General features: G+C 35.8%; 1 protein-coding gene across 6 annotated transcripts; it reads right to left on the bottom strand.

Moving 5' to 3' along the window:
• Positions 1-2,123: 2,123 nt before the first annotated feature.
• On the bottom strand, positions 2,124-116,543 carry VPS13A (vacuolar protein sorting 13 homolog A). 6 transcript variants are annotated; one of them, XM_072859089.1, is made up of 72 exons: positions 116,370-116,543; positions 108,636-108,679; positions 108,063-108,105; positions 106,962-107,057; positions 106,576-106,677; positions 105,771-105,880; positions 105,359-105,418; positions 104,145-104,204; positions 103,831-103,911; positions 103,330-103,387; positions 100,514-100,641; positions 100,184-100,290; positions 99,331-99,502; positions 98,907-98,969; positions 95,261-95,396; positions 94,477-94,571; positions 93,523-93,665; positions 91,943-92,144; positions 91,739-91,853; positions 88,901-89,037; positions 85,647-85,779; positions 84,723-84,840; positions 79,720-79,858; positions 75,602-75,686; positions 73,103-73,275; positions 71,635-71,791; positions 71,193-71,272; positions 70,874-70,933; positions 70,585-70,741; positions 64,955-65,071; positions 64,756-64,859; positions 64,132-64,299; positions 63,178-63,485; positions 62,304-62,451; positions 61,324-61,474; positions 60,313-60,437; positions 59,231-59,400; positions 58,387-58,607; positions 56,923-57,155; positions 54,390-54,482; positions 53,517-53,873; positions 52,642-52,743; positions 51,127-51,285; positions 50,746-51,007; positions 49,672-49,832; positions 48,403-48,506; positions 46,766-47,063; positions 45,181-45,576; positions 44,245-44,349; positions 44,001-44,147; positions 39,754-39,882; positions 38,911-39,044; positions 36,944-37,073; positions 36,349-36,584; positions 34,016-34,169; positions 32,987-33,133; positions 32,342-32,423; positions 31,193-31,262; positions 30,533-30,638; positions 27,316-27,429; positions 25,347-25,492; positions 25,144-25,225; positions 24,014-24,127; positions 23,464-23,539; positions 23,199-23,362; positions 22,818-22,863; positions 22,397-22,520; positions 21,239-21,353; positions 10,399-10,484; positions 9,607-9,730; positions 7,965-8,039; positions 2,124-5,643 (listed from the first exon to the last, which is right to left on the bottom strand). In XM_072859089.1, the coding sequence occupies exons 1-72, from the start codon at positions 116,467-116,469 to the stop codon at positions 5,593-5,595; spliced, it is 9,588 nt and encodes a 3,195-aa protein (XP_072715190.1). In that variant the 5' UTR covers positions 116,470-116,543; the 3' UTR covers positions 2,124-5,592. The 6 variants fall into 6 exon arrangements, 4 of the variants coding, with proteins under 4 accessions (XP_072715190.1, XP_072715191.1, XP_072715193.1 ...); XM_072859090.1 differs by lacking the exons at positions 2,124-5,643; positions 7,965-8,039 and adding an exon at positions 8,132-8,728; XM_072859092.1 differs by lacking the exons at positions 2,124-5,643; positions 7,965-8,039; positions 9,607-9,730; positions 10,399-10,484 and adding an exon at positions 12,285-12,404.
• Between the last annotated feature and the right edge of the window lie 1,574 nt (positions 116,544-118,117).

Here is a 118,117-nt window from a genome sequence, read left to right as displayed (position 1 = left end):
TGTAGAGAGGTGGGGGTCGGTCTCTTCTCCCAGGTAACAAGTGATAGGACGAGAGGAAATGGCCTCACGTTGCACCAGGGGAGGTTTAGACTGGATATTAGGAAATTTTACTTCACTGAAAGGGTTGTCAAGCATTGGAACAGGCTGCCCAGGGAAGTGGTTGAGTCGCCACCCCTGGAGATATTTAAAAGACGTTTGGATGAGGTGCTTAGGGACATGGTGTAGTGGTGGACTTGGTAGTGTTGGTTTACAATTGGACTCGATGATCTTATAGGTCTTTTCCAACCTATACGATTCTGTGATTCTGTGATTCTTTAGTGTTGGAAAAAGCAGTAGAAGCCTGTTCTTACACTGCTTTAATGTTTTTCTGTGAGGTAAGGACACTGACCTATATGTTGTGCCCATACTAGTGAATGGCAGTAATCAACACTGAGGGAACAGTGCAGTACACCCTGGGATGAGGTACGGGGACAGTGCCACCTGCTGGACGAGAAGAGGCCAAGGGGGAGTGACAGCACAGAATAAAACAGCATGTATGTGTGTGTCATCCATGTCCCTGACATGCCATCTCTACCCTCCTTCAGAGGTACTGACATCATGACACGTCCTCAGACCTGCTGCCCTAAACTAACCACTGTTGCTCAAAAAGTAATTCAAAAGCATTTCTTGTCATAAAATCTGTAGATATTGAAGTTTTACATTAACTTTAAGAAATTCCAGTCACATGAAAAGACGATGACAAAAACACTTTTTGTAGGGCAGCAGATTTGATGGAGGAAAGCATATAAAATGCCCAAATACTTGAACTGCTTGATTCAGTTTTGAGCCCCCGGGAACTTCTGGAAAAATGTCTGTTTAAACTCTTAGCAGTTCCATATCTTGAGTCAAGATTTACTGTTTATGTGAAGAGCACATTGGCGCCATGAATTTGGGAGCCTAGCTTTGCTGGAGTACAAGCTTTGTAGATTGTGAGACAGTTACCATTCTACAGGACCCCTCGGTATAAGAATGCTTTTCTTTCACACTTCACAACCAATATTTAAAAACATTCACAAGGGCAGTTACTAAGACAAACTTCTGCACATAGTTCTCAATCTGCTTCATGCAACAAGGAATGAAAATCCACAAAGATAAAAAACTGGGAGATATTCAGCAAAAAGAGAATTCTGTTTTTCTCCGGTTTTGCCTATTAGTGTCCTACCACATCACACCTGTTCTGACAGTCACATTTGTTTCGGCCTTTGATGTATTGATCTGGAGATGATGAGTTAATAAAAATTAGTGGCATGGACATTCTTTTACTCCTTGTAGGAGGAGCCAATTCACTCCTCCCTTGAAGTATTACAAGAATATTTAGAATGCTTGTTCCAGATTTGCCCTGAAAACAGTCAAAACCTCTTTATAAAAAAACCCTGTCTGCTGTGAGTAGAATTTGAGTCACAAAGCAAAAATTGTGACCAAGATCATGGTTGCATTTCTTCGGTCAAATGGTGAGGGCTCCTTTGCCCAGTTTGGTTTTAATAACATTTTTAAGCATAGAACCCGAGACTCTTCCTTGGCAGACATTACAGATAAATTGATCAACATTGGGGGGGAAAAAAAACAAACCAAACCACCAACTCAGTAATTAACTGTTAGGAACTTTAGCCACCTATATCCTTAGTTCCCAGGAGGTGTGTGTTTCATTGGTATTGTTTGCTTCTGTAGTTTCTGGTGCATCTTCAGTAAAGACTAGTTACTGCAGACAGAGAGGGATCAACTGGGAGAGTTTAATGCTAGAAAAAGGTACTGTGGAATTGTATGATTTGCTGAAGAAACACTGCACAATCTTGCCTTGTACAATACTTACACGATTACAAGCAATGCAGTCTTTAAGTAGTTCTTTTCTGGAATTCAAATATGAAAGGCTCAAGAAGGGAAAAAAACCACCTTCTGAATAGTTTTGTGGAATATTCTCATTCTTAAAGCTAATACAGTAAGAGGAAATATATACAAATCAAATACATACAAATCTATTTAAATGTCCTATGGATATGGAGATATTTACAAACAAGCCACAACACTTAGCAATCCTATTAAGGTATGTGATGTATTTATTGAAACTTTTTTACATCAGCAGAATAATTAGAAAATTTAGGGTTTGTAGTTCAAATTCAAGAATATGCTGTAAGTATTAAACTACCATTACAGAGTAATATTAATCTTTTATCGACTAGTGTGTGGTATGTGTTATTTGCAGACAGATGGCTAAAAATAACTCAGAAGGCACAAAAGACCTTAGTGATTTGTTTGATATGTGAGTGTATTTTGTGAAGTGCTAAAGATAATAAATAGCTCATTGCATACATACAGAATTTTTTGGGGAAAAAAAAAGAGGATTTCATAAGAATGTGGTTATCTGGCAACATCATCTATGTTTTTTCAATGCAGCAACAGAAAAAAATACTTCAAAGGGAGCTTATAAATGTAAATGTAGTTATTAAAAACTTGTCCTTATAATAAATGAAAGATAAAGACTAAAGTCTGTATTCTGCTTTCACTGAGATGGCTGCAACAGAAGCTTGACCTTGTGATCTCAGAGACAGGATTTTAGTTAATTTGTCAATTTCTACCTATGAAATTGAGTAACAGTATTAGCTGTTAGTTAAAGCAGTATATAAAGAAAACAAATAATAATCACATTCCAGTCAAACTTCAGTTTCACTTTATTCAAGGTGAAGAAGAGGCCAGGGGCGGGGCGAAGAGTGTGGAAACCAAAAGAGCCATGCCATGCAAAGCCATGCAGCTTAACAAAAACAGATACAAACAGTTAAAACTTACAAATGTTTTAGCAATGTGTTTGGCATGTTTGATTCTATGTTTGGTTTGTCATTGATTTCTTAGAGGTAATTCTAACCCTCAACAAACTACTACTGAGAACCCAAATGACACTAAGTTTACGTAACAGTCATCTAGAAGAGAAACTGTTATTCAGTACTTCAGTAAAGGCCACGGTATACTTTTAAACACCACAGTGGGCAGACCTAAATGCCTACATTTTAATTTTTATTGAGATCCCCTTGTCTAATTGCATATACATTTTTAATAAAAATTATATAGCTATTCTGCCTTCTTGTTGAAAAAAATATGCATATTGCAATAAGGAATGAGGCACAGCAGAGTGGACATCTCAAAACAACTTGCAGTAATCCAGAAAACTACACAATGGCGTAAGTCTGAATACCTTTCTCCTCACCCCAGGCTGATTTATAGTTAAAACAGAGAGAACTGGTGTCTGCCAAGAAAAGGCAAAATTCATTCATGACTGTATGGAAAAAGCATAAGGAAAAAACAAAGGAAAAAGATACAATTTACTGACTAGAAAAAGGGAACTACAGAAAATCATGTTGTCACTACAAGTGGAGACAAGGAGTGAGGTGGGGAAAGGTCCCATGTTGACTTTCGAACACTTCCAGTGTTTCAGTTCTTGTGTTAAGGCTTTTAGTTAGCACAGAAGATCAAAATATTTTATACTCTATAGGAAAAATGCAATTTTGGGGGAATTGTTATGTTTTCCAAAACATGAGCTTAACCACAGACATGCACATTTAAAATAAATCCTTCAACATTAATGATTAAATTGCTCAAATATTACTGAAGAGCCAGATGAGATCTGAGAATCAGGAGTTTGTTGGCAAAATAAATGTAAGAAAGTTGAGAAGTGGAGATAATATTAATTGAAATAGAGGCTCTGTGAAGAGAAAATATTTAGAATAGGGTAAATTGAAAAGCTACACAAATGGGAATGTACATAGTACTTGCAAGAGGTACTAGAAGTGAAAGTTGCAGCAGACATTCAGTAAATACTGGGGATAGAGAGAGGAGGAGGCAATTAACACAGTAATCAAGAATAAAGATCATGATGAGACTATTAGTTGAACTATCATGCCTAAGATGAAAAGTGATAGATGAAAAACAAATTACAGATACAGAATGGTACTCAGTGCACCTAATAACACTACTTATCTAAGGCAAAGTATCCTATTGGTTTGGCATGATTATAACCTGAGTTAATACTCTTGGTACGTGCTTGGTGTACAAACAAGTGGAGTAACACAGTCATTGTCATAGTTTGGAATTCTCTTACAACAATCTTCTGATTCAATTTACAATTTATAGGAAAAATTACAATATTACATGTATTTTGTAACTTGCTAAATGGGTACTCAACACCAAAGACAAGACTTAGAGTAAATTAAAGAACTGCAATTGTAGGTTAGCATGCTAGTCATTTTAGATTTCACAAGAATGCAACAATTTGGATGTCTCAAGCACCACCAGCAATGTCAGAATTAAATCCTGTAGCTGTAAATGTTCCAAACAATTGTTTGTAAATAATATTTTGGCAGCAGGTACTTACTATATGTACCAGATATTTTGAAGACTTTGATATGGGGATTTATGGAAACCCTCATGTAACACTGTACTGTTTCCTGTACTTTTTATATCAACTGCAGTAAACAGCCATTCAACAATACTATGACAAGTTCATCTGAAAAATAAGCAGAATTGCACACATTCAAGCTCTCCCTATTAAAGTTCTGCTGTCTGGGTATGAAACAAAAAAAAGTTTCATTGGGTAAGGAAAGTTGGTAACAGCAACTGTGAAATATTATATTTATTATTTAATATAAATTTGACTTTATTAGTCACTTGCTTAGCACACAATACTGTGTAATCCAAGGCATTTATTTTTGGTATGCAACAGTGCACTTATAACCCCATAAACTCCTTGAGTTGCAAGAGTTAATAACTTTTATTTAAAATAATAGGCTTTAATTAATATTTGTAGTGCAGAGATATATTAATTCTCCCCATTATACATTTTTGTAAACTGTTATATTTTCTGTGAATATTGATAGAGGTGCTGCAATGTTTCCTTGAGTAGAATATAAAAAAGTTTACACTACAAGTGATACTGTGTTGTAAATTCATCATGACCTGGTCCATTCATTTACAAAAAGAAAATAATATTGTTAACTAAGCAGCCACTCCTGTGATCATCTAAATTAGACTTCCCTGGTCAGTAGCCTCCTTCTTAGAACTTGAGTTGTAAGACTAGTGATTATTAAATTAACATCTCCTTTGATAAAGAAATTTGAATTTCAACACAGCCTCAAGTCATATGAAAAGTAAGACAGAAACTAAGTATTGATTTTCAGAATCAAATAAAAACTGGAAGATTTGCTCTGAATCGTATCATAAGAATTATTCCAGAGTTCAATTTCAATATCAAATGTAATGGTAAAACAAATTCATTTTACACTGTATTTATAAAAAATGAAATCTGGAATTCTTACATTAAAAAAACAAACAAAACAAGCCAAAACTTGGCAGAATTTGTTTCATCACTAGATATTATTTTTTTTAACTTAACATCATCTATTTTGGTGAGATAGCCATAGGCTGTTGTGAGCATAATAAACAATGTCATAAATCTTCCTTCCCTCATGTTTTTGCCTTTGTTGCTGATAGTCAAATAGTTCTGCTTGTTAAAGAGGAATTCAAAGGTAGCTGTTCAGTGTTCTCCGTATCTTGGTGCTTCTCCATTCATTACAATTTTGGCTGATTCTCTCTCACTTCTTCCAGTTTAGAAAGGATCCACTGTGTGAAGGAAAAGGAAAAAATAAAAATGTTTCCTTGGTAAAAAACATACAAAGCAGCTGAAAATTAGATTGGGTTGGCCAGACACTTCACTACCTGCTGTCTTCCTAACTGAGTTTTAACACAGTGCTCAAAATTCTACTGTAGATTATAAATCCCTGATTTTCCACATGAAAATGGAGTCATTTAAGTAACAATATCTGACATTGAATACCACAGCTAATTAAACTGGCTAGGTTGATATTTCAGTTTCCTTGTCTGTATTTCAATGAATAATTTTAAAAAAAATAAATTACACCATCATTTCACCCACATCCTTGTTAATGCTCTGCATTAGTCTACAACTCTAGACAAATCACAGATGACAATAGAGAAGCAAGGATAACAAAAGACAGAGGACAAGAATAGCTTGCAGCAATGTGATAACACAGGTATTTAAAAAGAAGCTTTCTTTAACTATATTTGGTTTCTTTTCAGGAATTTCAAATTCACATGTTTACTGAACATGGAAGGGAAATTAGTTTCCCAAGAGTCTAAAAAAAAAAAGGGGGGGGGAAATCTAAGGTAGGAGATGAAGTTATACAAAGGGATTGCCACAAGAAAGCTGCATAATGCTTTCAAGGAAGATGAGTGGTTTATTACAACTCAGATTCTGTTACCAGCTCATGTTCTATGTTACAGATCTTTAAGATCCTCTCCTCCCCATCACAAGCTCACCCCCTAAGGAAACCAGAGCTTCTGTTTAGCAGGATGCTGAAGGTTTGAAAGAAGAATTGGTGGTTCATGAAATTACTATTCACATCAGAATACAGCACTTCTCACAGATGGAACAACCTTGTAGCATCCACTAGACTGACAAGGGGAAAAATGTTCACAAAGCAGTGTCACTGAAGTGACCTCATACCCTTTTTACTATAAAGGGTGCAAGTTTTCATTTTCACTGTTCCTAAAACACTTCCCTCAGTGTCATCTCTCTGTATACACAAGCACGAGTGTCACATTTGCAGAAGTGAGCTGTAGGCTAAATGGCCCAAAAGTGACTCTCAAAGACTTACTTTCTGTAGGATAGCCCCTAAGGCCCTGATGGCAATTTTTGAATGAATCTCTTAAGTATTCCTTCTCCAAGATAAAACCACATTCCTTACCAAACCTGTCTGACAGTGACCTTTCCCCTCATATTCACATTCCTGTTGGTTTTGTGGGGTTCACAGGCCTTTCTAGGAAAATACACAAACCAACATTTTTGTGAAAAGTGCACACAACTTCAGCTTTCTTTTCCTTGCTTAAGACTTATGCCATACACACTATGATGCACTAATTTGATTTTTGGTATTGTTCCTGATTTAGCTGGGGCATAGATGGGATTCCCTTCCCACACAGACTACTGTGTGGACCTCAATGCCACCCCTGCACCACCACAGCCAAAAAAGAGGACCTCAGTACCTCCAAAGAGTACAGACAAGTCAAATTCAGCATGGGGCACTCAAATACCTTCACAGTATTTGTAATGCTTTTTGAGGTAAGACCTAAAAGGTATCACTCGGCTGTGGTGAGAAACTGCCCTCATAAAGACATAAGCAACTCAAACTGATGAGAAGATGCAAAAGCAACTTAAACTGGTGAGAAGATGCAACTTTCGCAGACTGTTTCAAAGAGTAATCCCGGGGTGCCATATCCCACTGGTATGAATATATACAAGACTAATTTATTTATGAAAATAATGAGCTAAGCTAATAAAAACAGGCAAAACTTTCACAATCCGGCTACCTGATAGTTCTGGTAGCAGACCTGAACTGCTACTACTCTCTACTGTAGTGAAAACTAGTGATGTCAAAATGAAGAGATCACATAGAATATATGTATAATAACAGTAATATCATATATCAAATAAACTATTTGTGTTTCTATTAGGGATCTTCTTCATTCTTTAACCAAAACTGCGTTTTATGGAACAGAGGAATGACACCCCTCCCACCCCCCTGGAATAAAACTAGGAGTAATTTACAAATGTTGTTTGTTCTATTAAAATGTACTGTTTTAATTCACGTTCTTGATTGTTTAGTTTTTGTTAGCAATACTGTTAAATCAGCCATTTGATAGACAGTTATAATTCCAAAGATTTATGTAAGGAAAAGTTTGGTGTTGGAATTCAGTATCTTTGAAATTCAGTACTGAATAGATCATTGCCATTTCCATCTATGTAATGGCTGTGTGGAAATACTGGATTTTAAATATACATAGTAGTTTCAGGTTAAGAATATTTCTGTTTCAGTTTAAGCCAAATTTAGCACAGTATAATTGTAATCGTATTTTGACTTTACCTTAGCATCCTCTGGACTTTTAAAATTAATAATTTTTCCAAATTCTTTGGCATGGAACACAGACTTAACTCGCTCCTAAAAAAAAAAAACCAAACAAAAACCAACAAATAGTAATTCAAAATTGAAGTTAGTTTCTTCAGACTTTGTGACTAAGAAGTTATTTACCTTTAGGGCAGCTATATGGTTCAGACAGCAATGTGTACCCATTACACTGATCTGAGTATGTTCACATCGCATGCACACACCCTGAGAAACTTCATTTTCTGCATGAAAGCACAGTGGAGTGGAACACTCCAGCAATAATAGGCTTCCCTTTTTACCATGGAGTCCCTGGAGACTGGACTATAGATGTGTGTAGGAATGGAAGGCAGATAATGGAGTATGTGGAGTAACAAAATTCAGTACTCCCTAAGGTTGTAATTTTTCATTCTCCTTCAAGTCACTACCTGGGTGGACATTCCACCAATACTGACTTGCAAGTAGTAGTCTTAGGTAGTGAAAATAGCAGCTTAGGCTTCAGAAATAAAACATAAGCAGTGCTTTGCAAAATACAGTTTTCAATCATAGATTTCAATAAAGAGCATACTGCAGACATGTGAATGGACTCTGAAATGACTGCTGCATAGGGGTAAAGATGGACATGCTATTCAGCATTGTCTGAAATGGCAGAAACTAAGAATTATTTCATCCTGTAAAAGTTCACTTGCAGTCAGAAATCCAGTTTGGAGGGTTCCAAACCAATATGGCTCTGCCTTTCATGCTCTCTGCAACAGAAACAAATAATCTGAGTGAAAAACTGAATGACTTTGTACACTGTCAGACTGTCCTGACAACCAAGATGTGTAATTGCACACATGAAGCTTATTAAGAACAGAAACAAAACAAAACACTAGCAGGTAAATGTACTGATGGAAATTAAATTCAGTTACCATCTCAACAAGAATTTAAGAATTATTTTTTTCAAGGAACTTTGCCTCTGTAAGTATACTCAGTCATCAGCAGTCCTCTTTCTCCTTAGGCCCTTTGCCAATTTACCAAGGAAAGAAAGTTTTGGATTTTTTAAAGGAAAAATTGCAACTGAGAGCATCATTCTTCAACTTGCATTGAAAGGGATAAGCATATGTCATTACAGTTTTTATGAAGATATTAATACCCTATTATACTCTTGAAGAATTTCATTACTAGCAAATGGAAAAACAATCCTTGAAGCATAGCACATGCAAATGTATTCTCTGATGTATTTGAACCTTAGGGATCGCAAACAAGGTAGATTTCCACATATTGACATATTTCCACAGTGCCAGAGTGCGTAATAAAAATATTCTGCAACTTTCTGAGAGAGTTTTGTTGTATCACCATTTTCCAGACTATGAATACACCATGAACTGCTGCATACCAACAAAAAATTCTAAGGGGTCAAGGAATAATTTCATCTGAAAACACCAAGTCACCACTCTGCTTAGAACAGTCAGAAGCTAGTTATCTGAGGAGTTTGCCCATGTCAAATTTCAACTCCCTTCTCTTGAGTGCATCTCAACTAGAAGAGAAATCAAGAATTCAAAGGAGAGAGTTCGGGAATTCAAAGTTCAATTTTATAAACAGTAACACAAAAAGAAAACAAAACATGATGAGGTTAACATACCTTGGCTTCAATGCGTAACCTTCTGCCATCAACGATGAATGGTTCTTTGGTAAATTCATCGTAAGTGTATTGCCATTCACATGTCAGCTGTCCAAATGTCCCTTTTGTCACAAATAGCACACCACTAGACACCAGAAAATAAAATTAATAATTTAAAAATTAATGTAAAAATACTTAAAAGTTATCAAGTTACCCTAGCTCTAGTGAAGTCATTGTTCCAAAATAGTTCTCATCTAAGGATATATAACAACCATACAGCATATTTTCCAAAATAGCGAATTTTGAACCTTCTTCTAACTTATTTAAAATACTGTGTTTCATAGCAAAACTGTAACACTACTTCTAGCTGTATTTCTCCAAAAAGTTGTACAGATTTTTTATTTGAGAAGGATGCCTGATACTCCACTGTTAGACATTATTGACTTTTTTCCTGTATTAACCTTTTTTCCTTCATTATGCTAATTTATAAGTGAATGCCACAGTTCCATTGACTTCAACCTAACTAGATTTATAACAAATCTTTTTCAGCTAAAGAAATCATAAAACCAACAGTCCTTTTCTCTCCTTAAATAGAGAAATTACTGTGGCACTCAAAATAACATACTCTTGTGCTGAACAATGTCACTGTTGAACAAGATTATTAACAGCACACTAAGCATGCCTTCCCCAGTATTTTATCTACATACATAATGACAGACATGTCAAAGCACAGTTACTGATCAACAATTATCAAGGCATGTACATTTTGATGATAGTTTTAAGTACTTATTATTCAGAGTCAAAACCATTTACCTTTTTGTTACCATTAACAGGTCTGTACTGTTGACCATAGCATGTGCAATATATCTGAGTTTTGCAAATCTTCCGTTTTCAATTTTCTAAAAAGAGATAAAAGTTGTATAGCTTTGAATATGCTAGTATAAATTAATGTACTAATTTTGTGCTTAAAATGTATTCATCCCCCAAAAGTATAAATTACAGCAAAGCACATGGCACATACTTTTAAAAAAAAGGCTACTTTCATAAAGTCAGAATTTGACTAACAGATCTGTGACAGCTAATGTTGATAATTATGTAGAATTATTTGGTTGCTGTTAATGCAGCTATGCAAATAAAAATTAATCCTAACCAAAACTGGCAAGGAACAATATAATTTCTCAAAACATTTCAAGACAGTTTTCTACATATTTTTAGTACATGCTGAAATTCTGCTGACTAATACAATTCTGAGACAACAAAAGAAATAAGAATTCATTTCCTAATTTATGTCAAGTCACCTCCAAAACATTGGAGTAATTAACTCTAGAAATAAATGTATACTTAACTGTATGCAAGAACCCACTATCACGTAGACAGGGGGACTTAATAATGCACTTGAAGTAATGCTTAGCATTTCTCCATATTCTTTTGTTTTCCCCTGAACTTACTTAATCTTTTCCTACAACTGCCATGAATATTGTAGCAGAATATTCTTTAATGGGTGATAAATTTAAAATATTGATGACAACAGATGAATCATTTTTAAAAACAGAGGCTCTGTTACTTTAACATGACTTGGCAACCATTGGATTTCTAACTTTCTGAGCAATGAGTGATTGAATTAGTGATCAAATTAAGATTGCTGCATCTTAGTTGGGAATAGCAACATGACTGCTTGCATACTTCCTATCTGTTACAAATTGGAAGCAAAAATAGATTAGTATGAACAAGTATGATTCAATAAACCCTTACTACAAACATATTGCTTCAGATATGTATGCCAATATTTAAAAACACGTACGTTAGTTCTCAATGAGGTTAAAATAGCAAAACCATTTAATGAGTATTCATCACCACTGTAAAATTATAAAGACTTTTAATTAGGCGTACCCTACAACTTCAAATTTGGCTGCATGGATAACTCCACTTTTCCAAACAGATTCTTTTGAATGATGTCTTCCCTCAAAGATGCTGATTCTTTAGTGATTAAAATGCAAAAACATTTGAGTAACAGGTTCCCAAAAGACAGCTTTCCAGAAAGCTCTCAAAGTTCAGATTATTTCTCTCTCCCCAGCTCTGCTGGGCTACAAAATCACAGCTATTGATCATGTGACTACCTACATAAGTCACTGCTTGAATTTGTTTCTGCAAGAGTTAGTGTCAGGGGCAGGATGAATACAGCAAGAAGAATGGCATTAAGAGGAATTAAGGAATTGCATAATGAGGAATTAAGGGCTTGGAAAACAGATTGTTTTATTTTTGGAAACTCCTTATCCAGACTTTGTCTAGGAGTTGCCATTCCTCCAATTTGAGTCTCTCCTTGCCTCTCATATGAAGTAGGAGCTTGGACCTAAGTACCTAAATAACAAAAAGATCGTCTCTCAAGGCAGCCTCTCGTCTCTCAAATTCCAGCACACAACATGTTGGATGGTTAGAAGACAGAGGAGGCTGTATGGGCAGAGCGCATGGATAGGATACCTGACCCAGATACCAGGCTACTGGTCTAGTGCTATGTCCTGATGGATTTTCAGTGTTAGTGGCCTAGCAAGAAAGACAGGGTAAGGGAGGAAAAGGCTGACAGGAACTTACAGAAATAACGTGTGTGGAAAGAGCAAGGGTGGTTCAGTAGAGGTAACAAATACACATCATTCCAGTTAATCTGCAAGACTCTGACAATGCCAACAATTTCTCTTACTCACCAAACACATTATAAGTATTGCAATGTATGACCAGTATCTCTCTTCTATTAGAAGCAATCACGGGGAAAAGCATTTAGCAATTTAGCCTTATTAGGATGGAGAGGATCTCTAGTCTTTCTCCTGCATCAAAGAAGATAACTTTCTTATGCTTTGCATAGTTCTGAGGTAAGGCTAGAGGGGGACTTAAGAGAGCGGGGTTACCTCTTTCTGTCTTTTCATTAGCTTGCTAGTTAACTTTCAACAAGTCATTCACCCCACTGTAACTTACTCAGTTTACTGATAATGAATTGAGAATTATGAAAATCATTATGGAAGTACAGTACTTAACTATCACACAGGTTGCAACCCTACACAAAACCTATTTAAATGTCCACCAAATTCCACAAAAAGTATTTCATCCTACTAAGATTCACAAACAAGTGATTTGCTCAGTACAAAAATACTGTTAGCATGTGGTAAGCACTGAGCTAACTACTCCCCACTGTTAGCTATGAGTCAAAGATGATAAACTCAAGTTATCTGCATTCTATAGTTTTGTAGACAACAGACGTTAATTGGGAAATAAAGCACAGGAAAAAGCTGCATAGTCCATTTGCAAAGGTAACACTTATATCTATGCCAATGCTGAGCAGTAACTGCTTCTAAATTTTCTGCCTTTAGATTTTTCTACCCCTCATTTACAATCTTTATCCCTTTTAGCATTAGGCTTGCACCTACTCATTAGGAAATACATCATAGAGGGATACACCGATTTGCTGCTGCTAATTCTTATAGCAAAATCACTACTGTGCTCTGCCACCTAAGTGGCTTATACAACTCAAACATAAAAGGATATATAATTGATCCCTCAAATATAGATGCATAAATTTGTTTTTTAAATTTTAAATGTTTAAATTAATTTAGCTATTAATTGTTTGGAGAAAGATAGCAACTTGGACCACTGTTTGGTGATGCAAAACTATGAAAGTTAACATTGATCAATCATTGTTCAGTATTAGTTTCACCACTGTAAGAAAACATATACTAATTTTTAGAACACAGCTTCTGTATTTCAAATTAAAAAAGGTTAAATAACCTGATTACTTTACTATAGGTTATGGTTCATTGACTAGACATGGAAGTTGAATGAATCTACTGAAAAAAGACACTCCAGCAGCTGTAAAATGTGAGGTAATCCAAGCACAAATCCCCTCCTTTGCAAATTATTCTCACCTGTAGTACAAATGCTTAGATGTCACTGCAATAATCTAACAGTAGATGTGATCATTTGTGCAGAGATGGATATGCAAATACGCTCAGTGTCTTAAAAATGGCATCTCTGCATTTGGAAAGATTGCTAATCACACCACATGCTCCTAATTTATTGAGGAGCAAGCACAGAGGCCTTTGACAAAGTTACAAATGACACAGAATGTAGGTAGTGAAGACAAAATTTTAAATCTGTGATCCTTCTGGTTGTAGTTCTAAAAAATACTAGTATGTGTAATACAAAAATCAGAATGTTTGATATCCTTCTTGAAGTCATCCCAACTGAAACAACATGTAAAAAAAAATACAGTGAAGACTGTTACTACTTAAAAAGTGGTTATAAATCTGCTAGTCTTCTCTCTTGATGTTCAGATTAACTTGAAGTTTTCAAATGGATTTTAGATTGCCAGTGTATTTCCTTATGAACTGATTACTGTCCAAATGTGTGAATTCTGAAAGCAATTCATTGTTGCTAAAAACTCCAATATTAAATGTATTTTTCAGCTCAAATTATAAGATGACTTCTTCCAAAGCTGTGGAATTGCTACTTTCAGCAGGCTAACCTGGTATAATGACATATTCAATCTACCCCACAGAAACATTTAATAATTCTAAGCAGTACACTTGTTAGATCTAGCTTGAATGTGTGTGAAAAAAAGGTGAAAAATTGTTAAATAAAGAAAAAATAACATGTAAAACACTCATTTTTCTGCTATGCAAAATTCTCTCCTCATCCTTTATTAATAAGAACAAACGTTAATCCTTTATTGCCTTACGCCCTTATTCCAGTTATCCTAATGTGCAATGTCATTGTATAAAAACCAAAGCTTTTGGTAGCTCCTGAATTCAAGATTCCATTCAGCCATGCTGAACAGCAACTCTGAAATCAACAGGGTTTTGTTCAAATCAACAGAAATTTGTGGTTGAGGTTAACATTTCAATCTAAGGCCACAGTATGCAGGACAGTAAAAATTAGGACAGCAGCTTTCTTTCAGAACACAAAGTTTCTATTTCACAACAGAAATATAATTTGCTTATGCTGACTGGCAGAATTATCTTGGCCAATTTTTGATCAGTTTACCAAGAGAATTCATTTGATGAGCTGAATGGAGAAACCATACTGACCTACACTTTCATTATGATGACCACATCTAGATGTTCTTTGTGTTTCCTGACAATATAACCAAAGTCCTTTGATTTGTAGCATCTGAAGTGATTACTGTATCAGCAGGGAAATGGAAAAATATTTCAATTTTTTTTTCTGTATTCTCTGTCAGCAAACAAGCTGGTGTATGCTTTGCCTAGGACACTTCTGGGTTTTACTTGCTTTTCCACCATATATAAGCATTTATGCTTCAATCACAAACAAGCTAAAATGAAACTGAGTCACACAAGCCTCCATGTTCTTCTGAAACAATTGGTGTTAGCTAGTCTCAGCCAGCTTTCCATAAATATATACAAGTCTCCTATTTGGGGATGGGCAATGGCTATGTAATTATATCCAAAGGTTGCACATTTCAGTGGTAAGGATCCTGCTCTTTCCTTTAACCTAGGCACAACAGGTTGTCCAAAGGAGGATGGATGATGACAGCCGTGACTCAATTAAGGGAGCACCAAACTAGATAGCATGCATGAATGGATGCCTGGTAAGAGTCAGGACAATGCTGAATAAAAATGAAGTTACTTTGAACTTTGGAGAGAATTTCTCTCTACAATTTTGTGAAGTGAAACCTCAGTTTTAGAGTACTTAATGATATGGATGTTTACGTTTTGATCAGAACCCAAGCCCAAGGCGGGTGAGGGAAGGAGAGAAAGGAGGAGTATAACACACTTTTCCCACGCCTCAGATGTTCTTCCTGACAGACTGAAGTTTGAATACTAAGAAACAAGGGTCTGTTTAACCCATTTCAACATTCCGCCACCTGATCTGAAGCTTACCTCATTACTAAAAAAGGATCACTGAACTGAAAGCTGAACACCTCCAATACAGTAGGACACAGTATTGAAGCATGGCTTTGAAGGACTGTCTTCGCTACAAGCTTACATCCACTGCAGCACAGTTGGGCAGCAACCTTACACAACACTGTAAAAGAGCCCTCACAAACTCACACACTATAAAGGCAAATTAAAAATAAAAAAAGTTTTGAATTTATTTTGGTTTTGGGTAGGCACTGAGCTGTGACACAGAGAACTCCACTGATTTCATAGTGCAAATGTTAATGACTTATTTTCATAAGCATGAGACTAGTCTATCTTTTAGCTTTATTCCCTGGCAGGGCAAAGAGCAGTGATTTCTGACAGATCTATAGCTCCTGTCAATTACTAATAACAACAAAGGTATAAACAGTCTATTAAATGTCAGAAATGACAGAAACTGTCTATAGTGTCCCTCTGCCCTGACTTAGGTCTACAGAGCCTCTTGAGAAAACAAAAAGACAAAAGAACCCTGATCAAAAGGCTTGTACTCGATAACATCAAAGATAAAGAGCACAGCCAATTCTTCACCTCAGTAAGGAGGAAACATACAAATTCAAGTTACCATTATACAAGTCACTAAAAGAGTAAAACTAAACACTTGGGGAAAGCTGAATAATCAACTTGTTCTGTAGCTGACAGCAGAAAACCTGAGCTGAAAGGATGGCACTTAGTCCTGGAGTTTTCAGCAACAGCACTGGACTTCAAATTCAATTCACCAGTGAAAAAGTGGGGAAAAAAATTGTGCAGCCAAAAATTAAACTATTAAAATATGTTAAACTGAAGGCAGGGCAGGGGGGGGGGGGGGAGGCATTTGAAAAGATGGTCTGTATTTTTTGATGTTAATTTAAATCCCTAAAGAAAATAATCTCAAAGTTGTTTCTTTTTGCCCTTTTGGTGCCTTAAACTAGCTAACTAGTTTCAGCTAGTTAGCTATTATACTTTTCACAGGTTTTGGTTCCATGACTTAGAGAGCAATTAAATCCTAATATCCCGGGTGATACATTTTTTTGTTATCCTAAATCCAAGTTATTTCTTTTCCCGACGTATACTCAGAGGAAGCTAGACTCAAAACAGAAACAAATAAATGACTTGTACAAAATGACTACATTTTTTTATTAATATAAAAACTTCAAAAATAGAACTATACTCCATGAAAGAGACAAAATAATCAAATGTGTATAATCGTATTTGCCAACTATACTGGCAAATTTTTTTACTGTTTTTTTTTATTGGGGGGGTGCGTGTGTGTGTGTGTTTGTTTTAGTTAGCATTCTACAACCTTTCAATCTACTGAGTGAAGAAAGAACTCTTTTTGGTTATATTGCAGGGGAACTTGAATTACTGATACCTGACCCAGAAGTAGTACCATTCATGCTAAATTTTACTTCCACATTCCGTAATGATTTGTAGAATTATAAGTTAAAAAACCTAAAAATTTAGGTCAATTTGCTGGAAGAAAAGTATTATTCCTAAAAATAAAAGTCTTTTTTTTGCAGCAATGCTTTTTCAGTCAAAAAATGATTGCATTTCTTTCTAAAGCTGATTTAGAATGAGGAAAAAATATGTTTTGTTATAAAATTGACATGCATTGTCTTGTAAGAGAGGTCATTACAGAAGAAAAACAAAATTGCATAGGATAAAAAAGAAATTCCACTAAAAAGCCAAAAAGGAAGAAGAAAATGTCAGGTAACATATTCAAAGTTCCCAAAACCCAGTAAAGTTGATAAAATACAGCAGTAACCTTTCCATGAAGTTGTACCTAACAATTTCCTAGACTTTTAGGCATGATGTGTCCTTTTTCAGGATTGAAGGTCAAAATAATTTTCTACATTCTTCAAAGAAATATCTGAGATCCATTTGTATCTGAAATACTCAAAATCCTTCCCACATTGTTTCAGTCAGTAACAAACTGCAATACAGTCTCTCAACTACTTCTGCAAGACATCCTTTTGAGATGACAGTATTACAAAATAAGTAGCAATACATGATCTGTAGCAATTCTAAGCATCAGTAGTTTCAGCTAAAACAAGCTCTCAAGTTGAGTTTGTCCCCTCTTTTAACTGGGACATTACAAGCATATATTCCTTGGCCCATTACCCAAGAGATCAGACTGTACAGCAGCTTTTGAAGGCACAGAGCCAGAATAAGCAGTCTTATGGATTTTAATGGTTCTTCCCTCAGAATTTTGAAGACAATAGACAATGAAGGACATAACATCACCTTTGGTAAATACGCAAACATTTCAGAAGCTCTTAGTGCTTTAGAGCAATTCTAATTCTTCAGATGTTGGCAGAAGAGTTAATTCTTACTATCGTACTTATTGATAAACATCTATTGCAAGATGTCTTTAAAATGCAATACAAAAATCTAAACTTAGCAACAAACCACAAAAAGAATGAGAGACTATGCAAGCATTCTAGTGAATACAGAATAAAACAATTTTTAAAGAAACAAGTAACTTGTAAAACTATATTGTAGAATTTACAATAGTGGTTCAGTGTTGGTTTTTTTTTTCCCCATGTCTAGGTAAATAAGAACTTTTGCATGTTACATATGTTTTACTACACAGAGCCTTGTACTGATATTTTCCCCAGCTGACTGTGATTTTACATAGGGTTTAGTTCTGGGGTGGATTTTTTACTTTTTTTTGTTGCTATGAAAACAATAAAAATATTGATTTAAGAACCAAATAAATTATGGTCACAGCAAAAAAAAAAAACCCACTAAATAAACCATTACTTCACACATCTAAGGATTCCAAAGGATACATAAATAAGTATTTTAAAATTATGATAAAACAAATTATAAATGAAAAATTGAAGGTTTGTGTTAATGTTCCTTTCAAAATATATGCATTTTACCTTTTAAATACTTTTATAGGCCCTTTAGTGTTTATACATAATCTAGTTCCAGGAAACATGAGAAACAATGTTGGAACAGAACAGATGAATCCATTTTAGATATACTTTAGACGTGTTTATTGTTAAAAAGAAAAGCAGACAAAATACTTTTGAAATATGAAATAAATAAAACAAAACAGCATTTTAACACCAATAATGACTGTACAACTCAGTAAAGTTTTACTAAACACATTTAAAAGCATTCCATGTAGCAAATTATAAATAAAACCTGTCAAACACTTATGTAAATGCAAAAACATTAGATACACTTGATAGAAACATATCTGGAAATAAACTCTAAGTCATGGTATTACTATTTTTTCATTTTATTCAATACTATTTTCACCTAATATCCAGTTTTCTCTATAAGACTATTTTTATTATGTTCTTTGCTCCTTTGCCTAGCACTCATCATCATACAGTTTATTTCCCCACCTTTTTTTTTTTTGCACAGTTTTAAAAATAATAATTTAATATCAGACAACCCCAAATTCTCAATGGGAATTGTAGCAGCAACATTTAATACTTAAAGGTCAAAAGAACGTGACAAAGCCATGTGTATCTGTTACAGTCCATATTATCCTAACTGTCATCATCATCACTACTATTGTGAGTCTTAGTCCATTCCCTGTAGGCCTGTCTTTTCTGAAAGCATGGTAAGGGAAGAAAAAAGCAGAAGTATTAGTTTAGAAGTATTAGTTGCCTGGCAAATTTGTTAATTAAAGTAAAATAAAACCCCAGAAAAAAAAGAAATTCTGAAGCAACATCCTAGTTTAGGACAAGTATGAGCACACGAAATCACCTATATCCTATTTCCTTTAATTAGCATATACAATCTCTAAATCACTAAAAGAAGTTTTATTCCAATCTAATCCATTAATCCATTGAAAATGCTACAACACAGTGACTGCAGTGGGGCCAGTCACCAGACCTGTATGCACATAAATAGTACAAAAGGGGAGAATAATCTTTTTTCCCTGTAAGAAAATATTATGCTGTTCAAACTGCTTCATATAGGGGACATGTAATACACTGAGTCTCATGCAAAACAAAGAAATATATCTAGAACCAGAAACATTAAGAACCAAAAACATTAGGACACTTGAGGGTAAAATAAGATTAGGACATCAAACATACTGTATCAGAAATTAATGTCTGAAAAAAAATTACGCAATTCATTATTTTCTGATTTGACTGTCTACAGGGAGAATTACAACCCTGTTTGGAGCTTTCAAAACATTTCTTCAAGAGTAGTTCTGCCTTAGAATCATCAGTAGTGAAAACTAATATGAAACACACATTTTTTTTCAACTTTAGCTACTTTCAAATGGTGGCTGCCATCACAAAATACGACAGGCATTACACAAGGCAATACCTTCACGCTATTAGAAGTTGGATAATGGAAGGTGGTGGTATTGTACTCAACCACACAACAGAGACAGATCAGAATTACATATTACATTGCAGAATTTTTTAAAGGTTTCTCAGAAAAAAACCCAAAATGCAATCATGTATAAATTTAAGAAGCAAATGTGATGCAAACTCATTAGAAAAGTCTGCTCATTAAAGCTGACTCTGTTGGCTTACTAGCATTTGCTTTAGTGGTACACTTTAAAACAGAAAAGGGGATGGAATTCATTTTCTTACCAAAAAAAGGAGAAAGATTAGAAAGTAAGTGTATGTCGTTCATCAGTAGTAGCTTCTAACTATGCTCTAGTTAAGGTAATACTGCTTTGTAACACTAGCTTTAAATTGGAGAGCACAGGTTAAAGCTACCTCATTAGAAGAAAGGCAGAGGCATGCTATTTATTATCAAAGAACTTTCACAGTCTGCTGAACTAGATCACCAGTGAATGGTAAAGCAAACATAGCTGAGATGCCCCAAATAGGACAATCCTCTTCTACCAGAAAACAAGTCACACTAATGAAACGCAGAAGAAACAGAAGACAGATTGGAACTCAACATGAAACAAACAGCTGTGGCAATTCTCAAAATAGTCTAAAAATCCTCTCCAAACACTACTTCATTTTTATCTACTTCTCCAAAAAGATTATTTTTGTATGACTTCTCCAACATTTCCCTGGCACACTGTGAATTGTTCAATGTGTATTTTTAAACTTCTGTTTACATTCATGCAATCACTAATTACTACTTTATTTCTTATGTTTGAATATTTCTAAAATGCAGTTTTACTTCTAACAGAGAAGAAAATAGAAACTTTGTCAGCTACATAACAGTTGAAATTATTTCCACTTTGATATCCGAGTCAAATTTGTTCAAATGGCAGCTGAATTATTAAAGAACAACTGCTGCTAAGCATGTTCTTCATGCAAACAGTATTCCACTTCAAAACTGTTTACATTCTTTCAATGGCTGTAGTATGACATAAATACAGCTATTTTAATTGTGTTTAAAATGCAGTTTTACATAAAACAGATTAAAATGTCACTGTTTAAAATGAGTATTATAAAATTACTGAAAGAAGTACCTTTGTGTTTATCACTCCTGTTTATCAAAAATAAAAATTAAAGATATAAACCTTTTTAATGACACATATAAACCTTTTTCTTCTTTCAAAATGCTCTGTATCTTCCACAAACCTCTACAGATATATTGGTATAAATTATGGTATCTTTCTCAAAAGTTGTATCACAGAAACTAAATCTCCAAAGTGGTCATAAGCCTAAGAAATTAAATGGAGCTTCTTGACTACCGAGTTACTAGGTAAGGGGTGGTAGGGAATTTAAGAACAGGGAAATTCTGTAAAATATTTATTTCAACGTATGATGAATTAAAATCTATGTCAAATTATCTTTCATTTTCTTCACCTGTAACATTTGACTTCCAGTTCCATCTCTTAACCTGTACGGTCTAATAACTCCATCTTCACCAAAGAAGCGAGGTGGACGCAGGCTTATCACATCTTCTGACGAATCTGCAACTCTGACAATAAAGCAGCAAATTTAAGGTATGTATCAATATCTACTCAGCTATATTTTGCAAAGGCTCTAAATTATTTTAAATACAAATTAAATCCACGTACTAGTACAACAACTGTTCTTGTCTATATATGTACTTTTGCGTATGAATAGACACCAAGCAGATATTCTATGAAACACTAATAGATTTTACTCAGAAATCTATTTCAGAGAATGATTAGTAGAAAATTAGATGGCACAGGGCAGCACACGCCTGCAATACTTAATTAGTGTCTAAATATTGTACTTCAAAACTTCAAAATTAAAAGACATTTGTGCCATACAAAACTTCTGTTCTAGTATTTTTCTTTTAAGTTCTTTAGCAGAGAAATGCAAGTGGAAAAACAAAAGAGACTGGCAATCTTATGGCAGCAAAAGTGGTCCAGCTCACTAAGAACAACAGGGCCATTAAACAGCTGTATTCAGAAGAAGTTACTAAATGCCCCATCAAAACACTTTCTCTTACTTCTTTACACATTACAGTGTGAGATAAGCTACAGCAACTGGTTTATTAAAGTGAGACTATCACAGCATTCAATACGCAGTCCTAACACAGTTCTCAGTCTGAACAACCAGGACAGATCCTGGCATGACTTGATAGTCTTGGAACTCATCTCATATAGTAGTAATAACATAAAAAGTAACTTTTGATGCAGCTGATAAGTCCTTTGTTCTTGTGTATTTGGGGTAAAAGGAAAAAAATCAGCAATTGAAGGAAGTCTGATCGCTGAGGCTTTTAAACTAGTTTCTTTAGTAATGCTAGAAATACCTGAGATTTGATGTTGTGTTTTTTAAATGCTATCAACTATGTATTTTTTTAAAGAGACACCTTTTTATTATATAAATAACAATATGGATAACATTTTTTTTCTAGTTCATCTGTATTAATGACACAGTTGAGAGTGCCAGAAACATTGACGCAGAAGTGATACAAAGACACAATGTACTACTGCTACTACTGTTGTCTGTTTCATGCCATATGTCATTCTTCATACTTATTTTACTTACTTTTTAATACCCTGAAATGTGCTGCTTGCCATGTCGATGATTCCTCCAGTAGGCCTAGCTACTGCTCCCACTAAGCCTTTTCCAACACCTTTGAAAAAACCAGCTGCTCCTTCTTTCTGAGCTCCTAAAAGGATTAAGTGCAGCAAATCATTATAAAACACTTCGAGTTTTTCTTACAGTCTTAGCAAACTTAATTGCCATTTAACTACAAATCTTATTTGATATGCAACTACATAGTGTTCTCCACACCAAGTTCATGTAAACATTTAAACTAAGTCAGTAGTGCGTTTATAGTCAGTCATATGCTTATAAACTAAAATCTTTATAAAAGAGTTTTGTAACTCAGATTCATAATGTCTCATCAAATATCAAGAATTTACCATCATATGATGAGTTAATGCATCAGAAGACCTAAACTTACCTCTTATTGGTTTTGTAACTATTCCTGTTATGCCACTGACAAAACCCTACCAAGAGATACAAAGAAAAGACATGACAAGTATGCTTTCAGATTATAGTTTTCATTTTTTACATTTGTCTTACTACTTCATTGGTGAATAGCCTCAAAGTACATGTGTTGGAGTATTCTAAAATTCACTGCAAGTTAACAGAGGTTCCTACCTTCTTTTCTACCCTCGTGTATTTTTCTTTAAAACTATCACTCAATTGTGGCCATATATTTGCAAAACCAGAATTAAAATAAAGAGTAACAACTCTTTGGTGACTATGGCAGCCTCTATATTTGTTACTCTTGCCTGCATAAAATCCATTAATCTTTTTATAATTTTTTTTTTGTCCTTACAGAAACTAATCCTTTTCCGCCACGAGTGATACCCTCTCTCAGACCAGTGGGCTGTTTATTCATGGCTTCTCTCCTCTTCTGCTGGTAATCCTCATCCATAGTTATCGCAGCTACTCCTTTTGCCATAGCACCAGTGATTCTTGATGCAGCACCAGCTAATCCACCTATTGGAAAATAAACCAAAGTAAAATGCCAATGCAATTTACAAATACTCACCTATATTGCTCACTATTAAGCATACTACTATGGCAATGCTGCAACTTACCAACAGCTCCCCCTACTAGTGCTTTAAGTCCTAGTGCCATTCCTTCTATAAATTCTTCAGGACCTTGGATGGCTCCCTAAGAGAAAAAAGGATGCATTTACATTAAGCTTCAAATAGTACACATTACATATTTTTGAATCTTACATTTTTATTGGAGCTTATATATAACAAAGAGAACAAGAGCATGAGACCAAGTGAGAAAGTGTGAAAGTGCCCATGAGAGCACCTGTGAGAGAAAGACAGACCATTTTAGAGTACTAATTCATTCCCTGAAGGCTGCTTATTTTAAGGCAAATGGAAGAAAAAGCAGATTTACTTCAAAATAAGAACTGTAAGGAACAGTCTTTTGTGACTTAAGTTAAATAGACTACTCTCTCCTTTTTATCTCACTTGAGTTTTCCAGTAGCTTTTCCTGGCACTTTCACTTTAAATTTTCAGTTCTTAATCTAAATTTAAAACCAAAAAAGGTATTAATATATCCACATTTTCAATATAATTAATATCTATCTACTTGTGCTACATTTCATAAGAAGGCAGCAGAGATTTTTACCTGGTAAGGTTCATAGAAGAATGCTTCTACTCCTTCAGATAAGCCTCTTATGAATCCAAATGGATTACCCAAGACATCAAGGCCAAGAATAAGAACATACATCTGCTTAATAGCCTAAAATAAAAATAGTTATTAGTCAACATATTTCAGAAATTACACTAAAACAAAGGCAAACAGTGTAGTATACCCAGATTAAAAAAAAAAAAGGGAAAGCAACATGAGTTTAATATAAAAAACTCACAATTATTTGGAAAAGCAGAAGTAGTTGTATTAAAAAGGATCTTACAGGGAGTAAATCATATTCAATCAGCCAAAAAAAGGTTACTTCTTACAAGCATTTCACAAATAACTGACATTAATGTCCTTGAGATTTTACAAAGCAAGCACATTACCTAGATTTCTCTCATACTACAGGACAAAATTTGGACTGCTTGCATATGCTGAAAAAATTTTGTTGAGTGTCACTGCAAAATGTTATAGATACACTGATATCAAGTGTCATTCAATTTTAAAAAAAGGTTGAGCATCTCCTAGGAGATTTCAAGTTTTCCCTCTGGGAAAACAAAGAGTCAGAGAGAAAAAGATAATTCCTTCCTGAATTAAAACCCTGTATAGGTTTTTTTCTCCTTTAAAGATGTACAGAGCACTAAATTAATATGTCCAAAGAATCCCTTATTATTAATGACGGATGGATAGAAGAGGACTAATTTTTTCATGCAAAAGTGTGTCTGCTGGATTCTCTCCACTGAATGACAGGACCTGAACAGTACACAAAGGCCAAAGAGGGATCATAATTCATATACTACTAATGTCCAGGAAAAAGCGTTAATATTTTGATGCCACTTCTGCTCTATCAGACCTGCACTGTGTTTGCTTCCACTATCCATTCCAGCAAGTTGTTTTGTTATCCATGCCACTTTTCGTCTAGTCATAATTTGGAAATGGTACTTGCTCCCAAAATAAAGGCAATAGAATCCAGCTAATGACTAATTGTTTTGTATGTGTTTATGTAACCTTTGTACAAACATACAAGGTTGAAAGTAATTTTATTTATTTTCATAGAACAAAAGCACACAGTAGCACTTTCAAAATATAAAGTTACTGAAATATTGAAATTTACTTATTCTAACCTGTTTTGAATAATGCCTTACAACGGCTGTTTGGAGCTGTTGCGTAGTACAGAAGTGATAGCTGAGTTCAAAGAATGCCAACCTAAAAAAAAAAGAAAAAGAGAAAAAGTAAGTCCTTATTATGCAGAGCAAAATAAAATCTAACATATGTAATATTGGTTTAATCTTTGGATGTAATCTTTACAATTATATTTTTAACCTACTTAAAGACAACATCTTGTACATCTGTGAGGGTAGCCCCTATACTCTTCAGCAGGAGATTCAAGGATTGAAGTGGTATCAATTCATTCTTTCTTTCTTCTTTGTTACTATCTTCTCCACCCGTACTGAGTGAAAAGCTTAAGTGTAACTAAAGGACAAAAATGAGATTGGGAAATAATATGGTTGGTTATTAGAAGTATTATATTTCTATCTTTATAATCTCTTAGATGATTTAAAAATTGAGATAAGGCATTTCTAATCTTGACTGAAATTAGACTGACTTCATAACAGAGAACATAAATACACCACGTAGGGAAATAAAAAAACCACTGACATTTAAAGTCAAACTGAATAACTGGAACCACCTTTAAGAAAACAAGAACTTTAAATTGCTTACTCATGTTTTCAGATAAGGTCTCCAGAACCTTCTAGCTATAATTTAGGTTATTAGCTTGTTTCCAAAACGTTTCTATAACTAATACCCAATATCAAAGCAAACTGAAAATGATAACATAGCATGGTGTCCAAGCAAGAATGAGAAACAACAGCCCAAAACCAAATAATTATTAACACAAGTTTTACACATGCTAAATAAACACTAGAATATGTATACAAGAAAAACTCCACCTGTGCAGACCTGAATTAACCGAAGTATTTGTTTCACAGAAATTAAGGTGGCAGAAAAACAGTCAGGAAAATTGCTCAAATGGCTCTATAGTGCACAAGCATTTTCAGCAGTTTTCAAAATCAGATGAAAAGAAGTTATGCCTGTTTCCGATTTTCTGAAGACACCACGATGTGCCATTCATTAATTTATGGTATAACAGAGCTTAACTATAGCTCATTTCAAAGATTCATAGTTCATCTTGCAGAATCATTGTCACTTAATTCACAGCTCTATATTGACTTCAAAACTGTTAAAGACTAATCTTTTATTAGAACCTGAAGACCATTTATTCCATCCTATCTCCTCCGTGTAATTTTTGTCAAATATGACAGAATACATTAAAAAACCCCTTTTGTTTACTTTGTAACAAAGTGTTCATTTTGTTATCTTAACATGTAAAGGGCATTTTACTTTTGTCAAGTCCTGAGCAGTTTTTGTAATAAAACAGCTGGAGACATACCTATGAACATCTAAATGAAGATATGCTGAAACAGCTACTAAATATACTTGGAATGAGTCAGGCTAAGCTGTTTACAAAGCTAGCCAAGCATTTCCTGGAATTACCTGTTCTAATAGCAGACTGTTTCTAACATCTCATCCGAGACTGTAAAGAGGTGAAACTCAAATCATTCTTTGATCTATTTCCCACAGGATGGAGCGGAGATTCTCTCACTAAGAACTGTTATAGAGCCTACAAAGTACCATCACAGCTTTTAACAACATCAGCTATGCAATAATCAAAAAACAAAGACCAGTAAGCTAAAAATGCGTGAGAGTTAGGTTTGGGCAAACAGGCTGTTGTTTCCATATAAGTATGCACATACTATTCAACAGCTGTACCTGAATGTTTATGGGAATGGGGAAATAGCCAAAACTAGACTTTACTGCAGTAAAAAACAAAACTGTTTTTCCAGTGAGTTAAGTAACAATAAAGCAAAAAATGTCATGACACAGTAATGCTGGCCGTATGTTTTTTAGAAATGACCTCATTCCCCAATCCACAACACACAGTCTGCACACAAACTATAGCATTTTGCAAGGATCTCTTAAATAATAAAAATAATTACTGTATATGAAGAAAGTCATGGATAGGAATGAAATAATGAACTTCTTATGTAAATATTTAGAAATATGAATGTAAACCCCATATAAGTTAGTGGTAACAATGAAAGCATTTTTCTGGGACATTATTATATTTTTTGATCACCTCTACATTTCTTCATTTCCAGTGCCTACTATCCTGCGGGAGACAAAAATTCTTCAGTTACAGAGCAAACACAGGCTGTACTGTGAAAAAGGTATACCTTAATTGGAGAGATATGAAAGTATTCATACAAGCTGATTTGTGACGTATCCATTGATGACACACTCATCAGTTCTTCTTCAAGAGATTCAACATCCTTTTTGAAAAGTTCTAGCTGTGAATGCATTTTCAAAGAAATATTACTTTAAAATTTAGAGTATATAAAACTACCATGCATTTGTCACTGAGATGCAATACATTGACTAATACTATTTATACTCTGCTGATCTTATTTTTTTACTTAGTCAACATTTTAGAGGACTTTTAACTAGAGTTTGTTTGCTGCCTTTTTTTGTATGAAGAGGAGACATATGTATAAAAAGACAATCCATCATACATCTATTTACTAGTTAAAAAAAACAACCTATTTTTATGAAAGTTCAAATACCAAGTTTTCAAGTAAAGTTTGGACAATTTTTACCTGGGTCAAACAAAGGACATACCTATATACCCTTCTGAACACATCATATAGTGCATAGGTTCTTAAATACAAAATCTAGACTAAAGACTATTTTCTGTTATGTAGAAACAAGACTTTTACGTACTCCGAGAAGACCTCCATCTAGCCCTTTTCTCTTTTCTCCTTTAAAAGATAAGAGTTCCTTTACAACCGTTTTTGAAAATTGGCCAAGTACAAAAAGAATTTTAAGATTTTTAAATAATAACAATTCTATAGTCAGAAAATACTTAACCACTCAAAGAAAATGAAGTTGTAACTGAAAATAATGTGAGAGGTCCCTTCAGAACAGTAAACCCAGGTACCATCTTGCTACCTAAACAAGCAAAACAGTCAAGGCACTAAATATTAAGTAGGGATCAAATCCTAAAATTATGCCTTGCAATTCCACTAAAAATGAAAGTGCAGAAGAAGGCCTCCTCTAATCTCTGGATTCAGTGATTCAGCTTACAATGCTGATCTCAAATCATTCATCTTTCCACTGGGAGGGGAAAGAGAGCATAAAATACAACAATGTATTTTTCCCACTACACAACCATGCATTGAAAATTAACATAATTCTTGATTATTGTGGTAGCTTGAAGAATTCACAGGTACACCTGAGATCAACAGATGTAACAGACTGTATGCCCTGGCACACTGCTGGGAACCACTAGTTTAGACTACATATTACCGCATGTGAAAATACAGCAACATTTCTGAAACAATTCTAAAGTAACATTATTAATGTTCATTAAATGTCTGCTTTGTTTAAGGAACCCTTCAAATTTCCTTATATTTCATAAGTCACAATTAGACTGGTGATTCTTACTATTTATATTTTTTAAGATGTTTAATTAAGCTTATGATGTTTAACAAAACTGGACTTACCCAGCCTTTTAAAAAATTACACCACTCAGTTTTGCTTCAAGAGTTTATAATGTCAGAAAAGACTATATAGAAATACATGCTTAGATCTTCATTTAGAGAAACGTGCCTCTCACCAGGGAGGATCCTGTTCTTTAAGTTAAAATTTTACTTAAAATTTACATTACCACCAAGAGACAAGAGTTCCTAAGTCAATAAGCAATTAATATGTTTTGCGAGTCTTTATAAAATTGTGGTGCCACTAGAGCTCTGTAAAGAACCCACAGGCTTCAAATTACAGCAACAGGAAAGAAAGATAGGATTAGGAAGAATCAACTAAATCCTCATGCTTGATAATCCCAAACTCAAGATAACCACATAAGTGTTCTGTGAACTGGACAGTACATTAGTTTTCCTTTATCACAGGCCAGAAAACAAGCTACAAACAACCCACCAAAATCAGAATCTTCTTTTTAAAATTAAACAACTCCAAATGCTTAAGAAACAGAAGTAGGAAACTGAGGGTACATGTTTAATACATTATACCATGCAAGAGTAGCATATTTACTTAGATGAAAATATCTACTGAACTACAACCCACAGCAGACAATTCTTACATCAATTTATTCTGCTGTAAACTTACAAAATTCTAACAAGATTCCTATCTTGCTTGAAATATTATTCCAGAAATTCTCTTGTTGTTATATGCTTTCTTCTAATTTTCAATTTGTATTTACACTGGATCAACTTTTTAATCTTTTCTCCTTATTTTAGTATAATCCCTGAGCAGTAACACTTTTTAAATCTCTAATGTGTAGATACGGGAAAATAAAAGAAAAGTAAGTTGCCTTTCCAGCATACCTTTCACTTGCCACAGTAAGACAATACCTTTTAATGCCCCATCAAAAAGGACCTTTTTGCTCTACTCACACAGGCAGACCTTTTATGCAAATATTTCTGGTTCATTTTTCACTAGAAGCATTTTTGAGATACAGACAAAACCACTACACTTCCTGCTAAATAATTTATTATCAGTTCATTGTCTATTGACATTCAAATTTCAATACTCTTAACAAGAGCAGCATGCCCAATATACATCCGAACTGCATTGTGTCTATACAGCTGATCACCTTTTTTGGTTTTCTTTGGCAAATTCGAGAAACTCTGGCTCCTCTGTTGCTTTATGGTTGTATCTGAAGTTTTCATTATTATTTCCCAAGCAGACTACCTTGCACTTCATATTATTATATTTTATTTCTACTGTTCCTGTGTACAAAGTCCTGTCATTCTCCCTGTACAGTAATTCAATTCCTGCCCACTGCCCTCTCCTCTCCAGTTAGTATAAACATGTCAACTACATCATCTTCCAATTTTATAATTTTGCATAAAATTACCAAAGACATTTTCACTTTCTCATCAACCTCTCTCTCCATTCCTTTTACATTCTCTTGCTCTCATGGGCAGGTAAGTTTCTGTGATTTCCTGGCTAAGATTTTCCTGGATTTTTTTTTAATTTTTATTTTTTTAAATAAGCTACATTAAGGAAAAGAGTATTATTTTCACTTCCTTCCTGTCTTGGGTTCTTAATTAACTGATCCCTCAGGCATTAGCCTGAAGAGTCTACAAAAAGAGTCTACCAAAGAGTCTACAACAGCATTAGTTTCATTCTTTTCAGAAGGTTTTGAAGCCGCCTTTGCATAGCATGCAAGATGAGGATAAAGGAAAGAGTTTACTGTTTGCCTCAGGCAATAGTAACTCTTAAAAACCTCACAGCTTCATATTAGTCGCAGACAGCATAGCAATTAACCGGTGTTATGGACACAGAAGACCAAACTGTTTTTTTCTTTTTTTAAATATCAGTTGAATAATTACAAACTTAAAATCTATTCATCTTTAAGCAACAAAAGGTTTCTACCTCTTGGTCACTCGGCACATCAGTCTGTGTAAAGAATTCAACCAGTGCATACAGGAAGCCAAGATCTAATCTGAGATCCATCTCTTGAATCAGGACCTTAAAATACCTACATGTGAAACAAAAACCAATTATTAAGGTGTTTTACGAAAATGTATAACACATAAAACTTAATCTAGGGTATTTAGGCCACTTATGTATTGACTTCAGGTGGGGATTTTTTTGTTTGGTTTTGGGGGGTTTTTTTGTGGTTTTGTTTGTTTGTTTGTTTTTGTTTGGTTGGGTTTTTTTAGGGATGCGCCATTACTGGTGAAAAGAAGGCTTCCCATCGTGGTGTAAGATAAACACATTTCTTGTAACCAGAATTATTTAACCAAGTAGCAGCATTTAACACTGTATATAGCACCGTTAAACACAGAGTTTTTTCTAAATTAAAAAAGACTAAAAATCTGCATAAAAAAGACACTTAAAAATCCTTGCTTTACTCTGCAATTACGTGGATAATTATCGGCTGAGCTTTCATCTCTCAAGTGCTCTGATCTTTCCAAGAATAAGTTGGCGTAAAATTACCTTGCGTTATGTTTGCCCCATAATAATTTTAATTTTAAAGCTTGATTAAACATAATCAATAGCAAGGGAGATGGAACATGCCAAAATACTTACTTAATATGAGATATCTGTGAATGTCCTGCAGTTCTCATGACAATACTGACATCAGTAAATGGTTTTGGTGCTATGAAGTTGTAAAATAAAAAGAGATCAGCACAGATTTTTATATGATACACATACCTTCATGTTTTTAAAATGGAAATGTCATGTATGTTCAGGATTTTCTCAATCTTGTAAAGTAGGATTACATAATGGATATGACTGGCAAACAACTAAGGGAAAAGAGCAGGAACAGAAAGCAATAGGAAGACAAGGATGAAATGGAACATCAAAATTTTATTTCACTGATCTCTGAAAATGTACCATTTTCATTTAAAAGCAAATTAATATTGATATAATCTTAGACTTATATAATTTCCCTAGTCATGGAATAAGATTTTCAGTGGCCGATACAAAAATATAAACTAAACCAAAAAAAAGAATTCCGCAGATTTATGCACTCTAGCTTGAAATTTATCATATTTAGAATGAACACCTGACATCTTATTAGCTTCTGTACAAAATTACAAGCAGTATTCTTTGTCTCAATCCAGAATCCCTTCTGAGATTACTCTGGTCTTCCAAGTGACTTTGCCCTGAATGAGTTAATGGAAGACTGCAGTTCATCACATAGCAAACTGACATTGAGCTCTATGCTCTGAGCAATGGAGAAATCGGAAGGCTACATACAAAGCAGGCAAAATATAATTTGCCATCTACAGAGCTTATAAATGGTGCCTCACATAGCAATTTTGAGTTTAGACTGGCACGCATTTCTTTTCTTGTCAGTTAAGATTATTTCAGATAGGTCAGTAGGTCATCTATTGCATGCAAGCAAACAAAGAAATAAGCAACATGATTAACAATTTATTTGGGGCACTAGGGAAAAATCAGATGACTAAAGATGAAAAGTGAATCCTCACTGTCCCAGAACTCCAAATGCAAGTAATATAGAAACCGTGCAACAGATTCACTAGCATTAAGATAAGAAACGATTTGATCTGTTCTTATTTTCAGCAGGCAACTCTTCTCTGATATAAGTCAGCATTAAGTTTTATTTGTGGCCTGAATGCAACTGCCAAAAGCCTGTTTTAAGCTTGATCCAAATGTAAAGTTATCTGGTCATTTTAGAAGTACGGATTATGTTAAACTAGAACAACAAACCTGAATCCAAGGTGATGGACTTTGGAGGTTTAATAGGATAGAACACAAAGGGAAATATGGCTCCAGGAATCTGGTTTTGTATCTAATAGGGGTAAGGACAGGACAAGGCGCAGCATGTTAGCTTTTCAGTAGTGAAATATTTTAAAATCAGGACAAACACAAGAATTATGAACATTACCTGTAGCATTCCACCAATTCAAAAGCAGAATAAAAAGCCAGTATTGTGGTTCAAAATATCTCTACTTTCAAAATGAAATCATCCAATCCAAATAGTCTAGAAAAGCTTCTCTAAGTTGGTGGTAATAAATGGCCCACAGAATTTTTGCAAAGGATTTGTTTTTAAAAACTTAAATATATGCAAGACAACAAATTGAACCTATTTTTTTCTTGGTTGTAAAGAAAAGCCACAAGAAAAAGCGTGGAAGATGAATGGTAAACGTTTCTCCTGAACAGTCATAGTTGTCTTTTTTTTTTTTTCCAGAAGCATTTAAGTAGTATTTCCAAAGACTGAGAAGCACTGATGTAAAAGCCAATGAGTACAATGAAATTTAAAATATGACAAATCCAAACAATTCTAAAAATAAATCCAAGTTTCCATAAAAGTTTCTTTTTCTTAATAACTCACTGTTTTTTGACACGACTCACCTGTATCCTGTAAATTTGAATTCTGAAAGACTTCTGATGTGCAGATGAACTGTATTCTACTTTTAAAGCTGGCAGATAATTCCTTCTGATAGGAATCTCATTTGGTTGTTGAATTTTCATGTTCATTCCATTAGGAGTTAAACATACCTATTGTATTATTAAAGAAAATTTGGTATGCTCTGTGTTTCAAAAGACTGCTTTTTATAATATACTTTAAAATTTACTCTGTTCATTAACAGTAAAAATAGGTTAGCAGTAAAAGTTTTGCAGCTTTTAAGTCAGATGTCATAACTTTATTTAAAACAATCAAATTTTGTAATAGATTTCTATAAAAGTAAAACTACAAAACACTGCATTATTTGGGGGATTACTAGCGTTTAATACATGGCTTTCTAGAGGAAGGTTAGAGTAATATAACATAACGGTCTATGACTCAGATAAAAATTGGCTCATTTACCTATACCATGTTCATTTACCTACAACACAATTCTAATGAGTATCTAGAACATACCTACAGACAAGGACAGCAGCATTTGGAGCATAATGTGGTTCTACACTCCAGAAAAATTTCTGGATGATTTTTTCATACGTATGTGGTTGAATGACATAGTTGAATTATCCCACAATAAGGCACTTGAAAAATACAAGATTTTGTGCCAAACGCAAACAAACCCACCCAAAACTAACACCCTGCCCACCTCCCCAGTATAACAAATGAACCAAATGCAAAGCTTCTTTACTCTAGCTTTATGAATATTTAGCCCCATGACCTGCAAAAATGTTACATTTCAATTTCAAAGTTAGAGGCTAACAACAAAAAGTCTATAGCAAGCTTTCAAATGTTTATGGATTTTTTTTTTTCAAAGATTTTTTTTTCTAGACAAAGATAAAGAAGGGTTTTCAAATGGATTAGGTAAAACAATCATCTCAATTTACAGGGGAAGTTTCTTCAAAAATAGCAAAATTGATACACTATCTTTTTCCTGTGTATACATGTAAACAGTAGAATTAGAGAATTATCAGTATTACCAAAACATTTGATTCCAACTCAATAATCTTATTTTCTGAAGGAGTTAGCTCACTGTAATCTTTGAATTCTTGCTCTAATTTATCAGTCTGCTTAACACTCATTGGTCTCCATCTTGACTTCTTCTTGGGTTTTGTCTCCCAAACCACATCAGAACTTTGAAAACAAAACAAAGGGCCAAGAGAGAAGCATTAGCTATTTCAAAACAAGTTTTACATACTGTAGTATGGCTTTTAATAGGTTATAACTATGGACTGAAAAACCACATCATAAAGCACTACTGTAGTAAATAAAAGTGACCCAAATCACCCACTGCCCTCTTGGTACTAAGTAAAAGCCAGTCTCTCCAATATAATACAAAAAAGAAAAGTTAACAACAATTCTGTATAACTCCCCACTTTGATGAAGATGGGTATGTAAGGATACTTAATCAGGAAGCTCAGTTTCAACAGTACTGCCATCCATTATTCTACAATCTCAATGTAGTTTTCTGCATATACTCCTGCATGTGTTTTTGCACAGCAGAATTTACTAGAAATTGAGCACTTCTTTAAATCAAGACAAAATGCCTCCTGAACTGCCTCTTACTTTTGATAGCTAGTTTCTTCACTCTTTCTGCCTAAATCAATAGATGGTGATTTTGGCTTATATGTTTCCTCTACCAATTTTTTGGTGGGGGTTTTTGCTTTTGTTTCTTTTGTTGTTGGTTTTGTTTTTTTTTTTAAAAAAGCTATCCCAAAATCAAGTCTTTTCTTTTGTCTCTTACTTTTATTATTAATAAAACAACAAAATAATTAATCATCCTTAAAGGGCACCATACTCTTTTCTGCTTAATTCCACTGCTTCTGGGAGAAGCTCTCTTGTCTGATTTCACCTTACAGTCAAACTGAAGGCACACCACAGGGCACGAACCAACACAATCAGACAGGTGGAGGGTATTTCTTCTTTCCACAAGTTATTCTATAGCCCATAAATACATAGCTTTGCAGACCCAGCGCCCTAATCCAATCCCTTTTAGCTACATCTGTGTCTGTGGCCAGATACATCAATGACAGAACCACCAAAAAAAAAAGGTGAGCTAAAGCGCAAACAACAGCAACAAAATAGAGGACTACCTTGACACTGCTGGGAGTTTTTCCTTTTTTTCCCCCTCTTTTCTTTTTTTTTTCTTTTTTTTTTTTTGCCTTCCTAAATGTGCTGTGATCCCAGAACTGACATGGTGAAGCTTGCATCAAGTTAGATACAAACTGAAAGAACAAAAGAACTTTTCGTTCTTTTTATAACAAGACATTCACAAATGGGAACATTCTGAACAATAGTTTTCTTCACCATACCCAAGGAATAATCTCTTATCCTCAGAAAGAGCTTTCAGGCGTTTGACATCCACTCAGGGTTTAACAGGAAAACAATACCAACTATAAGCACTGCTGACTACCGACTATGGATGATTGCTTCCTAAAAAACACTGATTCAGCAAAATCTCAACACTACTTTGAATCTAGGCAATTAGCTGCCACTTTTAATGGACTGTTTCCACTGTCTAGTTATCAGTGCTCAGTTTTTCAGGTGAGGGCAAGGATTGGGATTTTCTTTGTGAATGATAGATGTGAACATGTGAAGTTATGTACGTCAGGTTTTTGCTTGTTTGTTTTGCAGTGAGGTGCAAAGAATTAGTCAAGAGAAAAAATCCTCGTTAGCAACCTCATGGCTATGAATATACAGAAGTATGTGGATTATGGCAATGATATACAAGTGTCCCTTGAGCATTCTAAAAAGCCCCTGTTTGAATATATGATAGCACACATTTCTTAAGCATTACATAGTTTCTTTTCTGCTTCCCTCTGAAATATTATAGTAGAAAACCTGAAGTATTAGAGCCTTGGAGTTGCCATAATTTCTCAACCCAAACTAAAAAGAACTACAAGCTGCTACTGCATCAAAATTTTCAACACAGAATTCAGCAACTTGTTTCTGTAATGGAGATAGAAAAATTCACTGACACAAACTACCCACAGATCTTACTCCTTAAAACTCTATTATCACTCCCCAAACTACATGGACAGGAAATACTTCTATTCAATGTATTGGGAAGTTTGCCACACAGAGTTACAATTATGTGTTGCAAAAACACATACATCCAAATACAGAAAACATATGCATTAATATAAAACACAGTGAAAACATTTCTCTTTACAACAGGAAAACATAACGATTTAGTTCTAAATACTCTTATCCAGATCTCTTTTTTCTCTTCCATCGCATGCCAAAATGAAATTCAGTGAGTGAAAATACCTGAAGTTAAACATTTTAGACTGCTGCACACAAAATAAGTTACCTTGTAATTCCAATGTAGGACACCTCTTGCTTTGTATAATTATTAACCAACGAAATTCCAACATCTTGCAAAGACAGAACAATTTCTTGTTCTGCTAGTTCTGCTTTTACACTTTCATAGGTCAATTTAAAGACATTCTCATCTTCAGTGATCAGGACAATACGCTGCAAACCTTCAAAAAATGACACTAAGTAGACCGCTTTTCTACAATCCAGGCTGAGTATTTCCATTTTGTCCTACGAACAAGAGACGAAAAATTTTCACAAGTCTATTCATCATCCTACTCCACAGGCAAATGCAAAAGTCTTAGCAACATGAACAACAATAGAAGACATTTTTCAAGGAATAGGAAAATAATAAATTTTTTAATTATGGAGTTTTACAGCAGTCTCTTTCACACACGCACACTTTTGAACTGAAGACAATACTTACTGGCATAAGCTCCAGCAAACACAGTGTTGTTAACTGTTCTGTGTTTGAACCTCATATATGAGATTGTTGATCATACTCATTACATACAGAATTTCATACATACACTGATAAACAGGATAATAAATTAGACAGCATTAAAAGGAGATTTAGATAATAAACGTACCTCTTTGGGGGTAATTTCTTCAGTTCTATTTCCACATTTCCATTTCAATTTTCTAGATCCTGCTGGGTCTGCCCAAGTATACAGTACTGCCTTATTTGGCTGAAGACAGTCTTCCAATTCACTGAGGGAGCTAGAACGAAGTCATATTAAATTAAAATGTCAATGAATATTTTGTGTCAATGACTTTTGCATTCTAGCATTTCAACAAGAACTCTTTAATTATTTTTTCAAATAATGAAAATGAAAACTTAAAACATTGTGCGTGAAAAGACATGCACAAAACCATTCTCAGCACAATAATAAAAACAGATTTATATTTCAAAATACATATGTATACTTTAGAAATAAAGTACACACAGTAGATTTTAAATACTCATTTTCTTCCCCACTTGTGATTAACAGGGAAACATTAAATAGAGACAAAAAAAAAAACCAGACAGTGGAGCTTACAAGCTGAAAGGAAAATTCACGATTTGTGCTGCCTAACATTAATATTCCAAGAGAAGAAAACTGTGTTCTAAATCCATTGTTTAGGAAAGGTTTCCTGAATATGATTTGCTGAAGGGAAAAAAGTGCAGTGTTAGTATGTGGGATACAGTGGATATTTTCAGACAAACAGATTTTAAACTCCATTCCTCCTCACTTATACTTAAAAACTGGCAGACTTGTCTTCTACAGCTATCTGAAAGGAGCCTACCCCAGGAGGAGAAGTGGAGATGGAGGTACTGATCTCTTCTCGCTGGGATCCAGTGACTGAATGCATGGGAACAGTTCAAAGCTGCACCAGGGCAGGTTTAGACTGGACATTAGGAAGCATTTCTTTACTGAGAGGGTGGTCAAACACTGGAATAGGCTTCCTAGAGAGGTGGTCAATGCCCCAAGCCTGCCAGTGTTTAAGAGGAATTTGGACAATGCCCTTAACATGTTTGAACTTGGTCAGCCCTGAATTGGTCAGGCAGTTGAACTAGATGATTGTTGTAGGTCCCTTCCAACCGAAACATTCTATTCTCCACAGTTCATTACAAAAGTTACATACATACTTACTAAATTTACACTAAGAATGCCCAAAAGCCAGCCAAAAAGATAAAAATTACTAATCTTTACAGATAAAAACCAAAGCAAACAATTGACTGTATTCTTCTGACAAACAGGAACATACAGCTGCAAGCTTAATTTGACTAGCAGCTCTTCCACTTTTCACGTAAAAATCTTCAAACAATGCTGCTCTGACTGACTGAAAGGAAAAAATGGTAGAGGGTGTTCAGCTTTTGAAAATGAACAGGTCAAGAATGCTGTAGATAAGCTTACACTTCTCAGCACTGCACAGTACCTGCATACAGTAGCAAAGCATTACAAAGACATTCCAGCTTGAGAACAGAACCAGCAGAGCTGTGTGCAGGTGCAGAACTAAATTTTCACTGATTGGAGATAATTCATATTTGTTAAAATAATCTTAGTTTTGGTCTGGCTTGACAAAATTTATGTAACTACCTACTCATTTTTCAGTCCATTCCTTCATCTCTCCCGTAGCTTTTTAACCCATTCTTTCAGCTAAATCTCAACTAAATATGAATTAACTTTACAACTCATTTGTTACTTATTCTACACAGTCAGTACCCTGCATAGTTCCAGAAAAGCCAAGCACATCCTTTGCTCCCACCAGGAATGTAAAGGAATGTAGAGGGCAAGGCCACAAAATTCATATAAAAAGAGACCAGAGAGCTTCTTTAACTCACAAACCAGCTTCTTGACTTGTAGAAACAGGCACCTAGCACTACATAACGCTGCTCTGTTAACAATTCATTCTCTTCAATTTATAAAACAATAGATTTTTGGGTGCTCTGACAAAATTAGACAGCCATTTCTTAAAAAATAGGCTTCTTAAGAAACAGGCATACTTACAATACATGAAATAACAGTTCACATGTCTCCATGCAGACATCCGCACTAAAACTCTTCTTACATACCTTTGCCCATACTCAATAATTTCCTCTTTAGTATGGTTTATCAACAGAAATGGAGCTGCACCATCATGGTAATTAGAAAAGGTAATCACTGTAGAATGTTCAGTCAGGTTAACATCCACTGTAATTCCTCCAAGCTATCAGATGTAAAAATTATAAAGTAAATAACAGTGGAATGAATTTCTAGTAAAGCAAATGTAATTTAAATATTTTGGAAAACTTTTATTCTTCTAATGCAAGACCATCAAATAGTCAAACAAACAACTTGTTTTAACATACCTTTAAAATATTTCCCTGATCTAACTACTAGGTAACAGGCATTGCACTTAGTAATCAAAACTATGGAGGAGTTCTGTACTGTCAAAATTTAGGCTGGTAGCAGAGGAATCTTCCTTGAACCATTCATATGCATTAATGCCCTCCCAAAACATTCTACTATTAAAACCACTCATATTTAAAAACTACTGCTAGATGACACTATATGCAACATAGAAGTAAATTTAGTGGAGTCGAAGTTGCTTTTCAAAGTAACTTACTGTTACTTTAGAACTAATTAAATAATTCTCAGCCTCAGCTAGAGAACACTATTAAAACAATCTCTGTTTCAGCTTCTATAGAGCTGCTTCACAGAGAAGCGCTTAAAACGAAACACCTACTTATGTCTGTGTGTACACACATGGGAAAGAGAGAGCATGAGAATGATCATAACACACTTGCATATATGTCATCTTTTCCCCAGCTAAGGTTTTGCAATACTTGATTGTATGGGAAGACAGAAAGTTTTCAGAATAGAAATAAAACAGTTATTTATGTTGTTTTACCTAATTTCCAAAGGCAACCATTTACCTTGTTGTCCAAATGCAGTAGCAGACAGTTTTCTTGCTTATCAAAATTTATCTTCTTTGGGGGGAGATCAGAATTTTCAACTCTAACAAGCAGTTTGTTAGCATCATTTTCAGGCCAAAAGGGAATGCACTAGAAAAAAAAAAATCAGGTATTTTAAAGTAAGTGAGAGAACAAACAAGATGTTAAATGGCATTCACTTTAGCCCAAAGTTCATCTACCAAAATTCTACCCAAAAGTGTAGTGAGTTGGATCAGAAACTCTATTTAAAAACCTAAAAGTAATTACTTACCTGAACACAATGAATTGAAAGGAAATCAGAAATAATTCAGAGTACAGTGAAGAAACTGAGGAGTTAAGGAGCTAAAAGCGAAAACAGTAAGATTTCATATTCACATGAAGAAATAGACTTAAAATGGATAATGTATACGAAATACAGAGTATAAAGCTAAGCATGGCTACAACACCGAAATGGCCACGCTTGTTACAACAAAACAAAACTCATTCAACAAAACTGTTCTTCCATTAACAGACCTCTTGCCAAATAAATATAAATTATAAATCAATCTTATAGTGACCGTCGATGACAAAAAGAGATATTAGCATAAATACACCCCATAGTAACTTGAGTACGCAGGACATCAGCATCCTAGCTGTTCTTTTGAAATACTTTATATATATATAAAAATACACATACACACACTTATATATGTGGGTATAAAACATATATAAATAAAATATGAAGCACTAGGCAGCTAAATGAGACAGCATGTTCTGCTATTCACATCCACAATCAAAATCACAGCCATTCTGGGTTTAAAAATCCCACAGACAATTTCTCTTCAATAGTTTAAACGCCAAATTGATAAGATGAGGAGGTAGGGAAGACAAAAGTTGTAACTGTAACTAATGAAAAGTTTTCAACTAATTAAAAAAGAGTCCTGCCACAGGAACAACCTATGATAAACTCTCAGCCAGCAAGAGCCTAAGTCTGTCTAGATAGACCAGTTTTCCTGTATCTCAAACTGTTCACCTGCTATGTCAAAAACTTCAGGAGCATCTTTCTCCAACATAGGTTAAGAAATGAGATGTTTATATTTAATTGCATCTGAATCCTAGATTTAAATCTTCAATGGTGAAAGACTAGTTCACCGACTTACCATGCCACTAAGTTCCCTTTCCCATTGTTTCTCACACCACAGGAAGCAGGAAAACAAAGGAAAAAAATATAGTTAAACTGCAAGATTGAAGGTGTTATCTATATCAACATGTATCCTACAGACAAAGGAAATTTAAACTGTGTTGTAAACTAGCATAAAACACAGCAAGTAAGTCTCACCATGGAAATTAAGAGAGCTCAACGGAAATGCAAGGAGAATCAGTCAACACTAAGTGAAAGTTTAAAATCGAAACCAAAATAAATAAAAAGGATTTGCTAAACAAGAAGTTACAGAATCAACCACGGAGAACTGAAAAATAAATTTTTGCAATAGTCTTTAGCCACAGAATGTGTCACAAAATGATGCTGTTTCCAAATGTTTTGCCATGCACTTGCTAAGTGCTTCACTAGTATTATATTTATACAACAATCTTCATTCCATAATAGGTTTCTTTAATTTATATTTAGCAGTGGTCTCATGTACAGTCTTCAGCAATGTTTTCTTTCTTTCTTTCTCTAAGGATGTATGTTGGTCAACTGTCTTGTGCTAGACCTAATTCAAAAGACTGTCCTTGGCAAGCCATTTCATATTAATCACTGTCCAACAACTTCTATTACAACCTTTGAAGAACAATGGATTTTTCTAAAAACGGTAATTAAAGTTTCTGATAGGTTGCCTGCTTTCCAGACAGGGAACATGTCCAAGAGGAGATGGGTTCTACACAACGATTGCTTTTTTCCCTGAGAAGACAGGCTGCCACTAAGAACGAAGAGTGGATAAAAAAGAAAAGCAGCAGGATGGACTCTGCTTAACTTAAAATGATAAAAATAGAGTGGGGGGAGAGGGGAGCAAGCTGAGGTATGAATTAACATTTCAACAAACTTGTTTTTTGAAGATCAACCTAATGTAAAAGAGTAAAGTGAGAAGTACTGAAAAAAATTACAGGAATTAATTAAAAAAACCCCCCAAATTAGGTTAGCTAGATAGCAGAGTTCCATATCTCAAGAACAGGATCAGACGGGAACTTGTTCCTGGAAATCTGTCCTGGATGCCTAAAGATAGACCAACAGTGGCTGGACTCTACCTACATTTAGAAGAAATAAGAAACATACTGGATTGAGCAACTGGGTTACAAATTCACAACCTTGGCAGACTTAACAGTCACAACACAGATTTTTAGAGGCTGCTTATCAAAAGGGAAAATATCGACACAATGTAGAAAGGCAAGCAATTTTGGGAGTGAAGTATGGAATAATTTTGGAGGGGATACAGATTTGTCTGTTAACTTCTACTACTCCATTTGATGAACTGCCATATCTAATCTTTCAAAAGATATTAGGAGTGATCCTAAAATCTACAAAGTCCTCCTTTGATATTTGATAACTGAAAGAAGACTAAGATCAATTAATACAATTATGAAACACCTGAGAAACAATGATGCTTGTGGGACAAGCTAGAAAATTCTATAAGCATATCAATAAAACAGCCAACACAGGAAAACCACAGATTATATATGTAGCAATGTATTTGAACTTTCAAAACTATTATCTTTGAATTTTGCATAAAATTTCAAAAGTTCCTGTAAAATAATTCAATTTATTCTAATAACAACTCTATATCAAATATAAACCACAGACCACCAAGAAGTAAGAAAATCTGACTATATTTTCTCAGAGTAAGACGTTAGATGTGAAGTGGCCCATGCCACTACACATGAACTTTTGCTATTTCAGAGCTTTGTCAACGAACTAGATGAGAAATCATGCATGTAAAGAACCCAAAAACTATGTAGAGTCAAACAAAAGTTTGGTTCAGAGTAACATAAGAATATTAGGAAATAGAACAAACATGTAGGCTTATGGCAAACAGCCTATTCCTGAGTAAAAGCAAAGAAACTTTTTTGAAAATAACAGTAAACATTATGGGAAGCTGAACTGACTTAAAGATCTAAACATCATTGTGTGCACTTAATAAAAATCACAAAGGAACAATGACAACAAAAAGCAAGCAAAGCAGTATCGATTTCATAAACTGAAATAATGATATTTAAATGGTATTTCTTTTCCATAATCATTAAAGATAAAATGCACCCTTAAGGAGCATGTGTTTAAGGTAGCAAAAGTGTAACAAAAAGATCTGGTTATGAATCTGATTTAAAATATTCTTTTAACTTTGGTATTTTAGTTTGCAAGCAAAATGGTAACCATTTTGAGTTACCTACAATGCTAAAGAAAAGCGAGAGGGCCTCCAACTGCGCTATTTGTTAGGCTAAACTCTGTCTCTGTTTTGGATATGCTCTCTTCAAGATTCATTGGAAGGGAAGGAAAGAGATTTCACTCTTCCCAGAAGGCAGTATGGATCACTTTCAGCTTTCATAAACCTCCAACACTACCCCAAAGAGGCGTTGCTTTTCCTACATGTCCTGAAGGAAGGCATAATGGCCTCAAAACTCAAAATACACAAAATGTAATTGTGTGATACTGCAGTGCAAACAGCCAAGGTGCACGCCTAGTCTGCAACTGTTGCAGCATCTGTCTACGCTGTGCAGCACAGACAAAAGCCTAAAAGCCATTTCCACACCACTTGGCCTGGGGGCCAGTGATCCCTCTCTAGAAATCATGCATTAAGCACTAAAAAACAGCAGTGAGACTAGTCCCAGAAGAACAGTTTGGAGCTATCTGAACTGATCCACATGAGGGATTTGCTTCCTATATGAAAGTAGCACGACATGTACCAGGTCAGCCAAACCACTCTGTCAGATACCACTGCAAAAACTGTACAGAAGTGTCAGTGCCACTGCAGAGAGAGACAATATAGTAACAGTACAGGTCTTTTTCTCATACTATTTATGATGCAGGTAACAGAGAAAAGAAAACATTCCAATTACAATGTAAACCAGCTTTACAGTATGTCCTAAAGCAACACTGAGAAAAGTTAACAGGACACAGATAATTTATTGAAAAAGCATGATACATTCAGACATTGTCATTGAATACTATGCATGGCTCGTATTTTCCATCAGAGAGTGTTCAAACCTATTTTTTTTTTCCTTAGAGAAACAACTCAGAATAGCTTCCTTTATAAGTTTACCTGTTGCAAAACAATAGGAATCCACTTTTCCTTGCCTTCTTCAGCTACTTCCAAAGTGTATTTGCTTCTATTTGAGATCATAAAGAATGGAGTGAAAGTTACAATTCTAGTAATATTAAAACTGCTGTTGTTTATGGTGACACCGACCTGTGAATAGAAAGACACTGTTAGAAATACACTGCTCTTTTCTTACCTCATTTGTATCTCCTGAAAGTAATGAATTTGAAAGATAAATTTAACTCACTTGATATTCCTTTTTATGACTCTTGCATTTCACAGAACCATGACTTCCAACAGTGTCCAGTGAAAACTGATCAGACAGTTCACTGTCAGTTACCATAAGTTGCACCTGTGAAGAAGGACTCTGAATTAATTTTCAATTTACAGACACTGACAACATTTAAAATCTTATATAAAGTATGCATATATATAAACATAAATATAAGTGCATACGGGAAATACTGATGTTTCTATTAATAAAGTCAAGACATAACAATTGCCAGTATCGTCTCACAAAGACATTTTCTACCACCCTTAGTTATAAGCTATGTGGAATAAGCATTATAAGTGTAAGATACTCCAGAGGAAGCAACCACATAAGAATCCTTTCCAAAACTTACCACAATTAAAATCTCACAGGCGAATCAACACAGTCTTGTAATCTCCCTCGTATCATTCATCCATCAGTAATATTCAGCATTAAAAAACTCACATAGCATACTTAAATAGTAAACTGCATCTTAACCTTAGCTTACTACCAACTCAGACCCAATCTACAAACCACCACTGCAAGCATTCATTTTTCAAGTAGCATTCACTTTTCAAGTACCACAGCTTTACGTTTCTTACACAACTTCTATGCCTTATTTAGAATAAGGACCTTTATTGATGCAGCTTAAATGGAATAAAGGAAATTCTTTTATTTAGGAAACACTTCTCAATTAATTTTATTCCTCTCAAATATGAGAATCTCTTTCTTAATACCTCTGATAATATAATTTCTCATCTCAAGCATATCTGACAACACACTTAAAATCGTCTGTCTTTAGACAGAGATATCGTAGGTTTCATGCCTTTTACAGAGCATAAGCATAGTGTAGATAACTTTCAAAGTGTAAAAATGCCTTCATACAACAACACAAGGGCGTACAGAGCTGTCAGGTTTTACAAAATATAATACCTTGTTATTTTGTAGGAAGTTTTTGGGCTGGAACGAAAAAAGGAGCGGCTTTTTGTAATCCGGAGGATGCTTGCGGTGAATACCATCAGCTTTGTATTGCAACATTCGACCAGTTTTATTTACCATCCAGTACGGACTGTGAATTGCCATAACCATCTGCCCAGTTGTGTAGGTCACATGGACAGCAATATCCAGTTCAGTCTTATCCAGCTCTGTGATGCAGTAAAATGTCGTGAAGCTGATATCCGGTAGATTACTTTTTATATGGTACTCACTTTTCCAATTTTGATCAAGATAGTTAAGCAACTGTAAATCTAGTTTTGTTTGATCCAAGACTGCATTATGAATCTGGGCTGAACATCCTTCTTGTAGAGTGTCATATTTGTTCCCATTTCCCTTTAAAAAAAGCCAAACAGTGTACATTTAACGAGTCACACTCAAAATTCACATCAACTTTTCTTTTCTAGCTAGCTTTGAAAATTAAGATACAAGTTATTTAGGCAAAATTTTAAAATGCTTATTATGCTATTTAACTATGTTACATTCTTAAATATCTACCTTAATAATACATTTCACAGAAAAAAAACCCCTATGCATGGTCATCAAGATTTAACACAAAAAAAATCTGTCATCAAATTAAAATACATAAGCATGCTTAAATGACACATTTCCTCAACTCAGTATTTCTTTCACTAAATTTAAATTTGTAAGAGACATACAGAAAAGAACCTGTTACTTCCATGCATTTAGTAGAGGCCATAGTCTCTAGCTCTAGTAACTGTGAGTTTGTGACAAAATTTTATTATTAAATTCTACTATTTGAGTCCAAACACTAAATATTAAGACCATCTCAAAAAAACCCACAACATTTCAGTGTCTCCCATCTATATTTCTATTATGCCAAGTCTACATCAGTAAGCAGTGGGACACAACCATGGCAGATCCACAGAATGAAACACTTAATGCTGAGGAACCAATGTCCACACTGTACGTGTTTTACTTGAGACTGGCTCTCATCTAGCCCTGGAATGAATGCCTATTAACAGTCAAAGTGCATCTAACCATTTCATCTAAAAATAATATAAAGTCTGACACTATGCTCCAATTCAAGCCAAAATCTAGCAAAAAGGCAGGCCTGTGAGAACTCATTAAAAAAATGCTACTGCTAAAAGTCAGTGACAGTGACAACACATAAAATGCTACTGTAGGCTGACCCACTTACGTCGCTTGAGGCAGTCATAATTCACAGGAAAAACTACACTATTTAATTAGGCTCAAGCTGCACTTGAGCAATAGAAAGCGACTCTCTCACAGGGCTAAACTCGTACAGTGTAAGTTTTACTTTGCATAGGTATCTGAAGTATGACTTACTACTAATGATTAATACTACCACTTTTCACATTCAGGTACTGTTTCACTTCTGTAGATACAGACTTGCCCTTACAAGATCTATAAGCCTCTTCACAAATACTCTAACAGAAGCCCTTTCTTCTAATATCTATTTATAAACATATTTCAACCAGCTGGTCAGCTTTCATATCGTAAGTGGGAAACATCACAAAAAATTTAAACCTTAAAGAATTACCTCTACAGAATAACTTATTTGATAAGGAAGAAGATTGCGGAGAAGAACAGAAGGCCATAAATGAACAACATATGGAAAATCCCATTGATCTTCTGCACATAATGAAGATGTCAACATGTCTTTTACAGGAACAATATTGATGATAAGTGAGTGGCTAGTTGACCTCACAGACTGGCATTTCCTTTGTAATAAACTGTCAACATTTTTCATAATTTCATCAAATGTAATTCCTTCACATATATCATATTCTCCATCCACTCCATTTTCATTGGCTAGTGGTTGCAAACTCAGTATGGATCTGTAAATGAAAATGTTTTTTAAACACTCAATACGAGATTGAATTTCTCAGTTATGAAAAAGTACTATGCAACACCAACATTCTAGTATTACTTGGATTTTGGAACATTTCTGACAGTAATTCATTGCCTGCCTTTACCTTGCTTAAAGGAGGAAGCAAAAGGTGGTCTGGATCTCAAAAGTTCATGGAATTGTACCAGGTGGGTTTTTTTGTTCCATACCTCCACATACTTCCCTTGCAAAGAAGGGACTGTTGGAGATTCTTATGAAGAGGCTACTGAATTCCCTTACAAGTTCCCCTGAATTCCCTTCTCTGCTACATTCCTGTTCCAAGCAAAAGGTCTGGATAAACAATTCACTCCTATGACAGATCTGCAGAAGGTGCCCTTCTTTCCAGTCACATAAAGCACCAAGTTTATGGATTATTTACACACATGGCTTTTGTAAGGCAACTGCTTTAATCCAATCAGCTGCTCCTTGACTGAAGATTTCTGTCAGCAAACATTTCCTGACTGCCTACTGGAACTCACCCATATATCTGTACAATGAATCAGAATGTCACTAAACCTTATTAAATACAATACAGATAGTTAGAAATATTAATGAATTTACATTATCTACAATAATGTGTAACTTATTTAACAAAAAAGATACACAGCTGTCATCTTAAAAAGAAAAATGAGGAGACTGTTTGGGGGAAAACCAAAGGAAAAAGTCTCTCTAATCATAAAAAACAACCAAAGCAAACTTATCTGCATAAAAGCTGATGACAGTTCAGCTAAATTGTACATACAAACTCAATGCAGTTTTAAGTGGGTATTAGCTTGCGGATGCTAATCGCATAGCTATGCTGGAAGCCAAGTCGTTCTAAGGTTGACAACTCTTTTTCTACATCTGTGATAGAGTTTAAGTATATCAGTTTCAATTTTTTACTTCAGAAGCACAAAAATCAAAAGAAGCTTTTTTTTTTTTTAAAAAAAAAAAAAAAGCAAGCTGTAATACATCACCAGACATCACTCCACTACAAAAAAACGTCTGTAGGGGTAGAAAACAATCACTGTGTTCCAGAAGCACCTGGGCTCAGATGCTTAAAGTAACAGATCATTCAAGTTGCTTGGTAAAATGGATTTCAGAAGACTTCCAATTCAAGAATTAAATAGCATTCTGTTTAACTCAGACTAGATGCTCTGAGAAGATCCTACCCAACAATGACAGTAGAGCATTAATTACAGTATTAGGTAGCAAAGGGGAAAAAAAATTTTTTTAGCACAATTGTATGGATACAATAATCAACAATGTATAAACATATTCCATAATAAAAGAACAATGCAATAAAGTACCTGTAAGACGACAATGGTATGTTGAATTCATTTGCTGGTGAAGCAGTCCCTAAACATCTTCCTTCCTCAAAAATATTTAACGGGATTGAAAAATGATTCCTTATCTATGCAAAATAAAAATCCGGCAACATATATTAGAAAAAAATGGAAAGATAAAGTGTTTTGAGCCTAACAAAGCACAGAATGAGAACTATCCCATTGTACATCTTACCCATTTACCATTCAGGTTGACATTTCAAAAGAACTGTCTCTAATACCAGCAGATCTCCTTAAATGATTTGCTCATGCAGTTTAATGCTATATTTTAAATATGAAATTAATACATTAGCTGTAAAATTCTTTTCAAGGAGAAATGTAAAGCCCTGTAAAACTAAAGACAAGTAAATCTGAACTATGTAATAACTTTCCAAAGAACTTTCTCCTAAAAATATAAGCGCTACAAGGGTGTGTAGGTCAAAATCCATATTGCAGAAACACAAGGGAAGTCAAATATATATTTAAGGTTAAACCATCAATGCCCATTATAATTTGGGGGGTATATAGTTTTCTTGTTCTTTGCAATTTTTTTTTTTTATTTCAGGGTTAATTTAATGGCATTATTAGCTCTGGAAAAAAAAAATAAAATTTCATTTAGGGAAGAATAAAACAGTAAAATGTGGTTATGAACCAAGTCATAAACCACTCTGGGCAAAAGCAGCAAGTGAAATGTAACAGGGACACTGTCACTATAGAATATTAATATCTGGACCATCCCTGTACTTATAAGCTGTATAATGTCTATCAAAAATACTATTCAATCAAAAAATGTATATGCTCAAAGGCCTCACTCTTCAGCTGACTTGGTACTAAGTTTGAAATTCATGTATCAATAGTACAGGATGAAGAAAAATAACCCAACAGAAGGATAACCTTGTGGAACCAAGGTAAGGTTAAGAGAGGTTTGATCACTTCACACAAAGCGAATAGTTCAACAAGACTGAAATTAGAGCTAGTATCAGAAAACATTACTGATGAATTATCCTGATCTAAAATCTGGTCCATTTCCACTCCCACCCCACCCCCTGTCTTTGTCACTTTGAAAAAGCTTTTTGTTCTTGAAAATCTCTTCTAGACTACCTTGTAAGACACAACAGCAAAGTTATATGAATTGTTCAAATAAGTTTTTTAAAATATGTTTTTTTAAATGTTTATTTAAAGACTAGAGGATCATTTTCATTCATTACAAAATTAAACTAATAATGAAATTATAATGTATGGAAATATAAAAACCTGAATAGGAGAACGTATAGTTATCATCTTGCTTCCTTCAACAGTATCAATTTGGCAGACAATGGACCTTTCAACACCTGATTCGTCATGTCTCACTCTGTAAATACATCGACCCACTTTTGTCAATGGAATCTTTTCCACAGTGGAATGGTTATGTGGACCTAGAATTTACAAGATGAGAAATGAGACTCAAAAGGAGCATAAAGATATATTTGAAAGACAAAAATGTGCATTCAATAGAATTTTCTGTATCATTCAATCTGTGAAAAAAAATTTAAAGCTGATGGAAAAGTACAATCACCACTTTCAATACGCCAATCTTGCAGTGTTACTAAAGAAATGGCAAAGATTCTTTTTTCACCACAGGAAAAAGAGTAAATGAGTCCATCACTCAAATATTTGAGTGGGTTTTGCCACTGCAAATAAAATTAGTGCCTAAAGAGAAATGTTTACAAGATGTAATGGCTTATTAACAAGGTAAAGCTCATATATATTGCAAAAACAATTCAACTAATAAATCATATGGTCAAGACCAGTTTGAAAAATCAGTTTTGAAAAACTGTCAATTGTTATAATAAATTGACTTACATTGTTAACACATACACCATTAAAAATACCTAAATTTTACTTTTAGCTTTAACTGCGTTTTACTTTATTTAAAACCATCTTTTCTTAAAAACATCCCCCTTAAGAGTAACTTCTTCTATGAACACACATATATACAGGCGTCAGAATTCTACAAAAGAAAATTATTTTGGGTGGCTTAATTCTGCATTCATGTGTGAATACAAACAAAAATATTTGATTGCAGTAAAACTATGAAATAAAGATTAGTTAGCTAAATAATTTATCATAGTAGAAAATTTATGCTACAACAATTAACAAGTATGATACCTGTAACTTTTCGCTGCAAAGATGAAAGCAGGATTTCAAATACTGCCATGCATCTACAATCCAAAGAAACACTCCTTTCATGTTATGTAGTCCTCAATACTTACTGACCTGTACAAGATGCAGTATTATGCATCATGCAGTATTTACAAAGACAGAAAATGTATGAACTTTGGAACTTACAGATCTGAATGTAAAACCTCTTGCTACTCAGAGTTGTCATTGCTGTGAACTGGTCACTCTCATTTTTAGTTCTGACAAATTCCATATTTAAATTCTCTCCATCTCTTAAATGAAACATTTTTGCTCCAAATTCAACATTAAGGACACTAAAGGAATCACTAGGCGAGACAGTGATGGGAAGTCCTAAAGAATTCATTAGTACAAATGGTGCTCGGTCTTTTTTGAAGATGTCTGAAGTTTGACTGGCGGCTTCAGCAAATGCCTAGAAAGCAAAGTATAGATACAAAACACAAATATACTGAATGAGACTTCATCAACAACTATCTGTGCAAACATTCATTTAACAATTCTGACATGGCATAGTTAAGTAATCTTTCTTACCGTGCCCAAGTTACTCAACATTTGTAGCCCACATTTGGATAGTGTAATGTTCAGCTGGTCTTTTGAGGAAACATTTATTACTGTTTTATATTCTGGAACTTTGTAGTTTTCTTCTTCTGCATCTGATTCAACCAATGCTTTTTTAGTCTTCTTCTTCATCTGAAAGGAGATTTTAAAGAATTCTTATCTGACCACTCCTTCTGTAGAAGCAAGTTTCACCTCAAAGACTCTTTTTTTCTCTCCCTTTCCCACTCCTACATCCTGCCATGGTTTTCCGGTTTTTGTTCATGTTTTTATTCTCAAATAAAAACAAAAGAGGAAGAGAATAAAGAAGGCAAGAGGCAAAAGATATACTTCAGAAGTCAACAAAATTCCAATAACAGTAGCTAAATTAATGACTATTCAAAAATAAAGAACATACATTTATATACTAACTAGTAACTTATCCAGTAAATGCTGTGTGAAAACATTCATCTTAATATATCTAATAACACTGTGTAAAAACTATTACACATAATTGATTTCCTATTCTTAAAGCAGTAACCCTAAATTTAGTCTTTATATGTTTTCAAACCAGATACTTATTTTGTATGTTTTCATTTGTTTGAAGGAAAAAAAAAAAAAAATCACATGGAATACATTTGCCCGGCCTTCAGCATATCTGGAAATTACATATTTCCAAATGTTATATTTCAAATCTGGGCAAGAAGATATGAGGTTTGACTCACTGTCTTTTACCTTTCTCCTGCATTAGGTCTCATATCTTTCTGGAAAATTCTTAGGAATATTTTAAATAGAAATTTCTTAACTGCAATATCTCGGTCCATAATCTTTACCATTCTGAGGCCATTACTGTAGAAAGTTGATAATGACAATCCTAGGAAAAGGGCGGCTTTTCCATTCTAAGCAAACTCTCAGGCTAAAAATACTTGAAAAGTTTTGAAAAAATTAGAAAACAATACAATAAAACAGTTAAGACAGAGGAGGGCGGGGAAGGGGGGGAAAGTATCTCTCTTCCTTAGATAAATGCTTATCTACTGTGAGACTATAATCAATACTATTTCCTTATGAAAGACAGAACTGAAGTGGTAAGAGCACTATTCCGACAGCGCACTTTGTGCTAGTCAATAACAGGTACCAGTTTTTCTAATACGTTTCTGCTACAGATACTACTGTGGAATGAGATGAGTGGTCTTCTATCCTTCCAAAGTCACTGAATACATCATTAGCGTATGACCTAACTTTAGAAAAACTGATATAAAGCCATTATGATTATCTAGTGTAACTGGAATCAGATCTTCTTGCCACCTGAAAGACAATATTATTTAAAAGATCTGTGAGTCTGGATCTTCACTTGTGCAAGAGCTGGTTTCATTCACTAATTGGGAAAAAAAGTCAGTAACCAACAAGAAGGAATAAAATTGTTAGATTAGTCTCAGCAATGAAAGGTGCAGAGGATTTGTTTTTACTAAGGTATTAAAATGGAAGATTTGAGTTCAGCTTTGGAAAATATACCTTGATATCAAGAATCCATGGTTTGAATAAATCAGTCTTCTCAACTTCTAGTGGTTCAAGCAAAGGTTCCCACACCCCAAACATCTCGTTAAAATAGTGTACCTATCGAAATGCAGAAGTCAATTAGGAAATTACATGTCACTGTTAAATCAATGAAAGTGCTACAGATTTTAAAAGATTTAAAATTCTGATTTACAAGTTATTAATTACTTTGGTAAAATAAAATATTTATAATCAGATTGCACTTTCAGTTCCCACCATAAGATGAAGCAAATGCATTAGAGAAATAAATGAGACAGCTAAGTCTCTACTGCAAAGACCCACTTACAAATAAGTAGTATAAGGCATGTCACTTAAAATATAATTTTGGCTTAAACTGTAGGCACTGGAATTCTAAAGCACTATAAATGAGGAAGAATCTACCTACAACCACCACTGAATTTTATGTCACTAATTTCCAAATATGAGCCAGTTTGGACGTTTTATGTACAATACAGGTACCACATAGTATTTTATAGAAATGACACATGAATATATTCTACTGTAATCTTAAATTAATACTGTCAAAGAGTTTTAGCCAGTTGCTACTCCAAAATTTAATATTGATGCAACAGGCCTTTGGAAACTTGTATAGAGTGGAAATGTGAGATTGTAGAACACCAATTACTGCCATTTACTGCCATTAATACATTACATCTGATGCATTAGATTTTCCTTTTAACTACCTTAACATCTCATTCCCGTCCAGCTCCCGCAACATGTATCTGCAGGAGTTTAATAATCAAATACATGGACTATTTTTCTTTTATTGTTTAAATAACATAACGGGTTTACTATCTTAAGAAAGCTTTTCTTTCTTATGTAGGATTCCTCACCTCTAGCTCAAGACGAGAACGTAGGTTGATTAGAGTACTCCAGTTTTTGACTTCTCCAAGAAATGAGGACTTGGCTAAAAGCATTGGTACAGTTCGGTGCCCAACCCCAGCTTCAAGTGTTATAAAAACAGATTCTATATTCATTTTCAACGACTCTCCAGTGGGAACCAGTTCAGCAGTTGGATTTGTATCTTCATTTTCATTTGGCTCTTCAAGAAACCACATTTTTAGATTTTTTATATCTTTCTTATTCCACAAGTCTGGAGGAATTTGACTAATCTCTTCTTCTGTTGTTTCTGCAGTTTGATAAAGGGCTGATGTAATAGTAATTACTGTATTTATGATTATTGGTGAAACCTACAAATAAGAAGTTGGAATAACTGGAAATGAGAAGCTAGTCCAGGAAACAGTCAGCTACTTTCACACACAAAGTCAGCTACTTTCACAACACGAATATGTTACACTAACAAAACATTTCTGTTCTCTACAGGACTCTTACGTTTGAAAATTCATTTCCTTTCCATAAGTTCAACCTATTCTGGTTTTCAACCCCCGCATTTCTTCCAGATGGGAGCTTTCTAAACTGTATCATCCAACGCTCTATCTGAACACTTCAAAACTTATCTCTGCACATCAGGGCATTTTATAAAACACAGATTCCAAAACCAAAGTATTGTGACATGAGTGTTAATTTTAAATTTTCTTTATTTTCAGATGCTAAACAGATAGGTGACCTGATGAAGAACAGAAACAATTCCCCACTTCAGTCATTCCTGATTTTATTTTTTTTAAGAAACATATCCCACAAGCAACTTCAAAGCCTTCTGAGCAGGAAGTAGTGGAGAACTAAAAACACAATAAAAGTCTACCTACTTTTATTGTTAGAGATTTAATCGTTAGATCAGCTGTCTGTGGATTAGTACCTGACTGTTTCATTTCAAAGAAGAAGTCACAAGGCTGTAATACCTATACAAAAGAGTAAAAACACATGTTAAATAAAAATCACATACTTTTAAATACTACACATCAAAAGGACCAAAAGGAAAAGTTACCATTATTTGGTTCTTCAAAATTAAGACTAATCTGAACACTACTAACATGTTCAAAAGTAGAGAAAAAAGTATCAGAAGCATCACCTCAGTCATTCTCAATCATTAAAGATTCAAATGCCAGCTACAGTAAAGTGCATTACACTTCAGTAACTCCATTCTTTAGGTAAAGTCTGCACATGTCTTCAAATACACCGCATCACCATGCCTGTGACTTTTGAGGAGAACCAGATTTTTCAGTTAAGGACAACACAGCAACGACAGTCAGAGTTTTCCTGAATAAAAATATCACTGTTTGAACCACAATCACTCAGTTCCAGCTTTACTTTACAATCAGTCCTTGCATACTCCCACTTGCCAAGGTTTACCAAAAACAAATCTAAGGTACACTATAAACAAAATCATAGTGCTAAGTGATTAATAAAGCACTCACATGTAGTTAAACTCTACTGATACTGTATTGACAGGAAAAATTTGCTCTCCAGTCCCTACCTGAGAAGATAAGTCTTTCAATATGGTTTGAAATTACCGTTTTTGATTTTGCAATCTTTCCCAACATCTCTGTCCATATCTGAATCAGATGCTGGGGGCATAGAAACACCCTGAATAAGTTTTATCACACTTTTCCCAAGTGTGTTTGATCTAACAGAATTTTTTGTCCATATTATTATTCTATCCTCTGCTGCTCTTTTTTTTTTCCCTGTGTTATAGCCAGGAATGAAAAATAACATATTCTTCTTTAGACCAAGGCACATGTGAGAAGTGTACAGAAAGAACCTCATCACTCGTTCTACTCTAAAGCCAGAGGCTAGTTTCCTGGGTATCTGGGGAAACCTGTTCACCAAGAGGATGCATTCATCCATCACTAATGTCCCCAAAGTTTATCAATGTAAAAGCTTCACATCAATATCAGCCTTCAGAAATCTTGTAATCTTCATATAACCTCATATAATAAGTTTTCTTTCTTGACTAAAGGCGGCCATGGACTGTCATCTGAATCTCCATTTCTCTGAGTATTTTCCCAGACTGAAATTGTATTGTTTACGGAAAACCTGGGTTCAGAGATTTCCTTACATACATGTTTTCCAAAGGGGCAGTTATGCTGCTACCTGCAGAGAACGTCATCTTTTTTGACCTCTACTACTCTCTCAAGAACTTTCTGAATCTTTCAAAGAAGGTACTGTTTTAAGCATCAAAACTAAGGTCCTCTGAAGTTTTTTCCCCTCTTTATAGCACAAGTATCCTGTCAGATACAGGTCTTTTTCTCTGTTTCCACAGTCTGAGATAAGAGATTCTGGCAGAAGATATTCCTGTAAGAGGGAAAGCTTGGTGTGAAGCCTTCTAATTGCTTTCTACAAAGCTAGCCACATTTGTGCCACATTTGCTAGCTATGGAAATGGAAGTCAAGCAACTTTGCACTGTGTTGTGGCTATCAGTGCAAGTGGATCACTTTCTCAATGACTAGACTGTTAACAGATTAATGCAATCTGTTTTTTGCATTACTACCTAAAAAGTAAACCGAGCTGCTATGAAAGTATCTGATAAGGAGATGAAGTGGAAGTCCCAGTCCTTTGTGCTTATAGCTTTGGTCTTTCCTACATAGCTCCATAAAGTAAGCAGGCATTAACACAGGGCTGAAAGATTCGTTGTTCAAAATTCATCTGTGGTCTGAGGACACAGATAACAGTTGGATATACTGTCAAATCGAATTTTTTCTCTGATACAACAATATCATTACACAGTTAACTGAAGTATAGTCTGCTGTAGAGGCAGAAAAGCTGTAAGCAGCACCAGGATTCAATGCATTCCCACCTGGCCAGTAACTAACAAGTCTGATTCTGTGGACAAAATATAAATAGGCGGTTTTAATATAATGGATCTATGGACCTTAACACAAAGGAATTTATGAACAGCATACCATAAGTAATCTATTTCATAATAGATACTTCCCATTCTGTTTGTGATCCTTTGTTATTCACTTACATAGCTATTTAATGCAAAGTTTCAGACTGAAAGTATTCCAAATTTACTACATTGCATTTGAAATAGTGTATACTCATAAAATTCTATTTATTTAGCTTACACAGGATATGAGAGATTATTAACATTTTACTTCTCTGGGCTCTTAATTTTAGCTTGTCATACAAAGCAAACCTCAAAGCCACAGATGAAGATGACGCTTTTGGCATATCAGACGAAACAGAATAAAAATCAACAAAATAAGTTAGCTGCAAAGTTTACCAATATATCTGTGATATATATTCTAATGATGAAAGCTTCAGAAATAACTTGCATTCTAGTAGTAGAAGTTACACAGCAGCACCTTTTAAATACAAACTGGATGTTTGCAAACTCACCGTAGTAACATTCCCTTTCCTTTTTTCTGGAAGAAATGGGCATGCTTTCATTTGTATCTCTTTAACAGCAGCTGTCATGCTGTACCTTTCAGGGCTATTTTTAATGAAGACCTCACACTGTGTTGTAACCACCAATGCAGGAGCATCACTTCTTGTTAAATCAGCCACAAACACAATCTCTGGATTTTTAACAACAATGTTCATTTCCATTGTAGATACAGGCTGCACAGGTGCTTCAAAAATATAAATTAAATTAGATTAATTGTTCAAAGATTAAATTGTCATTATTTACATCTCTCTCGTAACTTATAGAGACATTTTAAAGATTTAGTGATAAGGTCCAGCATAACTGGTGTCAGAAAACCTGTAGATCCCTGCAACTGAATTATTTCTAGGCTCTTCACTGGAGATACAAAACCATTAAAAGCTCTAATTACTTTCAGATACAACAAAAAATTCCACAAAGCTTCTTCGTCAAAATGGAAAGGGTAACAGTATCACCACTGTTATTACCTCTGACACTAGCAAATGTATCAGCTTCACTAAATATCTACATCAGCCAGCTATGATAGGGTCTTATGAAAACGTTGGACATATTTTCTGCTCTCTGGAGTAGCAAAACACACATTTTTCCATAGAAGAGTAATGCAGCCTTTACTAGTGCTTGATGTAACCATTTGCAGTACCAATACACTTCTACGTAAGACTTCCTAATTTGTTTAGATTTTGTTCATCTACTAAATAATCACAGCAGGCCTAGCTGAGGTAGACACAACTAAGATATTTAGGACACAGGAAAACAAAAACACAAAAAAAAAGGGACTTGCTTTCCAGACCTGATGTGAAGAACTACCTGAGGCGTGGAAGCATAAATTGCCCATTTCCTGCTCTGATGCTCTAATGGACTAATTTCTGATGTCAGGTATAGGGTCCTGCACTACAAAGAACAAATTGGGCACTCAAGCTAAAAGCCTGTTTCCTGATGTATGGAGAAACGCACGTCAGTGGACAAGTGAAATGACAACATTTCTAGGCAGCAATATCTGGCAGGCTGAATTCATATTTAAGCATAATATAGTATGCTCCACCGTTCTCAGGAAGTATGAAAATTATGATGGTGGTAATCATCATTATAAACTTTGTTGAGACTGCAAAGATAGCCAAACAAACCTAGAGAGTGCCAGTTGTACTTGTCCTTTCCCCTTTTTATTTTATTTTAGACATACATTTTTAGGTATTTCCTTTGTCTGATAAGACAAAGCTTCATTTGGAACAAAAGACCGAGATACATGAACCAATTTCCATGATGCAAAGAAAGAAACATCAATGCTTATAAGAAGCTGTTCTATACATACAAACACAGGAAATAGCATAAAAGGAGTATCATAATTTTTAAAATAGTATTACAATACCAAAATTAAATGGATATTCAAATACAAATTTTTAAATATTTCCAGTATATACCTTGCTCCTTTAAAGGTAATGACTGTTTGAGACTTCTCTGTGCAGCAGCACTTTCCGCATTAGCCTTTAGGAATATATCTGCAACAGTAAGTAGAAACTCCATGCTTGCACAAAGGTATATCTCTTGGACAATCACATCAAGAACAGTGCCATCTCTCCCCTGCTTATAGCTGATATCCACCATAACTTTTTTTTCAAATCCATGTTTCATTTCCACCATCCTGAAAGACCATTAAGGCAGCACTTAATGAGACAATAAAAAAACAGCCACAAATACTGAAAAACACTCAAGATTGTCACTCCAGCTGCAATACATTAACAAGACTGAATTTAAAAAGTAACACCAAAAATTTTAAAACATGAACAATAAAAACATTAACATAAATTCTACAAAACTTCAAAACTAACTGGACTCCCATACATTGGCAACTAAAGGTGTTCATAATTTTAACAAGTCAAACCGTCACAATTCCTTGTTTACATATCAAAAGGATTATACTTCACTGAAGTTTGTTACTTTTCATGAAAAAAAAAAAAATCTTAGTCTTACTTAGCCAGCGGTTTATTAAAGCTGAAAGTGAAATTTGTTTCTATATGCATTTATTAATTTCATATTTAAAGTTTGTTTTATTTCATATTTAAAGTTTGTTTCTAGCATTTATATTGGTCTCTGATAAACAACATGTGGAATGAAAGGCAAGTAAGACACATAATTCTACAGTAACATGTACTTTAAGAACGACCTACACCAAAACAATTGCAGTTTTAACAGAATACTAAAATGGAAACATTTGGAACTCTTTGTCAAACTCCAATAAACAGCAATTTATGTCAAAATACAGACCTTGGTGTAGCCTTCTGGATTGACTGTCTTTTATCATCTAATGTACAGTTTGCCAGCTTGACTGAAGCATTCATTGAACCATCTGATAACATTTTGACAGCAGCTGACATCAAAACTAACTTAAACTCTGCAAGCTTCAGAAGGTCATCTCTCTGATCCAAATTTGTAACCTGTTTAAATCAAATGAAAATATGCCTGTAGTTTTCCTTACAGGTAATGGAAATAATACACAGGTATGATATACAGCTTTATTCTAACTGGTAAGATTTCTAATAATAATATATTAAATAAACCCACTGGTAATTCGAAAGACAACAAAAATCAATAACATACAGAGAAAACTGAAAAAAGCAAAGCTTTACCCTTCCACCAGCTTGCTAAAGCAAGCTTACATTAGTGAGAGGGAGACAATGTTTAAAAGAAAGTAGAATTGTTATATGCCATTTTGGTTTGTCTGCTGTTTGAAAATACATAGTATATGCAAAGACACCAAATAAGAAATTAAGTTTTGTCTCTTATGACTACGTAGTGTTTAGCCAGATATGGGAAAATTGTCCAAAATCTAAAATAAGAGACTATAAGGTTACAATAAAATATTACCAAACTTTTAGTCAGAAACTTGCTGACAAGTTTTGTAAATTTAAATCAAGAAGAATACATTCATACTGTAATACAAATTCAAAATCTCTCGCCACAATTTTATTTATATGTGTGTGTGTCCACACATACGTGTGTGTAACTAAAGAATAGGTGGTATCTCTCTGCATTTTTATTTCCCAAACTGTATTTTAAACTAAGATAAGTTTTCAGTAAACTTTTAGTCAGTTTACAGATGATGCCACATATTATGTGCTACCACTGGCTATTCTCTTTCCTGTAATATCTGCCACGTCATTTAGTTAAAATAGTCGTTTATCATTTTCATCATGTTTGTTACTATTGCTAGAAATCACTTGCTCTGCTCATAAATTAAATTATTCCTGTTCAGAATTTCCAGGACTCTATGCAACCTTAAAGCTGTTTTTCTCTTTATATAAATAAATAAACTCTTTAAATAAATAAATAAACAAAATTATATTTACCTGTTTTGAATTTGGACTATACAATACTAAAGTCAGAGAGTCAAATCTGAAGTCCAGCTTTAGTGTTGTTTTTATTTTCATAGGTGAATGCAATTCCACCACAGCTGATGTCACAACAGTTACACCTTCCAGAAATGAGAAAAACACTTAATATTAAAAAAACCCACATGACTGCAAATAAGGGGGGGAAAAAAAAGACAAACCAAAACCAATATCCTCACTAATGACTATAAAGACAACTTCCCTTCTCTTCCACATGTAAATCCATCCACGCTTAGCATATGCTTACCATGCTCTCTGTAATTACTTTGGGCAAAATCACACAATGAGAAAATAAAATACTCCACTTATATATTCTACATGCAATTTTTACCATCTTTAACACATAAATGTACAACTTCCCTTAATGTTATATGATACTGTGTGCAAGAATGTTACAAAGAATACAAGTTTACTTTCATTCTCATTTGTTCATCTTGCCACGTTTTTGCTATTTTTCACATTTAATAGAAGAGTTCAGCAAAAGATTCTTTTCTTAACCTTACTTGCCTTTGTTTTTTTTTTAGTGTGTACTGAACAGTTTATGGGCAATGATGCCTACTGAATAGGGACAACTTTTAAGGATGCCATCATTATGACAAGATGAACAGATCTAAGACTGAACAGCAACAGAACCAGCATACACAGGAAAGAGTAACATAGCAACTTTCCAAAGTTGGGATTTTACCAAATCCAGCTGACAGACTTCTGGGTGCTCATTGCATTATTGCCAGTAGAATAAGACAGTCCTTACATTAAAACACATCATGCTACAAAACTCACTACAGTGGCCCAGTTGCTCCTATTCATTATTGCTGGGTACAGCTCAAATCACAATGTCAAGATAATAGAGGCATAATGTTAAAAACAACTGAATCTGGCATCCTTTCGTAAAGGCAATTTCCACAGAAATAACAAATTGACAGCAATACCTAAAAATGCTAGACCACACGTAATTTTAGAAAACATTACCTGCAGAGTGCTGTGAAGTACTATGCATATCACTAGAATGGCTAGTCGTATCTTTTGGTTCTGGTAAAGATGTTGATGCACCAGAGCTTCCTCCTATATTTTCATTTAGTGTCCTCAATATTGTGGTAATATCTTCCTGACTGAGAATTAGCTTAAAAAAAGATTTTTATTAAACTCAGAACAACTCAGTTCATGAAACGTTTGGTAACTAAAATCCAAGTTTACAAATAAACAGATAAACCAAATTAATCTCATCTGAGTCTCTGTTTAGGAGACTAAAGAAGCAAGTAAAATGTTTTTCGCAAGTCCACACAACCCCTTACAGTAACTTCTAGAAATCATAAGTCATTCACACATTATTTTGTTTTTGTCCACAAATTTTCTTTACAAAGCTACAATTTAGAAATTGAATGTCAGAAGTCGTATACATATAGTTTGACTTATAGTCGTCCAAAATTGTTATCCGCATTTAGTCACAAGGTACTTTACAGTAATGGTTACTAGTTCTATTTCAAAATTTGGCAAACTGGTTTTCCTCATACAACGGACAAGCTTTATAACTTTTGATGTTAAATTTAAATGAGCACGTGCACTAACTCATACTCATACTTGTCACGGGTATGAATTCAGCAGGTGATCACGCTGCTAATGAACAGACCAATAAGCCCCAACTTTTTCCAATCCTTCTTTGAAAGATACTGACAGGTAAAAGAAGGATATAACAGCATACCCATTTCTAACTAGCAACAGTAATATATAGTACAAATTCTGCCTGCAGTATCACAGATGAAATACAGAGCTTAGATTAGAACAGAAAGCTATTCACGTCTTTTTTCCCTATGAAACAACAAAATCCACTCTATCTATATGTCTTGAAATCAAACAATGCCCTAACTAAGGAACTTGGACTTCTCTGGACAGAAGAATTAATCCATTTTCCGTGGATATTTTAACAGCTGCTTTCAGAAATGAGTGCTTACATTCATAGGCTTGAGGCGGCCAGATATTTCAATATCAGGAACTTCATTATACCATGCAGCAGCTAAATTCCGTTCAACAGCTACTTCCAGATTGAGTGGCTGCAGCAACTGTATTTCAGTTTGCAAGGAACCCTGCTCATAGCATGATCTGTGAACAGACACAAAATACTCCCAGCTTAACATATTTCACTTACACCTTCTAACAAACACATTTCTGTCTTTTCCTCATCTTTTTGAATAGTACTGTAAAACAGTCTTCATACTACTCCTAGTATCTCTAGTTAAAGCCTCACTCCACCAACTTGACATCTTTTCTTGGCAGGGAGAGGACACATCAAGCACATACCAGGTACTGCAACATACTAACCTCTTGCAAGTTAGGACCTCTTACCTGCTCTCCACTGCAGAGCAATTCCTTCTTCCTTCAGTACTCTTCAACTGTTTGAAAATCCCCTTCCCTTCCCTCTCCCCCTCCCAATCCCCTGCACCAAGGCCCATTTTCAAACACTACTGTACGGCTACCTGACTTGATATCTTTCGTCCTATGTATAGCTTGAAAACACCATAAAAGTACCCATTTGTAAACAGGTATAACATGTCCCAAAGCAGCAAATGATATACAAGTCTACACAATATTCCCTAAACAAACATTTGCTTCCATTAAAAGATGTGTAGATTGCTAAGTCTCCTAAACCATACATTTTAATTGCTTTTACAAAATATTTATTAATTTGCCATTATATTTCAAGATAATAGTGTATCCATCAACCACCAACTGTTAACTAATTATTTTGATAACAAGTTCTGAAAGCTCTCCAACTGAAGTATCCCAAAAGGATTACATGAATTTAAAAAAATCTTGACACTACATTACCTGTATAACTTTAGTTCACTCAATTTCACTGTCATAGAGTCAACAACAGGCGGGAGATTATATCGTGTTTTTGTTTTAGCGATAAAGAATTGGTTCTTCACTGTGATTAAACCAAGATCAGCCACCAGGACATTCTCAGACATTGCTGACTGTGGAACTATCACAACAGGTGCTTTAATATTGATATCTAGTGCCAAACGGGAACTACGCTCTGCTAGCTCCTTTACACCTGTAGCTGCTTTCTCTGCTGCTTGAACAGTTGCCTCAGTAAGAGCTTCCTTGGCAGCTTGAAAGTTATTTATAAAAGCCTAGGAAAAGAATACAGATCTCAGGAATTTTATTAAGAATTATACTACTTCAAAACCACTAAGAATCACAGTTCTTTAAACAGCAAACCATCTTAAGATACTATTTTTGCTATGCATTTTTTCTGAATTCTTTAATAGGATATCTCCCCCCCCGCAACATGATAAAGTATGCCTATATATAAAAATAAATTTCCATACTAAATATTTGGCACATCAGATAGTAACAGCAATGATCTTGTAACATGACTTGTATGAATTATATTTTGTTTACTCATATGGAGTGTAACAGATAGATTTACTTAGCAGAATTTATGGAAAAGGCATAAATTTTCATGGTTTATTACTTATATTTCAGTGTTAGAAACAATGAACAGTGTGTATACCTAAAAGCTGCCACAAGTCATTTAAAGAAAAAAATTACTAACAATAATAGCAAATATTGTTGCTTAGCCACCCACTCCACAATAACAAATATATGGAGAAGAAAATTAAATAGCCCAGCCACCAATCCCAGTGAAGTTTTTATAATAGTATTTAAGAGTCCTTACACAAACAGGCACGACCCCATATGGGATGCTTTATCTTTTTCTAGCTCTGACAATGTTATGTGAATGCTAAGGAACAGTATCTGGAAAATTAAACTTACCAAAATAGATGAAACAAACTTGTTGACAAAAACTACTTGAATACACCCAACAGTTAGGTAAATACGATTGTCAACAACATCCATATTTGTATATGCAATGCCATCTGTAGCATTCACATATGATACCATTCTAAAGTTGAAGACTTCTTTTCCTGTGATGTAAAGAGCCTTAGGAAGGGAAAGAAAAAAAAAAAAAAAAGAGTATCTCTACTGTTAAAACTTATGCTGGAGAAACCGAATTCCAAAATAAAATGTAGTACCTCACACTTCTAAGACATTTTTGCTTCAACTATCTCAATAAATGAAAAAAAAAAAAAATCCTTGAAATAGCTGAAAATATTCAATTGGAATGTCAGCTTGAATAACTCTGTCCATTAAAGTCAACAAAATAAGGAGGGTAATGAGCAGCTGGGCATCACAGTTGCACAAAATCATTGTCAGCCTAACAATCACCAGTTGTAGGGGCAAAATCAGTCTGCCTATAGAGAATAACGCTCCCAGCAAATACATAAAACATTACTAAAAAAAAAAGAAAAATCACAGTTAAAGATTAGAGTCCACAAAGTAAGTTCAATTTAGCATCTATATTCCATGCAGAAATCAATGGTACATGCAAATGCGTACCTTTTTATACAATGCTGTCTCATCAGAATCCACAATAATGATGTTCTTTAATTTTGCATTCACTTCTGTTGCTGCTTTCTTCATGATCACTTGGCTATCCAGACCTTTTGAGAGAGAGAGAGAGAGAGAGAGAGAGAGAATCTAGAGACTATTCTGGTTACGAAGTTTGGTGCTTTTGTAATTAAAGTTTTGTTCCTACCTTCAATGTGAATTTCAGCTATTCTATGTTTTTTCTCTCTAATAAAGATACGTAAACATGATAAATCTGCACAGATATTGATGTCGATGACATCTTCATACTTCGATTTTTTTGATGCTGTGGGAAATACAAAATAATAAAAATTACAGTTCTTCAAGGAGGAGATGTAATATTTTAGTATCCCTTCCCCAAAGCCTAGTTTGTATCAAGCCTGCAGCACTGGCAAAATGCACTGCACTCATCCTAGCAAGTACGACAGAAAGGAATTGTATATACAGGACTGTATACACAGGAGTCCTCATGTGCTTCACTAACTGTGGTAATCAACATCAGTATTTTATTAACTGCAAGAAATACATTTAATATACATCTACACAGCACAATGCAAAATTAGAGATAGGTTATTCAGGACTAAGCAGTTTACCTCAAACAGTGGTAATATGATAACTACATTAATAGACTACTCCATCTGGTCTGTTGATTAGCCATCTGCAACCAGTGGTCTTGTTTACATAGGGCAGATGACTTTTATTAAATCTCCACAACCTATATTTTCTAAACTTAAATTTTAAACGTGCAAATACCATTAATATAACTAGACACTGAAGAGAAGGAACAGTGGGCATCCTTCAAAATTAGTATGAGCAACCTTAAGACCTACAAAAGATACAAACACAAATATAGTGCTTTTCAGAACAGAGGTGTCCAAATATTTACTCCATTCTTGGTTTACCCAAAACTGAGTAAGAGTAAAAATATTTGATTTCATGTTATCAGAAATAATCTCTGTTCATTTTGAGTAGACATGACTGATGCCACACAACACTATCTGCAGGTTCAGTGCTAAATACAGAAGTCAACAGATAAAGGGACTCAACCAATAACTTAGTCCATTTTTTCTGAAAGTCAAATCTGAAGTAATGTGATATGCTACTTCAAATGACAAAGGGAAATATCATATCTTGTATTCAGGGACTTTGAGTCCTAAGTGGTAAATTCTTATAGGTAATCTATATACAAAGCTAAAAGCAGTAAAATTAAAAGTAATAAACATTCAACCCATTTTTCCCACAGCCTAGCTTTTCAGATTAAATATTACCTTTAAGTATTGTGTGTGAGTATGTTAAGGCTTTCTTAACCCTCACAATCAAGCTATGGTTCCATAAATATATCAGCTTCAGTCACCTGATTTTATCGTATGTTGCTAACAGAAGACAAACCATGGTAAATTAACCAATAACCACCCTCAGTCAAAGTTTAGTTTGCACAGTTGTACAGGAGTGGGGGAGAAGGAGGGAGAAGAATCATGGAATTATAGAATGGTTTGGGTTGGAAGGGACCTTAAAGATCACCTAGTTCCAAGCCCCCTGCCATGGGCGGGGACACCTTCCACTAGACCAGGTTGCTCAAAGCCCCATCCAACCTGGCCTTCAACACTTCCAGGGATGGGGCAACCACAACTTCTCTGGGCAACTTATTCCAGTGCCTCACCACCCTCACAGTGAAGAATTTCTTCCTTATATCTAACCTAAATCTACCCTCTTTCAGTTTAAAGCCATTACCCCTTGTCCTATCACTACATGCCCTTGTAAAAAGTCCCTCTCTAGCTTTCTTGTAGGCCCCCTTCAGGTACTGAAAGGCTGCTATAAGGTCTCCCCGGACCTTCTCTTCTCCAGGCTGAAAAACCCCAACTTTCTCAGCTTGTCCTCAGACGAGGAGTACTCAAGCTTCCTGATCATCTCTGTGGCCCTCCTCTGGACTTGCTCCAACAGGTCCATGCCCTTCTTGTGTTGGGGGCCCCAGAGCTGGACGCAGTACTCCAGGTGGGGTCTCACCAGAGTGCAGTAGAGGGGCAGAATCACCTCCCTCAACCTGCTGGTCATGCTTCTTTTGATGCAGCCCAGGATACGGTTGGCTTTCTGGGCTGCAAGCGCACATTGCCAGGCCATGTTGAGCTTCTCATCAACCAACACCCCCAAGTCCTTCTTCTCAGGGCTGCTCTCACATATTTGTGCTTGGGATTGCCCTGACCCATGTGCAGGACCTTGCACTTGGCTTTGTTGGACTTCATGATGTTTGCATGGGCCCACCTCTCAAGTCTGTCAAGGTCCCTCTGGATGGCATCCCTTCCCCTCAGCATGTCAACTGCACCACAGAGCTTGGTGTCACGGCAAAATTCCTGAGCGTGCACTCAATCCCACTGTCCATGTCGCCGACAAAGATGTTAAACAGCACCGGTCCCAATACCGATCCCTGAGGAACACCACTCATCACTGCCCTCTGCACAGACATCGAGCCATTGACCACAAGTCTTTGAGTGCAACCATCCAGCCAACTCCTTATCCACCGAGTGGTCCATTCATCAAATCCATGTCTCTCCAATTTAGAGACAAGGATGCTGTGCAGGACAGTGTCAAATGCTTTGCACAAGTCCAGGTAGATGACATCAGTTGCTCTTCTCTTATCCACCAACGCTCTAACCTCATCGCAGAAGGCCACCAAATTTGTCAGGCACGATCTGCCCTTAGTAAAGGCGTGTTGGCTGTCATCAATCACCTCCTTATTTTCCATGTGCCTTAGCATAATTTCCAGGAGGACCTGCTCCATGATAACCTATAAAAGCTTTCCAGCTGTGTAGAGTCTTAATTGTTGCATGGTAATACATACAAAACTAATTTAATCCTTTGCCTCCAAGAATTCTGTAAGATACTAAACACTTCAGTGTTTGCCTGCATAGCAAAATGGTTCAAAGCTAGAGAAGTGCTGAATCTTCTGTCCACAGCTCTCAGTAAGCCACAGAACAGAACCCTTTAAGTTCACAGACTATCATAAGTATACAAATGGTATTTCATCTAGCATCCAAGAATGTCCCTGTATAATTGAAATCAAGCAACCACCATGAAAGAGAAGAATCTCACACACAGAAAAAATAAAATTTAAAAAATAGTTAAATGGAAGAATTTTTTTTTTTCACAGAGCAATTACTCCAACTTTCACTTCTCAGTTCCATTATGCAATGAAGACCTACAAAACACCCTTAAAGAACAAGCTGAGGAACTAAACTTCTTAATCTGATGGAATAACAAAAAAAAAAATCATCAGCTGAAAGACAACAGCTGTATGACATATTAATACTCTTCCCACATCTCATCCCAACTGATCTCTCATCATTCCTAAGGCAAATATTCTCTTTCATCTTCCTGCATCTCTACTCCCCGCAAAAACAGAGGCTACAAACCTTATTTTCTCTCATTTTGTTAATAACGTTTGGCTCCAGACATGATAATTACCTTTCCTTTCACAACAGTTAAATTAATATAACTGATTTCATTCACATATGGGAAACAAATACTCAAACCCCAAGGAGAGCTGTGCACCCAAAAGCTTGAAACTCTTTTCTCCTAATACAGGTACCATTTCTGTCTCAAGTTCTTTTTCAAAAAACACAGTCAGGATACTAGCTCACCAACCTCCCATAATAAAATCATCGACCCTCAGCAACACTGTGAATTAATCACTGAATATGAGTATACACTAGACTTACAAACATTTCTATTTTGTCAAACACAAATATGTTTGTAAAGGCAGCCCAAATTAACATTCTCAAAAAAATCTCACCAAATGTTGCAAATGTGATACTTGGGGTTTAAAAGATACCAAACTAGTACTGAAGTTTAACTCGAAGTGCTTGTAAGAACTAACATCAGCAAATGCATGCAGCCTCAGAAAGATCTCATCAGTCACACGGTGGTCAGTCATATGATGGAACTACTGAAATCAGTAATGCAGAGATGTATTAAAATACTTCAGCTAGAATCATCTTGAGAATTATCCTCTACCATAGTTTTTGTGTGTGTGTTTTCTTTTTCGGTTTAATAGTTAGCTGGACCCGCAGTGTTTTACGACTAACAGCAAGCAATGATTGCAAAGATCTGAGAAGTCCTTCTCAGAGCAGAAATGAATGTCATGGGCATAATGTCGAGCATTTAACAGAAGCATTCATTTCAAAGTAGCTCCCAGACACAAGATAAAAAAATGGAGGTGATCTGTTTGTTTGCTCTTGCACAACATTATCAACAAATCAGACCTGCAGAATTCTTGGTCAGAGAATTATAAAACTGCATAGTAAGCAAGTTATCACAAGAGTTTGATGTTCCTCAAATATAAGGTAATAAAATAACTGTAAGGCAATCACAAGTCTCAATTCATCCCAGAAAAAAAAAAAAACGGAGGGGCAGCGGGAGACGGCGGGGGGGGAGAACACACCAACAAAAAAAGATAATTTATGGGGGGGGGTTTTGCATATACTCTTGACCAGTATGTCAGAAAACTGCACATGGAAAAAGATGAGATTAACCTCATCCGAGCAGAATAATTCTTTCAGACCAATATTGTTGGATAACGGACTGGCTTGCATCCCTTTCAGGATGCAACAGTGCTAATGCTTTTGCAGGCCAAGGAAAGCTAGGAACCCTAAACTTATACATAGAAACCAGACACCTACAGACTACTAGGTACCTTTGATAAACATGAGGAGGCTCACCAGATTTCTCTCAAATCGCAGGAACTCATATTCTACTTATGTGTCCTTAAAAACACAGTAATTGATACTAACGAATGCTGTTACCAGCTTCTTATAAAAAAAGATTGAAAATGCTAAAGCCATCTTCCACCATGCAAGGACTTCCTATTTATTACACTTCAAGGTAAATCCAAATTCATGTGCCAGTTCATAAACCCAAAGCAGCAATTCCAACAAATTATTCCTACAAAATTGGTGCCAAATAGAATTCAGCCATTCAGCAAATCAGTAGATCACTGGTAACCAAAACTGTCCTGGAATTTATGACATGCAGTAGCGTATATTTTGTACTAATGTCTACAGACAATTTCTACACATCAATAAATTGCTACATGAGTACCTATCTGCAGGTTGCAAACCTAAACCAACAAAAATATTTTGATGATGGGAAGAAAGATAGCATACAAAGTCATTTCACTGAGGAGTTAGAGAAAAATGCTAATTATGCAGTTGATGGAAAGCACAAAAGTGTCTAGCATATATTTAATACACTTATCACTGAAAGTTTTCACCTTCATGCTAAATTTTCTAACTCATAATGTTTTTCTATTTCCTTACTTTTTATAAACACCCTTTCTGCATAAATGCTGTAATGCAAAACCACTTTTCTCATTATATGGGAGAACACCATTAGGAACATAATCACTGCCAGTAAGCCACCATTCAATGCAGATTATCATAACTAAGTGAATTTGAATACATATCTTCAAAAAACATGCTTAGTATTTCTACCTCAGGAAATGTCAACAGCTGCAGCATCTACCTTGCCTCTAATTATACAGTTATTCCTCATCTACACATTTCCAGCCAGAGAATAAGAGTACACCCTTGCTACTCCATAGTACTCTGATGGCTAACATTCTTATTACCACTGAAATTAAAAAAGGCTGTGAAGTGGATACATAAATATGCCCTAAACAAAACTTCTTATTTCATAATTCATTGACAGGCTTACAAAAATAGAAAATATGTCTGTTTTCTTCCTTGCTTAACTAAGTGAAGAGAGAGGAATGAAAAGAGGAAAAAAAAAAGGAATAAAGAAACTTACTGAGTTTCTTAAGAACATCCTTCTTCTCCTCTATTTTTTCATGGACCAGTTCTTCTGCAACTTTAGTTTCTTGTTTGGGTAGAAGATTGTTCAGGTAGTTCATAGCATTCAGCAGAGCTTCAGTATGCAAATGAACATCTAAAGATGAAAAGTTCACCTAAAAGAACAAATTATGTTTATCCAGTATGCCACAATGAGAAAATTAGATAGATAGATAGATAGAAAATTAGATAGAAAATTAGAAAATTAATTTCTATCTAGAAAATTAGATAGATAGAAGATATCATACCTTCATTTTCTGTAGAACATTCTGATAGGCAGTTTTCAGTTCTGGTCCATTAATATCAGCCTATTCCGCCAAAAGTGCACATAAAACAAACAAACAAATCAGGAGAAGTTTGCAGGTTTAATTAGAGAAATTTATTTCAAAAACCACTACAACTTAAGATGTACAAGTTAATCTGTTTAGGGAGCAGACAGACTTTGCACATGATGCTCAGTATGTAAAGGAATGAATATGTAAGGAAAAACATTCAACAATTGCTCAATAATACTGTACTGTTTATGATTGGCTTACAATTCAAAAGCAAAGTCTGCTCTTTTCTCACCTTTATGTACTCCAGAGTGAGAAGATCATCTTCTACATTATCCAAAGTAGTAATTATGTAAACTGGCTTGTCGTTATCATCTTAAAAAAACCCAAAAGAATAAAAAAGATTACTTTTTTTTTTAAAGAAAAAAAATTGACAAGTTTTCTACAACTCTTTTAATCATCTATAGACTACAAACTAGGCTACTAGCTGTCATTACTATTTAATCACAAAATGTCTTCTGCAGACCTAAAATAGTTAGATGTTTCTACTAAAATCATCAGCATTAGAACATATTTACCAAAGCATTACTAAGAGAATGAGCTCCTGAATGACTTCCCCCCCTCAATTTCGAAAGCAAATCTTCCCCAGTTGATAAAAGAAAGCCCCACAGGCTTTTTGAAGACAAATTCACAGTGTTGTTTGTGATTAATTTTTTGATCAGACTATAAATCCTTACCCATATACTCTGGGCACAGCAGACAAACTTCACGAAGGAAAGCATTTGCAGTCATGTCAAATGTTCTTAATTTAAGTTCAGTGCCTAACCCTACAATATCCAGCTGCAGCACAGGTGTCTCAGTGTTACCAGTAAGACGGCATAATTGAATTAAGACCTAAAAAAACCCCAAACAAACAAACAAAAAAAGAGAAAAAAAAAGGTACAGGATTATCCTCTTAGTTTTTATATAGGATTATATATTTACATATATTTTACTGGTTAATGTGTATTGATCATTTAACTTTATCGGGGAATTTCTTCGAACTCTCCTGGTAAGAGTTAGATTCCCAATCTGAGTCTCAAGAGAGACATTTCCTACTTTTTCACCCATGCATGACAAAGATGTTGTTAAATAAATACCTAGCTGAGCTGTTGTTATCTGTCTTTCACAACCAAAGCAAAACAAAGATAGGTACTCTTCCTTTTCACATAACGCTCTCTACAAGTAGGGAAAATCAAAACCAAACCAAATAAGTCATTTTAAACTATAAGGCCAACAAACAGAGAGAAGGTGATTCTTAATAGCTTCTCAATTGTATTTTTTTTCCTTATAGATTGTAAGATAGTTTCCATTAGACAATAATGTAAAATACAGCATCTATCTTTAGACTAGTAGTTCTTAAACAAGGTCTTGTCATCACACAAAAAATAGTACATTTCAATTGTATTTATGTATTTTCTGTAAGGTGTCGTATATAGTAAGATACATTGCAAGCTAGTTATCATGTGTTGAAGCCATTCTGTAAGCCCCACCCTAAAACAGAACTTGCAAAGTTAACTGAATTTGTATGATTTATTTGTAAAGTTATACAGCCAGTAACAGCAATAACACTGTCATAGCAATGATGGTCTGATGATAAAGGTTATGACAGTGGTAAGAGGCCACCTCTTTTACTAGAGCAACTGATGCAGTTAGAAACAGTGTCTTGCATTTGGGCAAAATACTCTTCCCCGTACCTCCCCCCCCCCGCCCGAGTCTGAAACAGCAAGAGTAACACATAAAACACCTCATAATGAACATGTTACAGATTTAGGTGTGAGGCCAACAGAGTCTGGGAAAAACGGGAGCAGAAAAATAGGGTGCTTCTTACAAGATGAAACATTAATGAAGTTTTCACAGTGACCACAGCAGTATCTGGAAAAATGCTGAAGCCAAAACAAACACATATTGTGATTTTTAAGTGATAGTTCGGTAAAGGAAATTCAGTGATAAAATGAGCTGGGAAATAAAGTGGATAAATCAAAGCATTTCAGTGACGACAAGAATGCAGAAGCACAACTCTGACTTTGAAAAAAACTCTGCAGAATAGTTTCAGCAAGAAATGGGGAATCAATATTTCTGCAGACATGGATTAATGAACACAACAAACAGGGAAAAATTACCGTTCAGATGGGCTTCAGAGAAATTTACAAAAAGGTACTTTACCTTAGCTACTTCAAACCTTAGCTGTAATTCTGTCATATTTTTCAAAGATTCTTGTTTACGTAGTTTTTTTCGCCTTGTACTGCTAGCTCGCTTGAGGGCACCAGATGAGGCTTCAAAAAATGGCATGTCTTCCACAGGACTGCTTAGAGCATCATAAAATTCTTCTTCTGATTCTAAGGATTAATTGACAACAACGTTATATATATATTTTAGACAGCCAATATTTTGCAGTACTACGACCTAGAATTTTTATGTCTACATCTACAAAAACTTAAATGTACAAGTATGGGAAGATTACCTACCTGATAATTAGCAACCAATGAAGTCTGTTTCTGTAATTATCTCTGCTCCTGTCTCCACAACTTTTCACCACACCTACAGCTCTCTCTATCACATCATTATAAATCAGTTCTCATCAACTAACTCCTTCATCAACATTCTCTCACTATTGGCTGTGCAAAAGACAGCACAAACCATGGCTCATTGTCGTGGTTTAGCCCCAGCTGGCAGCTAAGCACCACGAAGCCACTCGCTCACTTCCCCCCCCGGTGGGATGGGGGAGAGAATCAGAAGAGCAAAAGTAAGAAAACTCGTGGGTTGAGATAAGAACAGTTTAATAATTGGAACAAAATAATAATAATGAATTGTAATGAGAAGGAAAACAACGAGAGAGAGAGAGGAACAAAACCCAAGGGAGGGAAAAGGGGGGGGGGACGGGGGTGGTGGTGGATATGATACAACTGCTCACCACCTGCCGACCGACACCCAGCCAGTCCCCGAGCAGCGATCGCTACCCCCCAGCCAACTCCCCCAGTTTATATACTGGGCATGACATCATATGGTATGGAATAGCCCTTTGGTCAGTTTGGATCAACTATCCTGGCTGTGCCCCCTCCCATTTCTTGGGCACCTGGCAGAGCATGGGGAGCTGAAGAAAAAAAATCCTTGACCAGTGTAAACACCGCTTAGCGACAGCCAAAACATCAGTGTGTTATCAATATTATTCTCATACTAAAATCCAAAGCACAGCACTATACCAGCTACTAGGAAGAAAATTAACTCTATCCCAGCCGAAACCAGGACACTCATCTTGCCTTTGGTGTGTACTAATAGCTTAATAACCCTTCTGCTGGTCTGACCGCTGCTGACTCTACAGAAGCCTTTACCTCACTATCAGTGGCACTACTTGGGATCTCTCCTTTCTAAGGATCTCCCATTTCAGGAGAGACTCCTAAGGACTATCAAGCTTTTAATCCACCTGACATTATTACAGAAGTATAACCAAGACAAACAGATTGCACCATCTTATAAGGCTCTTTTCCTTCACCTAAAAATATAAACAGTGAGGTTAAAGGGTAACTGTGGAAGAAGTACCCCTCTTCTGACAAAACCGAACAACTGACATTAAGAGGTATTTTCTAATTCTTAAAAGCACCCTTGAGTCTGCGGGGTGAAGACAGAGAAATAACATGAATCACTTAAAACGTATGTATAGTATAAATTAAAAAACAGACTTGATTCAATCTAAATCTAGTTATTACTTTCTCAACTCAATTGTTGACAGTGTTTGCTCTTGTCTCATCCTAAGTTTTAAGAATTGAAAGACACTTTCTCTCTACCTTTGGGCACTTAAAGGAACTCACACAAGAAATAGATGAAGATGCATAGATACATGTTTCTGTACATACTGTACACACACTGTATTTAAAGTGATAAAGTAGACATAAAAATTAACTTTGCCGATAATTTTGCTAGTGTTTGCAAACCACATATATCATTAACTTGAGTGAGGAGAAAAAGTATTGTTCTCTGTTTCTCCAGTTGAGTGTTTTGGCATGACAAAGGTGATTGACACTGAAATAACATTCATATTTTTTATTATTTTTCAAATATAACTACTAGATAGAACATTACAATCTAGCTAAGCTGTTGGAACAGCAAGGCAGTAATAAACATGGCCAGTTTCTCCACAGCCAATCTTCTGTTTAATCCCGTAGAAGCTGAAATGATGTTTGTTTATAACTACACAGTAGTTTCTAACAGTCATCATTTCAGTATTTTGTAATTTAAATAAGTCCAGCTAAGGAGAGAAATCCTTCACCAGAAGAAAATAATTAAAACCATCAGAGGACTAAGTACATACTGAAGCAAAAAATGACATACATACCACTTCAGATGTTCTGAATAGAGATTTGTAGTAACATATGCAAAGACAAAAATAAAGAACCCCATCCTACCAAACACTTTACTGCTTTGCTTCAAAAAGGGAACGACAAGAACAAGCATACAAAATTTTACTGCTATGAGAAAATACACAAATATTTTGTCCAGAGTGAATTATAATAAGCTGCATAGACTATAATACTACTCAACCTTCAAGAACTTGAAAGCAAGCCACAAACGGTCACTTACTCCAAGAGAAACAAATTGATTCAAGGAATTAAAAATTTTGACTTGACCTGTTGATTAAATCAGACTTTAAAATAGATTATATATTACCTGACTCAGTAAATGAATGAAGATCCAAAACAGGAAACACACCTTGTGATAAATGTGGTGCTGAGAGCACAGGGGATATTGCAGCCTGAAACAGGAGATACCATAAAATTTTGTGCTTGAATTAATTGGTCATGCTATTGCATGCACATACGCTGCATGAAAGTTTTACAACTTAAGGAAATTGGTCTTATTTTAAATGCAAATCATTACAGTTAAACACTTAAATTACTAAAATTAAAAGCGTGGGGAGAAATGAGGCCTAAATCAGGTAGAAGCAGCAGGTACTGCACATTCATCTAGCTACAGAGAGAATACATCAGGAAACATGGCAAAGAGGTTCAAACATGCAACTTCACAGATCAAAAGATGGACAGTTATCATCATATGATAACTCATGAAAGACAAAACCTAGTCCCTCATAGGACTACAGCATAGCAACTTCGGAGAACCGTAAAAGAGCAACTGTTCTTTACAAAAATCACATGATACTAGCGGCAGGTAGGAAAAAAAGAAAAATGAGCTAGAGAAAACATTAGAGCAGACAGAATTGTTTCTAAATTTCATAGAATCATAGAATCATTTAGGTTGGCAAAGACCTTTAAGATCATCAGGTCCAACCATTAACCTAGCACGGCCAAGTCCACCACTAAACCATGTCCCTACGCACCACATCCAAACGTCTTTTAAATACCTCCAGGGATGGTGACTCAACCACTTCCCCAGGCAGCCTGTTCCAATGCTTGACAACCCTTTCAGTAAATAAATTTTTCCTAATATCCAATCTAAGCCTCCCCTGGCACAACTTGAGGCCATTTCCCCTTGTGCAATCCCTTGTTACTTGGGAGAAGAGACCGACCCCCATGTTGCTACAGCCTCCTTTCAGGTAGTTGTAGAGAGCAATAAGGTCTCCCCTGAGCCTCCGCTTCTCCAGGCTAAACAACCCCAGTTCCCTCAGCCGCTCCTCATAAGACTTGTGCTCCAGACCCTTCACCAGCTTCGTTGCTCATTGGACACGCTCCAGCACCTCAATGTCTTTCCTGTAGCGAGGGGCCCAAAACTGAACACAGTATTTGAGGTGCGGCCTCACCAGTGCCGAGCACAGGGGCACAATCACTTCCCTACTCCTGCTGGCCACACTATTTCTGATACAAGCCAGGATGCTGTTGGCCTTCATGGCCACTTGGGAACACTGCTGGCTCATATTCAGCGGCTGTTGACTAACACCCCCAGGTCCTCTTCCCCAAGCCCGTAGCGTTGCATGGGGTTGTTATGACCCAAGTGCAGGACTCAGCACTTAGCCTTGTTGAATCTCATTTCTTCATATATCTGGAAAAACAGATGCTAGAGTCTTTAATTGTGAGATGCAGTTATGCACAACCCAGAGAATTAACTGAAAATGTGTGAAATGTCACTGTTTTGCTACTAGAGTGGACAAAAGGACAAGAATCGTCACTCCATGTGGTATCATATATGACAGAATTAAATTCTCTTAGTGAAGGTAACCAAATGGTTTATTCACCAAAGCCAGATTTCCCATCAAGCCTCAGAAAGCAGTCTCAGTGGTTTGAGTCCGTAAAGAATTCTCATCTGCATGTTCCATGTGCATATTTAGTATATATATGCCTTGCACAGAGTACTAAAGCACGGAGTGACGAGTGCGTTGTCTGTGTGCCTGTTCTTCTTGACTGCCTTTGGCTCTGGACTGCACAGATGACAGTAGTTCTTCACCCTCTCCCCCACCGCTTTCAAAGCCCAGGCTCAGACAATTATTCAATAACTCACAGTATCTTACAGAAATCTAAGTATTATGGCAACAAAGAAAACATTCATCTTTGAACATTGTTTCCAAGGCTCCATTTTCCATCTCACTCTTCACATTTCAACAGTCTATCTTCTCAGTCTCCAGCCTACATAATTTGACCTTACTTAATATATCCATGTCTATGAGTGATAGATTCACAGTTACAAGACTCTTAGAGACTTAGTGTGTCTCATCTGTAACACTTTCACATTCTAAGAAGACAAGAAGAAACTGTGAGACTTGACTTCGCAGTGCCAAATAATGAGAAATAAAGCCTTCCACACTGAAGTGGACAGCCTTCTTGTACTAAAGTACAAGAAAATGCAGGGTGCAAAAACCTAGAAGGATGTCTTCTGAAGAGTCTTCTGTTTTCACAGCCCAAGAACAATTCCTCCACTACCTCAAAATGTGAAGAACAAAGTTCACATGTGGAGCTCTGAAAAAGGATTTCACATCCTTTTTGGTTCAGAAGTGATGTGATGGCAACAAAGGTCAGAAGAATTTCAGCTACAAGGATGAAAGCATGGGAGTATATCTCCCACCACCAAAGCAGCAAATCCACTCAAATAACTGAATTTAATACCAGCAACTAGAGTCTGTCAAGCTCTGCAATAGATGGAAGCTTGAGCAGACAGGTTTAACCATAGGTTTTAATATGGATGCTGCATATAATGCAAATACATTCATACTGGCTCAACAGTCTTTCCTCAGTCTTTCCAGCAGTCTTTCCTTGTATGGCACAAGTAATGTACAGATAATACTAAGCACATCAAAGTCACTTAAAATATTTTAAGTGTAATAGTTGAATTCTATAATTAAATTCAAGTATAGGCAACGTTATAAAGTACAGGATAATCATCTTATATGTGTGCATTTTATTTACGTAAAACTAAAATCCCATCACTTACCCTTGAAGAAAGTTTGTCTGTGATTAGTTGCACAAAACAGAGACTGGGGCAGCTTTTGGTTGGGGATACTATTAGTATATGAAGGTGAAAGAGCAGGTCAGAACTAGCTAGAATTTTAACATCACCACTAAAGAGATGGCAGGAACCACACATTGAAGGGAAAAAAATCTTCACTCTATACACACTTTCAATAGGTATGCATGTCTAGTCGTGTGCACTTACAGTTATTGAATATTATGCTAACATAGCCCCCAGAAAACACCACCAAAACTGCAGCAACAGCCATCAGGAACAGGGCAGAATAATTTGTGTAAAGATGGAAAGATAATTATTAAGTAATCTTGGGAAAAAAAAAAATGAGCAGAACAAAACATCACACAAAGATAACCATTATTCCTTTAGAATCAAGTACACAAAAGATTAGATAACAGATAATTAGAAGTATTTACAAGTGACAGAAAAATGGATAGCCCAATTTTGTCTTTGACCATGAGATTTCACATATGTTCAAAGGATAGGACTGCTTTAAAGATATATAAAACATAGCCAGATCACGCAGACTAGTGTGATGTTAAAAATTAGCAATTCAGAGTTCATTTCCTAGTTTTGTTAAAAAAAGCTCATATCAAAAGGTAAAACATACTTTCCAGGAACAACAATAAGAAAGTGGCAATCCTCTGTCCCGAAGAAAGCATAAAACAGTGAGCTGAACCATTTTCACTAAGGAAAGGGGGTGGGGAAGTAGGGAGAGAACTCAGTCCACAGTCCTAAATCTCAGAAATGCAAGGCAGAACTGCCACCCCCTCAGGTGTGTTGTACAACTGAATAAAGACAAGCTGGGAAGAGAAGTGAAGTCAGCGGAAATGAAGCTGCCATTTTCGCTTGGCAGGCACTGTTTAGCCAACATTAGCCACAGATAGTGGCTATTTTTTGTTTTGTTTTTGAAAGTTAAACTCCTGTCTAAGATTCACATAATACTTCAACTTTAAAAATTCCAAGGTTTCAATCTTTTCTTTGCTAAACGAAACAGCTGAACCCAAACTCTGCAGTACTCATACGTGTGTAAATTTGAAGGTAAAATTAAACTAATCCTCAACAAAAGTGAGTACGTTTGTTATTCAAGATTAATATGAACTACAAAGTAATTCCCAGAGTAGTAAAAGTTTGGGGTTTTTTTATTTTAAATTCAACCACTGGACAACTATTTCATAATTATTGACTAAAGATCACAATAAACCAACTAAATAACAAGCAAAATTTCTATAGCTTTAGAGAATTAGCTGTTTTTCAAGAGGTACTAAGTAAATGCTTGCTCTCCACTTCGTTGTGCTCCTTTCAAAACTGCAATGCTAATAGCAAGAAGGTATTTTTCTGATAATTATTAGTGAAATTTTTTTTTAAAACCTTACCTCAGTTATTTTTGGAGGAGAACTGGTAGCAGGAGCACTTTCTGGCTTAGGAATACTATCAATTAGCTCCAAGATACTTGTCAGCTTCTGGTCTGATATTTGGATAGAAAGTAAAGGCAGCTGTCCAGACAGTTTGAACCTGTTTTGTAAACAATCAAAGTTATCTTAAAACTATTTCATTCAAACTTTACATTCATTTTCTTCTGAAAAACATACAAGTCTTTCTTGTCCAAAAATCATTCATCTAACCATTGTGGGTAATATATATATGTGTGTAACTTCTGTTGCACACAGAAGAGTTACTTAACCAGAAAATACTGAGTTATTAATGTAACTTATATTTCCAGTTGATACAATGTCTTGCAGATCAGGACTGCAAATAATACTAATAACCACTTCTGATTTGCCTATATAAAGCATATTTTCCTCACAATCAGAAACTGTTCCCTCTTGTTTGTATATTTCATTTAATTACTTGTAATAAATCACATAACTGAGTCTTTACACAGTATTTTAAAGAAGAAAAGATGAGGGGAGGGTTTGCATAAGAAAGTTTACAGCCCAAAACTTCAAGGAAAGTATACAAAATACTTCCTAGAAATTATGTATATTTAAGCTGACTCTAGCAGTAGCCTAAATATTTAACAAAGGAATAAATGGCATAGCTATAAAGGACATAAAAGAATAAAGTAAGTGTCTTTAAAAATGAAAGCAGTAAAACATATTTTAAGCCTGTTTGAATAGGCTTTGGCCAAAAAGAAGTAGAATCACTTCAAACATAGACACTGACTTTTTAAAGACCTAAAACCCATCCCAGTTTCCCACAGAAGTAAGCAGAACAGAAGCAAGCAGAAAACTGGCTCCAAGAACATTATTATGCTTTTATTCCAACATCTAGTTAGAACAGATAAAGAGGTCTGTTCAACTATCTCCAACAGCAGGCAGCAGCACATGCTTAACACGTGGGGTGTAAGGAACAGGACCTGCTATTTCCTCCCAATTTTGCTGTGCTTAACTCAGAGGTCAGTCTTCAAAAGGAACATAAAATATAACACATTGGAGATGTGAGGACAAAAACCCCAAAATTTTCAATCACCCTCAACTAATTTTGAGACTGCAAGAGTAACTGGAAAAATAGCTCCTTACACCTGTGCAAGCCAAGCACAAAGTTGTACGTGTTAAACTGTAATAGTAAGTACCTAGTTTTCTACAGTCTATGAATTTCTTCACATCCTTATATTCTTAAGGAATTAATTCTCAACTGCTTTTGACTCTTATTCTTAATTCCAGTTCTGTCAGAGAGAAATTTAGACCTTTTTTTTTCTTTTTTGTTCTTTTATTTTAAGAGAGGGGCAGGGTAGAAGCGTAGCTGCCAGGTCTGAAAGAACCTGCCCATCTACTGCTTGAATGCTCCAATGATCTAGGACTATGCAATTCTCACTTCCATTGCACTTAAACATCCCTACAAAAATTCATGTATATTGTTAAGTAATTTTTGATGAATGTTTGTACAGTGGACAGTCCATGCAACTATATGGAAGGCACTTAGATACAAAGCAGGTAACTGCAAATAATCCCAGGCTCACTACACTGCTCTTTTAACAAAAGCTTTTAAGGTTCAGAAAACATCTTGAAGTAGAATATAATTATTCCCAATTCGTAGAGACTGAGGCATGGAGGAGCTAAGTACTCCAATTGATGAGGAAAATCTGTGCAGCAACTTCTTCCAAGTTCAGACTGGTTATATTTAGAGAGAAGGAAATGTTAAGGATGCCATTCTCAAAGCTGCAAATAAGTACATTCCTTCAAATTTGATTTTTTTTATTTTTTTTTTTAATGAACACTTATATGGAAGGATGCTCTTAATACTGGTATCCTAATACTGGCTTCATACACCTTCAAAAACCAGATGACAGACTCCTAGACACCTCCTTCAGAAAACGGGGGAACCATATCACAGGATAAAACAAACATAAAAAAAAAAAACCACCATACTTAGGCTAGAAAACTACAGTATCATTTCAGTGCTTCCAAATGTGAAGTGACAGAAACTATAAGGAGCACTGCATCCTATTCTCAGAAATTAAAGAAAGGCAGATATTCAGATCCAACCACACAGTGAAAGCCCATTTTAATGGTTAGGAAACATGAGTAGATGAAATACAGGTTAACAGTGAAAGGCCCTTGATACAGTGGTCTTCCAACAAATGGAAGTTACATAAATTAGTGTTCTCTTCAAGGCAGCTATATAGAAATGTGCCTTCCTAAACAAAGCCAGCACAAAGTCCTGGTGAATTCATTATTAGTTTTGAACAACAAAATCACAAGGAATTCAGCTGGATTCGATGGTCACCCAAGGAAGTACAAAGATCAAAGAATTAAAAAAACAGACACCCAATTACCTGCTTTTTAGATAACAAAGTGAAATAGGTGCCCTCCAAACTAAGGAACTCATTCATAAAATTCTACTACAGTAAACAAAGCAATTTTGGTACTAGTTTTTGCTGTAGAACAAACATTTTTCAACTCACCTTTCTCAACAGAACTATGCTGTTCTACAGCACAGTTCCAAACGTTAATGAAGAAAAGCTCAGGAAAAATATAATGCTGGCTTTATATGCCAGTGTACTTATAAAAACTGGAATATAAAGGAATAGCTACATGTATACTAAAAATACATTCATATATGTGTAACTGATGTAAGCAATACTGATGCACAATACCATATTCAACTATAACTACTAAAATTCACAGTTTAGGGGATTTTTGCTGACACAAAAGCTATCAGTTAATTTTTATCATTTGTGCACGATGTCACCTAGGGATCACATGGGCCTAAATATTTGTACATAAACACACAAACTGACCATTCTTAAAAACAAAAAGAGATTATGCAGTGATAATGAGAGATTTGGCATTTGAAGCTACGTTGATTCCAGTAGTATTGATGGGTTTGAGTAGTCAGAGCTAGAGACCAACAGAAAATAGAACATTTTTAGTTTTACCTGATTTGGGAGATATATAACGAAATGTAAAAATTTATCATACGATCCTAACTGGATATATACTATACAGAAGTTCATGATTTTCAGATTTCAGAACTTTAAAGATCTCAAAGCAAGAAGGAAGAGCAGCAAGCCCTTAAAAGGTCAGATCTCCACCATCAGGTAAAAAGCTGCTGTACCAGTTATTTCAAGACTGGTAGATGACTCTAGACTATTATAATACCATCTGCAGAATACATCCTGGAAGCATTTGGAGACTGAACTAGGTACAAAATGAACAAGTTCAGCTGCTGTTGAGTCACAGTATCAACATGCTAGATTTGAAACGGTTACTTGCTCTTGGTGCAGGTGAAAGTATTAGTTATGATTAGTAACTCACTGTGGTATACACTTATCTAGTGCCAAACTGCTGTCTGTAGCATTCCTAACTGTTGTAGACAGTGCAGGCACTCAGAAAGAAGTAGCAGCTGATCTCTACGAAATATTACTATCTCAGTGGAGGAAAAATTTGCCAATTTCTAGACACAGGTAGAAACTATTTACTATCAAGTAAGTGACTGTATGAGAATTTGGAATACAAAAATAATATTAATTAGGGAAAAATTTCCCAGAATCAGTCTAGACGCATAAACTGCCAAAAGGAGAAGCACACAGGGTAGCCAAGACAGCTAGACAGGTAAGTACTATAGGCAATACTGCAACAGGTGTTCTCACTAAGAGCAGACACTCCTTAATCCAGGTTATACTAGATGTCGATTACAAACCTACATTAAAACAACATTCTGTTATATGACCATAGAAATTAAATCTCACTTTCCCTCCCTGGACTTTCTGACATAAAAAGAGAGATTCCTGTGAGTTGTTATTTCCCTTATCTCACCTTCTCCACCAAACAGAGAAAAAGTAAGGAGGAAAAGAATAAGATGTTTTGTAAAGCATCAAAATTCAGAATCTGGCCTTCCAGCTTTCCAGGAGGTGGCACCACTATACCATGAAATCATTGATCTGCGTTCACAATACACAGCACTGGTGAGGTACATTATTTTTAGGGTTTTTTCTGACAAAGCAAGTCCTAAGGTTCTTTGTAATTTTTTATTTCATAAACTGCCTCTTGATTTTGCTGATTGTACTAAATCTTCTGCAATAGCCTACGTCTATTTTTATGCCATTAATTTTCTGAAGTACCTAGCTAAAACCTGAATTTCTAACAGTGTTAAGAAATGAAATAAGCATATGCTAGCTTGTTGTAGCATAAGAATATGATTCTTATTAATCACTTAAACCAAATTACCTTGTAATGCAGTAATGTGCTAGTTTGCAAGTAATTCAAAGTGATCGGATTTTTTTAGCTAGTAGTGTCCTTATCAGACATTAGTAAAGATGCACTTTTCAAAATACGTACAAAGTTAATCTTTGGCACTTTCACTCAGTGATCTTGAACATCAACGTTTCATTAACAGTAACATACATTTTCTTCTGATTGAGTACAATTTCCATAACTAATAGGATTTTTGCTAAATAAGCCTAAGTGCAAACTCAGTGCATTAAGAGCTGTTTTGCTGAGAAGTGATCTCTAGTAAGTAAACAAACAAGATGAATAACCTAAGTGAGAGGGAGTATGACAGTACATTACTTTTCAGAATATTTTTGTGATGTTTATAAAAAGAGACTAAGTTCAGATTTTTTGCTCCTCAGTATTTCCAATGAGAACTGAAATGTAGCTATTAGAAAGACCTAATTAGAACAGGTATTAATATCTTTACTAAAAGTCTTTAAATATATTACACATCCTTATTTTATAACAATATAACATTCTATCACCTCTTCAATAGCTGGCAACTTCTTGGGTTTATTCTCTATTTTCTTGATGAAGCTACCCAAGATTCACACATGGCCAATACAAAATAGCACAAGTATAATTAGATCCTTGATTATCCCCCCCCCCCCCCCCCAAAAGAAGTCATTTACCATAAAACTTCAAAATAGGAAAACACATACTTGGGCATTCTTGCATCTGTAACAACCATAGCCCTGCTCAATTCCACTTTTACATCCAAGGGCTGCAAGATATGTTGAGATGAATTTTTCAGCTTCCGAGCCTCTTGCCAGTTCTCATCTAGAAGAGCAAAGAAAACCTACACTTTAAACATTGAAATTCCTTCTCATTACACATATCACAGAATTAAAGTATCCAATATTAGTTAGTATATATTGCTAAAAATTCAGGTGACACAATCTCTTTTACAGCTTTATCAATGCATGTATATTATACAGGATCCAAACTTCAGACATACAAGACTACTTAATAATTTCTACCATTCACAACTAAGCAGCTGCTCCATCCATGCTGCAGACTTTTTAAGGGCCCAATTCTTAACATGCATGGTACTGGGAGTTTAGGCTCTGGATTCCCCTCTGGAACCAGAGGGTTAAGAATTAAATGCTTAAGACTTCTCTGGTTCTGACTCTTTGTATATTTTTAGTTCCCAAGCTACCAGTAAAAGTTTCCCTCAATAAGGGATTCTGATCCCTTCTTTACCCTCACAAAATGATCAAACCCACCACTGCCCATGGATTCTGCTTTAAATTTGGAGGGAAGCAAGGAAAAGGCACTGAAGGAAAATACCATAAATAAATTCATTACACTCTTATATTTATTATGGAAAAAATCAAATGAAATTTCTTAAAAAATAAGGGATCTTTTGCAAGTTTATTTATTTAGCAAAACTAAGGTTGGCATTCAAGGCCTAAAGGTATGTTTTGGAAATTAATAACATAGTTTATAGGACTGAGTTTAGAACATGAGTGTAAAGAAGTAAGTTCCAAAGATTCTCCACTGTTTCAGTTAAAAATATAAAAGGCACATCAACCACCAAAAGATTTTTACTAATATAGAGAAAGATTACTTTTATGAATACTTACCATGTTTGCTGTACAGTAACTGTATACTGCTGAGCTGGATATCAAAACTGTCATAAGCTCTTGACATTATATCTTCAATAGTGCTTTGTCCTACTTTGAGTTCTGATAAATCAGAACGACTTTTGCTTTTCATCTTAAAAACAGTCACAAAAAAGCATAAATCAATTTCAAAAATATTAAAAGCACTAATTCTACAAATACTTGATCCTACCATGACAAAAGATTAAATTTAAGTCCTTATAATAAAGTGCACAGTCTCACAAATATCACAGCAGAGGAGATACCTAAAATTAGTAGCCTGTATCAAAACAAAATACAGAGAGTATTGAACTCCATTTCTTTAAGAAAATAAACAAAATAAAAAATGAATTAAAGTCTATGAAGTTTTATACGATATATTTTGTATAAACTAATTTCCTTTAATAAGTGACTCATACCCCAAAGTATAAAGTCTCAAACCCTTTGTAATCAGTAGAATAACTATTTAGAGGTTTTTATATATAAAAATATTACTGTATTAAGCACCTCAGAAATATGAAATCTATTTTTGAATCCTCTTGAATTTAGTTGTGGCATTACCCTGTTACATATTAGTCAAATAGACTAAAAGGGAAAAGGGGGTTTGGACTGTTCATCATCAATGTAGAATGTCTTTGCTTTAATACCAGTCAGTATCCCTTTGACTTAGCTTTGGGATGCCCATACTTCTTTGGTATTTCACATTTGTATGCGTCCTCTCTGCTATTTATCTCCAATGAAATGTGGCTGTCCTCATCCTTAAATGTCTAATAATTTTGGATCCATGTCTGTTTTTGTCAGACCCAGACAATATTCAAGATAAGTTTCATAACGGTGAAACAGGTTTAAATGCTAGTGTCCAAGACATAGCATTTCTTTTTCCAGTGCTACTGAACTATGACTACTTTTACATTAAAAATAACTTGCAAATTGAAAATTCAGAATTACCAAATTAATACTGCCTGTGCAACCTTAATTAAGTCCACTTATGTATCTGCATTGAGATACAGTTTTAATTTTATATGCCATTTTTCCCCTTGGGGCTTGACCTTATCTAGTACATAACTGAGTGAAAAAGACTATTTGTTTTGTATTAAACATACTCATTCAACAAATGACCCACATCTCACTTAAGCATATGTCACTCGAAGTGAATACAGAATTAGTAATCATATCCTGCGAGGCATCTAACTTTTCCCTTTTGGTATTGCCCAATTCCTTCATCTTGCTTTCTAATTTCTATTAAAGGACAGGAACCAATCCAAGAGTCACATTCACTATGAAAATTACTCATCCATTTCAGAAAAAAATCTCACAGACACATTTACTAGCGTGTGATTTTGAAACGTATTCTTCTACGTATTATTCTGACAGTAATTTCCTATGGGTGCAGTAGAGGAGGTGGGCTGTTCATTAGATCATCACCCTCCTCCATTAGATCTAGCAGGCTGTCTCAAACTCCCAACCAAAATATACATTGATTATTGAACTTTACAAAGTGCCTACAAATGATCAGCATTCAGTAGAGCTGGTAAAATTATTAGTCACTGAATAAGTCATCTGGTTGTAAATCCAAATTATTTTTAGTATCTACATAGCAATGTTTTTCACTAATTCCACTTTCTGAAGCACCTGATGTATTCTTTTTCAACAAGGCCAAGTGCAAGGTCCTGCACCTGGGTCAGGGCAACCCCTGGTATCATTAAAGGCTGGGGGATGAAGGGATTGAGAGCAGCCCTGCAGAGGACTTGCAGGTACTGGTGAATGAAAAGCTGGACATGAGCCAGCAACGTGCACTCGCAGCCCAGAAAGCCAACCATATCCTAGGCTGCATCAAAAGAAGCATGACCAGCAGGTCGAGGGAGGTGATTCTGCCCCTCTACTCTGCTCTGGTGAGACCCCACCTGCAGTACTGCATCCAGCTCTGGAGCCCTCAGCACAGGAAAGACATGGACCTGTTGGAGCGGGTCCAGAGGAGGGCCACAAAAATGATCAGAGGGATGGAACACCTCTCCTGTGATGAAAGGCTGAGAGAGTTGGGGTTACTCAGCCTGGAGAAGAGAAGGCTCCAGGGAGACCTTATTGGAGCCTTTCAACATATAAAGGGGGCTTCTAAGAAAGATGGATAGAGACTTTTCAGCAGGGCCTGTTGCGATAGAACAAGGGGTAGTGGTTTTAAACTAAAAGAGGGTAGATTTAGACTAGATATAAAGAAGAAATTTTTTATGATGAGGGTGGTGAAACCCTGAAACAGGTTGCCCAGAGAGGCGGTAGATGCCCCATCCCTGGAAACATTCAAGGTCAGGTTGGACAGGGCTTTGAGCAACCTGATCTAGTTGAAGATGTCCCTGATCATTGCAGAGGGGCTGGACTAGGTGACCTTTAAAGGTTCCTTCCAACCCAAAGTATTCTATGATTCTAACTGAAACCCGCAAGCCCAGAAAGTCAGTCTGTGGCACAGACATAGAAAACTTACTTTAGTAAGATTTTAAGCTTTGAAACAAATCCTTATTAAAAAAGCAGATAAGGCAATCTAAACAGATAGTAAGTGGCAGAATCACTCTTACCCAGAGTACAAGTAAAAAAAAAAAAATTAGATTGCCTGTATACATATAAGATCATTTTTCCCAAAAGAACACAAGTTCACCAATGAGTAAGAAGATTGCTAATAATATACAGAAACAGTCTCTTCTATGATTTTGTAGTACTAAATTGGAATTTTAAATACATCATTAAGCTACCTCATGCAAGGGAAAAGTCAAAAAGGTATCTCAAACATATCTCTAATTTTATCCAAGTTATTTTACAAATTGCCGATGTTTACTTTTCTCATTTTAAAGTAAACTGAATGACCAAAACGTAATTGATAACAAAAATGACAGTAATATTAAAAACAAGACGACCATTTAAGCATGTAAGTAAAAAGTTTACTGTTTTATATTCTAAGGTAAAAAATAGTTAGACATTTTCCACATAACAGTTCAAAGCATCAACAGTGGTTTCATACTGGGGGAGGATTATTTTCTAACAATTCTTTTGGGTTGAAAGAATCTACTGAGAAGAGTTCAATAATTTCTGCCTTGACTGGAAAGCAGTTTAAAATAAATACCTAATACATAAACTGCAAGAGGAACTTTTACTTAACCAGTGCCACAATATACAAATTAAGAAACTGGAAATCACATAAAAGCTGAACTATTATTTTCAGTAAGTTACTTAATTAGGTAAATACATACCTTAAGACTACCAAGATCCAGAAGTAGTAAATTTGACGTACGGTCATAGAATCCTTTTTGTGGAACAATGATGTATGAAGCCATAAGGTTAATTTTGAGGTCAAGAACTTTCTGAGTTTCAATAACATACAACAAACCTGAAAAATAATATAATTAGTAAATATAAACAATGTAATCCATACAGAAGCTATGGAATTAAAAGAATATATAAAAAGAAATTCAAGTCTAACTTTAAATAAGCTCTGAATGCTAGATAACTAAGTTTAATTGCAGGTACAGATGCTCTTCAGATTTCTTTTGAATCAATAATTATAGGCAGTCTTTAAAGAAGCACCAAGTAGATGAAATGGTGATAGCAAACAATGCTAATGGACAAGTAGAGGCAGCAATGAGACATGCAAATCCAAAAAAGTTTCATACTGAGCAGAGATGAAATGAGAAGAACAGGAATGTGTACTGCAACCTGGCAATTGCCGAGTTAACCCATTGTGCTCTGTAGATTCAGAAATGTAATTGTTCTAGAAGTTCTTATTGGGAGCATCCAGCTGCACTAGCCAAACTGCTAGTGTTGTTAATACTGCGATACTGAAGTTTACACTGATTGCTTACAAGCATCTCCATCTTGAGATGCTGAAGACCAGCAAATATAAGGTCTTACAAAAATTCTGTTTACAAATGATGCAGTTCGTTGGGAAATTCAAACTCTCAGAACATTTGAGATCAAATTCTGTTTTTTTTCTCATCTGAAGAGGAACAAATGGTCTTGCTTCAAGTTAGCACTGAAAACTGCCTTAGGATGCAGCCACAAGCCATTAAATATTTACCAGGTGCAACAAGCTGATGATACAGAAGTAGAGATAATACATTATGAAGATGACAACATGACACTGCAGCACACCCACATTGGTAAGAAAGCAATTAAAATTGTTCCAACATTATCAAAGGCTGTCCTGCCACAGGAGAGCTAGATTAGTCAATGAAGAACTGGATGGCAACCACATTTCAGGATTTGCAAGATAAAATAACTTGGATTAATAAAAAGATTAAGATTTTGTCAGTTTTCAATGCCTAACTTTGAGTGATGTAGAAAGTTCAAGAAAAGACTTCCTTTTTTCCTTCGTCTGGGAAGAGAACGTAGTTGAGTCCATAAATCAAACTCTGGGAAACTAAGCCTTTGCAATGTCTTTTAGTGGTGCTGAAAATCGTAACTATTTTGGTGTAGCAAGTTCCTTCACTTCTGCAGTTCACAGTTCCCCAATATTTTCCAGTTATCTTCTACTGCTTGAAAGACAAGTGTTAAGAATTCTTTCCTGAGAAGGGCTGCAAATCTGAACATATTAATTATATTGATATGATTCAGGTTTCTTTATTCTACCTCTGAGATTAGTGTAGCCCCCTGCAACAGACTATTCTGCAGACAAAATGTTCTTCCCCTGATAATTTTGTAAGTGTCAGCCAAGATATTACAAGCAATGCACAGCATATTTTTAGAAATTTCCATCAGGCTTCTCATTTGTGAGTGGAACAAGCTTTTAGATTACTATGGACAACTGAGCATTCTTGTGAAGGTAAAAGTCATTGGATATACCTCTAAAGCAACGCTATGCTTAAATTATAATAGATACGTAGCATGATTTCTTATTTCCACAAGAAAATGCATCATGATTGGAACCAGAGTATTCAGTGGTAATGAGTCGAGAATCTAAGCAAATTTTTATCAAATTAATCTCAAGAATGAACTGTGGTATCAATATCTTCAGTATTGCTGAGAAGCTATAAAAGACAAGCAAGTTGATCCACACAACTTTGGTTAATCTGCCATTAGTCCTTAATTAAACAGTTCAGTCAAAGAAGAACTAATGAACAGATATGTAATTGATGCCTGATTTCATTCCTTATACTAGCTTGATCAAAGCAATTGATTAAATATACATTATGCTTAAGTCTTCTGTAACTTCTTTCACTTATTATCACTGAGTATTCAGATTTTTTAAATGTACAATTTAAATATTAATAGGTTACAAATTAAAAAACCATTCAATGATTTTTTTTTTCCCTTTTAAAAATAATTTATATATGAAATCTCCCCTTAGCATCCTCTCCCACCCACAGGACACTGCACTGGACACACCTCTGATCTAGAAAGCCTCAGACATTCTTACTGGAACAATTCCACAAATCTCAGTGTTAGTCTTAAAAGTATTCACTGTTTTCATTGTTGTGTCAAAAATATAAAGATCTCTAGAGAGAAAAGGCTAGGATGAACTGAAAACTAGAGGAATGGCTTTAATGCTGAGTAACTGGAAGACAGATAAATATAGTTTATATGACTTGATCTGAGTCAATCCAGATCAAAATCAACATTCATCGAGGAATAAAGAAAGTGGAAGACACCTATACAAAGGCAGATACTGTCCTGGAAAGCAACAACTCTGGAAAGGATTTAGGGGTGTCATTAGGACCAATATCTCAGTTTTTAAAGAGTATGAAACAATTAAGGCCATTTAGACACTCAGATTAAGAAAACAGAAAAGTTGGAAGTAACAAACTGTTTTTAACTCTGCATGGAGTACAAGAGAATAAATACTGAAAATACTAGCTGCGGGTGTGGAGCATATTTTATAAAGTTGAAGTTGAAAAAGATACAGACATAAAATTATCCAATACCTAGAACAAATGCTTTGTAATGAGATTGAAGAATTCAGCTTTTTTAGGTGTTGTGTTAGAAACCTATGACTTGGATCCATGCACCTCTATATGGAAAGATAAAATATTTTTCATACTCCTAGAATCTAATATATGTCTGAGTGTGCAATCAGAAGAGCATGCAGCACTTGCCTGTTGATGTTTTTTCACGGAATTCTTCAAGCTTCATCAGAGTTGCTGATGTCAATTGCTCTAAATGTACATCTTTTGGAGGCCTGAAGAAATCCACTAAGCTATTTATTGTCATCTGTTAAAATAAAGCAAAAATAATACATGGCAAATTTACTATTAAGTAATATTTTTCAAGATTTATAACTTATTCAAATATTTACTTACCGCATCATATACTATTTCCAGTGGCTGTGATTCTATTCTAAGCCTCTGATCTGCTTTCTCATCCAAAGGATTAGTCTCAAACATTATGCTTAAGAGCGAGGTACTTTTGTCTGAATAGACCGTTCGAGAAGATAGGAGACAGGGTGTACACTTTTCTCGGGACATGCCTGTAACTTCAAGTGAGGTAATTTTTGTTTCAAATCTGTAAAGAAAGGTAAACAGCATGTTCAGATGTAATATCCATCTGGCTAGGTACAATTCGATGGTAAGAGTATAAACAATAAGCTGACAGAAAAAAAAAAACAAAACAAAAAACAAACAAACAAAAAAACCAACAAGAACCCACAACACCAAAACCAAAAACCAAACAAAACGACAACAACAGATCTGTACCCTACCTTAAATATAAATAGCTTAGTCTAAGGATATAACACATATATCCATGTGTTAACTGTTTTCCATTTAATTATCTTTTGTGTCTATTAGCCACCCTTGAGTAAATAAGAAAGGGGATCCAAGTTATTCACTTCGTATACTTTTCATGAGGACAGGTGTCAGGGCAGGGAAGAGACATGCAAATGGGAGTTCTGTAGTATGAGCTCAGGAATTAGATGGCACGGTTTACACTGGGAAACAGGGATACAGCAGAGAAGGAAGGGTTCCAGTGTGGAGAAATACAGGAAACACCACAAGAGGAGCAGAAGATTAATAGCCTCATTATTCTAAGGAAGTATTTTTTAGGTGTTGAATTTTTTTTTTTCAATACCCTGTCCACCTCTTTAACAGCTCTCAGCTGAAGATCTTTATCTCTCAACACTCAAAGAAAAGTGTTTCACTGTAAAAATATAACATTTTCTTCCCTTTTTCTCAGTATGATAGCATTATTAGGGCATTTAGATGCGCAGGGGAACAAACAGAAAAGCTGCAAGCAAAACTAAAAAAAAAAATTATGCATAAAAGTCAGCAAGATCAATAGTATCTTAATATCATACATAGATTATAGTAATATGCTCCAAAGTAGAGGGACAAGGTTTACAGCAGGAAGGCTACCCTCCCCCAGAATTTTTAAGTCATTGCATTTGAAATTAAAATAAGATATTTCATATCACTGCTTTTCATCATCTACTGTAAGAGCACAAAACCAAGCCAAAATCATCAGTTACAGCTTTCTTCTGCAAATCTAAAAGCTCTGCTGAAAACTCAAGAACTTTTCAGTCACGTTAAATGCCCACACACAAGCGGTTATGAGATCACCTTGCTCAGACTAAGTTTCAAAAAGAGTAACAGTCACTTCTCAAAGCAAGAAACAAGTTAGTAGCTGGACTGGTTGTACATAACAGTGATAAACTGAAAAAGAGGAGAAAATCTGTACTGGCACAAAAAATTCTGAAGATAGAGAGGACTTAATCACGGAAACAGTACCATTCACTTTGTCCATTGGTTGCAGGATGATTCTGCTCCCAAAGTGCACATGAGATGACAGTGAAAAATAGAAGTTAAACATCATAACAGAGCCTTAAAATGCCTATTAGCTGTCATGAACATTTCATGAGGAGCAAAAACAGTTTTATAAAGTTCACCTTATTGCTTGTGCACCTGGTCGTTGGGTAAATACTGTACTCAAGCCAGTTAATGCAAATTCTACCAGCTCAGGAGATTGCTTGTTTTCTCTTATTGATATAGACATGCTTAATAACTTCACAGAGAACTTCATGGCTTCATACTAGATATGCAGGAAAAACAACAACAGTGGATTATAAAATATGTTAATATACATTTCAGTACAGTTTATGAAGAGATGAAAACCACAAATAACAGTTTGATACTATTTTTCTAGTGCTATAAATAGCTTAGATCATAGCTGGTGTAAAAGTCATTCCCATAGTTATTACGAAGAGGCAGGGTTAGAGTAAGAGTAGACTACCCTTACAAACATATGTCTTTGATGTCTCTACACCACATTTTGAGATAAAGGGCCTCTGATGTAGAGCTGGAAGGCAGTACATTGTACCGTATATGGTTGTACCACATAAAGATGACTAATCAGACTATCTCTGAATGGTTCAGAAATGTTGCTCTTCCCCACTATGGTCCTTCAATCACCTCTTTCCTTACATACTCACCTACTCTACCTCATCTACTATCACTTATATTTAAGTTATATTATTCCGGTGAATCACTTAGTGTACTTTCTTAAGTTTCTGAATATTGTAAGAGGACATATGAAGCATTTCGTAACTTATACAACAATACACGAATTATATGATTTTATTTTAGCTTGAGCGAGCAAAATTTCATTCTGAACTTTTTCAGAATATCCAAAGTAAGCTCTATAACCACTCTCCTGAAACTGTATCTAAGGATGCTCTGTTCTGCACAAAGCCAGCATGCAGTAACTTAATTAAAAAGTGTCAGAACAGTATTGAAATACAGTGACAGAGCTTCAAGTAATTTTAAAAGTGATTTCCTATCATCTTTAGATTTTTATTAGTAAATAAAGCTACCAATTGTTTGGTATCATAGTTATGACTTACTGATTTTGGAAGAGTTGGATCCACAGCTGTTTCACTATATCCAATTGCTGCATAAAGTTTAGCCTTCTCTTCACATGTCATCAGCTCTTCAAGACCTGTCACATTGCAAGAGGTTAGTCAAATTCAATATAGGTAACCGAAAAATGCAAATACTGTTATACACTTTACAGTGCTTGGTAGCTCTATAACATACAGTAGATACTGTCAACATTGTCCTGGATTAGTAACAGCAAAAAGCCTGAGGATAGGAGACTCAAGACTTTGCTTTAAAGTATGCTTTAAAATACAGTTATACTTTTATTCTGACCTATTCTATTTCCTAGCTTGCTAACAAAAGCAGCAACCTTTTTTATTTACTTTCCATGTTCCACAACCTTTACTAGGTGCCCTGCACTTAAGTGAATCAAACTCTAATACACTGCATGAAATAGCCACATTATAAAATGAATGGAAGTAAAATTGTTTACATTCAATTAACTGCTACTGTTTTCTAGCACTTCTTCAAATCCCTATACACAGTACACCATGCAAACAAATGTGAAACCTGTGGCAGGATAAAGCACAAATTGAAGACAGTTCAGAAAGACCTATGGAAGGAATTGTAAGATACCTCTGTAACATGCAAGTAACAACTTCATCAAAAAAAAAGGCCAAGAGAAAATATAAACGTCAATAATCCAATAACCCAAATATTAAAAAAATCCAAAGTTCCATTGCTAGGGACCTATGATTCTAATAAGTCATTTTTAATAATAGAAAAAAAAATACCAATAAATGAACATACTTGAACCCTTTACTTCTTGTTTTTGTTCATCCTTTTTTTCACCTGACCAGCTCCATATCCAACTAAACCAGCCACCAGAATTTTCATCATCTTGTTTTACTCCTGGTCTGTAGATTTTTAATCCAGCCTTAGTTGCCTGAAATTTAAAAAATACTCAAACAAGTCATTTTCTTCATGCTTCTTTCTTCATTTTCTTAAGGAAAATATAGACCTAAGACATGCTCTAACACATGCTCAAAACATCATTAGACAACCATTGAAAAGGCAACATGTTATTTGGGTTTTTTTATTTTTTCTTCTAATAACTTTTTCAAGTACACAGTGCATCATCAGACCAATTCTCACTTGCATAAAATCAACCACTTTTATGAACAAAAAGAGCAAGCAAAAGGTAGCTGGATTTTAAGTCAATGTTTCTTACATAGCAGATTTTCTCTCTAGCTCTCACCACCAAAAAAAAAAATTCCACAACATTATATAGTGATCTACCTTACAACAATGCACTTATAAGGAATCATTAAAAATATATATGTAAGCAATTAAATAGCCAGCCCAGGCCAAATTTTAAATGATCCCTATATTTTTCATTTCAAGATAGATGTCCAAAGCAATAATAATAAATTAAAAAAAAAATCATTGCTCTTGTAATAGAATATTTACTCTAAGGAATATAGAAAACTATTCCTGGATCTGGATACATACAGCTGTAACAGTAAGGAAGCCCTCCCTTCTCCCACATTCATTATTTCAACAACTAGGGGATGTCCTGTCTGATGCCAGTGATAATTCCAGTACTACAAACTACACCCAGACTTGCCCACTGGAAGTTTGGCATATGGGACAGCAAGCAATCTAAGAGACAGAGGATTTCTCAAAACTATAGAGGAGTTCTCAAAGCTACAGAGGACCACACAAACTAATTCTTTTTCTTCATGACTAATATGATCCAAAAAGATATAAACACTTGCAGATAAGCCCTGAATTTAGAGATCCTCTAGCAAATGTGATACCCAAAGTGAGCGAGACAGGGATCCCTTCTCAGAATTAAAAAAACCCAAGATCTCTCTGCAACACAATTAGGGAAAACAGCTGGCTGTAAATAAGAACTTTTTAGGGATGTGTCACATCTATCCACCTACAGGCCAATGGAAGGCAGGACTCACCACAAAAACATAAAGACTTCTGAACTGATACTATTGATTCACCTCAGAAAGATGATGCAGAATGTCAGCTAAACAACACAAGGTCTCAAAAAGTTTGAGCAAAATCCTCCAAAGTCCTCTTTATAAAGGATACCAAGTCAGCAAGCAGATGTAACAGAGCAAACAGTCCAAGGAAAGAATAGACAGAGCCTTAGAAAAAAAGGCTGTTAAATCTCTGAAATTAGAGGTTTCTAGGACACCAAGGAGTTGGTGTTGAAGGACAACTGCCATGGAGAAAAAGAAGTGATGCTTAAAGCTGTAATTCTCAACATGTCTGAGGCAGCAGCTGGCACCAGGGTCCAAAGTAAGAAAGGCTACAGACAGAAGGGAGCAGAACTGTACTTCTGCAAGGATGAAGAAAACATTTGTGCGGTACGGGAACTAAAGAAATTTCCTGAAGAAATCCTGTTGAGCTTTCCCCGTTCTCCATTTACAATGGTTTAGTAATTAATATAGTCATAGTCTCTGGAAAGATTACTCAGCAAGGTAAACTGTTCTGACTAAAAGAAAGGGAGAACCAAGAGCATCATCCTGTATTCTGATTTAGGTAAATCATCTATGAAGTCTTCTCTAGATTGAAAGCACAAAATTTCTCAAGCTATCTGATACAGAGTCTTGATGCTTGGCTCACTGAAGCTGGTCTTTGGTACCTCGGGCACTAGTGATAAAGATTAAAAAGTGGCCTAAGGTTTGGAATATAAAGTTCTTGCTACAAAGTTCCCAGAAAATCAGATGGTACTGTGTTCACAAATGTGAGTTCTGGGGAGCTTGATTTCAAGGTCTAGAGAAAAGCAAGCCCATGAAATTCAACTCTAAGGTATGTTTTTAAAAAACAAAAAAGCTTACAAACAGTAGGAACCTTTATCTGGCTTTACTCAGCCCACATCTAAACAGTGCTCCTTTAAATTCCTAGTAGACTTAAGGCTAACTGTCAGGATATCAAGCTAGTAGTAGATTTGCCTCTTACAAGTCCGTTGAGACTTTTTTCAGAGGTATGACCTGATAACAATAAGACACATGGGTTCTGACAGATAGATGGAGGTAGAACACAGTTTAGAATCACTGTGAGCTGATTTTCAATACTCGGAAATAAATTCAGAGAGCTAGCTAGCAGATCTTTCAAGATGCTTTTCTAACACTTTTCAGATGTAAGGCTTAAAGCCCAAACAAATTGCAACCTAATTCTAAGCACTACAGAAACCTGTCTTAAAACTCAGGACTGGAAAGTGTTCAGGAATGCAATACGACATAACCTTTTGTAAGCAGCATGGTCACACTGGAGAAAAGAAGAATAAAACTAGACAGGAAATTATTTGGGATCTCCCTCACTTGGAAAAAAGTAGGAGGAAAAAGGTAAAACCAAAACAAACTATGCAGCACAAGATAAAGCATGCTAAAATTAAACAAGAACTAAAATAAAACAAAAAAACCCTTCTCATGAAAAGCACTCCAGTTCAGCCAAACAACTGAAGGGGAGGGACATGAATGTGTCTTCTGGTTCTGTAAAAGGCTGACTAATGATCATACAAGCATCCAAACGTGGGTGTACATACAGACAACTAGAAGGAAAAATCACATTTATGGATTCCTGTTTAGAGTTTTGGTTTAGAAGCACCATATCTATAACCGCAGCAATTACTTTCACACCATACTTAATATACTCCACAAAAAAAAAAAAAAATTATTTCAAGCACTGCCATAAGAAATTATTGATGTTCATTAAGTTTAATTATCCATACATTATTTCAGATTCTAAACTTCGTATTCTGCTTACTTTTAGTCACATTGATTATTAATGGAGAAAGACCACTTCACAGACCACTACAGATTTCACTTCAGTCTCCTGGAATGATGCTCAGACACTATACTGAAAATTAAGCAATACACTAACCTAGGAAAAACAAGACTAACAAATTAAGCGTAACTACTCAAGTCACATTATCTTGCCTAAATGTGATTATCTACTTAATGTATTCTGCATTTGCTGTATTCTGAATAACATTTGTAAATAGTAACAAAAGGTCAACATACTACATACACAGGTGTTCAGCCTACATAAGATGGTATCAGGAAGCAAAAGAATAAACTAATAGTCTGGGGCGGGGGGGGGGGGGAGTAGGCTGAAGCTTTGGGTATAACCACTTCCAACTTGACTTATGCTATCATCCTTTGACCATATTTTCCACAGTAGATCCTCCTCAACAGAAGTGCAAAGAAATTTATCCCAGATCAGTTATCCTGAAGAAGCAGTATATGGAGCTATTTAATTTTTGCTTAATTACAAGCTGAAACTAACTATGCCTTATACTAACAAACGTGAAATACAAGGAAAATAGAAAGACTGTATGATGCACAATTCAATCACTAGAACTGAAATGCATATCTCTAAAATCTCTACAACCTCATGTTGCAGTTATTCTTAGACTCAAGTGATGAAATTTTACCTCAACTTCTGCTTGTTGCCTTGCTAGAGTGATGTTAAAAATATCCAAGGCCTTTTCGAATTCCTAGAAAGGTGAGAAATGACAGTTTCATTTGGTTAAATTTCACAGCTCAGTTTTACAGGAAATGACAGTAAACAACTCTTTCAGTGCAACCCAAGTTAATTTGCTCCAGCTGAAAACTTAAAATAAACCTGGAAAAAAAAAGCACATCAGTTTAAGTTTTTCTTCACTGCAGTTACTAATTTAAAAAATTAGATAATATGTCTGTTAATACTACTCACAGAGAAAGCTACTGATGAAGATGCAAGTCTGCCCACTGAAAATTTTATTTTAACTCAGTACTGACTTAGGAACATGTAAGCATTTAAGTTTAAGAAAACATCAAGATGAACAATATTTAAGCCTTTAATGGAAAATGGCTAACCTCCAACAATTTTAAGATGTCTTCATTAGGTTTTTTTGATGTTATCTTTGTTTTATACATCTCTTTATAGTTCTTCACTTGTTTCCTATGGTGCCGAATATGTTCCCATGACCACATTTGGAGCTTAGGTTGAACATTTACTTCAAGGATGCCATAAATAACATATTTCCACCTAAAAGCAAAGACAAATGGAGTATAGTTTACATTTCTCTTGGTATATTGAAGCGACATCTAGAGCTATGCAGATTCCCAAATACAACTTCAAGTTGTGAAAGAGTGAAATCCCTTGACAAGTATCACACTTCTGATCAGTAGAGGAACCTAAGGATTTTATTTTTTTTCCACACAAAGTTGACAGGTTGCTATTTCCTAAAATTAAAAAGTAGCCTGGTACAAAATGTGACCACAAATGTCTATATGTGTGTGTGTGTGAATAATCAAAACATATTTGTAAGGAATTTTCTGAAAAGAAATCAAATCTCTGCCATTTGTGTTGAAAAGGTTTGCCTATTTTTAGATAATAGCTATGCTCTTGTAATAGTACCTAACATATAATGGGGTCTCCTTTATTAAAACAGAGTTAGGATATTAAAATACTATCAGACTTAAGTTTCTGATAATGGTCTTTAAGGTGGCAAATGCAGGCTTTCAAATATTGTGTCCTCACTTTTGGTTTGAGGTCCTCAATCAATGATTTTTTAATACTCCTAGCTTAAGAAAAACAAACAAAACCAAGAAAAGACTTTTTTTCAGAAGGAAATCAGTTCTAACCTCCATAAGTAAGAAACAATCCCTTGGTAATTATTTCAAATGAATAATTAACAAATTATTTTCAAAGTCTGAGGTGGCCTACCATGTCTTGGCATTGTTGTGCAATGGAACATCAGGTCTGTACTTCCTATATGGCAGGTTTCGAGTCATCATATCAATCGACTCAAGAAGCTCCATAACACTGAAGTACTAAAAAAACCAAACAAACAAAAAAATTCAAACTCAGTGCTATTGTCTTTCTGAGAACGTGAATCAAGCCTCTCTTCAAAAAGAAAATAATTTACAAAGAAAAACAAGATGAAGAGAATCAATTCCTCATGTTTATTATAAAATTTGAGACTGCTTTTCTTATTATTCTTGCAAACCGGCTTTTTTACCACATTACACATAACCTCAGAAAAATAGTTTATACCTGTGGCTTATTGAATTCAACAGTTATATCCTGTAAATTTACATCTAAATCCATTTTCGGTGATGAAAAGTCAACATCAGATCGAGGATTCATAAGGAGTTTGGCTCTAGCTGAAATTGGGCGGAATACTAAAAAACAGAAGTTGATATAAAAAGTGCAATTAAATTATTTAAGACTGCCATAAATGATACATAATACTTAACAGCTCAGGTTATGCCAGATTATTCATTTAAAAATGCTAGACTTCAGAACATGAAGACTTCATCAACACAGCTTAAAATATAACACAATCTATACTCAATTTCCAGTTTCATTCTGGCAACATTTGTGGAACAAATATTTGTGGAACATTTTCACAACATTTTCTGTATGCAGTATTACATGGCAGATGTTTCAATTAATACTTTACATTTGCAACAAATCTAGTTTTTTTGGCTATGATATAAGCTATTTATAGTACAAGATAGCTTCATACATAGCACTTATTTCACTGTAATAACTCTTATTCCATAAGGAGGTGGGTTTTTTTTTAATGTTAATGATGTTTTACACTGTTTAATAAATTATACTCACAACAATGAATAAAACCAAACATTCTACATTTCCAAATCCAAGCCCAAGTAAGCATGGAAAAAAAATCAATACGGATCCTACATAAAGCGAAGCACATCGCATGAAAAATATTCAGAACAGAAGTGTTTTATCTGTTCCACAACTGGGCAATATCAGGCATACGATATAGCCTTCAGAAGCCATGTTTAGTTCAATTTTTCCATCTGTGTCAGCAATTGATCCAACAATATGAATTTGTTTATTACTTGAATTTGTATAAATCATATTTTTATTAAAAAAAATTCCTTTGATTTCAACAGAAATACTGATAGACCGTCTACATACCAAATATTCTAAATTCACTGAAAAGTTGTCCTGGTTTCGTCTTGGATAGAGTTAATGTTCTTCCTAGTAGCTGGTATAGTGCTGTGTTTTGGATTTTAGTATGAGAATAATGTTGATAACACACTGATGTGGTTGTTGCTAAGTGGTGTTTACACTGGTCAAGGACTTTTCAGCTTCCCATGCTCTGCCAAGTGCACAAGAAACTGGGAGAGGGCACAGCCAGGATAGTTGATCCAAACTGGCCAAAGGGCTATTCCATACCATATGATGTCAGGCTCAGTATAGAAACTGGGAGGAGTTGGCCGGGGGGCAGCAAACATTGCTCGGGGACTGGTGGGTGGTGAGCAGTTGTATCCCTGTTTGGTTCCCCCTCCCCCCGCCCAGGTTTTTGTTCCTCTCTCGCCCCCTTGTTGTTTTCCTTCTCATTACAATTTATTATTATTAATTTTTGTTCCAATTTTGTTCCAACAGTTCCAAAACTGTTCTTATCTCAACCCACAACTTTTCTTACTTTTGCTCTTCCGATTCTCTCCCTCATTGCACTGTGGGGGGGAGTGAGTGGCTGTGTGGTACTTAATTGCCGACTGGGGCTAAACCACAACAAAGGTTCTTACAAGTGGAAACAGGCATTTTTGCAAGATGAAACCATGTTTACACCAATTTACCTTTGTTTCATTTTAAGCCCTGTATTTCTTGAGAAGCTTATTTTACTTTTACCTCCACATTTTATGTGGTAGCATTTCTGTTAATTTTCTCCCTGTATTTAGCTTCCTAAATTTCATTTTTCATCCTTCCTATGCGTACGTATTATGTTTGCATTTAGATCAAATGGCAGAAGCAGACTTTGTGCTTACTACCTTTCTATCAATGTCTAAATCTAAAGAGTTGCTCTAAAAGAGCCAGAATTTTCATTTACCACAAAATATCAGCATGATGTAATTCTTTAAATATTTGCGTCCCTGATGGCACTGCTGAATTTTAAGAGTGTAAAACCTGAATCCTGCAATTTTGCATACAACTATTTGAAGTCCTATGTAAAGACTTAGACAACTGAGGATGTTTAAACTTATTTTCTTGTAAAAAGTGTCAAAAGCTAGCAACTGAAATAGATAGATAAGAAATCAGAAAAAATTACTAAATAGATCTCTGGCAGTCAAATACAGAGACACAAAAGGCTTCCTCTTTCAGGCAAAGGCAGCCAGAAAAACCCATAAAACTAACAGTGCCCTTTTTAACCCTGGCTATAGTGAACTGATGACTTCCTTGACAGAGAATAAGCCACTTCCAAGGCCATTCTGCCTTGTAAACAGTTACTAAACAATCACACAGGTGCACATGAGAACTAAAAACCATGTGTTGTTTATATAATGAAAAGTAAACAATCACCATGTTTGAGTGGACCTAATGCGACTTTCAGACTAAAGTAAGCAACACTCAAAGCAATACAACTTGCAATATGGCACCACTAAAAAAATAAAATAAATACATTGATGTTTCAGAGTTGTGTGATTACTGTTTCCACCTCTAATGAAAAAAGATGCGCTTCGCATAAGGCAGGTGACCTCAAAAACATTAATCTATTACTCAAACCAATCTGATTCACAAACTTACATGACGAATATATTATTGCTAAGCTTCTTAAAATAAGGAATTATCAAGGGATGTGAACAGTGAGGATTTATGTATGACATTCCATTAGAATGACACATGACTCAAGACTCAAATTTTAATCAAAGCCTTTTTAAGGCTACAGATATGGTACAATCTTTACTGTCAGAGACAGTTATTCCTACAAAAGAACTAAACTGTACTCCTTACTAAGAGTTCAGTAACAGCCAAAGTAGCAACCCCTGAGAGGCATTAAAAATTAGAAGTAAAGTATACACACATATTACAAATACAAATAAAATACCACTTACCAAAATCATAACCTTCTGGAATCACATTGTGGCTAGCAACTCCCTGTTTTAAGTTAACCTACATACACAATGGAGATAAAAGTAAGTTGCCTTTTTAATTCATGATAAAGTTTTAACATACAAAATGTTAGCATTTTAATACAGGTTTCAGATAATCCCTCTGGTACACAGTACAATTCAAAATATTCATCTGTGTTTTAAACAGAATAAGACTTCTATTTTTAGCTAATAAAATCACCAAACAGTAAGATGACCATATACTGTGTGTAATTTCTTAACCGACAAAGGACTTTTTTTTTTAACTTCCTCAGATGGGTGTTGTACTTTCATCACATAAAAACCCTAACATTTACTATTTTTCCTAAAAAAAAAAAAAAATTAAGTAACAAGACAGTTCTCCAGGACATTGACATAAATGGAAGCAGAACTAAATGTGAAGCATGCTCTATGCTTCACAGTATGAACTAGAATACTAGATACATTATCTCATGCTTTACTTACCAACGATTCGTCACAACCACCATGGTAGAACATCTCCGATTTCACATTCCAGTAAGCAAAAAGGTTATCCAGTCGTACAAGCTGAAAATACAACAGAAAGTATGTATTAATACCTACAAATTTTAGATTAGTAATTTGGATTTCACAAAGTCTGGGTGAATGAAGATATTCAGAATGTCCTTGCAGACTACATAGCCGTTTATTTTAGAGCCTATACAGTTACATGTTTTCTTTGTCTTGCTTTCTGTGGAAGGAACTCTAATTCAGCTTGTTTTATAAACAATTCTTTCTTTAGCATACAGTTTATACTGTACCTTGTAGAACAACTTGGCAGTTTCATCATGTAAACATGGATTCCAATTCTTATCTGAGGTCTGAAATGAGAATTAAATAAAGTTATTCCAATATCTATAATATACCAACATTTCATCATCACTGAAACAAACCAGGAAAAAAAAGAGGAACATCATCGTAATTAAACCCTACTGAAAATAATGGGACACCATCTTCTGATTTAAGATGATTAAGCCATTATTTTAAGTGGAAACTTGATAAGGCTACTTCTCCCCCAAAAATACACACGTGTACGTGCAGTGACTGGCAGGCTGCACACAAGAACCAAGATTCTTTACAATTCTGTTTTCAGTATTGCAAACTGTTTTCCTTTACACCAGTATTATTTTTAGGCAGGCTCTTTGGAAAGAGATAAACAAGGGACTAGAATTATTTTCTAATTCTGGAAGTAGCATTTTAGTTCAAGCCCAACAGAAACACTATATGCTATTATACTTTTTCAAGCTAATATGCATTTCAAGAGTGAAGTAGTAAGAATACCAAAGCTTTTGTTCACTATGCAAAACTGCTTAGGGGAAGGGGCTGGCAAAAACCTAGGAACAACGATTCATAAGAAACTACTTCGTTCAAGAAAGTAACATTTACTTAGACATATTTTCTTTAAGATTATCAGTTACACAGCAAAAGCTACTGAATCAGAGCAACTCAGCAGAATCAGCATATTGCTGCTACTAGGTAGTCTTCCAGAAAAAAAAACGTATACAGTCTATGATGACTACTATTAGCACTTTAAAGTGGAGCTTCAAAGAACTGAGCTCTAGCTTGAAACAAGATGCCACCCTCTTTTTTTTTTTCCTTTTTTTCCCTTCCCCAATATCAAGTAGTAACTTCCTTTCTTGGGGCTCATGGCAGTTTCAGTAAAATATTAATAGATTCTGAACAGCCCAAATCCAACAAAGTCTGGTACTTGGCAACCACAAAGTACAGGAGGCAGAAGAATAAGAATTTCCTCCCAAAGGTCTGTTTTAATGCTAGCACTTTATCTTTCATGGCACCCCTGCCACAATATTTATGCTGGATTTGATAAACCAAGTAGTTACCATTGTGCATTGCTCATTATTATAGGTATACTTTCCTTAGACAATATGCTCCCAGACAGCACAATAATACACAAAAAAGTAACTTAACCTATCTGTATACATCAACATGCTTTTTAGATGAAAAATAAAATTACCTGCAAACTTAGATTCTGAAGTGAAATCCCAAATGACAAGGGGTTATTCCGATTTGTGATCTAATAGAGCAGGGGGAAAATACCAGAAAAGGATTATCTTATGCTCTCCATTTAGATTTGGAAGTAAACAGCCAACAATTAAAAAAAAACATATATAGCAAAGATCTGACAACTATATCTTCTTTGTACCCAACCATATGCTTATAAATATTTTTATGCTTTGGTACAAGCTTTTTATCAGGGGTTTTTTGGGTTGTATTTTGTTTGTTTGTTTTTTAAGACCATGAAATTTCCAAAACTTTACTAGGATTTCTCAACATGGAAAGCAATTAGGAGTAAAGAAGTCAGACAGGTTCCTAATTTCATGTTACAGTGCACAAGCCCTTATACTGAGATATACAAAAGTACTTACATCATCTTCATAGCGAATATGGATGTTGGAAATTTTCACCTGAAGATTTTTGATGACCTGAGTGACTAGTTTTTCTACAAAAGTGTCTTGTTTCTCTTCTTTTACTTTATCTAAGTTAAAGGAAAAGAATTTAATATTTTGTTTGCATTAAAGTATTTTTAAAACTACACTAGAGAAAACAATAACTTAGTAAAGTTTGTATGATAGATATTTAAATTTTCTATTACATTGTACTCCAGTTGTATAAAACCATGTCCTTTCAGTATAAACTATAACATGTATATCCTCCGACTAGACCGTTTCAGCTTTATTACCTGCTCCATGAAGAATCAGGTTGTTCAAAAGTATGACTTGTACCTGCTGATACTCAAGGTGGCCAATACATATTTCTTGAAAGTACCAAAAGTTGAATTTAACATGGTAAGACTTAACATGTATCAAAGAACAAATTAAACAGAATCTTTAAAAAGGTGTAACCATAAAAATTCTTTGCTACTGGAAACAAACTTAAATTGTTTCTTATGAAAGAAGAGGAAAGAAAATGTCAGGCAACATATGACACAAGCAAGCAATATTTCAAAAGCCTTATTTATATCAGATCATGTCAATGCTTGAACCTTTTTATTTTCAGGATGCCTGTTCTGCAATATTGATGGCAGCTACACCTAAAAATCTGTAACTAATAGCTTTTTAACTATCAAGAGGAAAACAGGAACCTAAAACACTAAGTGACAAACCCAGCATCTTTCTGGATTAAAGTAAAGAAAGAAATACCATCACTTTCATTAGCTTTTCCCACTCTTACCTTGGTCAGCTATTTTCTGCTTTGCTTCCTCTATCCTTTGCAATTCCCTTTGTCTTGCTTCCAAGAGCTGCCTGGCTTCTTTTTCAGCATCATATTTTATGCCTAAATACAGAATGTAAAAACGTATGATACAAAAAAAAACTTACACATTTCTGGAAGATGCTGTTTCAAAAGCAATACTTTTCACACTTTGCTAATAATTACATAACAGCAAAAAATTAGGTGACTAAATGTAAACTACTGAAAGACACCCCATTCCTATTATCTAATTGTATTTGCTAGGAGTATCTACTAGGAATAAAGCTCATGAAAACAATATCAACTCATTCCATATACTTCTGAAATCACACCAATCTATATTCACTTTTTTCTCTACATTAACTTACTGGCTGTGGGCACAATAAGCAAATAAACTCCATCAAGAACTGCCTCAACAGGTTGAGTATAAAGGTTTTGCCATGGAATCTGTAGGTTAAGTTGACCTACAAACACAAAAGAAAAATGTTGAGGTATACAGTTAAATAGTTGACTGGAAAAAAAAATATTAGGAAGATAATCGACATTAACCACAAAATCTCTGAACAATTATTATATTGGACAGAAAAAACAGCGCATCTGAGACACGTGGCCTTCGGGTTGTTTGTTTTACACAGCACACAAATGAACATAAGGCAAGTTTTGCCATGACCAGAACTATTAAGTCTACAGGTCCTCTCCTTACTCCCTTGCATTATATTCCTTCTTCCCAATAGCAACTTCTCCCTCCCTGCAAATACACTGCAGCACCCTCATAAACAAGAAAAGCATGGGCAACTCATACATGATCAGTCAGCTAAATACTCCCAAAACCAGAATTTTTAAAATACAGATTTTTCTTTTTTTTTTCTGTGGAAGAGAGTCTTAAAGTAATGTGTATATTTTGTGAACATGGGGACTCTGAGGTTACAGTGTCTTTCATTCTTCACACAAGTGCCAATTTTAATAAATTATTAAATCAGTCAGAGGAAAATATATACTTCCAGGACAAATTTAAGGGAAACATAATGGCTTTAGACTTAGTTTGCTTTAAGAAACCACTAATTTTTACAAGACAATCAACATGCAATGAGAAAACTTTTCATATTAGCAAAAACAGGGGAGGAGGATAGAAAGGGAAATGGAAGGCAAAATCAGTTGTGGAGTCTTGCTAAGACAAGGGATGAGATCCAGTCCTGCTCAGTTGCTCAGCTTTGCTGCGTTGAGTTCCTTTCTCATTAATATTGAGGTGATTAGACAAGACTCCAGGATAATTTAACTTTACCATCTCAGCTCAAGAACAGGAGCTTCTTCAAACAGTTTTTTTCAGAAGAGACAAAATTCAGAGTGTACAAAGCATGCAAATCAAGGAAACTAGGAAAATTACTTGCTTAGGATGCCTAGAGCCACTTGCAAGGAAAAGCAGTATGTTTAGTAACTCCTGCATGGGTGTATAATAAAATGTAACTTACCAATATGTCCTGCTTTAACTTTAAATGGCACATCCAGCTGACTCTGAAATAAAGTGTTTTAGAACATTTAAGCTTATTTCAGCAACTTGTGAAATGTTCCCATATAGGAAAGAAACATTATCATAACCTTAACAACAAATTTAACTTTCAACCATTCAAAAAAACCCATTCAATATAACGGAACAAGCAAGTGTTTAGTTACTGATTTAGACTGTTAAGCCACGCTAGGCTAAATACATTCCAAGAGCAAGTTTCTAGTTTCATGAGCTATAGAAAAAACAGGTCTTTCAGGATTGCTTTTGACCTAAACACATTCTTTTAGCAATTGCTGAAAGTTTTGTTTTTGGGGAAAAAAAAAGAAAAAAAAAAAAAAGCTAAATGAAGCCAGCATACACCTTCACCTTTAAAATGAATCTCAAATTAATTAGACAATCCACACAAGTGCAGAGAAAACAAAACAATAAGTTTTGACTTAAAATATAGTGTATCCTAAAATAAGAACCGAAAAAAGCACGTAGACATTGTTCAAGAATTGTTTTTGCAACAGTTTTACTTCTATTTTCACTAACTTACCAGTGCATTTTCTTTTATTTCAAGATTCTTCAGTGCTACGGCTCCTAAAAGCAAAGACGCCATTAAGTAAAACTACAATAAGCAAAGTAGTAGTGGTGCCTGATAAACACCCCAAAGTCTGAGTCAGTGGTCCCTGACCTGTGGTTCTCCAACTCTTTGCTGTGGAAAATATCCACCTACATCTCAAATATCCATGAAAGACAATTAAGAACACACTGTTCATTCATATTACAAAATAATATCTGAGATTTTCTCATGGAGCTTGCATGTCCATGGAAAAGAACCTAAGATTCCTCAAAGTAAAAATGTTGGAAATTACTGTCACATTTTGTAAAGACCCGTTTTGAAAGTAAAAGTTTGCTTCTTTTTCCTCGACCATCTGTTTCCTATGCTTGTGGAAATCTAGCAACATTAAATTTAGAGTGAATTTTTAGCTCCCAAAAGATCTTACATTTGCAAGTTATATTTATAGGCTTATAAAAGTTCACAGGAAGCATTTCAGTAAATCTAATTTTTAAATGTCTTAAGACAACAATAAATTCAGTACCCTGTAAACACAGAAAATTTGAATTGCAAGACCTGTTTTTACAACATACTTGACATCAGACACTTGCCATAAGAAAGGAACATTGAAAGGGACCAGGAAATTCATAACTTAAAAACATGCACATAGTCTGAAGCAATGTCTTTTGCAAATTCTACAAGAAAGATGGAACACCTGCGATGGTTACCTTCAAATTAGTTGTATAGTGTTAATAAATGCACATGGAAAAGACATCCGCTACAGCTGAGCAGAGGCATAAATGAGATTCAGCAAAGCAGAAGCAGATTACAGGCCTGCAAAGGAATACAACTTGAGATTGCAAGCAAAGATTTGATTGACCCAATAATGCTTTCCTTTTGGGGATGCAAGTTAGAAATGGCCAACCATATGGGGAGACAGGAGCTCCAACTGCAAGAAATATTCTTGACATTATATACTGCTGATTGCATTAGACTACTGCTCCAAGTACCACCAATTTTGGACCCTAATCTCAAAAATGCATTCATTAGAACAGTTGGCTTAAGTTGTTGAACTACTATGGAAGAGCCAATCAGGTAAACTAATCCATCCATCTTGTAGTACTCGCAAAATACTATAAAGTTTTCAGTGATTTAATTTATACATTGCAACAATCTATTATCACTTTCCAGTAGAATTGTATACATCTGGCATGTGCCACCATCAGCCTCTCCAGAGAAATACCACATACAGAAGATACCACATAAAGAAGGATGGTTTTTGAGAGCTGGTGGTTCTGCTTTTAAGTCTTACAATACACACATACTGACAGGATCATTAGAAAAGGGGGGGGGAGGAGAATCAAAGAAAGCATTCCCAGCAGCAGTCTATAACTACTTTAGTAACTATAACTAGTCTACATAGTCTTTGTAGGTAGTAACAAGGTGACAGTTTTTACACACCATTGGGTTCAATTCTACACTAAATTTATTCCCCAATAAAGCTGACCCTGCACAGACCATTTTAAACACTCATTAGAGAAAGTTTCATTATACAAGACACACACCAAAAAAAAAAAAAAAAAAAGGCATTTGCTTCTCCAAGATGACACCACTAATTGTAATTGTATTCATGGCAAGTAATTCTAATGGTATCCAGAGCAAAGGATCAGGTTTGTAACCAAGTTACCATGCACGACATGCAACTTTTGCATGTCAGTTGAGCCATGGTCAAACCATTCACAGGCAAACTCTGAGACTACATGACACATCAAGCAGTTTAACGGGGTTTAGTTTCTTCACTTTCACTGTCGGCTAAGTCAGCATTACCTCTCATTTATCAAGAGTTTGGCACATGCCACATTTCATCTGAGACACAGTAACTTAAGCTGCAATAATTTGGCAGCCCTAATGCTTCTAGAAACAAGGTGCTGCAAAGTGAGCAAGGATTATTATCTCAAGCACTTACAAACAATCTTTTGTGATGGAGAACTATAGCTCATTTTACCTGAGCACATTGTAATGGCAGAGAATAAACATGGTATCGATACTGTTTCAAACAAGAAGGCTTTGACTATTCTACACGAAATGTTGGGATTGGGAAGTGGCGTAAATAATTCTTTACCATTTTTCCTACACTTATGATTTTACAATTAATAAGTTTAAAGGTTTTAGTTAAAATCATTAGAAGAGACAGAAATTAGTAAAACTTCCAATCTTCTCAATCTTAGTATAAAATTACTGAAACACATTCACTAAAATATCAGTTTACTTGCAAAAACCTTGACTGAGGGTCTGACCACAGTGAATGGACTATCAACGCACACAAAAGCCTACTACTGAAGCACTATGTTTTGTATATTTATGCAACCTTTCTTTTGCCTACACTTGAGAGAGAGTGCAAGAAAGAGATTGACTAAGCAGTCCTGCAAGTAAACATGAATTATTTCCAAAGTTACCACACCTCAGCTGGCAACCAATTCCAACATTCACAATTCAAAATTCAACAAATGACCATGTAAGTATTCTCTTTCATTGTCAAAATTTAGTCTCTATCACACTCAGCTGTTTCACTTGCAATGAAATGCAGCTCCAAGTGCAATTGCATCAAATCCTGGATGTTCTGCTGGGCACGGGGTGTGGTCGAAAAAGAAAAAAAAAAAAAGCCCTCACAAACAGAACTAGGAAAATCAGGGAACAAAGGCCTGTTACAGGACATAACACAGCTACTGAATTTCTGTGTCTTGGAGCACTGCCAATGGATTTTAATTGCAAGAATTTCAGAATACATCAAGATTTGGTTGTTTGGTTTTGGTGGGTTTTTTCCCCTGTTGGGGGCAATTGGATGTTTCTTTGTTTCAACCACAGAAATGCATCCAGATAAAACCCCATTTGATGGGTTAAAAATTGCTCAACTAAGCAACCTTGAAAACTGTATATACAAGTAGTTGAAGTTGTATAAATATCTAGTGTTAAACATTCAGGCTAACAGACAAAACAATAATTAAAGCCAGAACAGTTATAAATACCTATAGCACAGTCTAGAATTTATTTAGGCTATATTATAAAGCAAATTCTTAGCGTTACTGATCTCTGGACATTGTAAATAATTCCACAAAATCAAACAATTGTCAAAATTCTGGAATAAATAGGTTTATAGTTTTTATTTTAGATATTCAAAATATCTTCATGAGTTTGAGTACATGAGACAACATCTGCTACCAAGGACTTAGCTTGCAAAAAGAGATCTAGAAAAGAAGATAACACTCAGTAAACCATTTCACCAAGGAGGCCTAACTGAAATTTTGTTACGGATGTCAACTGAAGTTAAAAAGCAGGAAGAAAATTAATCCACATAAAAATCCTGCAGATTTAACCTAGGCATTAATCAGACCTCTGCTGTCTTGTAAATAAGAACAGGGGGGAAGGGAGGGGGGTAGGGAAAGCAGATGACAAAGAGAGATGAAAGATGATAGGTATCAGAAACTGAAAATACCTCAGCTGGTATCTGACCAGGACCCAACACTCCTGCTCACATATTTTAACAGAATTTCTGCTTTTTAGCAACAGCTTGTCAGCTTGTGAATCCTTTGATCACTTTATACAAACTGCTGCCTTTGCCAGTCATTTCCCACTCGTGTTTGTGCTGTTAATTATTCCTGCTTAAGTATACCTTCTGGAGACAAGCTGTAAGTCTTTGAGGATCAGAGTGCCTGCCAAATATCTCCTCTATTGACATCTCTTGTAAAATAGGTCATGAAAGGCAGCAGAAACTACTAGATATTCTTCATCCCTCAGTCAATTCAAATTACTAATATGTAAGGGGGGGATTGCACCTGCTATACCCTTGCACCTCCTATACCGAGGCAAGGCAAGGCATGCAAAAGTAGTCATCTTTTGCTATAACAACAGGTGTAGCCAGAAAAAAAGTAAAAAGTGCTTGTGTGCTCACAAACTTGTGTCAATTATCTCCCTGTATCATCCTACTAACATAGCTGCCCCAAAAAGATAACACAACTTGTTATTTGAATAGCTGCTGTAAGAAAGATATGCTCAGACATTACCTAATAAGTAGGTGTGCCAAGTCAACACAGAATTAAGTATTTTAAAGGGCAGTACAGAGGATCTGACCAAGTCACTGAAAAGTTATTTAGACTCAGTCAAAAGAAATCAGTGGCAACATGGACTTTGGTGAAACAACTGGTGAATCAGCCATCCAATAGCTTTCCTTGATGGCTGCCTAACACAGTAGCTTTTTATTCTGCTTCATACTAATGGAGTTCTTAAGGAATATAATTTCCTTCCCTGTTACATTCTTTTCTGAGCCTTGGCCTTTCCAATATTGGCCTTACGTGTTCAAATTATCTTTTTTACTTGTGTAAGTTGTCCTACATTCTCCTTTCTGCATTGCCTTTTATATTTCAGGTCATTCAGTTCTTGCAACTCTCTCAGCCATGAGTCTGTTTCCAGACATCACATCTTTCTTTAGTGTTGAGACAATCTGCATTTTTACCCTTCAATCTGAGCAATTTTTTTAACGAGGAAAAAAGAACATTTTAAAACATTTCTGTAGTTATTAGTGTGTTCATGTACATTGTTTGGAGCAGAGTCATCGCACAACTTTACTGCACAGTAAACGTGGATAGCTTTAACATAGCATGCCGAATTCTCTCATGCAAAACTGAAATGAATGGTAAGCATGTTCATTAAAAAGTCATTAGTAAAGCTCCCAAATTTACAGAAGTTGAAACTACATAAAGTTAGTTTTTATACATATATCCAGAGTCTACCAACAGGTTACCAGTCTTAATCTAAACAGGCTAGCTATAAAATATCACAAGGACATAACTTGTTCCCTACAGCATCTAAAAAACTCCCTTGGGTATTTAATCATTCAGAGGCAAAAAAAATATGCCTTTTAAAGTGTAAGATACAGATATACAGCACCTGTGCAGTGCCATAGCATCCAAAAAGCACTGGCCATTTGTTACAGGGAGAAAAACTTTCCTTTCAATCACTATTAAAATATTGGATGGATTTAGAACAATTTAATTTTGCATTATTTATGTAATGATTTAAATATCCTAAATTTAGGACATTTTAATTTTACATGATTTACGTAAAATTTAGCAAGTTTATCCTGACACAAAGACAAACCCTGTATGAAAACACACATCTGTAATGGAAACATTTTCAGAGCATGCCAGACAAGCATGAAAAAGTATTAAGTTTACACAGAATATGAAGACAAAAAAATAGTACTATTTTTCTAAAAAAATAAATTAGTTAAACAGTTTCAGTAATTAGGAAGCCACTAAACTTATCAATAGACTTTAGATATACTGTGAGTGTAGGGATCTAATAATCAATGATGGTGTCCATATAAAGACAGTAGTCTACTGCTATTACTACTAATAGTTATTACCTTTTAGATAGAGGAATGCAATTTCTAAGTCCTCCAAGATCTTTGGAATGAAAGAAATATTGCAGATGCATACACCATTAAAGATAATTTAAGTTGCAAATACAAGTGAAAGCATCATGCAGTAGACCAGGAAAAAATAAACCTCTACAGGTGATGCTTCAACAACACTACACAGTAGTTCTGGGCACGACAGACCAAGACGTAGCTTCATATATCAATCTGCATGCTAAGCAAGTAAACAGACTATGTAGAGAAAAACTAACTTTATTCTAGTACAAAGGAATTTAATTTAAAGAAAAAAAATATACTAAAGCCTCTAAAATATTAAAACTACTTGAAGAGGAAATAATAGAAAAATCCTGAAATCAAGTTCCACATACATAAAAAAATATAACAGCTGAATATCAAAACTCCAAAGTAAAAATTAGTGAGATCTATTTAGTTTTTTTAAAAAGTGAGAGAGCTAATGTGCATCTAATCTGGTAAGAGTTGCCTCGTAGAAGCATCAGCTGCCAAGAGTAACCACCAGCAATCCACAGAGCTGGAAAAATAAGCTTTTACCTTTTTGTAATGTATAAACATTGCCCAAAACACTTACAGGATGTTCCATGCTTTACATTAAATATTTTGCTTGCCTTCCCTGAATAGAAAGAAGAAACTAAGATAAATGAAGAACTTGTTAAGTACACAAATCAAACAATTAGTTTGACACACTTTTGCTCAAAGATGCAATAACTCAATCCTTCCAAGTAAGACGCACATAATCTGTAATAAATATGCTATATTGGGCCTTACTGCTACGGATCAAGGACCACTGCTTTCTCTCCAGCAGTTACATGTGCTGTTGCAGTGTTAAGACTCCATATAGAGACTGAACTTTGCAAAGATCCTACAAATGCCTTGACTAACTGAAGGAAAATTACTGCAGAGATGAAACCAAGTAAGGACGCCATTTCAGAAAACAGAAGCATGACACAAAAACATCCGAGATGCAAAAAACTCCAGGAGAAGCTTCCAAAATCTGATTCATATATATGAGTACCTGTGAATGGAATTGTAGGCAGGGAATACCTCGAGGATGCTTCACACCTGCAGACGTATGAACACACACGTAACAAAAACCTGCACCTCTGTGTTTGTTTTTGCTGATGCTGCAGACACCTGGAATGCACATTCAAAACCGAGCCAGGACTGGTCACTGCATACGCATCCGTTAATTGTATGTGTCTTACTCTTCTTACACTACCTTACTTTGCCCAGACATACTGGAAAGAGAGACCTTTGTTGCTGTTTTCTTGTATGTACGTTACTAAAGGGTCCTCAACAGAGCAAATTCAAACTTCCCACCCTTCAGAACTGGCATGCTAATTTGTTTCTACAGACCACTGCTTACCTTGCCTAGCACAGTTGGTCACAGCCTCTGCAAACACCTAGGACAGTCCCGATTCCTATTCCTGGTTCTTTAACGCTAAAAATGACAAATGTTCTAGACCTACAGATGACAGCACCAAAAAGAAATGGCATGTCACCGCTGTTTGCAGAGAAGCTACTCACCTCCACCAGCACACCACCAGCACACTAAAACGCTATCAAAACCCCAGGCGTTTATTTTCAGTTTCTTATTTCCGGGCAGGGAAAAAGTCAGTCAGTTCAGTTTCGCATTCACTCAGAGCCGGGTCAGGCTCCCGGCTCGAAGCCGGCGGCGGCTCCGGCTACCCGCCCGGCCCTCCCCCCCCCAAACTTCCCGCGAATGCCATCCACACCGTGCGGACCCCGACACCCGCAAGCTCCCCAGCCCAGGTACGTCTCCGGCCAGAAGACAGCAAGGGCAGCTCCATACGTAAACGCAGAACCCAAGCGGACATTCATACACCTCAAGCACTTGGGCCACGTTTCTCTCTCCCTTGTTTTGCAGCTCCTCCTGGCCCCACCGCCGCAACCGGCTGCTCCACGCCCCCCGCGGACACCTCCTCCCCAGCCCGCCCGCCCCCATGACTATTTTAAGCTGCCGGCCTGCCAGGCAGGTGGAGCGGCGGCAGAGCTGCCGGGCAGGGAGCCCAGCGCGGCGGCGGGCGCGGCACCGCCCGGCTCGGCCCGGCCCGGCCCGACGCCCGGGGGACACCGCCCCGGCCTCCTCCCTTGCGCGGGCGGCAGGGCGGCCCCGAGCCGGGGCGGACGGGCGGGAATCGCTGCGGGGGTGCCGAGGGCTGCGGCCGGCGGGCGGGCAGGCGGGCGGGCGGGCAGGCAGGCGGCCCACCAGCGCGGCCGGGCCGGGCGGCGCGTCCCCCCGCGGCGCGGCAGCCCCGTACCTCCCCAGATGCCCAGCTTCAGCTGGGAGCTGTCCAGGTTCACCACGTAGTCGCCGAGGAAACGGTTCAGGACGTCCACGACCAGCGACTCAAACACCATCCTGCCCCAGCGGCGGCGGCGGCAGCAGCCCCGCCGCTCCGGCTCTGGCTGTGGCTGTGGCTCCTGCCCCTGCCCCTGCCCGGCCGCGGCACCGCCCCGCCCCGCCCTCCGCCACACAGACTGCGGCGCCCCGCCCCGCGGCCCGAGGGGGCGGGCCCGGTCCTGCCCCACCGCCGCTGCCCCGCCCACCGCCCGCCAGCCGTCGAAACGCGGGCCCCCTCGCACTGCGCGCACGCGCCTTGGGCCACTTTCCCGTGCGCAGGCGTGGTAGCTTGGTGCCGGTCGCGGGCGTGGGGAGGGAGGGGTGCGGTTTGCCTGAGGCTACGGGAGCCGGCGGGGGCCGCGCCGAGGCGGGGCGGGGGGGCCGGCTGGAGTGGGCGCCTCAGGACTTTCCCGGGGTCCCTTCGTACGATTTCCGAGGGAAACACGCGGGCTAGCCTCTTTTGTTTGGCTCTAAGGTATAACGTAGCTTGTCCTAGGAGTTTAAATGTGGTAGCCATTTTTTTGACGAATTTTTTTAAGAATTTTTTTCCTCAGGCTAGGCAAATGTAGGAATTATTACTCAGCTATTTGGAAGTGGCTGAGCTATTATTAGCATAATGACTAAAACAAGTTGAGTTTAAGATACTTCTCCAAAGAGCTTGACTTTCATGCTCTTTGCTGGCTTGGGGATCTGCTGAATCAATCTGAAAAAAATGGCTCATGTTTTACCCTGAGCGAGTAAGTGCCGAGGCCTCCCGCACACACAAGGTTCTTGTTCTGTCGAGCAGCCACAATGCATTTCTTTGATGATGGCAGGAAGCATATAATTATCCCCCAGCTTGTTCCTCGCACTGCAACACTTAGGCTTGAAATTAAGTTAAAATGTTTTGTTGATAAGCAAACCCCTGAGTTTTTATAGCGTGCGGTATTAGGTTTGCATAGCAAGTTTGGGGGAATGGAGGGCAGCCTCTCTGAGAAGAGACTAGGGGCTGCCCCATGCCGGACACAGCCGGTTCCAGCCGGCTCCAGCAGACCCACCGCAGGGCACAGCCGGGCCCCTCAGCAATGCTCATGGCACCTCTGTGATAATGTATTTAGGAAAGGGTAAGAAGCGCTGCACGGCAGCTGTGAGAGAAGTGAGAAATACGTGGGAGAAACAGCCCTGCAGGCACCGAGGCAGTGGAGCAGGAGGGGAGGAGGTGCTCCAGGCGCCGGAGCAGAGATTGCCCTGCAGCCCCTGGAGAAGACCATGGTGAAGCAGGCTGTCCCCCTGCAGCCCATGGAGGTCCACAGTGAAGCAGATATCCACCTGCAGCCCAGGGAGGACCCAAGGCTGGACCCAGGTGGACGTGCCCTGAGGGAAGCAGCAGCCCATGGAGGGCCCACAGAGGAGCAGTCTGTATTCTTTTCTGTCAGTGTCACCGAACCTTTGTATCTAATATACTAAATGAAACCATTTTAACTAGAATGTCTTACTCGCTGGGGGGATAGGAGTGAGAAGACCAGCAGAGATGATATACTGTTTCATTCCTTTTTACAGTAATAGAAGAATGCTACCTACCACTTCCCACCTTTCCTTTCACTGCGGCATCTATTTGTCTACTTACCCACAGTCTGCTGCATCGGCAATGCCTCACCTCCTCCCAACATGCAGAATTAAATAATT

Source organism: Ciconia boyciana, chromosome 4, assembly GCF_034638445.1.
Source record: "Ciconia boyciana chromosome 4, ASM3463844v1, whole genome shotgun sequence".
NCBI classification, from domain to species: Eukaryota; Metazoa; Chordata; class Aves; order Ciconiiformes; family Ciconiidae; genus Ciconia; species Ciconia boyciana.
The sequence above is the reverse complement of the archived record's forward strand: the minus strand, read 5'-3'. Positions and strand labels throughout refer to the sequence as shown.

What these genes read in the sequence shown, in the direction of transcription:
- VPS13A (XM_072859089.1), bottom strand. Translation starts at nt 116,469, where the DNA reads ATGGTGTTTGAGTCGCTGGTCGTGGACGTCCTGAACCGTTTCCTCGGC. An exon ending in GCTGTGCCCAGAGTATATGG is followed by an intron (nt 71,273 to 71,634) that starts GTAAGGATTTAT and finishes GGTTTTTTTAAG; the next exon opens with ATGATAACGACAAGCCAGTT. An exon ending in ATCCAGAAGGCTACACCAAG is followed by an intron (nt 58,608 to 59,230) that starts GTCTGTATTTTG and finishes ATGGTCTTTCAG; the next exon opens with GATGGTGGAAATGAAACATG.